Source organism: Labrus bergylta, chromosome 11, assembly GCF_963930695.1.
Source record: "Labrus bergylta chromosome 11, fLabBer1.1, whole genome shotgun sequence".
NCBI classification, from domain to species: Eukaryota; Metazoa; Chordata; class Actinopteri; order Labriformes; family Labridae; genus Labrus; species Labrus bergylta.
In genome coordinates, this window is record NC_089205.1 from 11,060,180 (window position 1) to 11,204,358 (window position 144,179).

The window sequence follows — 144,179 nt, forward strand, 5'->3', positions numbered from 1 at the left end:
ATGAGGGGGATGTGGGCAATATTTGTTAATCTGCTTTAAACGTCTTTCTTTTTTTTTTATATTGCCCGAAACTAAAATGAGAAGCATAATTTCATAATTTCATTATTACATGTATGCAGTGTGTGTCTTGTTTTTACTAAGTTGTTTCAGCACTGTTCCTTCTCTGTATAGCCTTATACCAGGGTATGTGAGAGAGATAGGGTGTGAGTGTACAATTTTGCAATTGCAATGCAATTGTGTATGAGTGTTAACACATTGTCGACACGATGGCATGTTTGGCTCTGTCCTTTTAGGCCAGGGTAGGCTGTGACGAGACAAGGAAACCAGGATCCTGTTTCAGGCTGGATGAGGCTATAAGAGAGCAGAGAGCACACTACACAGACACAAACACAGAAAGACACAGAAAGGCGATACACTGACAATCTGACAGAAAACAAGAGGAGAAAAAAAGGCCTCCTAACAAACAAAAAGATAGGAACTTGGTTGAAAATATAACTCAGGCAGCAAATTAAGAAAGTTTGAGAACTGCAGAGGATGGCTAAAAAGTCTGGATAAAGCCCCAACTGAAATGCTTTCTTTGAACATGTATAATCCCTTGAGGCTTCAGTAGACTTGATCAATCAGAGAAGAAAAAGAAGACAGACTTGGAAACCTCAAGCTCCTCCTCGTCACCTTGCTCTCTGAACTCTGCCCTTGAGGTAAGGGGGCACCCTCTGGGGTCATGTTGGCGGCCCGCAGCAGCGGAGGGGGCGTCGGGGGACACCAGCCGCCCCATATGCACCGCAGACAATCTGTGGCCTCTCTCAGCGGGACGAGAGCCCACCGCAGCAACTCCCAGGAAGCCAAGCGTAATTCCACATCCGGGAAGCAGGGGGCACAGCTGAGGAGCAAGGCTGCGCTGATCAGAGAAATGGAGACCAACTGGTACCTGAAAATGTTCGGACTGGGCAAAGAGGACACAGTTGCTAATAAGACTGGCATGCCCTACAGGTCAGTCAAGCCCTGTGAGTGTATGAATATGTTTTTGTGAGAGAGCAAGCTTAAATGCCATCTAGACTGATTTGACACAATGCAACAGATTATCTCAGACTCCACTCAACTCCTAAACACACACACGCACACATGGCTTTACTTCTCTACAAATTATTAACTCTGCAACCAGCAGATTTGTAGTTGTGCATGTGCGCATGGGTATCCAGAAACTACCGCTGAAGGCACGTGGTTTGTTCATGTCCACTGATTGATTATTAAAGTGTTTTAGGGCTGGACCATCAGTGCTATCTGATGACATGTGCTTCCCCTTTGTGAGTCACAGGAGTCACGCTGGTCATAACGACTCCGAGCTTAGAGTTGTGTTACCTGATCTGGCTGCAATGCTAACAGCCAGCATCTGTCTTGCTGCTTCAGACCGTGTTGACATCTTTTAACACCATGGTGACAAAACAAAGAGGCTGCAGGGAGTGTTTTGATTCCTGTCTGTATGACCGATGGACAGAAAGCACCAATGGACTTGGTTGAAGCTGTGACGAGTCTAATCATTTCCACTTCTGGAAGTAATAATCGTTAAGCAAGGTGGTGATCCTTTTTTCCCCATCATTCCTTTTTTTTGTGTCCTCTCTATTTTTCCCACACATGGGTATTTTCAGTATTGGGTTACCAACCCTCCTTTTCCCTGTCATGTCTTCCCTCTTGTCGCTCGTCTCTCCTTTCTTGCTGTTAAATGTCTAATCCATCAGTGTCCCATTCCAATCATTCAAGCCTAAGCTCCACATTCATCAGTTTGTAGTCCAGCCTTTCTTCTTCCCTATTATCTCGCCTCCTCTTCACCCTGTCGTTATTCTCCAGCCTCCCTGCTGGTTTTGCCTCTGTTCACCCTCTAATTTATAAAACAAAGCACAGCAGAAAAGTGGCTAAGATGATTAAGAACCAGGGGGCCAGTGTGGTGACAAAATGGTTCTCACAAATACTTAGGGAGCCATTATTTTTGCAGAGCAACATGCCAGAAATGTCTTAATTCAAAAGGACTTCTAAAATGTTTTTGTACACTTTTCTGAGAAGTGAATTTGCTGACGGTTACAGAATCACACCGTGCATTTCAGTTGTGAACAGAGTGGACAGAAACAGGCGGAAATTTGTGTCATGTGAGGATTCACTTTTATTATTGGGTTGCAGTGTCAGTGTAGAAAGAATTGTACTCTATTTTACTGACAACAAAAATATTTTGTTATTCCACTAACCATGAACTGATTATTAGACACCAACAAACAGTTGCTAGCCAACCAACAAGTTGGCCTATCTGCTTAATTTGTTGTTTCGTATTTTCTCCCGCATTTTATTACCAACATATTCTGGAAAAAAAAACAAATCCAGGAGGTTATTTTCTTTGTTTACTTTAGTTTGGACTCAAAGTATTAAAACCATTTGAGCCTGATTCTATGTTAAAATAAAGCATGTTGATTTGTTGATCACATCACCTAGCACTCTATTGTAGTGTAAATAAAATGATATTAGAGCCAACAATTGAAAGTCGGAGTGCTGGTACCCCAAAAAACATTCTTTAACCTGTGACAGTTTTAATCCTACATTTGTTCCCAAACTAAATCTCACAAACCTTTAGCATGAATAAAACAGCCAGAAACAGGGATTGCAACATTTACTCTGTGTAGGTCTAAACTGAAAACTAAGGAAATACCTTACTTGAATTTTAATTTTGAATGAAAACACTAGTTCAATTCTGCATCAGATTAGTATTTAAGATGTGGCTTCTAATCTTTCTTTTTATAGTCGGCTTGGTGACATGCTGGTGGCTACACACTTCACATTCTCTTGTTTACAGGCTCATGAAGATATGATGACAGCCTCTCAAGGCTTGACTGACAGATTAGCTGCTTATGCAGTGGGGTAGAGTGTAAAAATATGGGCCTAATAAATAGGTATGTGTTTTTGAAGGGATGAGCTCAATGGACTTCCAATAAACACTGTGTGGATCATTATAAGATCAGCATAGCTGTTATACATACACAAACCAATAAAACATACTTTTGTAATTGATTAATTTCTTACAAATCAGTTTTGATCATAACTGTCTAATCGAGGAGACTGGTAATATACTCTGACCTAGAAAATACATTTGCACGAGATTAATCCGTTCTAAAGTCACCTTCTTGCCAATAAGCCAAGCCATACCTATCTCTCTCTCTTTCTCTCTCTCTCTCTCACACACACACACACATACACACACACACGCACGCACGCACGCACAACACACACACACACACACACACACACACACACACACACACACACACACACACACACACACACACACACACACACTCTCTCGGCATGCCTCCTCTTGCCAGCTCTCATGCCATGGCTAGATATCCTCTCTTTCATTTGAATCGCAGCAATTGCTCAGATTTTTAGCTCCCCGGGGATTTTTGCTTAAAACCTAGTTCAGAATATGAGCACAGGATTCCCAGGCTATAAATGACTTAAAATAAGCCCTGCTACAAGTCCGTCTAATGGACACGTGCTCTTTGAAAAAGACATCATATTTAAACTATTCCTAAGGTTCTCATTATTTATTGACTTCTTGACTTCTTATTTATGTATTTTGCTTTGCTGGATTAGAGCAAATGTATAACATTTTTCTCTGGAAATATTAACACAAAATAACAAATACATTTTCATTTAGAAGGTATTTTGTGCAGATTTAGCCAACTGTTTGTGTTGATTAGGGATACCATTGTTTCCATGATTTACTTTACTGTTCAGGCCTTACTTTTATTTTCCTATGCTGAGATTAGCAATCCATTTCATCCATCCAATCCAAGAGAGGACTACATTTAATTTTTTGATAGAGCAAAACTTAGCAGCACAGAAACACCTTAATTGAAACCTGTCACAATAGACAAAGGTGTGGCAGCACGATATATGGAAAACAAACACACATGTTCCTGTAGGAGACGATTGATGAAGCAATATGATGCTTCCAAGATGACAGCGAAACTTTTTGTGTTTGCGCAGGCACATCCCTCAATACTTAAAAATTGTAAAAGCTCTTTTTTGATGTTCTACAAAATGGATTTCAATGTTTGTTCTTCTTGGTTGATCTTCTTTAAACCTGTAGAAGGTTAAAAGAACAATACAATAGAACAAGAGGAGCTTTAGGACAGCTTATAAGTAAATCATGGACTTCATGTATTTTGTCATTGTAATATAATGTTATCATCCTCTCTTTGCTCTCAGGCTTCAGCATTAAGCTGGTTTAGATTTTCAATGATAATAACAATGGGATTTAGTAGAAAATGTAGGCCAACTCATTGGTGTTAAACAGGAGCAGGACAGTCCCTGAGGGGTTGGAGAATGATCACTGCCATAATTATTGCTGCTATAGAGTCAGATGGCATAGAAAGAACTTCCTCCGTTATAATGTTTCATACAGATAAAGACAGAATGCAAATGAAAGGTTATAATGTGGACACAAACCTCAGTCCTCTAACCATTTTTTAAATTAATCCACAAAAAAGATATACAGTGTTGTTCTACGTTAAGTTACTCTACCTGTTCTGTTTCTATCATGCTGTGCACTCTGGATCATTATTAGACAAATGCAATCATTGTACAGGGATTCAACTCAGGGAGGAGTGCATGTGGGGGTGGGTGGGAGTAAAATGAAATAGACTGAAAAAATATGGCTAATTGGTCTCAGGGAATGTGAAGCTGACAAAAGTCTACAGAATTAAAGTAGGTGAAACACTAATATTTATTGGGAGGGACAGTAAAAAAGTATGAAAATAGAGTTCAAATTGAGATGTTATTAAAACAGAAGATACACCTAAAAGAGGAATTGAGCCAAGGTGTGAGCTGCACTTTTTATTTTTGGTTACATTTCCTTGGTATTCCAATGCCCACCGTCAAAAGCCTCCACCAGAGCCCTCACACTGTCCTCTCCTTGCTCACTCATTCTTCCTCTTTCTAGTCTCTCCCTCTCTCTCTCTCTCTCTCCAGGTATTCCTGTCATCTTCCCACATGCTGAGCAGCTTAAAACAATTGTGACTATTTTTATTGCAGGTCAGCATTAATGACAGATCCAATAACACAGACAAAAAAAAAGCATAAAATATATCACAATACAAAACTTACTTTTTAAACATAAAGCTGTTTTTAAAATGTCTGCATGTGTATAGATGTGTGAGCATCTAGTGTCTATAAATACACTGTAAACACACTGTGGCATTGCATAAGCTCAGCTGACATTCCTGCTGCCAGGCTGGATCAGTTTTTCCACCCATCTTGCTGGACAATGGATGCAGCTGCCTCTCTGCTACCTCCAAACTGTGTTTGTCAATTAACACTATTGTCTTTGCATTTGTATACACTCAGTTTCTGAAGTTTCTGTAACACCACAGTCATCCTTACGGGGTGGTATGCTTGTGGTCAGCACACGAAAAGTGAAACACATTAGCCAAAGTTGTAGTTTTATAGGCAAAGTTAATATGTAATGACAAATACAATTGAGTGAATTAATATCCCCAAACATCAATATTACTGCTCATTATGGCTTTAATAGTGTGTGCATGTGTATGTTGGGCACATCTATATTTGGTTAGGGGTGGGGGGGGGTTACGATGATGTGTGTCTAAACTCAAAAGTCCTGATATGGGAGAATGGCATTTCTTAGGATTCCCACAATCCACTGGAGGACCAGACATGATGTCATTGAACACTCCCAAGAGGGGGCCAGAGGTGAGAGATTATATACAACGTGTGTTTTGATGTATGTACATCTGTGTGTGTGTGTGTGTGTGTGTGTGTGTGTGTGTGTGTGTGTGTGTGTGTGTGTGTTGAGAGAAACCAGACGAAGAGGCTTACCCTTTTATTTTATGGCCCACTTCAGTAAAGTAACATTGCTGTCAACTGTGTGCATGAGTTGTGTCAGAAAGTATATTTATTTTAGGTACTTGTGATGGGCAAAGTACACTTTGTTTTTGAGGGAGATCGGAGAGAAAGATGGGACAGGGTAAGAAAAAGAAAGACAAAAGATATAGAATATAAAATGAACTGTTAAAGGGAGGGGCCGGGTAGGGATGAAAAGTGAGTAAAGTGGCCAACGTGTGCAAATACATAAACAGACTGAAGGAAAAGGAATGAACAGAAGAAAGAAATGCCGGAAAAGTAATGGGAGAAAATCTGTAGTAAGTGAAAGGGCTTCTGACGGAGGAAATACTGAACGACAAAGGAGGTATGATGTGGAAGAGAGAGTGGGAGAGAGGCTAAGAGGGAGTTCAGGAGAAATAGGGGGAAAAGGAGAGAGAGAGAGTAACAGACAGAAAAAGAGAGAGAAGGAGAGGGAGGGCGGTAAAAATGTCCCAGATTCCCCTGCCATTTAATAGGGAGCAAAACCAAACTAAGCTTATGATGTAGACTGGCTGAGCAGGGGGCAAAGTGGCGGCATGAGAGTGTGGGTTGTGTGAAAGAGAGAGAGCAGAGCAGAGAGAGTGGGATATCTGTGCGTCTATCTCTGTCTGCATGTGTGTATGTGTACCGATAACATATGTGGCACAGTGCTTATTGAGCAGAACATGTGAAGGCAAAACCTGTTCTTTTTCTGTGTGGATGCGCAGCCTGCAGACAGACTGGACTCGACAATACTGTTTTTTTTTTTTCCCAATTTAAAGTATGTTTTTCCAAGTTGGATTTTCCTGCGTTTCTTCTTTCCCCTTTCTTTTTCTAATGAAAGGAATATGATTTACGTAGCGCTTTATCCAGAGGAAGACTTTTCTTTTCTTTAAGCGTTTATTACACACAGACCCACATACAGTCCTCAGCTCCATGTAGTGATGTGTGTGTGGGCGAGAGGCCTACCTGGATTACTTTGAGCGTACATGTTTGTGGGACCGACTCACAGAAGAAGGGAGAGACTGAAAGAGAGGATAAAGTGAAGAGGAGAGAAGATGTACCTGTACAAAGCTACATGCCCTGAGATCCCCAACCCAAAGCAGAAGGGGTCCAGAGTACAGGGAGGAGGGCAAGTTGGCGTCCAGACCCAAGGCCCAGGCCAGGGTCGTCTTGTCAGGCAGACGTCTGCAGGGACAGGCCCCCGGCCCCTCACTCCTCTGATGTTGTGGACGACAAACAAACCCAACGGTGTAGTGGAGCTTAAACAGCTGGAGGAATTCCTCAACTTCCATTCGCTTTCACTTCACGATACGATCAAGAGCAGGACAGGCATGGTCTACAGGTAACAGCACTGCTGTGTGTGTGTGTGTGTGCGTGTGTGTGTGTGCGTGTGTGTGTGTGTGTGTGTGTGTGTGTGTGTGTGTGAGTGTGTGTGTGTGAGTGTGTGTGTGCGTATGGTTCAATCATTGTAAAATTATTTTGAAGACCTGCTCCTGCATCAAGTCTCGAGTCTACAGGGTCATTTGTTGCCATGACTACCCTCATAGCATTTCTGCTTGATGTTGTTTCCATATGTTATGGATGAGGAATTTTTAGCTCTCTTTGGATTGCATTGTCTGAGGGCTTGTACTTATTTAGCTGATAACTTGATGTTATGTTTACATTCTTCTTGGTTTTATTTGTGGGAAGGAAAAGTTTGACTGAGTAACTGGTAACTGAGAGAGTAAGACGCAATAAGGCGAGGAAAAAGCTGTGAAAAAAGTTTTGGACTAAAGAAAAACAGAAAATACACCACCACAACACTAAAGGATGTAAAGAATGATCTAGGCTGCCATGAACTTCCTTTACTTGCCTGCATTATCTTGGACAGTTTTGTTCAGAACTTTAACTAATGCTACACGTATCGCTGTAACGCAGATTTTTATTTTATTATTTCATTGTCCCTGTTAGCTTTACCATCTTTCAAATTAAGCACAACCAAAACATTTTAGTCAGAGATGTATTTCAAAAGAAGAAATATAAAAATATATTTAGGTATAATCATCCTCTAAATGGTCCATATGAGATGTGAAATGTTTTTTTTTTTTTTTTTTTAAAGATAATCCACTTCAGGACAGAGTGTTCCTCAGGCACTGGTTCCACTTCTGTCATATGTGTGTGTGTGTGTGTGTGTGTGTGTTGTTCTTCATCTGGTTTGTCATCTGTGCCAAAGCTTCATGTTGGAGAGTAGATTGAGTGAGCATGATTGGGACACTGTGGATTGCTGCTCAGCCCTCAGGCTAGAAAGCATGAAACTGCTCTGCCTTCATTGTGTTGTTGTTTTCAGTGGAGAGGAGAAGAGAGGAATGATTCCCTGACAGAGGTTCTGTCGTTGGCTGTAGATTCTGATAAATCTTTACCTTTTATTTAACCATGAATGTTGTTATATTCTCCTTCAGGAACACTCCCATGCTTCATGCTCACACAGTCACTGCTGTTCTCCAAAAACTTTTTAAACTTTAACTGCACCAGAAGATAAATATCATTGAATACAAGGATCAGGATCAAACTCCAGAGTGACAAAAATACACCTTTTATTAACAGGCAACTTTTTTTTTGTTTTCATTTCACCATAATCATGATGCTCCACAGTCCTTGTTGAAAGCTGATGTGTCTGTGTGTTTTATATTTGGAAAGGGCTCCTGGCTTAACATTTCCATCAGCTGTATTTTGGTCATTTGAACTGCTTGTTCATTCCCTTGGGCTCTGTCACCACTGCTTCTGTTGCTATATTCTGCAACATTTTTGAACACATTACAATCAGTGTAATAATAACACAATCCAAACTTATATTGTTGGATACAGAGGAAAGTACAGCACAGAGCGTGACCTCTTAATGTGTCCACCAATGGAGAAGAAGAAAGTGGGGGAAGAGGGGTGGAGGGAAGTGTGGCCGTCTGTATCCCTCTTGGGTCAACCTGGCATTGGGAGCTCATATGGCAATGTGCTGTTAGCATTTTGCCGTGGGACCTTCGCATATGTGTGGGCCTGTGTGTGTGTGTGTGTGTGTGTGTGTGTGTGTGTGTGCATGTGTGTCTTTGACTTTCAGAGTTTATGTACATTACCATACTAAAAGCAACATATTACTGTAATACAGCTAATAGTCCACTTCTTGTTCCAGATCTGTGTGAATCAGTGGTCAAGACATAAACTCTGCACTCCTGACACACAAATAGAAAAGAAAATATATTTTAGTTGAGAGAAATATCTTTCTAAAAAACAACAACTTCAATATAACTCATGTTACTTATGTAAATGTTGGGGCAGATCTGTGGCTCAGTGGTAGAGTCAGTCGTCTTTCATTCGGAAGGTCAGGGGTTTCCCCAGTTCCTGAAGCTTCATGTCCTGAAATACCTAACCTTGCTGCTTTGTCGGCGGCATGTGAGCGTGTATGAATGGGATAAGTTAATACTGATGGATTCTTTCCATAGCAACCTCTGCCATTAGTGTGAGAATGGTTGTGAATGGGTAGGCATGACCTGCGATGTAAAAGTGCTTCGAGTAGTCAGAAGACTTTAAAAGCACTATACTACAAGCTCAAATCCATTTACCATTTAACTCCTTTCAATATACCTTTAACGATAAGCAGCCCAGACCTTGCACCATTAATGTTTATTTTGACCAAGTTCGCCATGGTAACAAATTACTGTGCTCAAATCAGAACATATGCATCGATTATATCCTCAGGACTAATGTGGCCAATGTTAACGCTGATTATCTAGTCAGGGCCAGACACTGTTGCTACGTGACAATGTCAGTGAACCATGTACAGAAAGCCTGGAAGCTTTACTTGTGTTTTCCTCCACTTCTGTCATAAACTATAAACTGAATTGTATTTAAAATGACACAGCTGTTACAGTTTCTTATTCTAATGGCACCATTTGCCATTTTGGTGTGACTTTAAGGTGGGAAGTCCTCACTTTAATTGTGCTAAAATAGACTGTGCTTTTTTCTTCTTCTTTTTTTTCTATTTACATTTGTAAAACAATGCATAATGCCATTGTTGTGCAGCAAGACTTATGGTGTAGGTACTGCTGAATTGGAACACAAGGGAATATAATAGTTTTCATAAATGAATGTTAATCCAAAAAAAGCAACTGTTGTGATCAATCAATATTTCATGTAAAGAAGTGCAAACCTGGTACATCCCCTTTTAGCCTAAATGTCAAAGCAGGTCGAGAGGCATTTGCACTGTTCTGCGATTTGATTACACAAGCTGCATTTAAGCAGACATCAATTCAATCAGCCTTCGGGGAAATTGATTAATGAAAAGCTCACGATATTACTGGATACAGAGCAGGGAGTGCTTGGTGAGGAAGTGACTGTGTGGGGGCATTTAAACCTCCAGGGGGAAAAGGTCACTTTATCAAGCATATGGCATGTGCACATGGGTTTACAAGTGTGTGTGTGTGTGTGTGTGTGTGTGTGTGTGTGTGTGTGTGTGTGTGTGTGTGTGTGTGTGTGTGTGTGTGTAATTGCATGATCAGACAGTCTGGATGTTTGTCAGTCCGTCTGATTAAATCAGCTGTCTGCTGATAGACTTTGGAGTGAAGGTGACAGAGATTCAGCTGCTCCACAGTTGTTTCTGCCCTCTTCTGCCACTCATTTTTTCTTCATCCTCTATTTCTTTACTCTTTGCTAATTTCTCTTTCTTACTTTTTAACTGTCTTTAAGTTTGAAAAAAACCTAAGGAAGTTTGAGAATGAGTAAATACTGAAAATTGGATTATTTAATTACCCCTAAATACTGCAAATTTACCACATAATTCATAAGGAAAATCAGCAAATCCATTTGTGTGTTCACAGCTTATTACCAAATACACATCAATCAATCAATTAATCAATCAATTTTTATTTGTATAGCGTCAACTCATAACAAGTGTTATCTCGAGACACTTTACAAAAAGCAGGTAAAAGACCTTACTCTTTGTCTTTGTGTGTTTGTGTGTGTGTGTGTGTGTGTGTGTGTGTGTGTGCGTGTGTGCGTGTGTGCGTGTGTGCGTGTGTGCGTGTGTGCGTGTGTGTGCGTGTGTGCGTGCGTGTGTGTGTGTGTGTGTGTGCGTGTGTGGGTGTATGTGTGAAGCAGGATTCTTAATCAGGGCCTAATGAAGCAGTTGTTTTCAACAAACCAACATTTGAGAGGCATTGTGTACTCAACTGAGTCAAAGTTTACATCTGCCCAAACACGCACACGATCGGACACAGACTTACCCATGTAGATAAATGCGTCAATTGCTCATCCTTAATTCATGTTGGAAAACAAGTGAATATTTAACATAGGAGCTGGTATTCTCACTAAATACTTAATTTGTTGGTCACAGAGACTTGTGACCAACAAAGTCTTGTGTATGTTTGGAGGAAAACGTTCCATTTTATCGCTCTACAAACTTAATTCTTTCATTAAATGTTTTTTTTTTTTTTTATTCTTAAGACTACAGTCTCCATTGGCATATCAAGTGTGGGTGCATGTGCAACTATGAGTGTGTTTGCATCTTTAATGTGGACCCTTTAGTGACATGGTGACCAAGGACCCTTTTATAATTATTATTATGAATGCTTTAACGCAACAGACAGCCCTGCTATGTTCAACTCTGATGGAAGTGACACAGTATGTATATTTGCATTGAACCAGTGTTATGGATTACTCAATGGAGACAGAGAGAACACCTTGTTTTGCAGTAAATTGCCTTTGGGCATTTTGTGACACAATGTGTAATTGAGTCACATGATGTAGTTTTACTGAATATACATTAGCTTACCACTGGCTGGCTCAATAATACACTCCATTCATACACATTAGGTGGAGTCCAGGGGAAGGCTGGTAGCTTAGTGGACAGGTCTGAATGAAATAATTAAATAGACCTAAAGCAGTTAAGGGCTACATAAACCCAGAGCTCTTCAGTGCATTATATTTCTCAACATCTTTTGGGATTGCAAATCAAAAAAATGCAAACCATACATTTTATAACCCTATTTTTACATCTATCCAAAAAAACGTTCAACCATAAAAGCCACAACCCTAAACATGAACTCATCACAGACAGAAGCAGTATTGTTGTTTAGATTTAGATGTATTGAAGATGTAAATTTGAACGGCAGTTTTTTTTCCCTAACAGCCTGTGCAATTTCCATCCTGGTCTAAAAAAAGTCTGAAATAAGGTCTTAAATTTCACTTAAAAAAAAGTCTCACTCTCCTATAGTATACAAATAGACACACATTACCAGTTCATTAGTGGGCTGTTGAGTGAGCTAATGCACGTTCTTAACATGACTCCCATTAATAAATCAACTCTACTGCTTAGAAGTCAACTGGACTCTCACACACTTCACATCACTTTAAGCCTGAACACACATGCAGACTCTGCTGTTTCACTTGTCAGCTGCACTGACTGACTGACTGACTGACTGTGTATCAATATGGCACCAGTTTGTCCTATTGACATGCTGAGTGAGGAGCGATGCGACCTCAATCGCATAGCAGTCACTGTGGATCACCGTACTCGGCTGATCAGTTGATTAAATTTGCTCAGCTTAATAAATGAAAACCCAGAGAACTATTTCTGCTGTATTCAAACGGAAAAGTCAAAAACAAAAAAGGCAGATTGCAACCAAAATAGCAAAAATATGAAGACAATTCTAACGCTTTTGTCAGAAAAAGGTAAGGTATGATTGATACACCGCTGATTCATATTTTCCTTCCTTCTTTTATCATCATAACTAAGGACAAAACATCTTCTCTTAAGACATAAATGAGCCATCTCTCTGTCTTTCTCCTTCTGTCCATGCGCTGGTAAAGTTAAAGTTTACTCATCTCTCTTGGTATTCATCCATTATTGATAAGTGCTGATAAGTGGTTATTTAAGAGGCAGTGCTCTGTCTCACTGAGGTCACTTGAGGATAACGCCTCAGTGGTGCTTCATCGTACTCTCCCAGACCGCTTCATGTAAAAGAAAAAGGAGCTTAACTTTGTGGCACACACTCATCCTTTTACTTTAGCTATTAAATGGTGTTCAAGGTGACTCTATCTTTTGGCAACTGAGACCACAGTCAAAGTACCACTATTCATAATGGATAGTCTGCCAGGTCTGAGTGCACAGTAATGTAACACAATTTATAATCCCCACAGTGACTCACTAATAGACGTGTACCTACTACATGATAGGAGCAGCAGTTAAATACCCAACTTGTGATGATGATTCAGTGCAAGATTTTTAACAGCATGGGTCGGGAACCCAATTAGAAGAAATGGAGACATGTTTATAACATGTTTTAAAATGTTTTATATGATGTGTGGGTTGGAAAGAAGGTTGGCGTTAGCAGGTTACTGAGATTATAAAAATGAAAAAGAGAGTCTAGGGAAAGGCAGGGAGAGATGAAGAGAGAACAACAAATACACATGAAGTGTGCTTTAATTTGTACCTTAGTGCTAGTTTTTGGTGTTACCACTAGGGGGAGCCATGGACCTGCTGTCACTGACAAAATAACATGGACGCACTGGATCATCAGTCATGGAGAGAAATATTAAACGTATCAGCTGCAGATTGAACAGCAGTGAGTGTCTGCAGTCATTTCAAGTTCCTTTTAGTCATCTTGTAAAAACTCAAGTTATTGACTTTGTAATATCACTGTAGCACCACAACCTAATATTATATATAACTACATAATAATAGTCTGTGCTGTGATGGCACTAAACCTGGCCCCTAAAAGACAAATGCTGGTGTTTCCATTGACAGTGCGTTAGTCAAGAGGGCAGAAAATGTTTGAAATACTGTACTGCAGTGCTTATGCACTACTGGAATCAGTACAAGATTCCCCTTCTGAACTTTTTTTCTTTTTACCACAGCTCAAGAGGGACAAATAAAACATCCATCTTTTAACAAATCTACAATAACCCTTCCCTTTCCTTCATATTGCTCTTTTCCCCTCTCGTCCACAAGCTCCTTTTCATTTTGATGCTGTTTTTCCCATATCCTTGTATGGCTCTTATCCATTTTTTTATTTGTTTAACCCTGCTGTTGATTCTTTATTCCTCCATTTATTCACATTACAGTAAGTGACCCCAATGTCGTGCATGTCTACCTTACAGCACTAAGCTGATACACTAATGGAGGCAAGGCTTATACTTCCTGAGTTCAGCAATTTTTCTCTCTCTGCAGAGCATTTGTGTATGTGTTATCAGAGATTGCAGAGAGATGCACTCTAGCGCTTGCTTGATGAGTTGTGTGTTCCATGGATGATAAATGCAAAGAGATGTGGTGCAGAAATTCCCTGTCAGCACACAAGAGTGATGGGGAACCCCTTGAGTGTATATCACTGCACAAGAGCTCTCACACGTGCACAATTACAATAAATCAATACACACACACATACGTACACTTACACACACACACCAGAAGGTATAGACGGAAAGTTTGAATGTCATTGCATACTATCTAAAGCCCTTATCAGACAGCAATTCTGCTACAGTACTAACAAAGCTCTGCAGTCATCACACAGACATTTATATCGATACTGCAATGACATAATATTGGTGTCCCATTCTGTGAATTCACAATGTGTTACGGCGTTGTGGAAGAACAAGAGAGCTTGGCACAGCGTGAGCTCCACGTACCCCCCCCCCCCCGACTCTCTGCCTGTCCCGTCTGGCCCCTGTAACGCCTATGTTACTACTTAAAGGTGGTACAGATGGGTTATCACTTTGTCTCCCCATTAGGCCTCTGCGACATTCATATTCATATTGATTATTATTATCGCAACTTGAAACAGCAGTCTGAGTAAATCTTAAGAGGAAAGCTTGTGTCTGCATACTGGTGAATTCTGACTTTTATGCTAATGCTAATTGTAATTGAGTATCAGAATGCTTTTGTCTTCCTTTGCAGATTTGGACTTTCCTTCAATCTCAGGCTTGTCTCAAACTATCACAATTACAAATACTTTATTTATCCCTGGGGGTTTATTCAGTCTATCTGAGTTTCATATTGCTAACCCTGTTTAAACTCTCATTGCCTGTCCCATGTAAGAGACAAGTCACAGATATTCTTCTCTGTAATCTCAAACATAAGCTTAGTCCAAGACATTGATCACTACAGGATATTATCAAGATGAGTTCATACCATTCACAAGCTTGGAAGGTTAAAGATTGAGCATGCAAAGCCCTCTAATTACTCGAGAATCTTGGCCCAGCATAGGTATCATCTGAGGGCCTAAACAGATTCCTGCCATTATTGTCAGGAGGGGTGAATCGTGTATCAATGCACTTCAATTCTTGTCGTCTAAAACTTCAAATGACTGTTTGATTCCTCTTTTAATGCACAGACTTAAAACTTTGTTTGATCATCCACAATTAAACACTTCTCTTAGTGCCAACTGGTTTGGCAGGATGTAAGAGCTCTCATTCATTCACCGGTCCCCACTTCCATTAACCTCAAGTGGTTTCATTTCAACACTTTTATGGTTTAAGCAATTTGCTAATGAACATTCTCCAAAACGTACACAGAGATGAATATGTGTTAGGGAATTACAATAAATTTAAAGGAAGAATAGCTTCCAACATCTATAGTTGCTTTAGCTGAAAGGCATTGTCCTCGAGAATTTAAGTTATAATTTAATGATTCATGAAAATATTGTGCATAATGTGACTTAAACTAAATAGAATCCACTAAATATGTATTAACTCCATAGCAGAGTACTTTCCAATGACATTTGCTCGACCTAAGTTAACCTAACAGAAGAGTGAAAGAGATGTAAAACAAGCTTAGTCTATTTACACATACAGTCCTGAGAAATGGCCTAATGAGACAAAGTTATTTTTGGCTTTCATATTGCTGGTTCAAGTCAATTTTTTCTGGGTATTTACACCTCATCTTCAATGTGTAATACACAGAGGTGGAATGGTGGGGCAAAGCTGTTCAGCCCTTGATCCACCATCAGAGGTACAGTTGTAACAGAAGTGAATCGAGGAGGAAATGGTAGAAAAGTGGAATGTCAGAGTCATGCATGTTTGACTCTGCGTGTATGAGAAGCTCTGATTTGTGTTTACACGTTGTGCCAGGTGCTTCCGCAACACTGTTAGCCAATGTAGAATCACACACCTGGACACCAAATATTACATTGTTGTGGATGTAATGTGCAAGTACAAAAGCATAACTCTATCAAGCAACATCCTTTTTTTCTGACCTGAACAGTAAATATCACGAAAATAGAGCATGAAATCACAGCAGAAGAAGACGCACATCAGACTGGACACAGATGTTTTATAGAATCTAATTTACAAAATGATGAACTAACCAGAACTGGTCGATGAAACACATGCGATCTATTTCTCATCTTTGCCCCCTTTCTTTCACAGACATTAACATGCTGATGGTAGAGCATACATAATTGCACATGCAAATGGATGCATGCGAGCACAGTGAAATTAGATGCATAGACACACCATCTGTTTAGCTCGGTCAAAAAGTTTTTTTCAGCTATAGCAAACTTTGAATGAGATGCATGAAGAATTGTTTTATAAAATTAAACTAACTATCCCATTTCAAACAAGTTTTGCCCTTTAACAGATTTGCGCATTTGACTGCCTTTTTTGTTTTCTGTGCTGCTCAACCTATCCAGATGAACTATTTTTTAATTGTAACTAAAAGAGCAATATGACTGAACAGCCTGGACCATACTGGACAAAACAGACGATAAGAGTTATATCAAAATGCAACATTTCATTGTCAATTACATGGCTTCTTTAGTTCTTTGTGTTTAAGTAAGCTTACCCTTTATGTCTGGGTCAGATTTTTGGTCTGATTGTAGGGCATCCTTATCTTGCTCTAAATTTCCGACCTACGCTAAACGTAGTCCCAACTCAAATGTACTCAATAATGACATGCAGATCATAACTGATAAAGGTGGGGACTTTTAAAGGTAAGAACACAAGGTGTAGGAAATGCAACACTTCCTGCTGCTCTTATAGGATTAACAATTGGTGATGCGCAGTGAGTTGCTTTGTCTTTGGCACCTGACAGCCATTTCTTATTGAGCTTATACTGTAGGAATGATTGGCATTCCACAGTTCAGATTTGAATGTGGTATAACATTTCTTACCACTTCCCAACCAGTAAAGCCAATGCAGAAAACATGTAGCAGGCTTTTCTCATTCCCAAGTTGTCAATTACTGCCACTTTGTCACAGCGCCTTGGCTTCTCATATGCAGCCTATATCCTTAAGCCTCTGTTTGAGTCAGAGCTACAGCTCTGAATTGGTTTAAGTGATTAGTTGAAATTCCACAAGGTGTTGGTTGGGTACGATAAATTGGCCAACAACACATGACTTTTGCTTAGAAGAGCAGGGTTAAGTCCTCTGTGGAACAAAATGTTGAGTTATTTTAACACTGGCCATCGTGTTAGTCTTCAAATTAACCATGTTGTTTTTTTCTGCCTAAAGACTCACCTAAACGGTTTCATCTCAAACAAACGTAATTATCGTGGAAAACAGAAGCCAATATAGTCTGTATAAAAGGCAACAGACAATAGTTTGTATATCTGAAGGAGATGTGAAAGGGATCTGAAAAAGTGTTTGTATCAAATGAGTTTGAATGACAACACATTAAGTATGTTTGTCATGAGCAGTGATGAGCAAGTTACAGAAATGAGTTACTAGTAACTACTATCGATAAATAACTGAGTTACTTCACTGTAACGGTACAGTTGATATGGGAAGCATGTCATCAACATCATACCTTGCTATCAGTCTATTTAGTCCTGATCGTGGGGGTTAAGGTGATTTACGATCAATGATTGGATGGAGTTGCTCCTCCTTGGACTGCATACACTAGACTCGATGCACTACTAGTTACCGCAAATAGTGCAGTTACAGTAACACTTTGCTAAGTAATGCGCTATAGTCCCAACACTGGTCATTACAAAATTAAAAATTGAGGGTGTTGTTGAGTCAGTGTTGGTCAGTTGGGGTGGATGTAGTAGGTTGTGTTTTTTTAACTATACTTCAAACATACAGAGTTGCCTCTACAGATATCGTAGAAGTAGTTGATTGACTTGGCAGTGAACAAAGAGGGGTTTCAGAAGCATGTACCTTCTACAGGAGTGGTGCAATGTACTGTAACACCAAATACTTCACAGTTTAACTGTGCTAAGGACATAAAACCTGTAGCGTTCTTGTGAGGGTTCAGTCTGTAATCAAACAGGCAGGTCTGTGTTTATACATACAGTGTTTTGCAACTGTACTATTACATTTATACACAAACTACACAAGATTGGATATTTATGTCATAAGCACTTTAGGATGCCATAGATAAAATGATTTACATGTATCCTTGGTTTCTCCAGATGCTGCCTGGTTACCATCTGGCATCTCTATTCTTTCCTGGTGTTATTTTATTGCTGCTTTTCCCACACACAAAACGCCTCCATACTGTTTCCATAGCAATGCTATAACTGAGATGACGGTTTTCTCTTGTTGTTACCACTCTTCACTATCAAGTGTCCATATCTGACACTCTCTAGCAGCCAGGAACGCTGCTCTCTGCAACAAATAGCTAATTGGGGTGCAGGTAGTGTAGGAGTATGTGCTTATTACATTGTGCAAGTTTGAGAAGAACCACATTACTTCAAGCATTCAAGTAAAACGTAAAGAAGTTCAAGAAAAAGGTGTGACATAAAGTATGGCTTCCACAAATTCTCTTTTTAATGCATTTCAGATGTTACAATTTTACAGGGTGGTGTTATTTTATTGCAATGTAAGCAGTGTCAGTGCAGGAAATAGCCTCAGAGCAAGCACAGAAATTGACAAAGTTACAAAGATTTGTATTTCTTTATTTTAGATCACAGCCCTGGAACACATTCATATTTACAGCTGTGATCCTGGATGGACACAGGAATGATGTGAGCTGTAGTGGGAGGAAGTGTTAAACACAGATCCTCTCACACACATAAGCACTCACAGGACGAGAAATCAGAGTTTTGGCACAAACACAGCTCTGTGGAAGCTGTTCAGAAGTGTGAAAGCCTAATGCCTTGCTCGCAGGCACCTTATTATGATGACTTTTGTTGTTTTGTATGCAAAACATTTCAGTCCAGACATATGGTGCTAACAGCTTAATGCACAGGCATTACCATGGTGGCCACCTGGTGATGTAAAAAAAAGATGGCATGTGGACTGCAGTGAATGTGTCATAGCTTCCTGCTATTATTATTGGTTCAGCTACACTCAAATAATGTATCTATATATTTAAATATCTGTCATTAACATTAGGCTGTTCATTTGAGCTAAATAATAAAAATGAATAAAATGATACTTAAACGTGGCTCTATTTTTTATCTTCATTTAAAAAAAAAAATGTCATCAGTTCTAAAAATTTTCATCAGTTCTAAAAATCGCTTGAAATAGAAACTTTGCTCACTCTCAGCTACAGCTACTACTGTAATCACTCTGAGAAATGTGTTCTTTTATGTATGGTAAGTTACATAAACATGAAATTGAAAATGGTAAATGGCCTAAACAGATGCTAAATACTACGTAATTAATATATAGTTTGCTCTATCTCAGCCAAATAACCAATGATAATAATATTCTGCTGACCTGTTTTGACAATAATAGAAATAGAAATAGAAAGCAGTCAGTTTACAATTGTACAACAAAATTAGAAATTCTTCATCTTAAAGTGCACATACATACAGGCATCCACAGCCTGGACTAGGACAAAACGTGCTACACTGAAGGTAGAGGATGTAACTGGTCGTGGTGGTGCTGAAGGTCATGACACTTTGACCTTTCCTATCTACACCGGCTGTCTCAACTCTAAATGATTATCTGTAATCTAATGCTCCTCCGAGACCACTGACAGCCACTAAATGGATACAGACTGAATTATGACACAGTGCGACCTGTGAATGTGGCTGTGCGCCTGTGGGTGTAGAGGAGTAGGTAAAGAGAGAGCAAGGAGAATAACTCTTCAGTATATTAAGTATTTTACATTACTTTTGATTACAAGCTTAACTAATGGTGAACTCTTTATTTTGATAAGAGTTATGTTGTTTTATAGCAGTATACTTAATCAGTGCCATGCTCCTCTTGGTCTTGAGAAGATGTGGTTTAATGTTCTAGATGAGTGGAGGTGGGAGCTGCAGAGGGTTTGGTATCTTTCTATCCTGATACACCTCAGCAGTTGTGGAAGAAGTACACTTTTCTGTGCTCTTTCCTCCTGGAGATGTTCAGATACTAGTATTAAAATCTTAACTAAATGGATTAAATGTTAAAAGAACCTCATATCTGAAAGACTTCGAAACTGAAACCATCGCAAATTCACAGAACTCTGCTCAGGTTTCCCCCTCTTGCCTCTTCCATCTTGACACACCTTTTATGTTGTCTTGAGTCTCTGTACTGATCATGTAAATGTAGCTATTGTGCAAAGCTGTATGGGGTTGTTTTTTTGCCCAAATATACTCAGCTCCATGTTTGTAAATTATTAAACTCTGAATTATTTTCCAGGAGGAGAAGGTCTTAATATGCAGTTGACTTTTCCATTTGATCTCCCGATTTGCCAGCTCCAGCTTTTGGTGGACAACAATTAAGGCAAACAACAAGCAATTACAATGATCAGTGATTGGTCATTAAAATCACATTAGAATCAATCTTAAGCTCATGTGTGCTTCCTATGCAACTATGAGCACAGCAATGCTGCTTTGAAATGAAGGGGGTGAGCAAATCTCATATAGGGTATTGTCCATGATGACCTCAGAGCCAAGACTCATCACCGTATGGTTTTAGTATCTTTGACCAATGATCTACGCTGCTACAGTGTGTAAACTTCTCAAATGATACAAATTATAAAGGAATAAATCCCCAACAGTAACGCATGACATTCTGTTATCACTGGTGGTGTATTTCAAATGCGTTACCCAGGATACCCTGCTAGTAGTAAGTATCAGAGGGAATAAAATCATTCTCTCTTGTGACACGTATGAGCTCTCACAAAGATTACATAAAGCTGCAATAACAATAATGCAACAATATACTGAATTTCCATTTGGATCAAACAGTATTTTGAAAATGCTACAGAATAATGTCCATACAGTAGTAGAGGTTTAACTGTTCCAAAGGGCACCTTAACAATAATGTCCCTCTCCTAGTAATAACATGTTACCCCCATTCAAAACTAAAATACTGTGAATGTTTGCTGATTATATTATACAGTATGACATACAGAATGATACACAAAATAGAACACAAACATAAAACCTAACATGTGAGTTGTCTGTTCAGCTGTGAGCACAGAGTCTGCTGGTAGTGATCAAGGTTTAACAGCTTCATGGTGGAGGGCAAAGCATTGCTCGGGGTGAAATTGAAATGCTGTTTTTTTTATGGATGTTAATGGATTGACTGATGAAGCATTCATGCACTCCCTCCTCCTCTGTCATTCTGCCCTCTGACCTGTGGTTTTAGTCATGGCTGGAAAGACAGATTTAATGAAAGTGTGATCTCCCTACAGTACGTGTTGCATTGCGATCATTTCAAAGCCCTGTCACTCTGCTCTGCTCAAATCCTTTGTTATCATAATGTTTTATGTTGACACACCTCTGACCTGTCGTAGTAAGGAAGCTTTGCTACACGTACTAAACACACTTAAACTGAAATGTTTTTCATATACGACTTTTGTTAAATTTAATACAACGTTTACAATTGACTCTGGATTTTTATGTTTGACATTTTTTATTTAGCCCTCAGTTTTCCTGATGGTTGAGTACATGAGTGCACTTAAACAAAAGTGTAGATAAATTATTTAGTTTTTCCTCTGTAGAAAAATGATCACTGCACACAGTTGCTGATTGTTAATCAGGGTTTATTTTCCCCTTATCAATTCTTCTTAACCAATGCTTAGCTCCTCAGCAGTGGAACAGCTCAGTCCTGTGGGTAGAAGATGATGAGCTTACAGTAATAAGAAGGGATGACATCCCTGATGCTGCCTTGTCAACTTACGTCATGACACTTCAGGCTAAGCCACAAACAAGGGCACAAGAATACAGTGTGATCTGTTCTGACTTTATGATGTTATCCAAAGCACACAGAGACCACTGGTTAGTTGACAGCCAGTTGACTGGGACCTGCTTTCCATGTAAAAATCAGGTCATATTTAGCTAAATGAATTAACATGAAATATGAGAGCTAAATCTAATGTGTTTGGGGAATTGGAGAAAGTACTCTAATTTTGCTATAATTTCATTGCGACACAAAGAATGGCACAAAGCAGTGCAATACTGACATTGTTTTCTGGACATTGGAATAGATATCAACACTGGAGTGTTTTTATTTGCACTTTGAAGTTGAGGCAGTGCAATGTGAGGCAATCGAATGCTGAGAAGACACATTGCAGGACCCACTCTAATTTAAGCTACACGTGCAATGTACAGTTATGTTGAGCAACATATTAAACCATTTAGATGAAACACACAGCAAATGCATTTTCATCAGCACGTCTTCAATTGTCTTGTAGGTTTCAACTGTGATGTGCTGCATAAATGTTGAGATAATAGTAGCTATCACCCTTACTCTGATTTTATTTTCCACTTTACTCCATAATAAAGGTGTCCTTGTCCAAAATGGTGTTCTGTATTTGAATGAAACCTCATCTGTTTACCAGTCTGTTTTTTATTTGTTTGTTGACAAATTTGTCTCCAGGACTTCAATGTATGAATTTTTAAACTATAGGATTAAGTGTGTCAGTTTTCTTATGCATATCCAGCTTACCGCACACAAACTGTATCATGCACATTTGTGTGTATTTTGTGCACTAAGAAAAACCTTGCTCAGCAAAAAAAGCAAATATATATATATTTAAAAACACCACGTATGCTCATTCAATACATAAAAACATGCCCATACTATACCATAATACCACATACATGACCATAATATACACTCACACATGGTGGGGTATCTCATGGGGATATCAATATGCAGTGTGTAGGCTTTTGCTGACTAGGCTCATGAAGCATCATGAAGTGGAACACCAACACACTTCTACACACATAGGTACACAAAAAGTAGGACACACCATCTACCTTAAAAAAATTTAGTGTGATCACGTGCTTTTTGCAGGGCAGCTGTTGGGGTAAAACACACACACACACACACACACACACACACACACACACACACACACACACACACACACACACACACACACACACACACACACACACGGTTAAAATCATTAAAAACAGAGAGGCAAAAAATATGTGTAGCTTCAGCAGCAAACATATTATTCAAATTGTCCAAGAGCCACAGGAGGAGGCCAAGCAGTGGCCATAGTTAAATGGCACAATCAAGAGTATTTTAGGTTTATCTAAGTACACATTTTAAGTGGAAATAAAAAAAATACACATCTGTTGATTTTTACCATAAATGTAAATTTGACAATATACCAACAGGGGGCTGTAGTTATTTTTTGTTGTTGTTGCAGTAAAGCCTAAGAAAAAACAACACTTACTAGTTAAACTTAAGGTCATTTAACAAGTTGGCTTGTGCCGATTGCACAAGCTAGAAGACTTAAAGTCCACAACACTCACCAGTGATTACTGTTAAAGCTCATAAGAGCTGCTTTCACAGACATTAAGAGCCAGTAGCTTTATTAGCTGGCCTTTCCTTCTGTTGGCTGCAGATCAGCTGTTAAATTCTAATAAAACATGAATGCTTGTATTGATCGCTGCTGAGTTGTAGCCTCGTTAAGGGAAACAGAGCATGAAATGTGTGTTTGAGATAATTTAATAAAACACACCACACTATGTGTCCCCGTGCAGTCAGTGTGTTCACCTTTGTGAGATTTTCCTTTCTTATGGGAATATAGATTGTAGGCTCTTATTGAATCTGTTGGATGTATTTCAGTACATAAACAAAACAAAGCTCATGAAGAAAGCTGTGTAGTTGTGCAAGGAAGACTTCAGTTTATATATTTATTTTTACTGTTATGTGATCTTTATTTTGCTTTACAAAAATTAGCTTATTTATCGTTCATTTGTGCCATATTGGAATAGCAAATAAGTCTTTGTGTGCCAATTATTTGGTTATGTACATTTCAAACAGCAGATTAGATACTACTGCAAGAAATGAGACAAGGACTTGTACACACTTTAAGCAGCAGCTTGTTTCTTCTGTCAATGATGTATAGAAACTCATAGGTTGCAATCACTCCAGCACACTATACACACCTTGCAACCATGGTCCCTTTTTCAGTCAGCAGTTTTCTGCTATACTCATTAGAGGGGAGAGGATTTAAGCTCCAGCTCCAATTCTGTACATGGAATTGGTTGGGATTCTGCTGATCCCCAAGGTGAGGGACTAGATCGATCTGAAATAAGGTCCTGAAGAACGGCTTTTCCGTTAGGTGTGAGATTGATCTGAGGTTGTGTGTGTCTTCTGGGGCAGATGATAAATATGAGAAAGCAACGCGGAAGATATTATGAGGAGCTCCATTTCTAAAGGACTGCATTTTTTAAAATAAAGAAACTGCTGTACAAGCCCCTCCTCTGTTCACACAATGTCAAAATGTAAAACGACAAAAATGCTAATTATTTTCCACTTCAATCGTATGTATTATCTTACAATTCGGATACACATTCTATTTTAATTATTCCTTGTTATATACTGCATTGTTAAATTCAAATCAATAAACAACAACAATGGTCTGAATCCTGATCTGTCAGATATCACCCATTACCTCACCAGGAAGCGCTGGCCCTGGTTTGCAAAAGCCATTTTTCTCCAAAAGAATCTTACTGAGCCACTTAAGCCCTTTTTAGACAAGGAGTCCAATAATGGGGTTGGCATAGATGGATTCATCATGTCATGTCTGTCCACTGCATACACACATTTATTCAAACTACAACCATCCAATTGTACCTTTATTAACGACATCCATTACTTACAGTTAAGTCTCAATAGATTCATCAAGCACCAATATTTTTAATGTAAAGCACAAAGCAACTCCAAATACATTTTGAGAACCCTGTAAATGTGTCTAACACATGCTAAATAGTCTTCTGACTAATCTAAGTGCTTTTTACACTGCAGGTAACAACTACCCATTCACACTCATTCACACCTATTAATGGCAGAGGCTGCTGTATAAAGTGGCCATCATTATTAACTAATCTCATTCATACACATTCACTTGTCAAAGCCCATACAGTATTTTACTGCTCACTGTGAAGACATCACATTTCATGCCACCAGTGTTTTCTGACACAAACCCGTATCACAACAATCAGCAAAAATCAATTCTTCGTCTTTCCTTCAATTATTTTGCTTTCTTGTACTTCTCTGACAACGCTGTCAAATTTCAAGTGTCAAGAGTGAGGACATTTAGAGTGTTATTGAAATGTAACATAAGAGGTGACAAATTGAAGCTATGGCCTGATTTAGGATAATCATAAAGGGAGTTTCGGGGAGTTTATCCTCTGAGCAACATGAATGTCTGTATAATTTGAAAGGTTGAGATATATCAGTCATGACGAAGGTTGAGGTCTAAACTACTATACTGAAGAAAGTATGGGAATTTGGGAAATAAATATTATTTTCCTTAAACCAAAGTGTCATAAATATATAAATAATGCTGAGCACTTACAGCTGTACATTTTAACTAACATAGCAACAATGTATGTGTCCTTGGTTCTTTGCCTCCCTCATCTAGTTGAGATGTTGAACTTGAACAAGAAGCACACTCAAAACTGAGAGTTGGCATGACATTTCCATGGCATTTACAATCATATTTTCCCTGCTTGTATTTTCTATGTTTGTAAACATTGTAATTTGTTCAGCTTGTATGTTTAAGGCATCTCCCTACAAAATAGAAAAACACGCAAATATATCATATACATACATGAAAAAAAACAGTTTACAAACCATGTTTGTTGAATCCAGATTTAGATATGATTCATCTCCTCTATCCAGATAACTTTCAAATTGAAGCACTGCAGTGCAGACATTTACGACATGTGTTAACACAAACACAAACCACACACATTAACACACACACAGAAAGAGAGACTGTTTTGAGACCCCCTGGGCAAAATGCAACACGCACAATCATTCTCATGCGTACAAAAAACTTGTACTGTAATCAAACACAAACAGCTGCATTCATGTCTTCCATCTCCTCCGTGACAGCCTGGTCTATGTTGCTAAAGTTGTCTTCTGATCTTTGCACACCTAAACCCAATCGTGCCCGTCCTTCCCCCTCTTGTTGATTTGACTTAATGCTGCATATGGGTGCTCTATTTTCTTGGCATGAAGGGATTTCTTAGAAAATGCATATTTTTTGTTAGCAAATACTGTAGCTTTTGAATAATATTGTATATATTGATGCACATACAGAAATGAATCATAAAATACACTGAAGGCAGTTCACCAATTGCAGTAGGACTGAATATGGTTTCCTTCGTGAATTTTAATGTTGAGAAAAGAGCTAAAGGGTGGCAAAGTTATAGCAGCAGGAATAATCTTGCTACCACAGCTGAAGGACACAGTTATTTGCCACTTTTGTAGAGGAAATGGTTGAGAAAATGGAGAGAGAGAAAAAAAAGAAGGAATGAAAGACGGACAATTAAAACCAGCTATTGTGTGAGCAATCACATAGGGTGATAGCAGAAAGAAATATTAGGGAGGAAGAGAGGAAGGTATACCTTCAAAGATTGTTGATAGGTTAGAAGACAGAATGAGAGATTGGGCGAGAGAGGTAGAGTGGGAGATAATGAGAGAGACAGTGTGGGAGTGAGAGAGAGAGAGAGAGAGAGAGAGAGAGAGAAAGCAAGCTGTGTGCTACACCACATACCTCTCAGTTCCCTTTAGATGTGCTGATGGTGAAATAGCTGCCCAACAGGAGGAAGGAAAAAAAAGGAGCGGAGATTACAAATATCGTTGTGGGAAAATATTTGTAGAAGTTGAATGGTCGAGAAAAAGAGAGAAACTGGGGTACACTCAAATTAGTACCAGTAATACCGGTAGGAGGGAGCCAAGGAGCACCGGAGAAAGTGAACAAGTGTGACGAGAGATGAAGAAGAAATGACAAGACGGAGAAAAGTGCTGATGGCACAAGTGTGACGGTACACCCCGCCAGGACCTGAGAGTGACTGCCATCCTTTTTTTTCCCTCCTTCCTCCCTGCACTGTCTTTTTTATCCCTTCTCTGACCCTGCCCCCCCCCCCCCCCCCCCCCCCCCCCACTTCCTCACCCCTCCTCTCTCGCTCTCACTCTCATGCTACGACTCTCTCTCTCTCTTTCTCTCCTCCTACAGTCAGACCAGGGAGAGCGGAGTGCATGGCTTGCATCTCTGTCTCTGCTTCCCTCTCTGCCATCCGGCTGCTCTCCACTTCGATATTCATTCTGCAGCTTCAAACGCTTTGACAGAATTCCCTGAGCTTGCCATCAGAGGGAGGACACAGAAGAAAAGAAGGCAGTCAGAGAATATTTTGGGGATCCCTCAAAGAACCGAAGAGTCTTGTTTTGTTTTCAGGCTTTTGCTGATTGACTTTTTCTGCAGACTCCTTTTTTGTTTTGTTTTGTTTCACAAGGAAAGACTTGAAATGGAAGACTTGTTTTGAGAGTGGAAAAAAACGTAGCAAAATCCTTTGCAGCTTGTTTCATGTGGAGACAAACTGAGACAGCATTCGAAAGTGAGCAATTCAAGAGTGAAATAATAAATAACCGCAGAAGTAAAGAAACAACGTTACCACAGACTCCGGACACAAGCAGCTGAATCGAGATCATCTTTTTTAAAGACCACTTAGAGAGACTTCAGGCTTCCCCTGCAAGTCTCCTCTTCCATTCCTTCAGTCCCATCTGTACTTTTTCCTCTGGTCTCAGGCTCTGCTGCCTCCACATAAGCTCAGTCATGCAGGTGTCCATCGCCTGCACGGACCACAACCTGAAGAGGGGAAATGGGGACCACAGCAAGCAGAGCGCCACCAGCCCCAACGTGGTGAACCAAGCCAGGGCCAAGTTTCGCACCGTGGCCATCATCGCTCGCAGCTTTGGCTCCTTCACTCCCAGACACATTTCACTGAAGGAGTCAACAGGGAAACACACTGGCATGAAGTACAGGTGTGTGTGTGTGTGTGTGTGTGTGTGTGTGTGTGTGTGTGTGTGTGTGTGTGTGTGTGTGTGTGTGTGTGTGTGTGTGTGTGTGTCTCAGAGATAGTAGTGTGTTTGTTTGTGTGTTTGTTTGTGTGTTTAGGTGCAGAGATAAGTGACGCTATAGGGGATGTTCTGTGATGTTTCTTGAAGTACTGCTATTTGTTTGGTATTGTAGTTTTGGCGTGTAGTGCCATGCTATACTCGTGTTTCTGTCTTTATTTCTTTTCTCATCCACTCCACCTCAGCTTCAACAGCTTCATCATTCTTTTATTATGCTGCTCAATTTTTTATCGCAACTGAGTTATTCCAACCATTTGTGAGTTTGAGTGCAGCTTTTCCCTTTGTTCTACAACTTTTACACTTTGAGTGTTAAACTGAATACATATGGTAAAATATCCCACCCAAAGGTGATGGCTTTGCAATAATCTATTGTTGTTAAGTACCTTTTAGAGTGACTTCATGACAATATGAGAAATACAACTAAACTAAATGTTCTTTTGTACATGGAAAAGTTTCGTCTAATCATGAGGCACAACGCGGCTTTGCACACTCATTCAATTTAACATCTATTTGAGTATTTTTATTTAGTTTGAAATATATTGGCAATTCCATATTATACAAACTGTGAAGATGTTTCTGTTAATATCTTGACATCGATTTCATCTTCATTGCATTCCCTTATTCAACTTGGATGAAGAGAAGTGTCCAGATTTAAACAATACTGTATTTCTATTCTAATAGGAAGAGCGCTTAAAAGCTTGATGATAACCTGCTGCTGGGTTGAAAGCCACAAATTCCCTCTTTCTTTCTTGAAATGCCATTTTGTTGCTGTCATATTGTGGAATTTCATCATGCCATTTATGCAAGCCAATGAAGTACCTTGTTCCGAGGCTGCAGAATGCTTTCAGTGAGTTTTGCTTCAATTTTCAATTTTTTTATCCTCAATCTCCACTGACATGCACTTTATATCATCATATAAAAACATCTCGTTCACTCTGGATGTCACAAGCAATCCTGACTAGTGTTGTAAAAAATGCTCTCTGGTGAGAGTTTACTGACAGCTCCTACAGCTGCTGTGACGTTTCTGTCCATCACTTTGGCCCTTTTCCTTCTTTCTTTTCCCTGCAGCTTATTTTGTATTCCGTACATTTTCCAACATATGCTGTTGGTTTCAAACAATCCTTAAACCTCTTTAGAGCAATTAACTGCCTAATTCAAAATATACTCCAATGCTGTAATTCTAATGCTTTATAATGCCATGAATGGAAGAAGAGTCTTCTGCATCTCTCCCACACACCCTCTCTCTCCCTCGCCCTCTCTCTCTCCCTCTCCCTCTCCCTCTCTGTGTGCCTTGGTGAGACAGCTCTGCAGTGTGGGCAGAGTGTCTGAGTCGGACTTGACCTCAGCAGTGCTGCTGTTCAACTGACTTGTATGTTTGACTCTCCAGCCCAAGGCTGTGAATTACGTAAAATATGGTACAATTACTTTCTTTTAAAGCTCTGCAGATCACTGTAAAACTAGATCTCTCTCTTTCTCTCTGTATGTGTGTGTGTGTGTGTGTGTGTGTGTGTGTGTGTGTGTGCATAGAGAAGTGGTAGTGACAGATCAGAGTTGAAGGTAAACCAAGGCAGGCAAAAGTATTTAGCACTCCAGTTTGATCATTGTAATTCTTTATAGAAAAAGGTACATTTTTGCACTGAAGCACTGAACACAAGGTTAACCAATAAAAGTCCTGCAGATTTAATGAGGGTGCTTGTTGCTAAAATTATTTCAGTGATGCATAAGCGTTTAGCAACACAAGCAGGGAAATTCATCTTTCATCCCAAATGAAAAGGGCAAACTTCCAGCTATATGTATTCTCCTATTTGAAGGCATGTTCACCTAGTTCATAAATTTAACCAGAAAACATTTATTAGACATGAAACAATGCTGCGATATTGCTTGATTTTTCTGACTTTACCGTCAACAACTATTTCAATGTTACTTTCTTTTGCATTAGTAGTAGTGTTTCATTGTTTGATTCAAACAGGGCATGCTTTTTCTCATCTTATTTTGCTACACTTTTTAATGCTAATATTTGACTGTTAATCGGACCAGACTGACATTACATGCTGTCCAGACTCTTGGCGCAGTCTAGACACGTGTAACGTAAGTGGGCTGTGATGCTGCTTGACCAGTAATGAGAGCTGGCAAACAGGTGAACAGCGCACAGGCCCGATGCCACGTCACTCAGCTTTGGAAATACAAGCCCAGAATTGTTGGAGCAGTAGGTAAACATGCCCGCTCCAAAAGTGAAACATACAGACACTCACCTGCTAGGTGACATTGAGAAGACAAACAATAGAGCAACAAAACTAACTCAGCTGTCTGAGCCAAAGGCTTCCAGAAATCTGCTATGTTTGATCTCAAATTTGTCTGAGTTGTTTTGCTATTTATGAAGCTCAAGGAGTCCTCATAACAGAGAGAACCTGCTGATGGCCTTGCTGACCCTTTGCAAATGTTAAGCCCATCAGACGTCTCATCACTTCTTTTTTTTAATGCTCAGGACACCAGCTTCAAGAGGTGGAACTCAGAAGCTTTTTGAATATAAATCCTCCATGGCAAGACAACTGACAAACGTGTGTGTAACTGAGCATGACACCTTCTAAAGGGATTTGATTGTTAAGAGTATTGAACCGGCCTGCCTCATTGTCGGCCATGACGCCAAGAATTCTGACACTGCTAGGAAACCAGTGAGGACAGTTACTAAAAACATGTCATTCATTTGCGTGACATTCAAAGAGTTAGATGTCTGATGAAGTATAAAAACGGAAGAGTTGCTCACTAATTTTGCTTAGTGTTTTTGCTACCGAGGCTTTCTGGGAACTCAATACCAACAAATGCTTGTATCTGTGGGAGCTGTTGACCAGGTGGTTACCAGACGCGAAGAATAATAATGCTCCTACAATGTGTGTTTTAGACTGTTTAATTCAGGAATGGGCACTGCTTTAAACTGCAGCAACGCTTTCCCAGAAACAAATTATGAGTGGGACGCTCTGTACCCCTCCCCCCCTCCAAAGACATTTATATTCCAAGTTAGCATCTATAATGTATGTGTTATTGATAGTTATGCTGTGTTTAATATATCATATACTTCAGATCAGGGTTGAACTTTCCATATATGGTGCCAGAGGTAAGGTCCGTCTCCCTTCTCCATTTACTTTGCCTGGATCATTTCCCCCATTATCCCCAAATTTAAAAAAAACAAAACAATCATTTATAATTTTTGTTCACATTGCCGATTTTGTTGTAAGTTTGTTTAGTCCTGAAACAAATTGAGTTGATTACATTATTGAATCATTAGAAAATGAATGAATAAGTTGGAGCAGTAAATCACCCCCTATAGGATGCCAAACCATTTGCTATTATGGTGTTCCTGTCAGTGTGACATGAACATTCAGTAGGCAGATGATGTTGAAAATGAATTCTGACAACAGATGAGGATGGGCTAGAATTTCTACTCACCGCTCCATAGGAACAATGGAATAAAAGATGATGAGGGAGGAAGAAGGGGATGGAAACTGAAAGAGACAGAGAGAGACGATACCTGTTTGTGTATGTGCTAATCACTCAGTACTGCATTGTTCTGTGCTGACAGTAATGCTTTGGGATGAATGGTATGGCAGTCTCTACCTTCTCCTCTCTCTTTTTCTGTCACTCTCTGTTTCTTTTTGTTTCAGGAAGTGAACCAAGGGTTGTGCACGCCATCTGCTCTAGCGCTGCAGTGTAGGTGACGGCATAACAAGTGAGAGTGTTTTTGCTTCTCAGCTGCGGAGCTGTGTGTGTTTAGTTTCACACAATGTATACAGCATGTTACAGTCAGGGTACTCATTCGAAAAACACATGAGGGGTTTGTCTGCTTGATATTTCTACAAAGAACAGATGTCAGATGTCAAACTGTTAACTGTTTGACATGATAAAGTTATACAAAGAACAACAGAACAACAGAACTTGTGTTTTGGGCTACATCCATGGATCTTTTAAAGGTTTTCTTATGTGCTTTTGTTACAGACTCAGAAAAGAGCCTTGTGGACGTTTTGTTTCAGCTTTACTGTCAGAGTGAAATGCAAAGTGTGGGCACATACATTTTAAGGTTTTCTTATTGACTTCTTACCTGATACCTTTTTGCACTGCCATGATGTTAGTTTGACTGAGTTGGGAATCATTTAAATTTTAATCAGTCAAACCACAAAAGAGTAGGAGAGTATACATGAAGGTTGGAATTGTGCATGCATGGAGGGGTGGGGGTGGAGATGCATTGCTGTATAAATACAGTGATGATAACATACTGGATTATGGGGGATTGATGTGCCCACACTTTGCATTTCACTCTGACAGTAGAGCTGAAACAAAAGGTCCACCAGGCTGTTTTCTGAGTCTGTAACAAAAACACATCAAGTCTCCTGTTGTCACTCTGATGTGCTGTGGTGAGGGCTCATTCAATTGTTAATGATTTTCTTTACTTCAAAAACTCGGTAAGCAACATTTGCATCAGTCGATCAGTCAGACAGGTGGAAGGAGACACACTGGTGAGAGTGAGGGAGCAGGAGTAGGTTTATGTCTCTCATGAAAGGATTCAGGCCCCCTGATGTGGTGTGACTACTGTATGCCGTGTGCACTTGTATAGATTGTGCCACCAGGGTGCAATTACCTCAAGCTGTCCCCGTCCCTGCATTGCTGTGTGTTGCAAGAACATGGTCCGAATAAATCAGAGTGCCTAGCTTGGCATCATTTGAAAAGACAAGAGCGGCAGTGATCTGTATGTCGTGTCTTTGTTGGATTTATATTTCTGTGCATGCTGCCTTTCAAAATAAAGATAAAGACCGAGAAAGAATTGGAAGCGAATGAAGCATATCTGAAAGAGAGGAATGATGATAATAGAGGAATGTATAAGCATGAGGTAGGTTTAATTTATAGAACAAAACATTAGGAGTCAGATTTAATAATAAATATTCATTTTGTATTTGTGTGTGTAGTTGTCAGTGCAATAACCACAGAAATGTTGAAGCATTAAAATCCTGTATAGAAAAACTGCTCTACCTCTGCAGAGACCTACAATGAGCCCATCATCCACACATGTTTCTTATACAAATAAAAACCCTCATGATGGATGGACAGATGAATGGATTTCCCTTCTCATGAAACATTGGCAAAGTGGCGGTTTTTGAACATTCGATTTCCTGCATTCTTTTTACCTGTTGCCTTATTTTTTATTTATTTTTTATATTTAGAAGTCCTTTTGGGTGGCTCATGAATGTGTTGCTACTTCTTCTGTTTGGTCAGGTCTCTTGAAAACTTACATTGTTACCTGGGTTGACTTGCAGTACTCTGTGCTTGTATAGCTTTTATTAGCAGCTGACCACTCTATCTTACTAAGTAGACTGGGAACATGAACTGATAACTCATGAGACTCTACATGTGTTTAAAACGGCATTCTATCAGTTGATAGCAGGAGGAGATTACCAATCTGTCCATCAGGTTGGAGCCTTGAAGAGGTGAACTTGTGGCAAAGTTCAATGAAATTATGCCATGAATCTACTTTGCTTCATCATAACATGATTGACAGAACATGCTGTGACGTGCACATACTGTAAATACAGACATGTAAGAACACATAAAAGAGAGAACCCATGAATTGCACACTATTTTAGCACGCTCAACTTACATAATATGCAAGTAGGCTTATGGTATAGAAAGGCTTATGGTATAGACAGTGTCATCCACTTTGTTAAATGAAATATAATACTATATTATAATATTATAGTACTTATAATATTTTCCCCTTGTTGCCAGAGTGTGGTTGAATGGTCATATGAGTTTGTATATCTATCCACAAACACACACACACACACACGCACGCACGCACGCACGCACACACGCACAATTTGTTTTTCTCACTGATCATCTATTATGGACCATTATGTGTAAAAATGAGTGAATGTCAGTAATGACTCCAGCATGTGCTGCCAAAAAGAACAAACCTCAAATGCTTGTGAGGACTTGGCAAGACTTTGCATGAGCGATTGCATGAACTGTTAATTTGGTGTCAGCTCAGCTCCTGTGCTTAGACTGCTGAGAGCTTGCACAGCATACGATTGTAACAGTGTCTGTGCGTTGTTGCACTCTATGGGGGTGGTGTGAAGGTGTTCTGTTTGCAGTAAGGTGCAAGATCTAAGTGTTACAGTCATAATTGAGACTTTTCTCATCTGGAGCTTTGCACGATACCCTGTTAGTGTGTGTGTTTATCAAATTATACTGAAGGGAAAAAGGGGTAATAGCAGAAAGATAATAATGAAAAATTAAGGAAATGAATTGTGCCTGCCTGCCTGCCAAATACCTGAAAAATAGTCAGCGGCCTTAAACGACACATTATCTCTAAATAATCAAGGTTAGGTGTGCTGCGTGGGTCCTCAATCAAGCTGAACAGCAAACAGACGCTCTTTGGGGAGGGTGGAACGGAACAATGTAAACAGTTGATATGTCTGTCGCTTGAGTGAAAAAAGTCCTCTGAAGAGTAGGCACAAAAAGATATCCAAGGCACTTACACATATAGACATATATATATATATATATATATAAAGATAGGGTATAGGGTATATATATTAAAAGATAGGGTATATAAAATTATAACAATTATTCTAATCATATGTGCTGTGTATCAGGATCAGCTTATTTGATAAACCATAGGACATACACACATACATTTTACAGCATGCACAGCTTCTATAAAGAACGTGTCTCCATCTGTGACCATGCATAACCTGTGAGATTCTAAAACTCACACATGCATTAAACAATATACTGTACACACTAATTGTCACATGTGCACAAGTGTTTGGGAATGCAGGCTAAGAATTGCTCCCAATTTACAAGTAAAAATAAATGCTTGTTCATTTAAATTGAGCAGATTACATAATCTCACACAATAAAAAACACACAAATCAGATATGGAACAAAATTGCTCGCATCAATGGCATGGGGAGAAGTCTATGTCTTCATTCAGACCAGGGAAAGCTGAGGCTTTAAGGGTTACTATCCAGAAGGTCTCTCTTTGGAGAATGTGTTACAGTCTGTCTCCTTCTCTTATAAATATGGGGATGACTTCAATCACCTTGACTCTAAGTGAGTTGGGATCTGTGTTTCCAGCAACTTTGAAGTGGGTTAATGGGGGTTTTCGGTCGATATTGCATGTTTGTGTTCTGCAAGTCTGTCCTTCAGTCTGTGTTTCGTGTGTCAGATGTAAAACAAGTATATCATATAAGATGTATTGCAATTTGCAAAAGACCTGACCTGATAGGTTCTCTACTGAAGACATTCTTTAAGCAGTTTGTTTTGAAAATGTTAATGCAGTGGTTGATTAAGATAAAAAATGAATAATGAAGGACATTCTTTGTGCCTAATAATGTGGAAAGGCATTTAAAGGGTGAGGAGAGAGTTGATTAGAAATGATTTGTAGCACGAGTGGTCTTCATTTCAGCGTCTTTATAAATCAAAGTTGATGCTTTCGGGGGACATAGAAATTTCAATACACTTTTTAAAATCTGCACGATACCTAACATGTTTTTAAGTAAAACACCTCAGACCTTCAGTTTGTATATGTAATGTGTTTGGGCTTTTTGCAAAGATAGGATTTGTAAACATCAGGGATGTTGAGGCTTTGAGATGTTTAACTTGGGTGTTAAAGTTAAACATCTCAAACATCTTGTGTTCAGTGCTATGATAGAGAGAGACGAGCAGGTATGCATCTCCCTCAGTGTGATGCAGGAATCATTCAAGGAAGAAAAGGGAGAAAGAAAGAGTTTGTCAAATCTAAGATCACAGTTCATCCATATAGAGGGTTATTATGTTGATCTGTTAGCAGTATAACAAACTCTGTCTCTGGCTGTCTGTCAGTTTATCTGTGAACTGCTGCCTAGCCCTTTGGTGTCCTGAAACTGATTGTCTTATCAATTATATTGATAGGTCTACAGCTGGAACATTAACTCATACTGACAGCAGTTGATGAGACTAATACCTCTACTTATCCGAATAAAGAATTTCACTCTGTGGCGATTGACTTAAGCTCACATTCAGCTTGTTGCATTCAAGTTATTACTGTCCATTTTGTCTTTTGACTTGTTGTGACTTTTCCTCTTATTTGATCATACTAGCATTGCAGAGCATTGCAGAGCTTTCTGTAATGTTAGAATTTAGAATAATTTGGTGATACCTGTTTGAATGTCATTTTTTCACTTTGCTCTCTTTTGCTTTTTAATTGAAAGAGGCTGGCTTGTTAGGTTTGCTTCAGAGCGTGGAGAGTGATTTCAGTAGTTCTAAAAACCAAAAATGAAAGAAAGCATAAATCCAGACTTATACCAATGGTTTGAATACCCCTCTCTTAAGTCTGAGAGAAAGAGAGAGAGAGAGAGAGCAAGAGACATAGTAACAGAAATTGATTGCGTGAACTTTAAGTTAATCAGTGATTATTATTTTTCATCTCACCCTAAAAGAGTTATCTGGTACTCACCATCATGTTGTTCCTTTGAAATTGCAGACCTTTCCTCCAAAGAACATAATATGTCCTCTCAAAAACACAAGTTCCTCTCCAAAGCCTTCTGAAGTTGCTAATTAACACTACATCGCAGAAACACAGCCAGAGTAAACGAAAGGGCGTTCTAGCAATTAGCTCAAACAAGTACATTGTTACCAGAATTTTGAGTGTCTACTTTTCTGTTTTTAAAGTACAAAACAAAACTTTGCATGTGGTATTGTTTCCTGCAAGCAGAGCCAAGAGCAGCCAAATGTTTCATTAACTCTGAAAGCAAAACTCACAAACAATATTTATTTAAGTTATATTACTTCTTGATAATCACTAGATCTCAGTCTGTTGTCTTCCTGTTCATGTGTGAAAATCATCAATAAAAGTTAACAATGCAGCCATGTTTCTCAAGGGAAGGTTTGGCACTTAACATGACAGGTACAGTATTTCCCTTTTACTTTGTAGTAATGATCAAAGGGCTCGTAAATAAAGCCAGTCAGGTTGGACTGCCTTCTGGATCCTCTCTGTTGAGATACTTGTTAAAGCCAGATTATTTCAATATTTTAAAACACAATACATATGCTTATGTAAACTGAGCTGGATTGCCATGGTTGCTTTTCCTTCTCTCATGCTTGTGATGCAGAAAGTAAACTTTACTCTTTTTCCACCCCCAAATGTTAACACCTCACAGGCTGAAAACTGTTTAAAAAATGAGCAACTGCTGAACAAGCAGCACAACACTCTCCTTGTTTCCAGCTTTACAACTCTACCTCCTGCCAGCCAGAATCTACAGGCCTGTCAGACAGACTGCTGCTGTCTGTATAACAACTGACATCCTAGGCCCTCTGTTTCCTTTACGTCAGCTCTCCTGACAGCTCTTTAACCAGATCTATAAAGATCCACTCTGAGTCTTTCTGCTTGTCAGATGGGAGGAGGTTCAAGATTTAAAGTTACCCTGCATCTCCTGGCAAACATAGTCCTCTTATTACCAACAATGGTACATCAATCTGTGGATAATAGTTAATTTAAATGTGATTCCTAATCTGATACTAGAGTTAGACAAAATATGTTTGCAATAAGGCAGCCACAAAAACAAATCTCTTTCAGAAGACCAAAAAATGAAATCTTTTGGTATTTAAGATATGGGAGGGACGATATTGTAAGTGAACCAACTGCTGTCTGCAAAAAATTACTGTCTCCACTGAGCTGTTTCTAAGACACACTTGTGTTTCCTGTCAAGATTCTCTCTACAGCTCCGGAGTCACAGTCTAAATGATGAAGAGGAGATGCTGAATATTATTCATGAGCCAATGAGGGTTATAGTATACACTTTGTTGTGCAAATAATTTGAATATTGTAGTGTGCCTACATGTGAAATTTACTCATAATAATCATTTAAAATACATACAAATTCAATGAGGGTACCACAAGCAGCAACATCCATGTCAAAAATATCATCACGTTGGAAATAAAGTTGTGCTTTGAATCGGTTTGAAGAGATGAAGATGAAAATGATCCATCTGTCTTATTGGCAGGAATAAACTGTTTATACACTGCATTGCACCTTTAGAAAGAAGATATTTGCACAGCTGCTTCTTGTGAAGCTTCCTTCTCTTGTTAGTTCATGATTACATAATTCATAATTTAGGTGATTACATCTTCAATGTTGATTCAAACCAAGTGTCTGAAGACACTTAATATAATGAGGAGGAAAAATCTTCATATTTATATATTCAAAACCTTCTCTTTTCAAAACCTTCTCAACTGAACAAATCCTGGAATGATAATAATAATGATCTTAACTTCTTTGTTTAATCCCTTAATAGATCAAATACTAGGAGATCAGCAATTCTCCACAGGGACTGCACTTCAATTTAATTAAACATTGCATTGCTGTGCTTTGATTTCATGACATATTTCAGCCAGAATGATAACATCCAGCACAATGAAGACAATTACTGCCAACTACTCATCCATTGCGCTAATCCTCAGCATTGTTATTAAACAGGCTGGACATGTTGCTGACAATGGTTCGGTGAAATTACAAGAACTAACTTTCAGAATACACAGGAATTAAGAGAGAGTTAAAGGAGGATGGAGAGAGTTGTCAAAGCTACTGTTAATTGGTTCTCTTACTTATTTGACTAACTTTGAGCAAATCCATAGAGTCAGCGATTTGGTACACTGGACTATTTTTGAATCTGCTGTGAATGTGTACTGAATAATTTTGTATGTAGTGTGTGCAATGTGTGTCTGTAAATTACTCATCTCACAGTGTCCGTATGAAGTATGACACACACACACACTCACACACACACACGCACACACTCACTTCCTTCCCTTACAGCTGTCCTTATTCAGTTTGCCTCTTTCTTCATCCCCCCATTACACCCTCTCAGTCACTCTGTGTCTTGATTTCTATCGTTCCATAAATCATTTTCCTCTTTCCTCACTTTTTCTCCCCTTTCCTTCCACCAAAGACTCTGGTGGTATAGTAAATGCTGTGAAGAATAGTTGTCACTGTGCTGTATGCTGAGCTCAGTGCCTTTGATCCATGCTATAATCAAAATAACATACAAATTGTTCCCTGAGGCTGATGTCTTGGTGGGACATTATATGCACATGCACTGAAAATGCACATATTACTACACATTTCTTTGCATGTACCTCATCTGGTAAACGAGTGTGCTGGTTATGTTTTTATTTTCGGCTCACACAAGCACACGTGCAAACATACCAGCACACTTTGTGATTTGTGTGAGAAACAGGGCCTTTAAAGCAATCAATCATCTGCTGCGTAAGACATTTAAGGCTAAGTTCTACTATAGGTCACCTGTCAGTGAGGTGAAAAAGCATGAAAGGTGAAGGCAGGTAAAACAAGTTGTAGGCTGTGGTGAAGAACAAGCAGTCAATAAACGGGAACATACTGTAGTCTAGAACTCAAAGATTAAGGTATTTTCTACAAGCATACAAGAGAGTGTGAAACTTATTGCATCCTAAAAGATATTCTATCACCACAAACTTCCATCCATCCATCCTATTTAGTCTTCTGCCAGACCCAGCAACTTTTTCCAACTCCTTCTTGGGGATTCTGAGGGTCAAGGCCAGACCATGGTGATATCATCCTTATCAGATGCCAGAACCACCTCAACTGGCTCCTTTCGATAAATAGGAGAAGCGGCTCTACTCCTTTCCTCCCCAGGAGTTTCCTAGCTCATCACACTATCTCTAAGGCTGAGCCTAGCCTCCCTCCGGAGGAAAGAAATTTCAGCCACTTGTATCCGTGATTTTATTCTTTCTGTTGCTATCCATAGCTCATAACCATAGGTGAGAGTTGGAACAAAGATGGACCTGTAGATAGAAATCGTTGCCTTCAGGCTCAGTTCCTTCTTCCCCACAAAAATGCCCACATTACAGCCGACATTGCACAAATCTGCCTGTCAAGCTCAAGGTCCATCTTACCCTAACTCATGAGACAAGACCCAAAGATATTTAAACTCCTTCACTTGCGTCAAAGACTCTCTCTCCACCTGGAGGGAGCAATCCACCTTTTCCCTGCAGATAACCATTGCCTCAGACTTGGAGGTGCTGACCCTTATCCCAGCCGTTTCGCCCTTGGCTGCAAACCACCACAATTCCTGCTGGAGGTCCCAGCCTGGGGAAGCAAACAAAACATCATAATATGCAAAGCAGAGATGAAATTTTGAGGCCCCCAAACTGGAAACCCTTCTACTTCTGGCTGCGTCTTGAGGTCCTTTCCATGAAAATCACAAATCAGGCACAATCCCTGGCATAGGTCAACATTCACTGGGAACTTTCTGACTTTGTGCCAAGAATACAGCCACAGGAGGCTTTGAACATGAACCAATCAGACTCCATGGTAAATGGTAAAGGGACTTAAGCTTGAATAGTCAAAGCCCTTTTACACTGCAGGTCACACCTACCCATTCACACCCAATCACACACTGAGGACAGAGGTTTCTATGTATAGTGACCATCAGAACTATCTAATCCCAATCCTACACATTCATACGACGACAACGAAGCAGCGGGAGCAACTCGGGGTTTAGTGTCTTGCCCAAGGACACATCAGCCACATAGCTGCTGGAGCTGGGGGCCGAAGAGACAACCGACTCTACCAACTGAGCCACAGCCGCCCCATGACCTCAACTTTCCCCGGGTTACACAAGAAATTCTTCCGGACATGAGGAGTACACTGTGCAAATGCAATGCTGGTGTCTGAAACGGGTGGCAAACTCCCGTGTTGAAAAATTAAGACAATGGGTAAGTTCAAAAACTGCAGTGTCCACTTAAGAGTGGCTCCAAAAGCTAGAAATATTTAAATGACTATTGTGACAGTAGAAACTAATGTCTTTACAGCCTTTTACTAAAAACTATTTTGGTCTGATTAGTTAATATCTTAATCGGTACATACTGTGGTGAATTTCTTTTTAATAACCCACCCATTCTCATTTTATGAGGAATACGAGTTATGCCTGATAAGGGGCATGACAAATCTGACTGCAAGCGGCTGAGTTGCATTACCAATATGGCTACCGCCATGTATGGGCTTCCAAAATAGCCCTTCAGAAGCCAATGGGTGACATCACTCAGGCTTCGTCCATTATAATTTACAGTCTATGGTCAGCTTACCTTTAATGTATACATGCAGCAATAGTGCTCTTACTTTGTTATACCTGCATGTGTGGCAGTTTTACAGGGAGGAGGGACTCCTGTGTGTTTGTATCCATTCAAAGGCCATAATTGACTTCTGTTTCCATGGAGATATGCCTGACTGCACAAGCTGCAAGTGCAAGTACAACATGCTTTGTCAGTTGATTTTACCCAGTATGTGTGGGGTTTGACTCACTGGAGGTTTTGTTTCTGTGTTTAAAAGTTACATTTTGGATGTGAAAATTGTAGTTTAAAAAACTGGTTTGAATAATATAGGAGTATGTTGATACCTTTTTATGTTTTGAAGATTCATTAAGTGTGGATTTTATGATGTTAAGAATTTATTTATTATAAAGGATCTTTTCAGCCTATGATCTGGGACGTTTTTATAATATCAGTTCTCCAGATGGTCGGTCTTTTTGTTAATTGTCCCTATCTCTCTCTCTCTCTCTCACACACACTGATGCACAAACATCTCCCTTTGTGAACAAAACATGAGTACCCATATAGACTGGGAACATACACATTTTAACAATGCCTTTTCCTGATTGATAAGAGTTAGTCTCAAGTATAGATGAATTAAAGGGCGGTTGAAGAAAGTATAGAACTGTGTGTGTGTAAATGTGTGATGTTTAATGTTAAAGACTGATTGAACAAAGACAAGGTGTGATGAGTGAAGGTGTATGAGATGCTGTGAGTAAAAAACAGAGGGCAGATATTCAATCCAACTCTTTGAGACAACCTCCTTCACCTACAGTAATTCTTTAATACAAAAATGATTTGTTTTCCTTCTCCTCTTTTTCACATCTGTTTCTTGAAAACATCAAAAGCTACCAAATAAAGGAAAGCATTGGACGGCTATGGCTCAGTTGAGTTGGTCATCTCTCAACCAGAAGGTTGATGGTTTGATCCCTGCAGCAACATGTCCGATGTGTCCTTGGGCAAGACACTTCACCCTGAATTGCTCCCACTTCTTCGTTGGCTGCATATGGGTGTGTATGAATGCAGTTAGTTTTCTGATGGTCACGTTGCAACCTCTGCCATCAGTGTGTGAATGGGTATGAATGTGTAGGTGTGACATGTGGTATAAAAGAACTTTGGTTAGTCAGCTACCATTAGTGAACTGAACCATGCTAATGTGGAAACTCAATTCTAACAATGGTTACAGACATGAGAAAAGGGATGGTTGGAGCAAAAATAAGGTTGATTAAATCATTCTACAAAGTCATCCTTATAATTGGGAAGCATAAAGTTCATGTTTCAACTTTCTTGGTTTCACTTTAGTGGCTGCTTTCAGATTCTCTGGAATCTTTGTAAACTTGTAAACTCTTAACCCAATTACATACCATCAAAAATGGCAGAGCTGCACTCAATCAAGCAATTTCACATAAAATGTCAGAGTTTCTCTGAGACTTGGGTGAACATGATAGGTCCAAGAGGCCTAGCTGCAGACATTAGCTCAGCTTGCTGCTTGTTGTAGGTGCTTTGCATGTTTTCAAGTTAGGGCTCCTTAAGTTTTAGCCGATTTAGAGGTTTTTGTTGTGAGCTGAATTAACCACAGAGCTCAGTCAGTCATCCTCTTCAATAAGACTGACACACTAATTAATTTCTGAATCGTATTGCAACGTTTTGTTTCTGATGCTCTTAAGCAGAAAACAGTAAGAGAGATATATCAAACACATCTCCATATTAAATCAACACAGTCATCAAAATCAGCATTGAAAGGTACAAAAGGTTGTGAGAACATCACTTCATTAAGTAATAAAATATAAATAAAACAAGAAAAAGGACAGAGCATAACATGATTATCAGATATATATCCAGAATTATTTTTGGTGATAAAAAGAGAATCTAATTAAAATTCAGAATATTAAGAAATGTTATATTGTTTAAAGCTTTTTGAGAGGAATGTCACTAAACTCACTCATGTAAAAATTACGACATAAACAAAATGTATACGGTAAACCACAAAAGATTTACTAATATCTTTTTGAATGTTTAAGACATTTTGTTTTTTTACTACAAAAACCACAATTGCAATCTTAAACAATGTTGGCTGTGTTTAAGGACTCACTGCAATTTGTGAAGGAAAGGAAAAGATCGTCCTCTTCTAGTAAAATTAAACAAGCATTAGTCCTGGTGATTGAATTTAATTACATTCAACTGCAGTCTATAATGTTTACTCAACCTTAACAAAGTGCTTTCATTTCCTCCTCAATCTAAGCACAATGGGATTCATAATGTAAACTTAGGTTGCAGGTAATTAAAATCTCATGTTTTGTGAACCCATCACCTGTCTGTTTAGAAAAATAAATGTAGAATATATATTTGTTATCCTAGGGAGGATTTTTCATTTTCTGCAAGCTATGGAAACCCTTATCCAACTATCTGTCCTTCCATCCCCCCTTATACTCAGTTCTGCATGATATCGTGAGACCATACAGCGTGTGCCGTGTCCCTTTGAGGAAACATGCATTTAGGGCTGCATACATCTGCATGGCAACACTACTTATACTTTGATAGTATAGTAGCTTCTGTGAATGACCTCTTTCCTTTCTCCCATAGTTCCCCTGTAATTATCCTCATCCTCTCATTTCTTCCCTTTTTTCTTTCTGTTTCCTTTGTGATCAGCATATGCTAAAGTGCAGTACTGCTGCTATTTGAGTGTAATTTAGAAATTGCTCCTAATTTTCAGAAAGGAACTCAAGAAGCAAAGAGGTCAACCGGGACCCAGTAGCTATTCAATTTTTAATGAACAGATTTTTCCTGTGGAATAAAAAATATTTGGGGTTCAGTCAGGCAAAGCCAGCCAGCACAATCAGTGCTTCTACATAAGCAGGCACTTCTGAACTCTAGTCTAATTAATAGCATTTTACTCCTTGGGAAATAACAAACACAACCACCTGGTAAACAATACATACCTGGTGCACCATGTTCACATAAACGTTACACATTACACACTGAACTAATATTAACTACCCTGCCTGTTATTTACCCTTGACTTGCTCCCTCTGTGAAGCAGCAGGTGCAGTCTGCACAATGTTAACAGTTGAAATAATGAACTTTAACAATGAGGTGATGAATACTTTCAATGAACTAAACAACGAGAAATAACATCTGCTGTGGAAACTTGTTATCAGAGACTCAGTGGTAGATTGGCAGATTTGATTAAAGCTTAGAAGTCTACATGTTGAAGTGTTCTTGGGCTAGACACTGAACCCCAAATTGCTCCTGGTGCCATTTCCATCAGTGTGTGAATGCATGTGAATGGGATTAGTAGTGATGGTTATATTGGTACTTTTTGTGGCAGATTCTGCCATCAATATGTGAGTCCAGCAGGGTGGATGTGACATATCATCTAGAAGTGCTTTTAGACAACACTCTGTGCTATAAAAAGTGAATCCATTTAGCATTTTGAAAACCCAATGATGATATTGCCTGGCATAATTAGAAAATGACTCCATGTAGACAGTGAAATGGATGACTGCAGCCTGTAATAATAACTAAAACTAGGACAGAGGTAAAAAAAAAGTCCTTCAATTTGTATAACTTGAAGATCAGTGCGTGTGAAGAGGGGAAAGCTTTAGTTCTTTGAATGTATATGTGCTGTACTATTAAGACTAGAACTTGATTACTAAAAAATATAAACATTTACAAACTAAATTATAAGCTATAACTGTTGAAAGAAGTCAATGTCGTTTTGCAGACACCAAGTTAACATATTTTTTCAAGAAACACAGCAGTATAATGTTAAATGATTGGCAGTCAAGTAAGAATACTTTCCTGCATGGGATTGGTTGAGATGAATAAAATATGCATACATCTTCACTTTAAAACATTAACCTACAGCACTCAAGATGATCCCACACATCTTCCCATTTCATCCGGTCCTGTCTTAAAAACCTGTGAAACATTTCTAGATCAGTATCTGTGATAATAATGAGGCTATTTTTTTGTCTTCTTGTCACCTACTTTACACACAACTCTTTTTAAAGAGAGGGAGCTAATGAGCTAGGGGTTCAAGTAAAAGAAACGACAACAGAGAAGGGTGGAGAGACTTTTAGGAGGACAGCTTGCAATACAGAATATTCTGTTGCTGGACAGAGCCAGGGTGCAGCAGTGCCGTGCATGGCCGAGCGAGCAGCGGGGCTGTATTGTGAATAATGCAGGATGGAGTGATCCAGCAGGGTTTACTGAGTTTGGTCTACATGAACTAATTCATAGCTCACATGCTGTACTGATGCTGCAGCTGTTCCTGCAAACTGATAAGAGTGAAGTAAGGAGGATGAATTGTGAAGAATGGAAGGAGAGATCTTTTTCTTTTACTTTTTGCTGCCTTCATTTGTTCTTTATCACTAATCGATGTTTCACCTAAAGAAAACGTGCAGTTGTTCCAGTGGTTAATGAGTTGCTAATGAAGCCGGAGATGTGTCTTGATGTTGGGGTTGTTGTTTGGATTGCCCAACCTACAGATGTATTTCAGTCTTATTGTATTTCTACAAAGGTCATGTTGTTACAATTTATTTAAGATGTGATTTGTTTCATTAACCTTTATTAAGCTTACAATTGAATCAAGAAGCTGAAGTCATCTGTTGATCCCTGAAGGGATTTAGTTATCACACAGCAGGGGGGACAGAAGGTCTGCGTTTAGCTGCTTTGATTGGAGGTGCAGTCTAAATGTCACACATTAACCCTGTTCTGTTGTATTATGCAATATCAGTTTACACAAAGATAATATATACAAAACACAAATAATATTATCAAAAATCCTGTCTAATCTTTGATTGACACATTGAACAAGCAAACAAACAATAAATAAATTTTTCAGCAAACCCTGTGTTCAATATGTATGCTGTCAAAAAAGTGATCTCAGTAAACAAAAGAAATATTCTCCTTTTATGTGTAAAAAACACTGCAAGAGTCTGAACTGTGCCACCCTCTGCTTTTTGAAGGCTGCAGCTGCTGTTTCCTTCATGAAAAACCAAGAAAAAAACTTTCTCTGTCTCTCTGTGTCTTTGTACTCAACTCTGATTTATGGATCCTCTATTTAGCCCTAGCAACCATCAGTTCTCTATGATTATTGGAATCTATCCCAAGGAAGATAGTTCACGTTATTTAATCTTTGTTGAGGGCCATTCATGAGCACAATAAAACAGTGATTAAGACTATAAAACTATAACGTCAGTGTCTGCTGATGTTCCCACTTCTGAGTCCCACTCAGTTGATAGTCTTTGTATCTGTTTGTTCTAGTTTGTGTGTGAATGTTTATGAATATGGATGTTTGTCGGTGTGTATGAACTGGGTCATGTTTCACTGTGTCCAGTTTATTTAAATCTGATGATCAAAGGCTGAATATCAAACTGAGTATATTCTCCTTTAATGTTTACCAAACCTAACTAAACTTCTTGAGTGTACGATCTTCAGCAACAACACTGTCAGCAGGTCTGTAAAACGGTTAAGTTGTAAATAAGGTTCTTCTTTATTTAAATAGGAAAACATTACTGTTCTCACGGGACATCATTTAGACAGACTCCGATGTAATTAACAGCTAAACATAACAGCCTACCCTTTAAATACGAAATGAGGTTCCCTTAACTTTAGTAAACACAGTCACAAGATCAATTATGAAGTATATGAACACTAGCATGAGGCGTTTGGAGCTATTAAGGCTCTGTAAATGGAGTGTTATCTTTTTCAGTTTTTCTATGTGCAGAGTATAAACCAACTTGCATGATAAACTGCAGCTGCTTCAGAATGTGAGCCTCTGTCCTCTGTCATGCAACCACCTGTGCTTTAGTCCAAGTGAGACAGTGATAATACCAACAGAGCCAAACATATGTTTAAGAGCGTGTTATCACCATATGTTTATACAGCTCAAAGGAGAAAGATAATGACTTTGGTAGCAAGCAGAACTTAATGAGTTTAAAATAAAGATAGAAAAGAAATCTGACAGATGCTCATGTTTAGCCTTTTTCTTCACGTATGTTTTGACATGAATGGACACCACTGAATTTCAATAAAAAAATGGACTTGAGCGTGTATAACGCTTTTTTAGTCTTCTGACTACTCAAAGCGCTTTAACACCGCTGGTCACGCCTACCCATTCACACAGTGATGTCAGAGGCTACTATTTAAAGTGACCATCATAAGTAACTAATCCCTCAACATTCACACTCTGCCGATGAAGCAGCGGGAGCAATTTGGGGTTAAGTGTTTTTCCAAGTACACATCGGACATGTAGGGGATCGAACCCCCGACCATCTGATTGAGACACAACCGACTCTAGTGAGCCACAGCTGTCTGGCTAATAAGTGACACCAAGTCTTTTATGCTTTGCTAAAGTCACTTGGATTATTGTATGCAGAATGAAAGGCTTTAACTCACTCAGTTAGATTTCATCTGACTGTAAGATAAGAGGGATCTCTGTACGAGCTCCCCAGCTTTATGCAGCTGAATGCGATAATTAGAAGAAATACGACATAGCATGGTTTTATTAATTGTGTTTGACTTACACATTGAAAATGCATGTCCTTTTTGGTAGCAGACAGGGGTTGAGGGTTACAAGAGTTGCGGTTAGCTGCCAATACATATGAGTAGGTTTCAAATGCAACTTTATTTGTAGAATCCTACTGAATTTTAATGCCTCAGTGCTGCATTGAAGCATTCCTTGTTGGCTCTACCATCCATTCATGTGATGCTGGTGTGAAACAATGATTCTCTAGTGTAGTGGCCATGATTCAGTAGATGAAAAAAATGCTGATCTTTCTAAATAATTAATTAGAAGACTGGGCTCATTGTCTGATAGACATTGACTCAATATTGTTTCCCTACTATAATCTGCATTCATTCACCACTTGAATGGGAGGTTATGTTAGATGGTTTGATTGTATCTCTCAGTATTGTTCTCATATTCACAGACTAGAATACACATAAGTCCCCATGGAGTAGCACTGTAATAATGTATTCTTTGCACCAAACTATTCCCAAAAGCATGTGATGTCTTATGAGGGTTCTTTCTATGCGTATAGTTAACAACAATTGTCATTTATGGATTCATGTCGTACCATGGAAATGACATTGAAAGGTTAAATGCTCTCTTTCCATTCCCACACTGAGTCACATAATGAAAATGTAATGTAAATCAGCACCCCTCAAAGCTAGGTTTAATTCCCAACAGTATATAGAGTAAATCAGGAAGAGCCCACTTTGCATATGACAATCAGAAACGCAAGCTTCAAGAGAAAAATGTATGCAGGGAAATATTTTTATAAAGTCAGAGTAGAACAACTTTTCATGTTTTTAAACATCATGACCTTGTGCTCTTATCTTACAAAGATTTTTTAAGACCTTGATAAATGATCCTTTCTCCTGGACCCATACATCTCAAACCCCTGACAGTGTTTATATGTCTAATTTGTGTTTTAAAACTTGTATACTTTGATTAATTGTATGCCGTGAAAGATATCACATCTATTGCATGTCTGTTGGTCCAAAGGATCACTCCTTTCTGTTCTTATGGTGAGGATTATTTCCTTTTGTGTGTGTGTGTGTGTGTGTTCATTCCTCTCTGAATGTTTATGTGTGGGAAAAACATCCTCATTGTGTTCAATGTGTGTGTGTGTGTGTGTGTGTGTGTGTGTGTGTGTGTGTGTGTGTGTGTGTGTGTTTGTTTGTGTACTCACATGTATCTCTTTTATTGATTGAAGTTATAATTAGTGTAATTAATGACCCAATAGGATTAGTTAGATCAAGGGTCTCTTGGCTTTTGCTTAGCCTTCTAGTATTTGCTTCCTTACTAGTGCTTTATTTAAACTTGTGTTTTGACTTTAAAAGAAACTGCAGAGGAAGTTTGACTTTTAGCTTGCAACCCACTGCACGTTTTTATACTATAATACACTTTGCCTTGCTTGAGGGCATATTGGCAAGAGGAGTATGAGATGCTAGTTTCATATCCTCTCATGTATCTCCATTCAGTTAAAGAATCTTTGTGTTGCTGCAGTCTCGTCCACCTCCTTCTGTCCCTGGCTGCACCCTGAATCCACCAAACTAACCATGTGTTCCCGTTTACAACCACCGAGTTGCTGCTCAGGTGGCAACATCAGGCAGATATATTTTTGGACCTTAGACAGAAATTCCTGCTGAGTTTTGTTTCACTCCTTTGGCCTGGCAGACTTCCCTGTCTCTCTAATTGATTCTTCCTTTTTTTTTTTTTTTTACCAGGCACAATGCAGAGTCATCACTACAAGAAGCTGAGGATTCAGTCTGTATCAAAAGATTGACCTTTGAGAATACATTGTGTACCGTACTTAATCACTGCATAAGAGTCAAATATTTTGTCAGCAGCTTGTTAATCCTCGTTTGGTTGCTGAGAACTGAATGCAAAAATATTCACTAATCCCTATTAAAACTGGAGGAGTTCATTTCTGAGCCTGAAAAAAGTTGATGTTTATTGTGCAATTTTAAATCATTGGGAATCTGATGTGGCTTGAAGTTTATAAAAGTAAAGAATGAAGAACAGCCTGTTTGTGTTACGCTGACACATAACAGTTAAATACAGACTCATTTGGCCTGACAACGTTAAATTAAACTACTTCATGTCTTGTCATCCAGCAGATTGTCTGACCAGCTGCTCATGTTCATTTTGTGGAAGGGCAGATCAGCATGCTTTCAGAGCAGGCTGAGAGCTTGATCCTGTACAAAAGATTCACTGGAGATTCAAAGATAACATAGGAGGATAATTGCACTCCAGGACCAAACCAGTCAAAGGAATCCAGGCTGAACAGTTTCATAAATCCTCTGTACAACTTTCAAGGTCCCCAAATTAATGAAACTTTCGTTTTTCACAATTTTGTTGTATGTTATATGCAGTGCTTACACATCACTGTAAAACCAGATCATGGCTTTTATGTTCACAAAGAACAAGTATCAAATCAAATATTCAGATAAACTTAATTATTTTCAAACCTGAGACCTGGGGTGGGGGGGGGGGGGGGGGACTCTTGTAATTGTTATTTTACACTGAAGCTGTTCAGTTGAAACCACAAAAACTGTAGCATTACATCACAGAATCTATGCATTAGAAAGTGATGTCTATAACTAAAAGCTCAAATTCACAATTTTATTTTCAGCACATCATCCCCACAGTAAAAGAACAACAGGCCACAGCACCTTAAGATATGCTGCTTTTTTATGTTTGGTGCTAAAATCCAATTCTGTTTGACACAGCAAGATCACAGACAACTTGTCTTAAGTTATTTATCACAAATTAAATCAAATCAATAGCCTACATACATTTTGACTTTGATTTGGCCAAATGTTGAAGTTAATTCTATGTATTTTTCACGAAGTAATCCAACCTACAGTTCCTTATGGTGTGTATCATTGTTTAAGATTATGGCTGTACTGTGTTGTTGTCACATTGCAGATGGATGAGAGGCACTGATTTCAAAATAAAGTAATACATTTATGAGTTAAGTAATTTTCTGTAGCATCCCTCTCCTTCAGTGCAGCATTGATGTCATTTCTAGTGCAATAGCTTTAATCTATTTATAATCTTTTCTCATTTTATCAGTCTGACTGAGGCAGACAGCCGGTAATTGTTCCTTTAATTATGAGAGAATGGTCAAATTACGCACTAAATGCTCCCTTTCCTGTGAACGCGAGTCTGTAGCAGAAGCCTTAGTTAACAGAGAAAGTTCATTACCAGCTTTGTGACATCCAATAGCTCCAATTACAACTTCAGGCCTTGTTCAGTCTGCGTAATGAAAGTCTAGGTGTATTGAGTATGCGTCATGGTACCCTTCTGAAGGGAAACACATCCTTAACCTGTTTGTGAAAGATGTGAGCCAAAAATAACAGACACGTAACCCAGAATGGCTCCCGCTGCTTCGTCTGCGGCGTATAAATGTGTATGAATGGATTAGTTACTTCTGACGGATGTGACTACACAGCAACCTCTGCCATCAGTGTGTGAATGGGTGTGAATGTGTAAGTGTGACATTTGATTTGTCAGAAGACTAGAAAAGTGCCTTATATGAGCTCAAGTCTATTTACCATTTACAAGTATGATAATAGCTTTTAATGTCTTTTTTTATCTGATTGAATGTAGACACATGAATGATTCTTGGTGTTTGCACACTTACACAAAGCTCCAGAAAACCCCCCCTATGGGTGTGAACATAACAAACACATTTCTCCCTCCAACTTTGAGAGAATGCATTAAATAATTCACCGTTCACAAGCAGGAAAGGGGTGGTGACGTTTATATCCTGTGACTGGCACACAACCATAGACTGTATGCCACTGGTGTGATCTCCATCTACTTATTGAAACTGCCTCATTATGGTTTCTGTTTGCCAGTATGTGCCTCTTCGTTCTTTTATTGATATTTTGAATGTTTCAAACTACTCACGTCCGCCACTTCCATGTCATTCATTCTATGTCGTGTCTTCCCCCCTGAGAAATGATCAAAGCTACATAATTAATGCAAGTTGAACATATAAAAGCAAAAACTCTCCCCTGCCTAGTAACACATTGCTCTGTCACAGTAGCTCTCAGTCCATATAAAGCCAGTGTAGGTTTGTATTCAGGTCTGACACATTATAGAATAGTTTTGATGACTCCAAGTTAGCAAATATTTGATTAAGAAAGTTATTATTGAAAAAGAGAAAAAGACGTGAAATAAGTGCTGATATCAATTTGAGAATACCTGAACCTTTTACATTTCCCTTAGATAAGAGTTACTTGCTCTGTAAGGATACTCAAAACTTGAGATAAATTCCAAAGAAAATTTAGGAGGATTCGACCAAAAGTGAAGCTGCCTTAATGCCTTTCCTTGAAGCCGAACATCATCATTAGCACTGAACTTTGTATTCACTTTTTAAATATGATATCAGGTCTAAAGCAGGTTGTTGCACTTTCCTAACCAGGGCAGAATATTGTAGTTACCGTATAACATTTTAAGGAGATGACCTACACAGCCTGGAAAAAAGGTGTTTCAGTTTGCTGCTTCCTGTGCAAAATCACAAAAAGACATGGTACTTAATGAGCTGGTCTCATTGGATGCTTTTAAGAGGATGTTAAATGACTTGGCGGCAGACACATCTGGCTGTAGATGTTCTGCTGGATATATTTATGGTTGTACTTGATCTTGACAAATCTTGTTATCTCACTTTACAAAAGATCAGGTAAAATACCTTAATCTGTGATGTATTATCTACAAAGACCACAGTATGTATTTACCTGCGGTTTGGCATTTCACTACATGCAAAATTAAAAAAAAACACTTTCATTAAACCATTAATTGATTAATGCATCAAAGTTTCCCTCCACGTTTTGGTCAGTAAGCCCAATTGAACAGCTGGAAAGCCAAAGGGATTGTTATGTTGCAGAATCTCTTTCTTTAAATGCCGTAAAGCAGTGAGCACGTGTTTGCTCACTGTTTCATGTCTCATGTGTGAGTGTGTGAGTGCGTGTGTGTGTGTGTGTGTGTGTGTGTGTGAGTGCGTGCGTGCGCGCACGCACGCACTCACGCACGCACTCACGCACGCACGCACGAGTGTACAGTCCAGGCATCCATTTTATTTCTTTTACACATAAAGAACGCTTTTCTGTTTTGAAAAAAGTGTTTTGTTCATCATGCGCGAGCCAGTGTATTGTTCCACTTTCTGCTGCATTTTTTTACAATCTTAACAAGTTTAGAATATAGATCAAGCAGCTCCTGTGCCGTTGTCATTTTGCCCCTAAGCAACACTTCACTGTGTGTTTCGATAACATCCATATCTCTGAACTCAACAGAGGTTTACTCAGAAACAAAAATCAGTTCAAGCAGCAACAAAAACACAGGTTTCAGACCTTTCAAAACAGAACTTCAACCAGATATTCTGCACAAGTTTGCTTTGTTTTGCAGCTGTTTGAAACACCTTGGATTTCCCTCAGCAACTCTGAAAAAAAGTGAAATTCATTATTGTGGAAAGCAAGTGGATGGTGGATGATGGATATCAGCTTGGTTCTGTCCCGGCAACTAAGATTAAAAGAAAGAATGACCTGAATGTCTGCCAGAAATGTTTTTTGGTGTTACGGATCTCTGCTTGCGGAAAAGGCTTGTTCTTCTTCAGAAATACTCGCTTGACATAGCTGTGGAAAGCAGCTGAACAGCAAGGCCACTCGACAGCAACTAGATCAGAGACTTTGGCAGAGTGATTCAGTCCTGAAATGTGAGGATCTTTGCCCACGCAGCCACTCTGAGTCACTGCAGGCACATATGGGTTGGTCTTGCTCTTGTCTTATAGTAACCATTCAACAGCTCACACACACACTAATGTATAAACACACAACAGTATGTGAAATGCCTTCCACTCAGCCTCTCCTAAGAGCCAAGAACACCATTACACATGTACAGCTACATGACCGTTTGTTCTCAGAATATGAAGCTAATTGTGGGTAATTTGCATTTTGAGTACCTATGTTCATGAAAATTTGCCTCAGGAGAGAAATCAAGTGCTTTGTGTATATGTTACATAACAAAGAGACCACCGGGAAAGCAGTTCTGTTTGACATAGATAAGGGATAGAGGTGGCTACATAACAATCCAATTTTCCTCTCGGTGGTATGTTTTTAATGTGGGGGTTGAATAATAGTGCACTGTAGGCCCTTTATTATTTTCCTATCAGAGAACTGAATACATTCCTCATGTCCCTTTAACTTGTCTACCTGTTCTTCTTACAGGTTTTCTTCTGGCTATAAGGTCAATTATCTATCACTGTGCTGGCCAGAACACATTAAGCAGGTTTTCAAGAAAGGACATATGTTTTGGCTACATGGAAGTGACAAAACAACATCATATCTGTGGTTTATGAATGCTTAGAAAAATATGTGTTATTGTACAACAGGTTAAATTATTTGGCGATCAGATTTCACATTTGACGACTGAAACGTTTTGATTGAAATTTTTGGTATGGTGTTACAAGATTTGGATACTAAAAGAAGAAAAACTTAACAACATGTGGACCAGATGCTGCAGCTTGAAAGGCAGTAAAAAGGTGGGGTTTTCTTTTGCCCTGAACAGTCAGAGTGATAATTATTATCACAAGTTTAAGAACTGCATCAGATCACAATGACCCACAGCCAAAGCAATATGGAGGCCTATGAATTAACCAATGCACTCTGTGTTTATATGAATACATTCTCTAGGTGTGTATGCTGTTAAAAAATGTCGTCAGGTTGCAGAAAGCCAGTGTCAAGTGAATGAGTTCATCTTGCTGTTTCTGTGAAGTTCCTTATTTTTTGAAGGTGATTAAAGGTGGTGTTGAAGTCATTTAGTCCTGAGAAAAATGCTTAAAGAGACACATTTTGTACTGTTTTTCTTATAATATGTTGTTGATTTCATTATCACATGCTGCAATCTTCCAGTCACTTGGGTGTTGTACACCCTAGGGGACATGTACAGCACAGCAATGCATATTTGCACTGAGTGATCTCACAAGCGCACATGTGCTCACAGGTACCACTACAAATCAAATACACACAATTACTGACCTCGTCACAGTATATATTGCAGCTGCAACTGTCAAGGTGTCAAAGGACTGATTAGCTGTAAGTGTACTTCCCAGCGGCAGCGGTTCCATTCGTAGTGTTATCTCGCCCCGCTTGCTCGCTGACAGCTTTTATATTACTCCCATACACAGGCTGCTGTATCACTCTGCTGGTACGTAGGATTTGAGAACCATCCCCCTCATTTCTTCACAACCCCCACCCACTCAATCTTCAGGCTTTGATAAGCATGAAATAGCCCTACTGCTGAGATTGCTTTTTAGTTCATAGAAACAGTTTATCCCATATGGATGCAGGTACAGACACAAACAGGCACAACATACAAGCAGGTGCATGCATAACTGAACGTGTGCACATATGTATTCAGTTATTATGTATGCATGTGTGCATGACTGCAGAGGCATGTTCACACAACTACATGGGCTTACATATTGCTTACTTTTCAAATGTCTTTAAAGCACGGGCAAAAGGTGAGTGACTGTTGTGGGGTTACAGCCTGCAGGATATTACAACACATCGATAACATGGTGGAGGTGAAGGGGGAAGTTCCCTCTGTGGTTTATTGGTTAGTTGTCTTATTGGAGCAATGATACTTGGAAAACTAAAGGTATGGTTTTATATATCAGTGTTCAGTTGAAAAATATATGTAAAAGACGCTGTCGGCATTACAAGTTAATCGTGATTGATTAAGGTCTGATTTCTTTTTTTAAAATCCTGATTAAAGGCATGCTATTTTGTCCCTTTAGGCGCACAGTGGATAAGCCCCTGCAGTGTATCATGACTTTGAAAGGCTGATTTTACTCTAAATACTCCTAAACAGCTCAGTTGACGAGTCAAAAGTGATATCCACCCTTAGACATCGTGACGCTTAAGCCTGGCTCACTCTGCGATTTATCCCCGATTGTATAAAATCTGGGTGGCATGTCAGCTCACACTGTACGACTGAATGGCTTACGACGCCCGACCAGACCTTGAGATTTATGTGCTCACACTGTACGACCCGATTGTCGGACACGGCCTGAGAGCTCACACTGTACGAGTGAAATCGAGACGGAACGTTGACGATTGTTAATAAAGTTTAATTTGAAAACTCCAACGGACGGCGGTTGGTGAAAGAGAAGGAAGTGAAAGTTGTTGTAGGATATAGGATATAGGAAAGTAGATACAATCGTAGATATATGGATACAAGTTTCAGAAAAGTGCTGCACTGATGATCTGTACCAAAACAAAAACAACAAACAAAACGTCGGGTTGCGTCCTGCCGCTGGTTGCCATGACTACATTATATAGTAGTCAGACACAACTTCTGCCGGACCCTTTCAAGACGTAATCGTCAAGATTTTAAATTCTAAATATCAAACATGTTTGAAATAAATCGGTCGCCGGGCAGATCGGGGACTTTAAAATTGGATCTTTGTACCACTCACACTACAAGATAATCTGAGCAGATAATCGGCTCCGAGCAGCCTTGCGTCGGGAGAGACCCTGCGATTTTTGGGAAGAAAGAATCGGAGCTCAAATCGGCCCGATTATCCTGCAGTGTGAGCCAGGCTTTACTGTTCCATCGAGCTGTTTTCATTTAGATTTTGATCCAAAAAAAGTTCCTTTTTCTGTGGCTAATTAAGTGTTGTAACCTTCTATCTACCAGAAAGTTTTATAAAAGCAAGGTTGAAATCAAACAAGTAAAGCACTTTCAGCTCAGACATTATAAACGTTCAAAATAAAAGCCTAACAGTTTTATTTTTAAATACAAAATAATGGAATTTCAAATATGGGATTTAAACTGGGATCGATTGCGATTATTTTGAAATTCAGCAATTAATCGCAGTTGAAAATAAATTATCGTTTGACAGCTTAACTACTTAAAACATAAGTAAACCTTGAATTGCTTGGGAATTTTTTGCTCTATTGTGTATTTATACAGAAATAATACAGCATATCCTTTTGATGGTTGAAACAGAGAGGATAAACTCTGTTTGTTCGATTGATGTGGTGTAGATCAGGTTTCATCTCTCGCTATACGTTTTTTGTTGTTATGGGAAAAGACATGATCATTAAACTTAGAGAGGAAAAAACTGATTGGTATTCAACTTATTTTAGAGTGTGCAGCCACAAGATGCTGTTGCCATAGTAATAAAATAGCCTTATGACTCCCATGCAATTAAGTAGTGATGACTTTGCTGAAAATATGATAAAACTTTTTACTACAGCAACACTGACATGTTAATAATTCAGATAATTCAAGAGGAAAGTAGTCACAAGTGTGTCTGCTTACCATTATCTTCTGCTAGCTACCTGATATCAGAGGGAACATGTATAATAAACTAAGAAAAAGGGTCAGTGTATGGGCAGAGGGAGGGCAGTTGAGAGGCAGCAGGTGATGTGAGAGTGGGGAGTGTCAGTTATCAGATCACTATCAACAATGATCCATCACTATTTTCTCTGCCGCCAAGTGTATCTTTATTGCACGCCTAAGTGTTCGATACCAAGTGGTACATAATTAATCACTATACACAACCATACAGTTTCCCTCTGGAATCACTGCTTTTGGGATATGTAGTTCCAAAGGTTCAGTTTATCAGCATCGTGTTGGCTCTTTTCACTTTCTGCTCACAAGTTATTTTTTGTTTGATTCTTTCCCCTCATTCATTTTTTAATTTTTTTTTTATGTCCATTCGGCCAACATATTTACATTAAAGCTCACACAGCTCTTATCACTTGTCAGTTGGGACATTTATTAGCGAGTTTTCAGCATTCTCAGCTGTATTTCACTGAAAACGTGAATAGTTGGTTTTCTCAGCAGATCTGTTTTCATAATCAATCTCCCTCTCTTGATGACTCACTCTATTAAATATGGAGAGATAATTAGTCCGCACAACATTATAATTATCTGCAGATGGCTCTCTTTGCATCTGAATTGAAGTCATTAACATATAGGAGCCTTTTACCAGCAGAAGATCTTATGCCAATATATTATTACAACTTGATTGATTATATCAGATTCTCTCTCCCTAAATTGCAACTATACAAACTAAAGTAATGTGAATATTACATTCTACTGTCCCTTCTTTCTAACATGAACAGACCTCTGATTTGGCCCACTTGGTCATGTAAAGGCTGCAAAAATGATACATGATTCTTAGGACTCTGAGGTCTGATGGGTTTCTAGGAGAACAACAAAAAACAAAAACATTAACAGCAGCTATGAGACAAAAAGGAGGAGTTCTTCTTTCTTTCTAGTTTTTTGCTAAACTGCTGCATGTATCGGGAATCTTGACAGGCATCACCAAGTTGAATATGTTAATGGTTGTGATCGAATTGTGCAGTAGAACAACCGCAGATTTTTTATGTTTTTAAGATGTTGGCAAATGGATGTAAAAGAGAGTCAGGAAGACAGTCTGTGTGATGTGAATGATGCCGACACATGTTTCCTCAGTATCAGTTCATGATAACAATATTGACATGCAATACATTGAGAGGGGGAGACATAGACAGGAAAGGTTGTTGAGATGTAGAGAGCAACAATAGAGTAGTGTAGGTCAAGTGAACAAGACTTTTATAACTTGATAGACACATCAAATTATATCAAGAATGCAGTCAAATAAAATGGTGAGATACAAAAAAGGAAGAGAAAGCAGTGAAGGAATTTTTTGTAGAGGCTTATAAAGTTATAAAGACCTTGAAAGAAACATGAGGCCCAGCAAGGTATCTACTGCCATCTGAATATGGTGTGAAGTGTCGCCATAGACAAAGCAAGGTGTGATGCCAGAATTTAAGTGATTACGTGACATGATAACCTACTTTATCTGGAGCTCAGGTGGCCTTAGGCATGCACTTCATACCTTCTTTTGTGTCCCCTATCTCCCAGTCTCATTCGCTCTCTCTGCCACACACATACACACACACACACACACACACACACACACACACACACGCACACACTCACTCACTCACACAGACTGTTTTACACTGGATGGAGAAGTGTGTCAGGCGTTCTCTTGTGGCCCGTAACTGTTTTTTCAGAAGTGTAAACAGCAATTTAATGTTCATTTTCAAAATTGGTCACAAAAGTGAAAGCAATCCCTCTGGAAGTCATTCACCAAATCACTAAAGGAAAAGCACACCCACAAATAAAACACTTTTATTAAGTAAACTCAGAAGAGCAGCCAAGTCATTTTCTATGCTGTACTAGTTTTATCAGAATAAAGCATACACACAATACCTGTTACTGTGTCAATAATTTTTTTTAAAAGGGATAAGGTAGCATTTTTGAACCGAAAGTGTGAGACATTTAGAAGTGTGAGTGTGTATACACAAAGCATAAAATCATTAAATGTGACACTCACCTTCATACATGTTTTGATTGTTGTATATACACACCAGTGTTTGTCTCACTTCCTGAAAATCCGCAGAATGTCAGATGGAATCATTTATTTTTCATGTCATTATAAGATGAATACACATAGAAAGATTTGATAATGTGCCAACGCCTTCTTAGCCTTCCTAGCCAACTTCCAACTGTGTAGTAAACACTAATTCTGCTTTAAATGCAGCCTGGAAGCAAAATCTATTTATTTCTTCCTGAAATCTTCCCACCCACCCACCCACCCATCCAACCCCCCTTCCAGGCATGAATGAGGTTATGGGCAAATAAGTGACATGACAGAGCTGTGGGGAAGACTGTGAAAACATGCAGGAGACAAATAGTGTGTATTTTGGCAGATGAAGAGAGAGGATGATATTGCCATAGTACCCGGGGTATTAGAGAAAGTCATTACTGTCTATCACCGGGCAAAAGAAGACATGTTGAAGATAAAGATAAATACATTTTAATAATAAGATAAATAGCCTTTTGGAAAGGGAAGGCTTGTTATGGTAGATGTGTTTGGTAAAGTGGCTATGAGGGTTCATATTTCAATAAATATTTGATGGGTAAAGACGGCTGCGTGAGCATGCGTGTGTTTAGAGGTGGGGGTTTGGATATTTTCATGTGTGGCTATAAGTGTTTGCATATCTGTTTAGAGCCATATGAAATAGGTTTTAAATGAGGAAAATGATCACATTTTCCCTCCATCTCTCATGTGGCTCAATCTTGTTTTCTTCTTCTCTGCATTATTCTCTCAATCTCATCTGTTCTCCTCTTTTCACTGTAGCTCTTTCTTTCATCCATCTTGCAATCTATCCCAGTGAAAGCTGAATGGGGGGGGGGGGGTGTATTGTGTAGGTTCAGCAGTCTCTGGGCCAACCAAGCTGAACTGAGAAAAGTAATTTGTTCCTTTATTACTTCAGTCAACACGGGAGAAAAAGGTCAAACAGTGAGTAAAAGAAAGTAGACTCAACTGTTCCGCTTCATCCCTTCATACTGTAACATGATTAGCAGTGAATGCATGTTAGTTAGCAGCTGCACAGAGGGCTTACGTTTATTCTGTAATCTGCTCATTGAAGTTTGTTTTAGAAAGTAACCTTGAGAAAGAGAGTGACGGTTGGCTTTAAGTTTTGAGAACCATATGCCAGACCTGACAAACAGAACTTAACTCTATGTTAAGTGGAGAGTTAAACATTAGCCATGAAAACGATCACACCGTCACTCTGTCTAAACTGAATGTTGGTTATTATACCACTCATCACAGTGGGAAGGTTTTTTTTTGCTTTGTTAGGAGATCTGTCTCCATCTGCTGCAGCTCCAGCCAAGCTTTTCTTCTAGTACCTGAAATAGAGTTCACCTGGACTGTAATCATTCACACAGCTCACAGTCCCGGCCAGGGAACAGCGACATAATCATTAATCGCTGGCGGGGCATCCAGTGCCTGACTCAGCGCCTCCAGTCTCCATCATCCAAATTTTAAAAACTGTCTGACTTGACCATAGGCAGACCTTCACTTTAAATGTTTTAAAGGATTATCTTCAGCATAAAAAGCAGACTTGCATTACTTTTTATCCATACTTTTCTAACCTGCTCGCTTCTGTTCAAGGTCACTGCGGGGGCTGAAATCAGTCAAACATTCATTCAAGTTAGCTGTCTTCACTTTACTTTGATAATCCACCTAATGATAATCCATTAGGACCCTGAAATGCCCAAACTACTAAAATACTACGATAGAAATGATAGCCTGATCCATAATGTTAAATTGCTATCACATGTATTAATACATTATTATCTCCTGTTGCTTTCCCTGCTGAGCTAAAGTAACTCCTGTTCTCTGTTCAAGAGCACCTTGTCCAAAATGTTGGTGTCCTCTCTGGATGTTTTGCTGTTTACAGACTATCCAATGCATCATCCAAAAATTGATTTGCTGAGGGTGGCTTAATTTTTACAGCCAATTAACTATTCTGATATTGAAGGTTATAGAGGTGACATGTCAGCAATGAATAATCTAAGTGGTTTTGACGGCTGAGTGAAAGCGGAAGATTGCTGAAAGCTGTGAATAATGTACTCTTCAATCAATACACAAGGCTGAGCCCGCAACTAGACTATTTTAATGAGGCCATATACGTGTTTTTTATGCAAACTAAGAGAATTATATAAGGATCGAATTGAAATTTAACTTCTTTATAGGGGAGTTAGTAAAGGTTTATTAAAATGTTGAATTTTCTATTTTTAGTAAAGTGGAGAAAACTATCTACAGGGCCTTTTAATGCATGTCCCTGAGGACCAGGCTTTCAAACTTAAGCCGTTTCAGCAAGAGGCAAATCAAAGTGAAAAACAAAACATTTCTTTTTTTCAGGAATTAGTGGCGTTTTCTTTTTTTGTTTTGTTTGTTGTTTGTTTTTTTAGAATGCAACAACACTTTTTGTGCCCTAAAAGAGACAGATATATTATCTTCACTTCTGTGCACTTTAAGTATCATGATCTTGACCTTAAGGAGTTGCACAGACCTTAACCGTGACATAGAAAGTTTATCAGTACTCACCTGCTTTTGTCTTGGAGAAGCCTACATAGTGTGAGTCACAGATGTTTCTTTCTTGTTCCTCTTTTCTTTCCCCTGTGTGATTAATGAATAGCACGATTGGAAATAAAAATGACAACATGATTTTTTTTTAAAGATCGATTCTAAGCTCTCTCTATGAATAGGATCCCTGAGCCAGCAAAAACAGCAGACATAACATTGAGTTAACTGGTCTCCCTGGAAAACTGTGCCACCTGTACACGCTGGTGAATTGGAGCAGCGGTTATAGCTCAGCACCTGCTCAAAAAAACAGAAAAAAAGTTTGTGTGTGTGTCCTGTAGCATCAGATAAGTCATCCGTCAATGGACGCTCTTTCAGTACATGACATGACAGCCCAATAACTGTTCGTCAAGCTTGATTGCACATGGCAGGGATCTGCCAGTCAGTCACAATACAGGAACAGACAGAAAGGACAACCTCTGCTGTACTACTGTAATCTGAGAGTACAACTCTGCCTCTCCCAATGTCAAGCATCTTAAAGTTTGTTTTGGTTTACTCCAACCAATGCCATGACAATAATTACATGTGATAGAAACTAGAAGTTATAAAGAACCTGATATTTCCCTCATTAGTGGAGACCAAAATAGATTTAAAAAGGGATGAATATTGATCTCAGATTTGCTGTTTAACAAAAACATTTTACCAATTATCTTCAATGGTTTAATGTCAACGATATTGTATTAGTAAAGTAAAAGTTGAGGTAGCAATAGAAATAATGATTCTGTTCAATAAATGTTTTCACAATAATAGTTTTCACTCTTCTCTGAGTGATATTCAGCTGAACAGGGTTACATTTCAGATACTCTGGCCAATTTAGATAGTGTACAATCAGCATATATGTTGGTTAATGAGTTTGCAGTGGCACTGGCAGGTGTGGGTTTATGGAAGGGGAGGACTAATTACTGTATACTTCAAGGGGATTCATATGGATCAAAGAAGCAGAGATTGTGTGGGGTTTTAATGACACCTAAGAAAGCTATTAGCAAGCTAATTATATGTGTTCAATACCTATAAGACATGCAAGTGCACACACTGTCACAAACACACCTTACCTCCGCCAATATACAAGCTTTGGTTTTCATGAAAATGCTCCACTATTGCTGATGCTGTTTAGATTGATGGTTTCCATTTTACCTGAACAGTGCTTTAATTCTGGGTTTTTTTCTTGATTGTCTTTGTCTCTCCTGGTTTGTTTCCTTCCTGCCAATCGGAAAGTATCATTAAAGGGCCAATAACCAACTCTTTCCACTCTGATTCCTCCTTATACATATAAGCCAGATGGATGGTTGACGGTGTTAGATCCTCCACCTTGAAGTCCAGAAAGTAGATATTCAATTTCCTGTCATGGAGCTATTTTGAGTACTGTCAGGTTGCCATGTCTGATCAGAAGCAAAGCTGCATTCAGCCTTCTGTATTTATAAAAGGTCTGTTTGCTATTCACCTGACTGTGAGTCGTCTCTTCATGATGTTCATTTTCAATGTCAAATCCATTCCAGGAGGACATTTTCAAAAGGATTTCTACTCTTAATGTAATTGAGTTCACGGTTGTTATTGGTTTCATTCGAGGATTGAAGTCAAATACAGGCGTGCAATGTTGGTGTGTATACATGAACAGTACAAGAAATGTGATTTTTTTTTCTTTTCTTTTTTTGCAGGAACCTTGGAAAGTCAGGACTCAGAGTATCTTGCTTAGGACTCGGTGAGTAGACTCTCTCTGCTTTACCAGTTATGATTCATCTAATTATCAGTTATCAAAAACCCTCTTTACAGACTATCTTTACAGAATCTGTTTCTATAGCAGCATGTAGAACATTTGTAGTTATAGACCAGCTTTGCATTAAATATTGTGAAAAATCCAATTTGACAGTGTTTTTGAACATACTGTATATTTGGGTAACCTGAGTGTCTACCGACACCACAAAATTTGAAATAAACCCATCCAGTCCTTTGTTTGTGGAACACAAACAGAACACAGAGAAAAGTGTTCTGTTTCAAATTTCGTCACAGTGGGATTCTGGTAAAAGAAAATACCCTCCCCTCCCCTGATATCTCCACTCATGGACTCCATCCCCAGCCTAGAACTAAACCTTTGTGCAGGTCTATCTATTTTTAGGAGTGATGTCAATCAGGAAAATTCATGGGGGGGTCATTGCATTTAAAGAGACACACACACCAAAACGGAGCGTTCTGAGAGAGCTGGTTTATACAGGGTCACAAACCTCTTCAGGTGCTTGATTCATGTTATATTTTGACCAAAGCACAACACAGATGTGTCATTCAGACCACAGGAGACTGCTTTAAAAGGTTGAAAAGAAGTATAATATGTCCCCTTTAAGTCATTTACAATAATGTATGAAGTCACCTGGAAAAAGTAAATCACACAACATTATTATTCAAAATTGGGCTGGCAGTTTAACTATTATTTCCAGCCCTTTTTATGGTGAAAGCAACAAGTCTACTGCTCATATAATTTCCTAACATCTTTATTGCACGAGCACACAAACACACACAAATACACACACACTGACATAAATAATCCGGTTTACTTCTAGCCTATAAAAGAGTGGATTGACTGTTGCCTCAGTTGGTATTTTTCCAGCAGAGGTGTTTATAGTGTGTGTGTGTGTGTGTGTGTGTGTGTGTGTGTGTGTGTGTGTGTGTGTGTGTGTGTGTGTGTGTGTGTGTGTGTGTGTGTGTGTGTGTATAGCACGTGCGTTTTTATCCATGTGGGTTGCCTATTAGAAACCTTCACTTCTCATAAAAAGACTCAAAGCCACCTCCAACTCAGCTTCAATATTTAGTATAAGAGTGGGAAGAAGACAACACACACACCTAAATCTACACGTACACACACACTCACACACACATACACACACACTGGCACGCATCTATTCCTGTCACCATGGAGAGCTCTCAAACAATAACAAAAAAATATGTTTGTGTGTGTGTGTGTGTGTGTGTGTGTGTGTGTGTGTGTGTGTGTGTGTGTGTGTGTGTGTGTGTGTGTGTGTGTGTGTGTATAGCATGTGCGTTTTTATCCATGTGGGTTGCCTATTAGAAACCTTCACTTCTCATAAAAAGACTCAAAGCCACCTCCAACTCAGCTTCAATATTTAGTATAAGAGTGGGAAGAAGACAACACACACACCTAAATCTACACGTACACACACACTCACACACACATACACACACACTGGCACGCATCTATTCCTGTCACCATGGAGAGCTCTCAAACAATAACAAAAAAATATGTTTGTGTGTGTGTGTGTGTGTGTGTGTGTGTGTGTGTGTGTGTGTGTGTGTGTGTGTGTGTGTGTGTGTGTGTGTGTGTGTGTGTGTGTTCCTGGTTTTTGTACACCAAAAATATTAGTCCAATGTTCCCTTTCTTTATTATCAGGAGAGCTCGTGGTTAGGACATACAGAGTGTTGGACTACATTCCCCAGGCCATCATTTTAGTACCATCATTAACTGCTTCCAGGCCTGTGAGGTTATCAAGTCTCCATACATTAACCGTTGCATTTAAAATTATACCAATGTAATTGAAACATAGGCCACCCCTTGAATATGAGATGATTACAGAACTGATTTCAAACCGGACAAATATGAGATGTTTATTTATTAGATGGATCTTTTTTGTCTTCAGTAGTTGGGTTTTAAAGGTTGTGGTTCTTCATCACACAAACCAAACTGACATCATTCATACATTAAATAAGGTTTTTAACCAAGAATGGAAAACTGAACAATACCCTCAAATGATTCTGAATGCTCTGGAAAGCAAACAGAATGTGATGATAGAAAACCAAACAGACTGACTGAACTTTAATGAAGGCTAGATCATTGAATCATTTAGTATTGCACTTTTGCAGGAAATCACTTTGTTCTAAGATGGAAGTGAAAGTTTAATAATCTTCATATAATTTATTCCTGACAAAATATTCATTCAGTTATGTAGGTTCTTTGGAGTGTGATGGATCCAAGCACATATTTTACAATTCCTGCTTGACTGATGAACAGAATCCTTAAATGAAGTATGAGATATCTGGTTAATTTATACATTAAACCACAGTTTAGTTTTTGAAGTTTGAGAGAAAAGCTGAATCATAACAAATTCAGCATCCCAGGAAATTGAATATTAATAAGTCTTTTCCGATGAAATTTCTGGTGGAAAACCCATGGAAATGCATGAGATGTTTCAGCTGTAGGAGTTGTACTCCAATATTATTTAAAAATGTGATGTATCTTTTTGAGAGTAAACTCCACAACTCTCATGTCGTCCTGAGCTGTTAGAAAAAGAAATATGTTTTTTTATACGCAACATTTTGCTCAACATCATGATGATAACTGCTGAAGAAATGTTAATTTAGAAACTTTAATAAGTTGGACTCTTTTAAAAAATAGACTACATCTAAGAACTGTTGGTTTCACAGTCAGACCTGCAGGATTCTGGCGATAAGATAAAAGCCCTTCCTCCCCAATCTCCCTGTGAAGAGGAGACCCTGGAGGCTTTGAACAGTATGTAAACCAAAACCTAAAATCTAGTTCTTAAATGAGCGCTAGTCTTTTCCCCAAAGCACAGTAATCAGCATATGAATCTCTGCAAATGTGATTAGTTAGTACTGATGGGAAGCCTGATACTTTACTGCCCCTGCAATCTATACTGAGTGTGTGTGTGAAGGGCTGAATGTGATATGTAGTGTAAAGTGCTGTTAGTGGTTGTAAGACTAGAAAAGCTCGACATAAGCGCAGTCTGTTTATCATTAATCAATCTTTTTGTACCAACTTTTCTATAGTTAGGCACAATCGCCCTGCTGTAGAGTATTTGTCGACCATCCCAATTTAAGACATCTTTTTGTATATGCACAAGCATTTTGTGTATGCAGTGGCATGTTGGGGACGTCTCCCCGCCAACCCCCTGCAGCTGCCTTTATAGCGGTGTTAGACCCCAACTGATGTCAAAGCTAGCTGGTTTTCTCTGCCTCTTCTGTTAGCTCCCTCAATGCTTTGCGCAGGTTTGACCCCGTCATGCAAGCACCAGGGAGAAGTTGGACAAGTGCCCTGCTGACAAAGCCTCGGCATCAGACATTTATATAAAATTTCTATACATAAAAATATTGTTTATTGTTACTTCATTTGGACGTTTGAGCTTCAGTATGCAGAATGAGAATGAAGAGTTTAACAGTGAAAAAGGAGACAAACAACTGAAATGTTCTCCAGAAAATTTTTAGAAAAGATGCTTTTCAAAACAGTGTATGGCCTGCTTATATAAACTCCCTGGCGGACTCTGAGGCCGGTTAGTGCTAGTGCCCCAGGTGGCTCATGGTAGACAGAGAGGTCTGACAGAAACTGGCTGAGCTGAACGTTGCAAAAAAATCAAAAAAATCAGCACCAGCTGCCTGCCACATGCTGTACACAGGGTGGACATGATGCTGGCAGGGGAGAGGTAGAAGACAGGGAGCAGGATTTAATGTTCAAAAGCCATTTTTTGGGTGCCAAAATAGATAATATTGCAGTGTGTGTTGCATATGGCTATAATTCTCACAACTCTGCCCTAATGTTACAGCAAATGTCAGAAAAAACATGCACACCTGCTATTTTGCTGACAAAGCATTTGACAGAAAAATGCAGAAAAAACATACAATCATATTTGTGATTCAGTCATTTGTTTCCATTTGTCTGTGGTTGGGTGAACCACAGTCAGGAGGGGGAGGTAAGGTTACTGTGGCATGAGTCTGAACATTTAAAGAGCTACTCTGCAACAGCATGATGAAGCCCCGAGAGAAATGTAGTAGTAACAACACTGGCCTGATTTCCATTATGGTTTATTCAACTGAAAGATAATATCTTTATACAAGAAAGTATACAGTTTGAATAATGTAAGAAGGTTTGTTTTTATAACTAAACTTAAGAGTTAAACTGATTTATTTTGAAATTGAAAGACTACAAAATCCTTTAATTTTGAGTGGTATTAACTTTGCTTGCTGGATTATAGTTTCCAGGTGCATCCAAGACCCAAGGCTGTTCTTAAAACTTTGAAAATGGCAAACGATATAAAGTATCACAGTGTTATGTAATATCACAAAAAAATATACATATTCACCTTTAATGGAATGGCTGGCTTACAGCCGTTTTGTGGTGGATCCCAAAAATCAGTTTAATTATTTTTGTTGGCATGATGGAAACAAGCAGAGATGGCTTATGTGTGTCTGTTTTTTTACCTTGATCATACCAAATCACAACGCTTGTGGACCATAGAAAACATTAAACTACGTGATACACAATGAGGTTGAAGAGCAAGTCTGGTGCATTAGCTCCATCCACCCACTCAAGCATACCAATACTGTAGCTGCTGGATGATTGAGAATATCTCGTTGTCACATGGTGTTGTTTCTTAAATGATGCCAGAAAAACATAATTTGTACTTGGCTACAGCACGGCATTATCAGTGGGCCGTTGGCTGAATCATGTTACGTCATTCAACAGTATTTTGACTTTAAAGATTATTACTTTAATGTTACAGCATTTACAATGCTAACTGACACTGTTGGAGTGCACTAAAGAAGAGCTAAACCCTGCGCTTTCAGTTTTAATTTATGTTCAAAAAGAATATTGCAAGTGTATTCAAATAGAATCTGTTTTTTTATGGTCCAAAGAACCATTCATTTCTCATTTCTATATCATTTGTCAAGCACCGATTCCAAAATCAATTGATAACTATTTTTTAAACATTGCCATCTATACAAGAAGATACAGTTCAAATATGTAGTAAAAGCCAACCAAAAGCTGCATTATCTTTTGAAAGTTTTTTTTTAGTCATTTTCATTTTGAATTGCTTCTCCAATTATTAACTTCTTGTGGTTGATTTAAAATCTAAATTGAGTTCAAGCATGAACTATCATTTCTTTTCAGCCCATTACAACCTAAGATTCTCAGTTTTGCTGCATTAATTTGTAATCCTTTTAAAAGACAGACCCCCCCCCCCCCCCCCCCAAACCAAAATTAGAAATTAAAAATTATTAAGCTCACATATTTGTAACTCATTAACTGTGGATAGCTGATAGCTTAAGGGTATTAATTCTGGGTACTTCAGGAACATTGTCTTTTCAATGCTGAGTTTTTGAATTGGCTGCATACGCTGTGTGCTAATGAAGGAAAGAAACTGAATAGGTAGTTGGATTAGTATTCTACACCCATCGTTATTATGCCAGAGATGGACTGCAGGACAGAGGGAGTGGTGATGAGATGTGAGGAGAAAACTGAAGAGGAAATATCCCACTCCTGACTTTGCGGTTTAGCTTCTGTCCTGACAGGCTCCATCTTCTTCACTCTCTGTCTTTCTTTTCATTAACCAAACTTTCTTACTCATCATCTTTATTGAAACTCCTCCCTAACGCCCAAGAAAAAAAAACACATTTTGAGACATTTTAGAGATAACCAAAATCAAAAACCAGAGGAATAAATGAGACTTCACTTTAGTCAACATTGTTCTGCTTAATATCTGCACTCACCCTTCACTTTCTCTCAACCCCACAAAACCTCAACCCTTCCTCCTCACTCACTCCCTCCCTGTGGATGTTGTTCTCCTTGGACCCAGCTGCTTGTTTGAGCAGCCTGTTATATGGTTTAAAAAGGTTGGATAGAGGTTGAATCTGAGCTCAGGCAATATCAAGAGGGCTTCACACACACACACACACACACACACACACACACACACACACACACACACACACACACACACACACACACTCAAACATTTCTGTGAAAATGTAATCTCTGGTTAATAACCATAATAACCAAATTCAGAATGTCAACTCCATATCCGTTATTTCTGTTCCACTAACAATAAAAAAGCCAATAAAAAGATATAATTGCAACCAACTTGTTGAAAATGTCATATACTGTACTGTGTAACATTCTTCTCTGTCGATAATAGAAATATTTTTCAGTAGTTAATTGAAACTGAATTGATTTATTGAACAAAGACTTTATTATCCCTGGGGGGCCCAGAGAGTGGAATAACTGATTAGTGAAGTGATTAGTAAAGTCATCATGACTCGGCACATGCAGGGTGCAGCTAGAGATAATTCATTCACTGAACACAGTTAACAGACACACTGACTGCAGGGAAGTCCGTGTGACTCCACCGTGTTGTCAAGAAGACACATGCTATCACCAATCCCGCTACAGTATAATTGGTTGTTAAAACAGGCTGCTTGTGTGTGTTTGCACAGGTTTGCATGCACAAACCCATTTTAATTGGCTGAAAGAAGCAGTGCATAAGTCTGGATCAGCATTTCCTGAAACATCAGTACTTATATGTGAACTTTTTTTCCTTAACACAATATCTGCCACACGCAGTCCAGGTCCATTCCTACTCTGGGGGGGCTTTCTGCAATGATGCAGTGATACTGAGAGTTGAATTCTTAAATTGTTTTTCCCAGAAAACCCTGCAGTCCTGCAGTTTGGAAAAGATAGCAGGAGGACTGAGCATTGGCTGTGTGTTGCCACTCTGGTACTTTTGCAGGAGAGATCAGCATGTACAAGAGTCTAGTTCCCTCTTTTACTTTCTCAACTTTTATATCACCCTTATCACCGTATCCTTAGTTTTAGGGTTCATTCTAATGCAATTACATAAAATAAGTTTCCCTGCTGAAGAAATGGACAACAAAATCCATGAGTAACTTTGTCATTGCTTTTGTCCTCTGTCCTGTCCTTGCACTTTTTTCATTACATTAGTCAATATTATTTTCACTTTGTTAATACTATCCTCTCTGCAGCTGAGGTAGAAAGTCGTTTCCAAACATCAATATTGTATTAAATGAGAGTTTCAATTTCCTTTCTGTTATCATGGCAGCATTCGTCAGCCCAGCTTTTTGTCATAAGAAATGTACAGCAGACACAATGGTATGAGCAAATGTAAAATATGATGAAACTGCATGTGAAACACTTGCAGAATATCCTAAAAAGAGGGCTTGGAGTGGGCTGTTCCATGGTGACTGTTCTCGCTAACAGGCTGGCCTCAGAAGTTATTACCAAAACGATGATGTATGAACGGAGGCTGACAGGAAAATCAGAGTACCTGTAACACTTCACACAGGCTTATTACTCTCAATTTAAGTTGACACTATGTCAGAAAAAAATACTTATCATATATCATATAAAAGACTGCAAATAAATAGTAGAAGAAAATCTATTTGTGCCATGTTACACTATCTAGTGTTCATATTGTTTTGTAAATCACCTGTGCATGAGCTGAAAGAGAAGACAAAACAGTATAGATATTACATTAGAGATGAAAGCATTTGGTATTGTTGAGAAGAAATCAATAGAGATTTAGGAGGCAGTACAGTAGACACTGTTTGCACCAGAATGTATCTGGTTTATGAGACTCTATCTTGTTTCCTCGTGAGTGTGTGTGTATCGGCTCTACAAACTGTTCAGAATCTGCAAGCTTAACTCATCAACACCTAGCAAAGCACTGTTTTGACTTTCTTTTTTAACTGGTAATAAAATGGGTCATCCCAGTATAGTAGTAGGGAAAAGACTCCTGTCCTTAAAAAGTGGCCCAACATAACAAAATGAGTCAGGGGAATAGAAAAATCATGAAATTGATGAACAAAAATAAACGTTTACTCTACAACTATAAAGTCGTCAGGACTGAAGACCAAAATGAAAAAAGGATGAAAAGCCAACAAACCAACTAACAAAGAGTTGTAAGATCTGGCTTCTTCATTCTGACCCAAAACCACAACAATCACATGACAAAGGTAAAACCCTGGAAACATATCACACTAAACAAACACAGCAAAATAATTACAATGCTCACAATGCCGCCACTGATGTGTCTGCCAAGGCTGGATGGAGAAGAAGAGATAAAGCTGAAACTATTTGTATTATTTATTTTCACTTTTGATTGTTGTTGTTTTTTTTTTGGACTATTGGAAAAAAAAAATGTCAAGAATAATGCATCTTTTTTGGGGAATGAAAAGGTGAGGTCAAGGCATTGGTGCCTTCCTCAAAGCTATATGCCTTTTTAAGAAGGGGCCTATTACAGCTATTTTCATCATACTTTTTTTCTATAAGACACACTGTGGTCGGCTTTTGTGCGTGTCATGTCTGAATAAAGCTGAACAAGTGTAACCAGCTCAGTACTGTGCCAAAATAATAACAGTGAATCATCTGCTCACTGTGTAGGCAGACAAGCTGAAAAATCCTCAAAAAGTTAAGAGGTCAGTTAAACTGAGACACCCGAGAGAAATAGTTCTTCTAAATGTGTGCCATATATCTTGCTGCAAGGCACAGGATTCATGACTGAAGAGTCAGGTTCAAAAGACTCAAACAAAGCTGAAAGCATACAGAATAGATAACACCTTTTTCCCTTTAACTTCATAGTTTCCTGTTTGTTTTTTTTGCATTATAGTTGGGCCCATGGGAGTTTTGTAATGTCTCTTTAGACCTCTTGGTAAGGTGTTTAGCATACAGTACAGGGCAGGAATATCCCCATAAATAGGAAATTATGAAGGTAAAAAAATGTGGAAAAAAAAAAAGATTCAAGAGAGATAATATTGAACCAGGTCTAACAAGGACTTCCTGACAACATTTTAGCTCTGTTTTTATAAATGTGAAAGACTCACCATGTTGTTCTGCCTGGAGAGAGAATTAAGGCCCCTTTTTAGTCAGAAATTCTCTACAAGGTTATCAGATTGACTCTTGTGTGTGGCAACTTAAGGGCAGCAGCTGCCAGTACAAAAAGAGCTATTTGTGGTTTGCAGGGATTTAATTTCCATCAAACAGAAAACTAATTTGGACACAAAAAGCAGTGGCCTTGACATTAGAGCCCTGCAGGGTGTTCATCCCATGCTGAGCCTTCAGCTCGCACATAAAGCTATGGTTTTCTGCAACTGGAAAACCTTTGATGTGAAACAATTACTCCATGCTGGAGACAACTTTAAGAGCTGATGGAAACAATACACACAACCAGACAATAATTACACATACACAGTCTTTTGTTCAAACTGTGCATTAAAATAATGGACAAACACCATGCATATACTTTAAAAGGGCAATCAGTAATATATTTCATGTAAGTGTAGTTGAATACCTTTTTGAGGTTTCCATGGTTACTGCTGTTAACAATGTCCAAAAGCAACTGTTCCATCCAGCGGTTAGCATTATTTGGACTGCACCCTTCTGCTGAATGAACTTTGCTTACAGTTCTGCTGTCGATGCATGTTGAGAACAGCTTTCTGTTCATTATTAAGATGATATATTTATGCACCAACAGATCCAATTTATCCTCAGGCTGTCATCTGTAAGTTGAACCCAAAGGACTTGATGATATCGCAGTGTGTGGAGCAGATGGCTAGGTGGTGTTTCATTGTCTCTGTCTGCGAGGAACACCACTTGTTTTATGGCAGTCGAGCAGTGGAGGTCAACAGAGTCAGAGAAAAAAATGTCTGTTCATTTTGGTGTGAAATCGTGGGCACTGGGGCACAGAGTGAGGGAGACAGAGAGCAGACACTACCGAGATGAAACAAGCACTAGCACTAGCACTGACTTAAGATAAAGCATCAGTTCCCAAATTCATTGGGAGATATTTGTTTATTGGAATCAAAACTCTGATGGTTTCATCGCTAATCATTGCAGTTTTATAGATTTTGAAATATTTTCTCTATAAATTGATATTATATTGACAAAACAACACTAAGAAATCATGGATGTCTCTTTTCTTGGACTATAATCCATTTTCAAAGCAATTCCTTTTGCATTAAATGATGAAAAAACAATTTAGTGACATTGTCCTTGGTTCTTTCTGCCAATTTCCTACCCCTCTAAAACACTGACTGCCTCATATCTTGTAAGGCAGCCCAGATTTTCCTGCAACTCCCAGAAGACACTTAAACCACTCAGCCTTTAAAGGTTTTCAGCTGACATTTGTACAATATAAAAAGGTATTTCTTCCTCTCTCTCTCACTCTCGCTCTCTCTCTCTCTCACTGTCTGCCTGGTAGAACAGCACTTTTAGATAGATAGCTGAATGTGGTTTAACATCATCAGAATGGGAAAGCGTTTTCTGACACAACAAAGCTACATGAAGAGAACATGTTGATGATGTAGTGTCTCCTCTTAGCCTTTTTTGTCTTGCTTCTCTGCAGAGTTTGCACAGTCCGCACAGTCATCATTACACACACAGACATAAGCATTCAAGGAGAGGAGATACAAGCTCTTCCAAATATGAAAGACTAACAAACACAAAAAGTCATGAGTGAAAACAGAAGGTGCTAACAGGACGGACTCAAGGTGAGCTGGAGTCCTGGACAGAACAGATATTTATTTTAGGAACTTGACAACCTTCCTCATCTCAATCCCGGGCGTTAGTAGTGTTAACACCAGCAAGTCAATCACACACACAGACAGAGAAAGACACTGACGGAAAGCGCTGAAATGTTTTCTAATGATGATGTGTTTCTCTCTTTTCTCCCTCAGGTACGTGGGTGACATTTGGGGGACAGGTAACAGATGAGGTGCGTTACATTTTCTTTTTTCTAACATGTTCATTAAATCTAAATGGACTAATCTTAAAGACAAATTGATTTTTGTTCTACAATATTTGTGATAGGGATAAAAACTGAACATGTTCCATATAAAGATATCTATCTGTCATAAGTATAAGCCAGTTATATTGACTTGTTTGTACATTCTTGCAGAAATTACTTTGAATACTTGAGACATACTGCATATGTTGACTCTTACTAGAAATGTTTTACACCATAGCTGTTAGACTTCACATAGCCTTTACTTTATTTGGGGGTAAATTGTGGTATCTGTCCCAACAGTCAGTGATGTGTTTTAAATGGTTGTTCAGACAGATAACATTTTATGTTTTATAGAACAGAGGAAGCACACACAATGATTCAACACATATGTACACATACTTAAATCACATTGATGAACTCCATGCTCTGATGTAGCTGCTAGGTATTGGCATTGGCCATCACTTGTGTATACTCTTAAAGGGACACTTAAGGAGAAGAGAACTGAGCTCACCCCAGGGGACACAGAACAGGAAGGTTGTATAACAGTATTATTTTTCTATCTATGAGGCCATCATCTCACATGGAATGGTCAAAGCTCAGAGCCTCTTTTCCTTACATTAGTCTAAAGGTCAACAGGTCAATGTCACTGGTATAACTCAGTCCAACGGGCGTTGGCACAGGCAGCTGAGATTCATACCAGAGAGGCTGTTTGGCTAACATTCAAACTGTTTCAAAGATGCCACTGGTCTATGAAGATATTGTTTAGCTCCCTGTAGACAAACAAACGTAGATCATTGCCATTGAAAAATTATAAAAAGAAGTCCTTGCTGCAGACAAAGGTCTTAGTTGACATGCAAACTTACGTGATTCCACAACAGCTTCATTGCTGCCACCATATGCGATGCTGTCGGGTTCAAGTGTCCTCTACTGTCTTGAATGCCCCATGTTCAATGTCACTGTCATGAGAACATCCCTAAATTCACCACATGTCCCAAGCAGAGTTCAGGGTCTGTGTCCTTATTAAGAAAAAGGCACCAGCTTTAGAAAAAAGACCCACATAGTACTACATAACATCTTATTGACGGCTACATTTACTCAGAAATCTCCTGAACCAGTTCAGATAAGGCATTTTTTACAAATATATATATATATATATATATATATATATATATATATGTACACATTTAAATGGATTTGAGCTTGTATAGCGCTTTTACACCTCATGTCACACCTACCCAGTCACACTCATTCACACACTGATGGCAGAAGTTTCTATGTTAAGTGACCACCAGAAGTAACTAATCCCATGCATGCACATTTATACGACACTGACGAAGCGGAGGGAGCAATTCGAGATTCATTTTCTTGCCCAAGGACACATCGGACATGTGGCTGTAGCAGCTGGGGATCGAACCTCCAACCTTCTGGTTGCGAGACGACCAACCCTAACTAACATTAGGAGATTAACCAAACGTATGTATTTATATAAAATACCCCAAATTCAGAACTTCTCCTTTAACATGCACACTGTGATGGGTTTTACTTTATGATACGCTTGCTGCTCATCGTTATAAGCTAATAAGCCAATTGTGGACAAGTATGACTTATATTATGTCTTATACTTATGTCTTGTCTGGTCAGTAACACATTCCCAGACAAAGAGCTCGGAAAAGTGATGGTGGGATGCAAGTTAACATTGCTTACTCATTCAAAAAGGCCAAAGTGGATCCATAAATCATAAAGTAAATTTGAAGAAAGAGTCTCTTGTTGGTGTTCACTTTGATGCAGGGAGTGTGGAGGGGTGAATGCAGTACAGCCATAAAATCATCTAAAGGCTGTGTGGGTAGAGTGTGGGAGGCTACCACGGCCTTGATTCTGGGGTTGAGAGAGAGACGATGTTTTTTTTATCATTACGTCTGTTCTATGTATGGATATCCTGGTCTGAGGCACCTTTTGTGCTCCAGGAAAAAAAGATGCCTCAGGCTTAGCCATCCCTGTATTTCTGCAACTTTATAATGACTCAGTGGTTTTTTGATGGCGAGGGTAACAGACTGTTCTCTGCTTACAACATTTTTGCAAGTTTGAAGTCCATTAGCCACCCTCAGTTCATCCAAAACTACCAGATATCTATGTAAGCAGTGATGCTTCATCATCAAAACAAACACTCCGACTTGTGAATGTCACAGTGAGGCCTCCATAAGAGTGACTGACCTTTTAGTATCTTAGAAGACTAATTGTGAATAACAAATGACTTGATGGCCCTTGACTTGGCTTTCTATCTCTGTCTCTTCATCATATGCCTGAAGCTGTTAGAATATTCTTTAACATACCTTATTCGCCAAACATGATTTCATTATTTTGTATTTTCTTAAACTCTCACTGATCATCCATCCGATATACTCACATCTTTTAAATCCATATCCCACTTTTTTTTATCCAGCATCTTTTTCTGACCTTTGTCTTCTGTGCCAAACAGTTGTTACTGAGATAGTTTCCCAGCTGCGCTCTGCAGAGACCACTGAGAGGAAGACTCATTGAACTGCTTTGAAATAATTGAACTTTTCAAGTTATTGGCCAGGTTTGACAGATCCTTACTGTCTCTTTTTCGATGTCTTTATAAAGTGAATGTTTCCTGTTTCACTTAAATTTAGTAAAACTTAGTATAACTCATTTTGTCATAAATCATAAATGATCTACATCAAATTGATATGAATGATATTTCATTTCATACACAAGCTTTAATGACCATTCTAGATTTGGCTCAAAGATATGTAGTCAATTTGGAGCCATATTGGGATATTTGAATCATTTTTTGACAGCAATTTCTATTGTTTCGTTATCATTGCATTCCTTTTTCTTTTAATCTTTTATTGTCTGTTTATTCTTTTCTGTTTTGTTCTGTCTAGAGTGTCTTTCATGACAGTTTTTCTCCTCTTTAGTTTTGTGACATGTAGTTTTACCATCTTGCTTTATTTATTTCTAAGTTGTACTCAAAAAGTGTATGCATTATTTGGTGAACTTTATTGTTATCATATCATTATATCACAAAGGTTTGGAGTGCCGCCGGTGTGTGCTTGTTTTAAAGAGATGTTGAGACAGAATCTGAGAGGATGGATCATCTTATTCTTCTGGAAACTATTCCTCTGCTGTCTTCCACCACTGAAACAGCAACACACAACCACACACACACTCCTACATACGTATGTCAGACAGACAGGCAGACAGACAGACAGATATCATGCACAAATGTAAACACAAACACACATGCGCTTTGTGCACAAACACACCCCTTTGTCCTTGCACATTCACAAACCAATTCAACTCCACGGGGAAATGATGGCAAATTCACTTTAAGTCCCCTCCTAATAAAACTCACCGTGGGACAATTGCATCGCGGCCTGATGATTTATGGTCACTGTGTATGAAAAAAACATGGAGAAATATCAGCGCATATGCTTCACACTTTTATATAAAGCACTTATTAACTAAAGAGGAATGAGTTGACACTACCGTACACTATGGAGTCTGACGATTTATCATGGATAATTACACTTCTTCCTGAATAAAATCTGTGCTCCGACAGACTCAATGTACAAGCTCACACACTCTGTATGAGTGTGTGGGTTCAAGCAGATAACTTGAGTGCTCTGCTGCAGCATACTCACACAGGACATACTGCAGCATATAGTGTCCAACAGATCCTTTGCAACAGGGCACTGTTTTGAAGCATTTTGTGCTTGGCTAACTCTGCTGCAGTGCCGCTCATAAAGTGTTTCATAAGACCAAAATCTACTGCAGCATCCACCTGAGGGTTAAGTAATGATTGATCAGAGGCAGTAAGAATTGGAATTAAAAGTTTTTAGTGTTGTACTCAATTATGAAAATTATGAATGAATTATGAAAACTGACAGAAAGAGTTGTGTCATGAACATCTTGATGAATAATACAGAGGTTGTGTTCCTGTCTTCCATTCTTTTACTTCACCTCTTTTGTGGCTATTTTGAGGTTAAATTCTGCACTCCTGTTTTAGTCTTAGTATGTCTTATATTGAATTGACTACGACTTTGATTATCTCTTTTTAACATATTATGTCTCTGGCTTAATTGTGTCTTTAATTATGTAGTGGTCAAATATGAAGCGCCACTTCTTTGATAAGATTTTGCCAAACCTTGGACACTAGCTCTGTGAATATGTAAAAATGTATATCGTAGTTACTGAGATGCTTTAATTTTACAGCTAAAGTAAAATATAGATGAATAAAAATTCTGCATTCTGACCTTTCCATGTCTTTGTTTATGTGTTTGTATGTGTGTGTGTGTGTGTGTGTGTGTGTGTGTGTGTGTGTGTGTGTGTGTGCACGCACATGTACCTGTGTTTGTTGTGTGTTTCCTGACATCGTGCCAGGTTGCAGAGCAGCTAATGACCATCGCCTATGAGAGTGGAGTCAACCTGTTTGACACAGCTGAGGTCTATGCAGGCGGCAGGTGGGTGTCATACGAACCTCTGAGCTCATTTTCAGTTCAGTTCAGCTCAATAACCTGGTCTGCTCTCTCTGTGGAAACCTTTTTTATTATCCATGTTTGGTGGGATGGTTTTGAAATGAAAGTCCGATATGGTCAACTTCCTTTGTAAAATAATCAACAACCAGCATTGTCTGGAGTGCCATGCAGTTAATGTTTATTCATGCTCTTACAAAAGGTTTCCACTCATTTTACAATAGATAGGTTAATTGAGCCAATAGGGCAACACTGTACTGCTGTTAATGCTGTGAGGCAGAAAATCTCGTAATTATAGCTCTTTGTGTAAAAAATGAACATTCATGCAGATTTTGGGGTCATGTTTTTATGTTTGGGATTTTTGCTGAGAAACAGGCACACAATTGTGATACAATCAGCAGAATCACACCTCAATTAACACTTCTCAGCCTGTCTATTCTGTATCAGGCAATTAGTCATAATAGCTCAGCACTCAAAAAGTTTGAACGTAGGTTAAGTCACAACAGAGCAACAATAGCTTCAAAAACCTGTCCAGTGTCAGAGGATTTTGGTAGTTGCGCAATTTCAAAAATGTTTCCACCTTTTCTTTGTTTAGTTTACTGAAAATTAATTTATGAGGTTGATATTGTGAAGGGTTTGTTTATGACGTTAAACTGCAAGTTAATAATGGCAGCTCATTTATTTTGCCTTGCAGGGCGGAAGTCATTCTAGGAAACATCATTAAGAAGAAATGCTGGAGGTAATGGTGACATAAATGTATCTGATTGCTTCATCACTTTCATGTGAGAGAGAAAGGAGGAGGAGGTGTGTGTGTGTGTGTGTGTGTGTGTGTGTGTGTGCTTGTGTGCGTGTGCGGGTGCGTGTGCGTGTGCGTGTGCGTGTGCGTGTGTGTGCTTGTGTGCTTGTGTGCGGGTGCGTGTGCGTGTGTCTGTGTGTGTGTGTGTGTGTGTGTGTGTGTGTGTGTGTGTGTGTGTGTGTCATTTATGAAAGAAAGACAATGAAATGGGAAATGAGAGGTTTTTTCCCTGTGCAATCACATGTGTCTGTGTTCCGTTGAAAGGGATATGTATCAGGTTGTTTGGGTTTCAATTTGTGTTTATTTAGAGTCATTTATATATAGCTGCACAAAGCTCCTACACACTCTCAATGCATCACATAACATCAGCTTGAAACAGTTACTATATGAACGTCAGCTTGCAGGCATTTTCTTTATTCACACATTTTCAAATATTCTCTTTATGAAGTTATTAAAACATTTTATATTATTGATTTACTCTTATGGAAAATCTAGGAGGAGAGAGTTACAGAGGCATCAAAGAAAACAACTAAGATCCTCTCTGTGTTATAATAACAGCAGCATCACCATAATTTATCCATTCAAAGAAGCTTTTCCCACTAGCTGTTCCATCATAATGCAGCTTAGGAACAGAACAGACCTGAAGGCTAGCTTAAACCTACCAAGACTTCGACAAACCACACACAAAGAAGCATCCTGATTTAATTACTTCTTAAGAACAGCTGGGGCTCAGGCAAAAGAAAACTCAGCACGTGCCGAAAAAATGCCTATTGTATCATGTTGTTGTAACAAAATAACCATGTTCGGCATCCAGCAGCATTCACAGATTATATGCAGTGATGTGTGCAATGAAAAGACCGAAAGAGGGAGTAAAAGATCCCTGATCAGTCATTTTGAGTGTCAAAAGAAAATGAAGATTAGGACCATTAAATATTACACACTCAATTATTATTTCTCATGATCAAATATTCATTGGATATTTGTCAATATGGGGAGGCAGTGGAACAATTATATAAGTTCTATTAAACAGACAAGGCATACATTATGATACCGCAGTACATGCCTCCCACCCCCCACTGACCACCCACAACACCAACCAAAGATATAAGGCAAGGACCTCAGTACCTACAAAAGAAACAGAAAACAAGGAAAATAAAAATGTTGATAAAATAATAAAAAGACAGAAAAAATGTTATAATAATACAATAAAAAAAAATGAAAAACTAGACCTCCCTGCCTCACTACAAACTCAATGATTTCAGCTGCTGACACTCTAACTTACAGTGACCTGGACCAGGGCCATATTTCGGCTCAATCATTTTCAATCAATCATTTTCTGAGCTACACTACACTAGTAGGCAGAATGATGCTGATGAAGTTAAGACACACTGAACTTGACATTTCCGCATCAATGTAAATAAAAGATTCAAAGTACAAGATAAGAACGGAAAGTACTCGGAGGTGATCCCTAATGATCTTTTTAACAATCGTTCAGAATGTGTTGGTCATCATTCTGAGTAATGGGGCACAATACTCTCAATGCTGCTTGGGTTATTGTTGATTCAATGTGAAGTTCTTCCGTTGTCGCACTCTCATTGAATATCAAAATATCACATGTGACTCAAGGCTGCGGATGCTTGTCACTGTTGGACACTTCCACATTGAGTGAGCTGCTCAGTAACAGCCACTTGAAAAACACTCTGATATTCCTTTCATAAAATGATAAAGAAAAATCTTTCAAGGTTACTTTTTGTGGTGCTGAATAACATAAAGGGCTAACTGAGCAGCAGCCATGTAATGACCCAAAGCTCTTCACACCTTGTATCACAGAGTATTCAAAGAGTTTAAAGAATGAAGGACATCCACTAACATTTAAGAAAGAAAAATGTTGTTTTGAGCTGAACAACTAAACAGAAAGAGCAGGATCCTGACTGATAAACACGTACATGATGGAAACTAGACTTTGAAGAAATGACAGCTCTGATTGATCTGCAGAGATGTCGAAATAACATACACTGAGCAACTACAATGCATTATGTATCACTCACTCTGCTGCATCTCTGTCTTTTCTCTGCACTTTCTCAGACGATCCAGCTTGGTCATTACAACTAAACTCTACTGGGGAGGAAAGTAAGTACAAGAAACCCTCTAAACTGTCATTTGCATGCCTTGAGGCAACATGTGACGTGGTCAGCTTTGTTCATAGATGAAGAGCCTGCTGTCAGAGGAGAGAAGGGTTGTTTTATTAGCAAAGAGCGAAGAAAGATTGTTTTCTGTCACCTATAAACCACGGTTACTAATTCTCAAATCTAACAATAGTCAGTCATGGACCAACAAAATAAATTCATCCTATACAAATGGATTGTCCTTAATCACTGTCACATTCACCATTTATTCCTATAGCTCTATGTTTTCATTTTGCTCTCATATTCAAGCTTTCAAACTCTTCTTATTTACACGTTTTCATGGCCATTTTTCTCTGCACCAATCTGAGCAACACTGTGTCACAAACAGTGACAGCCAGTTGAACCAATTCCTTGACTGAATCACACTATTTACTATAAATAAAGATAGACCTCCTCTTGTTGTACAAAAGGGTAGCCAAAATATTGCTGGTGTTTTTATTCACTGGTGAAGTCATTTGAAGCCACAGTTGTCACAGTATACTTGATAACACAGCTGCCATAAAGGGTTTGGCTGGTGGAGCCGGGGGTCTGGACGTCCTGCCCCCGCCTCTATACAATTACACTTTTAACTTACTGAGAAAAAGGGGATAGATCCCTCGGTTTGGCTCAGTACTGCAGAACAGCTTTTTGTGTTGTTTTGAAGCAGATGTTCAGGTTATGTAAAGTTGAACGTCTATTGTAGTTAGTTATGTCTCCTCTGAGGCGCGGTACTTACTAACACAGCTGCCGACTATATCACTACAACACCTTTTAGAGAAAAACAATCTATATCTAAATTTTCAGACAATTTTAAACTTGGACATTATTAAGCATTAAACATTTATTTAACATTTTGATTTCTTTAGTTTGACCCAAGTCTCATCTGTTAGCATGGAGGAAGCAGCCAGTCACCAGGGGAAGATAAAGAAGTTTTGACTTCATTTTTGAGGAGCTGTCATGTCTTACTTTTTTCTATACAGTCTATAAGTCACACACCCACACACACACATACACACACGCACGTACGCATGCTCTCTCACACACACACACACACACACACACACACACACACACACACACACACACACACACACACACAGTGGCGGCCCACCTGGGTCTAGTGATAAGAAAGAATTTATTCTCTCTGGTTCTGAGCATTCCTTCTTTCCTGAGTGGACGAGTCAGTCCTTTACCTCTCTCTCCTCCAGGGTTTGGAAATGAATAAGATGCTGAACAGTTGAAAGTGCTTTGACCCGTTTTTAATGAAACAGCCTAATATGCACATTCTCATGTTTTCCCAACTGGCCAGAGTCAAAAAGTGATTTCAAATTACTTCAGCCTCCCCGGACAACGATATGACTTACAGTTATGTCATATTATTGCCCACACAAACTTTATATTCACTCATTAAAATGGTAGGTTTCATTAAAAAAAAAGAGGAACTCCTCTTACAGCCATGTCTGGGGGATTACATAAACAAACTTAACATTAAGGAGATTGCATTTGTTTACATCAAATGCAGTTAGGTCTTTGAGGATCCAAAAGTGCCTTTAGTTGAGCATGTACTAATGAAGCGTTGGCAGTTTGCTGTGTAGCTCATTGTTGTGTTTTTGTTTTGTCCCATCAGAGCAGAGACAGAAAGAGGACTGTCAAGAAAACACATAATTGAAGGTACATGTAAACACATGACACACATAATGTTTTTCAATCACACAATACCTTTAATATTGTTTTCCCTTGCTCGATTGTAAAATGGGTCAACCTCACTTTCGTAACTCGTACATCTCTTTGTGTCTCTAAGGTCTAAAAGGCTCTCTACAAAGGATGCAGTTGGAGTATGTAGATGTCGTTTTTGCAAACCGTCCTGACAGCAATACTCCAATGGAGGGTGAGTCATCAGCATTTAGCTTTATACCTCAACAACTTACCAAATCAATTGTCATTTGTAAAAAAAAAAAAAAAAAAACAAGAGTTAGAAAATAACTGATTAATAAACTTTAATATTTTTGCCTGAAACATGAAGTCTGAATTGTTCAAAAAGTGTCTACAACAGAGAATGTATTGTAGGATAGCTGTTGATGTCAGTGCAGATTTGTGTTCCTGTTTATCTTGTTCTCTTTGTTTTTCCTCCTGTCAGGCAGTCAAGCCAATGCATTAAAAATGGTGCATATTGACATGCATATTAGTCGTGCATTGGTTCCTCATTAGTCCCCAAAATGAATTGAGTTCTATTCCATTCTACAGGTTAGGTCAATTTACAGCGGGTGCTTTGTCAATACCTCATTAATTAGTGCTTACACCTGATCAATGAGGATAATAAATGTTTGATTAAATTTGCTTTGCTTAAAATTACTTTTCTTCTTCAGTGTTGCTTTTAAAATATGTGTATTGTGTTGGTGTGAGGGCAAGATCCTTAAAACAGCTTTGTTGATGAATATTGACACGTATGAATTTGTTGTTGTTGAAACTGTGTTGGAGAAAAATCATTTAAACTGATTGTTCACTTTTTAAGCTCTAACCTCCTTTACCTCTCCAGCAAACACATGTACTATTTTGCCATCATCTACACTAACTGTTCATTTTCTGTGTTATTGCTCCTCCTTCCTGAAAAAAATAGTTTCACTGCCCCTTTTCCCCCCTCACGTACTGTTATACTTGCTGGAAATTAAGGCTTCAAAGTAGCATTTAAATGTGAGCCCAGGGTGCATAATCACAGCATGTTGCTGGAGCTGGATGGCAGGAGGGCAGGAAAAAGGATGCAGGATGACACTTTTAGGGGCTAACAAAGACACAGAAATGTTTATGTATGTTATTTCCCTTGGCAAGATGGTATTTAGTAAGGCATCTGTTTCAAATTAATTATCACTGACAAACTGAAGGGAAAGATCTTAATACCTTCTGCTGGTCTCCTTCTAACGTCTCACACTCTCTTCTGGACCTCCACCTCCTTACCTCTCTTGTTCTGTTTTCTTGCCAAGAATATATTCAGGGGTCCTGCCACAGTGAGAGATTGCATTATAATTGAAGTGAGCTAAGGGAGATGATGAACAACCCTAATGAAAGTCCTAATCTGAGTTTTTGTTGGCCCTGACTGCTGTTGGCTAGCACACTGTTAGGTCTAAGTGATGTATTAAAAATGCAGCAGCTTGAATGTGAGGCAGGAGAATGTGAGCTTGTTGGTTTGTTTCGGGGGTTTCAGGAATTTGTGAGGAGATGCGGCAGGTAGGAGTCACTTGGGGGGAGGCGGGAGGCCTTGGCTGATTTAAAAAAAAAAGAAATGCATTTAAAAAATGGAACAAAAAAAAGTTATTTGTGTGCCCTCAAGGCCACAGCTTTTCTCAGGTTTAGCTTTTTTTCCATTTACTTTGATATTCTTGTTGATTCCCCCCCCCCTTCTGAATGACTTGGTACTGTTATCTTGTTGTTCCCATTCCAGTATTCCTCTCTGTTCAACTGCACTCTGGGTTTCATCCATCTGGCTTAATCTTTTCATGAGGCTTCAACCTTGTGTGTGATGTTCTTTGTGTTCATCTTTTCTGTACTAAAAAATAACTTTTAAGTGCCAACACTGTTTAAATGCTCGAGTGAGTTAGGATTCATTTCGTGGTCTGTTCAAAACACTTGTTTGGTTTCTGACATCAAAGTACATCTCATGGCTTCAGTGATTGGATACTCTATTTTTAGTCGGACTGCCGACCCACGATGACATTTGTATCTTCTTAAAATGCTGTCGGACAAATTAGCTGAGCCAGCTAACCGCTATCTTGGCATGTGTGTATCTCTACAGAAATTGTTCGGGCCATGACCTATGTGATCAACCAGGGAATGGCTATGTACTGGGGGACGTCTCGGTGGACAGCCATGGAGATCATGGTAAGCAGCAAGAAGCTTTTGATCCAGTTTCTGTAATACAGACTTCATTTATTCTCATGATAATCATCTTTTTCAAGTCAAGATCCATAAAATAAAAATGACTGAAAATATTCAACTGAAACACTGAGTTGCTGATTCAACTCTACTGCAGTTAGTTTCTAAACAACTCCTACTGTTAAGGACCAGAAAGTGTTCATTTCAATTTTACATTACATTAACATGTAACACTTGCCTCAGCTCAGTAGTGAGGAATCCCTTAATTATATGAAGGCAATAAAGTTTCAGGAGAAAAGTTTCATGCTGCTTTGGCAGATGAGTTGTCATTTCCAACTTATTTCAATAACAGATGATAGTCACACTGTAACACTTTATTTGACCTAACTGATGAACCAATGATCCATAGAATGAACCCATCCATAAACTAATTGTGAAAAGCAGCACAGACTTCAATATATTAATTGATTTTAGCAGCGTTTTTCCTTCTAGCATCTTGCTCACATGCATGTGAAGGGGAAATAAAGGGGACAAGGGAGGAAAATAAAAACCTGGACTGTGTGAAAGCTTCAAGAAAAAAAAAAAACAGGTGTTTACAGGAAGTGTTCCCCCACAGAGGCACAGCAGCTTCCCCCGGCCTTGCTTCCTCTTCTTGTCAGAAACAATCTTCCTCCTGTTTCACATCCACTACAGTATTAAATGTACAGTGTGTGAAGCCACAGTGGAGTTATGTAAGGAACATATGCCTAAAGTGATATCAAGATCTAACACCCATTCTCTCATCTCTCACTCTGGTGTCTTTATCACTTTCCCTGCACCCTGTTAGCGCAGCGCGATGTGTTGACATCCTCTCTGTGTGATCACGAGGAAAGCAAGCAGATAGCTTTGTAGAACACAGGCCCAGATGAAAGCTAGTAATTTAGATAGCATCAATAATGAAGGGGGGTAAATACAGCTTCTCTGAGTACGTGACAAGGCAGCAGTACAGTACACACACACACACACACACACACACACACACACACGTAGGCACACACACACACGTAGGCACACACAAAAACACACACGTAGGCACACACAAACACACACATAGGCTCACAGGCAAATGAACACAGGCTCCAGGGTCGCAGCACAAAAGAGCAACATGTAATTTGTAAGTTGAGCGATGGCACTAACATTATCCTCATGTTATACGGATTAAATTACCCCCTCCAATTTCTCTCTCATCCTTACATGTGTTCACTCACTCGGCACTACAAACCCAACATGTTACAGAAGATGTGTGTTAGTGCATGTTTGACTTTCTTCTTCTTGAAGGACGTTCAGTAATCCAGATAACAAAGTGTATGATGAAATTAGAATATGATGCCCTGGAGGGTTTTGATATGGCATATTGATTAGGAGACTTACTTTGAGCCCTGCATTTGAATTTCTACCACAGCTCACACAAGCTGGTTAACACCCCCCCCCCCCCCATCATCTCCTGTCTGAGTTGCTCCCATTGCTACATTCACTCCCTGTTTTCTGTTCTACCATCAGCTCTTCTCCTCTCTGTCACTTTTTTCACAGTAAAATGTGTAGTGTTGTAATTATTATTCCTTTTCGTCCTTTTTCTATGTTTTCTCCTTTTTTTCTATAGGAGGCTTATTCAGTGGCAAGACAGTTTAATCTCATCCCTCCAGTGTGTGAGCAGGCAGAGTATCATCTCTTCCAGAGAGAGAAAGTCGAAGTCCAACTGCCTGAACTCTACCACAAGATAGGCAAGTATTATGTGTATGAGTTGAGTTGTATTGTGGCAAATAAGTCAATGATCGATGACGACGTTTCTGCTCCCTGGACAAATTAACATAAACATCCCATGGGGAGAACATTGTAGCACTAAGTGAGTCACACGAGTAAAATAACGGTATTCTTAACAGATACAAACTCTATTATTCCCTGTTGCTCATTTCCTCTGGGTTGAAGTCATAGGATGTATTTTCTTCTTCTCATAAATTTTCACTTTCTAAGCTCTGTTCTCGCACATTTTCTCACACGTCTTCAGCACATCTTGATGAAACTCCTCCATTTAACTCTTCATTGTCTCCATGGTGACAGGGGTTGGGGCGATGACGTGGTCACCGCTGGCGTGCGGAATCATCACGGGGAAATATGAAAATGGCATTCCTGAATCTTCCAGGGCCTCCATGAAGGTAGAAAAGCTTGCTTCATTTTTCTTAATTTCCAATTTCTTACAGGACTATGTGAATTAAATCAAAAGCTGTGATGTTTAATGTATTTACTTCAGTTAGTGTGGACATTAGGAAGGCATGTTTAAAAAAAAAAGGCTGAGGACAAGTTTCATAAAGAATCTTTGGTTCCCTGAAGCCTGTGTTCAATTCTTCGACCAGGTAAAAGTCTTTTTCTAAAGGTTTGATTTACCCAGACAGTATCAGAATAAACTGTTTTTTGTCGTCTAGTGGTTCCAAACATGGGGGTGGGAACCCCGTATGTGTCCTGTGATATAATGATCTCTTGAAAGGGCTCAAGATCACTGCAGACGTCTCCTTATCGTGTCAATTTAGCATGTAACTTGAGTCTTTAAAGTCTTAAACTATAATGTTTAATAATTATATTGGATGCAAGTGGTGTATTCATTCTTTATTTAAACTAAATTCTAAATTTAAAATCAGTTGTTTACATTTTTATAAGGAAAGTTACATTTATTTTCTTGTCATTGCAGTGCGGTAACCTAACCTTTCTTTCTTTGTACAAAACCAACACTTTAATTTCCTAAATAATCTTTACTTTGATAAAATACACGTCCAAGTCTGTGATTGTATATGACACAAGGCAATGCAAAAGTATGAGCTGTGAAACAAGCAGGAAAATACCCTGAACCTTCATAATTTAACTGTGACAAACAATTGATTCAATGTGGGGGACTTTCAAATCCTTTTGGACTGTTCATGGAAGTACACAGTGACAAATGTCCAACCAAAATCCCGTGCAAACATCTCCTATGCTTTAAAAACCTGAGGAAAGAATATGTGATTTATATCCTGATTAGAAATCTTCTTCAGCAATTGCACAAACTTTACTGCATCATACGGAGTTGTAACAGACAGAAAGATCAACCAGCCTAGAATTAACCTTTTTAAGAACCTTTGGAGTGTTCCTACTTTTTCAAACAATATATTCTCTGAAAGGATTATTATCCTTCAATCATCAACAAGGCAAGATTATTATTATTCAAGATAAATTTCATGTGTGGAAAGTAAGATCTTTTTATTAGAGGAGTTACACAACTCTCATAATTTAAAGGAGCAATATGTAACTCTGACAAAAAAATTGGTACTGCAGTCCAAATTTATAACGATGAAGAGAGCTGTGTCACCCACCCCCTGTGGAAGATGACACTGAAGCTTCAGTGTTTAACCACCTCTGCATCTTGAAACCTCTGTGTGTTCTGACCTCTCTCCTTTTTTTAAAAGCATCTCTTATACAGAACATCCTAGTTTTACCACGTTTCTGGTTGTGCAGCTTATTAGAAAAAAAATATTCCAACATGTTTCCCAAAAGTCTGATGATATAGTATAGGTAATTTTATGATAATTCAGTAGATATCTTATATATTGGTCCTTTAATATCAAATTGGAAGCTAAAGCCATGCAGAAAACTGATTAGCATAGTTTAGCATAAAGACTGATAACTCTATATGCAACATGCCTGAAGTGTTCACAGTCCATCACGACTCACAGCCTCAACCTCTTAACTGTCCTTGACTATTCTCTCATTCATTAGTTCACTTCTTTACCTCCTTCCTTTTTCTATCTTATTGAATACTTCCACACCTGCCCCTCTTTTATCCATCTCTACTTTTTGTTGATTCTTCTTCACATCTATTTTTCTCATAGCCTTCTATTCTCTAACTCATTCAATCTCCTTCTCCTCCTCTCTCCAAACAGTCGTATCAGTGGCTGAAGGAGAAGATAGTAAGTGAGGATGGGAGGAAGCAACAAGCCAAGCTGAAGGAGCTGCATCACATTGCAGAGAAGCTGGGCTGCACTCTACCTCAGCTGGCTGTGGGTAAGACATTTATCTTCTAAGAAGAAATTCTGTGAAAACAGCCTCAAACAGGGCTTTAGAAACATAACTGCTTCAAGCCAACAGACAGAAAGCTTGTTAATGCAAGACCAAACTCAGATTATCCCACACAATACCTGTGTTTGCTTTTGTTCATCTTGTTGGCTTAATTTCCCCTCCAGCTTTTTAAGATTACACACTTTGTCTCAGCGCAATATTTTTCGTTAAAGGATAAAATAACTGAGCTGCCTGGAAGGTACAAGTAAACTTGTGACTTTGTACCTTGGAAAAATGGCTGCCAGTAATGTAATGTTTATAATTAGTAGTAAATGGTCTCAAGAAAACTTATATTGACTGTTTATTTTGTGATAAATTCTTACATGGATTTACGAAGAGACAGTTTAGGATTAGACTTGACGCTGACTTTGTGGTCTGTTTGGTGAGAAGCAGTGCGCCATCAAGTGGGCACCAAGTGAACATCAACCTCTTGTTTTTCTTTCCAGCGTGGTGTCTAAGAAATGAAGGAGTGAGTTCAGTTCTTCTGGGGACGTCCAACCCTGAACAGCTCACAGAGAACCTCGGGGCTATACAGGTGGGAACATGCAGGAACACATACTGCTTTATTTACCTGCACACAAATTTACAGCATCCACATTCTTGATGAGTCTCTATACATCCAGGTTTCTTTACCTGTTTTGTCTCTACTTATCTTAGTGTTTCTTACTTTCTAGCTGCAGTGAATTTTCAATCTAGCGCTTTCTTTTTTTGACCAGGTTCTTCCGAAGATGACGTCTCATGTGGTGTCTGAAATAGACCACATCTTGGGTAACAGACCATACAGTAAGAAGGACTACCGCTCTTAGACCAGGTTGGTTGACGTGGAAGAAGTCAGCCTATCTGCTTACCCAGCTACTTAACCATACCGCTACCATGGACCTGTGGTCCAATGTTTAAACTTCATGGTTCTGTTGTTGGGCCCGACTCAGCTCCAGCCCATTTTAGCCTGGGTCAAATAGCCTTGCATACTGAAACCTCGTCTGCTATCTCAAGACTTCTCTCAATTCTTCAGCTCTACCAGGTTCATCTCAGGTTCAGTCCAGCCCAGCCAAGAGATGCTAGTCAAGTTCAGCTTTTTGCAGCCTCAAAACAACTTAAACTCAAACAAACGTCCATTGCAGTAAATGAAAAGTACTGGTTCATCCAAATATAACTATGCAGCTCAGATCCAGAGCAGTCACCATGTAGAGTGCTACAGCTTAATTCAACTCCATCCAGGGGCCTCATTAAGAAATTTAAGGAATTCGATTCATAGTTTTTGATACAATTTAACGTAATTTTATATGCAGTTTAAGCAGTACAGTATGAAAAGCACTGTAGGTGTATTTAAGGAGTAAAAGTTCCTTGCTCAAGAGCACCTGCTAGTAGTTGACGAATGAGACAGTTTGATTTATTTATTCACATTTCCCATTCATATTCAGTGACTCAGACACCCAACTCTCAAGCCTCCATCTCTCATGTCTACACTTCCAATCATGAGTAATTTCATTCGAGCACAAAGTTCACACTGAGCACACACCATCTATCCATGAGATTTGCGGAACCACAGCAGACTAAATCAGTGGTTATCCCTCGGGTAAGATGTACCTTTGGAAAGGCGACATTTAGAAGCTTCAGTTTGATGAACATCCCCTGTCAGTCAGCCAGTGCTTTCATTAAAATTCGCTATGCAGTGCAGTTTACAAGATTACCAGATGAGCTCAATACTCTCACCTCTTCTGTCAGAGGACCATGCTCCGTGTTAGGCTGAGTAACGATAAGTTGACCTGCTCTATGCTGCGATGAATGAAGCCTCAAAAAGCCAGTTTCCTGTTAGCTTGAATTAGCTTCCAACTATCTACCAGACATAATCCCTCCTCTACTTAGTATAGCACAGAATAGTACTGAGTAGTTAATTTAGGCTGCAAATGCTGAGTGTATTAACCAATAGATGCATGTATACCCAGCTATAGTGTGCCTCTCTTTTCTTTTTTACAAAGCGCAAAAATAAGCAAATGAAAGAAGTTTGAACTAAATAACTGCAGGCTTGGCTGAAGAACATTAGTGTCAGTAGGATCAGCTCTCTCTGGGGAAAGAGTGAAGCATGTCGCCCCCATGTGCTGTATCTGAGGAACTGCTGCTGTGCTTCACTAGATTACACGAGAGGAATAACATGTTGAAGACTGCTTTTATTAAAGAGATGTTTGTCTCTTTTTCTGCCTGTGAACTGAACCTGCATGGCTCATTACCTCAATGAACCCTGCAGAAAAGGACTTCAGCGTATGATAAATAGAATGAACGACCTCATGGCTGCTCATGGTTAAAACTGCAGAATTTGCTTGTTAATGGCACAAAATTGGGATGTGGTATAGATGACAGTATTTATTTTAGAGTAGTTGATATGAAGTTTATTTTGACACTTAGAGATATTGTTTTTGTTTGAAAATATATTGGGATGGTACATGTACATACAATGTTAAAGCCTACCTTGTAACATAAACAAAACCATGAAGAAGCCTCTCTTGTACATGATGACTTCACTGTACTGTATGCCTAATATATAAATAAGATGTAAATAGAATTATTTTGTTGTTCCTCTGCAGACAGTCTTCATCCCATTCTTCTCTCGCCTGACTTCACATTGTCACAGGATGTTATTCTGGCTCCTGAAAGAAGGAAATGTGTTTGCAATGTGAAGTCAGACTACTTCATCTGTTTGAATAGTGGCATTCATTGTAATAACAGTCTTCTGTAAGTAACACTCTTTTGTTCATCTTTAAAACTGTCATGATACATTTTCTCCGACAAGGCATCTCAGCTGTATGAGATCATTGCTGTTACCTTCGTGTGTTGTTGTTCTTGTTCTTCTTTATCTGGAAAACAAGCCATCACAGAGATCAGCAGAAAGGATGGCCAAGGTCCAGTTTAGTCACTGTCCTGTCGTCAGGGTGTTTGTTGGCTTGTTGCACAAATGTCATCCAGGTTTTAGTCAATGTATTTCGACTTTTGCCAAGAAGAGAACAAATATTGCAATTTAGCATCACTAAAGAAAAGTTTGGCTCATGGTTCAGCCTTGAATAATGAATTGAGTTCCCTGGGAGTATTTACAGTACACTCACTTGACCTCCATTTAGTCATCGTTGAAATAAAAATCCATTCCTCAACAAAAAGATCTGAAAAATAGTACATTCATTAGACCATATGCGAACCGTATATCAAATGGTGGTTTGCAAACAAGCAAAGGACGTTTTCTTTACAGTACATTTTCCTTCCCAAACCAAATCATTTCCTTTACCGAAAGTCAACTACGGTGAATGTGTACTTACATGTAGTGTTAGTTGGTGCACAAGTCAACATGTCCTCCATCATTTTGACTATACAGTGACTGTTTGGACCGTGGCCTGCCGGTGTGTGTGGAGACTGTTCCACTCGACAGAGTGCCTTGACTTGAGTCCCGTTACAGGAAAAAAAAATCAGGGATGTCTCTCATTCTTTCATGAGGAGTTGTTCAATTGTCTTTGGAAAACTGTTCTACATACAAAGTGAGAATAGAGCAAGTTGTATGCAGATTTTAAATTACCACATTGCCTACCTACAGTACATGTTATCTGTAACATAAACAAAGCAAAATAAAACAAAGCCCTCACAGTACAGTTTGTGTAAAGTCACATTTGGGAAACTGATTGACCATTAAATAGTAAGTTTATCTACTGAATTCAAACCTGCAACTTGTCAGATGGCTTTGTTCTGTCTTGGCCTTTATTTGGACTATTTCTAAAAAATAACTACGTATGAGCCATCAGTTTTTCTTTACTGAGCCTTTACCAGCTCTGCAGTCTTTAAAACAAACTTGTTTTTTTCTTAAAGAGGTAAAACAATGTTTTCATGTAACCTAATACATTCATACAGTGTGAATTGTCAGAAAACTGGACGAAGTCAGTCCCAATGGTTCCAGAGAGTCATTACATTGTTTGAAAGTGAGTCCAGAGGACAGAATGGAGCACAGAAACAGACATAGGGAAATGTTCAATTCTCAACTGATTGGGATAACATTGCAGTAATAGAATATCCAACATTAACTTTAACTAAAGGTTTTGTGTTCTAGTGTGAAGTCAACCTACATCCTATCTGAATACATGTGTGTAACCTGTTCTACAGATCAGTGTTGTTTTAACATGTAGATGTAGAATCAAGGTGTTTTTGTTGAAGTGACATACAAATCATCTGTTTGATTTCTCTCCTGAACAATGTTTTCTCTGTACATAGACTATAAGAAAGTGTGACTACAAATAAATGCAATGCCAATGGAAACATCTGTTTCATTTGTTGTGTGTCACATGTTCTCTGCTAGTTTAAAGTAGTTAAACCTGATGGGAGTGTAAGAAAAATAATACACAGATTAATTTACTAAATGAAGTCTTGAGAGAGAGGGATCTGAAGCAGACATATCTGATCACACAGAGAACAAGGATACCTGGTTGCTTTTATTTGATAGAAAAAACAGAAGACAGACCTGGAGAAACACCCTCCAGACATTTGATTCATGAATTTCATGAAGCTAAAATGTAATTCAATCCCCCCCTTAAACCCCTTCCCTCACTCAAGTGAAAAACATTTTAGCATACACCAATCTTTGACCCACTCCCTCTATCTTTTCTTCCTCCTTTACTTGGAGCCGGTGGACAGCAGAGCAATGAGTCCTGAGGAGGCACTGATGGACAGAATGTAGTTCCTGGAAAGACGGAGTTAAGGACAAAACAAGCATCGGCAGGACACTAAATTACATGCTGTTAAATCTAACCTGCAGCATCTCCTCCCGGGGCACAGATGCAATAATATTTGATTGTTATGTAAGGATACACGGTGGGGTTGAAGTTCTTGAGCAAGAAAAAGGAGGCGACGATGACGAGGACCAGGAAGAGAGTGTTGTTATAGAAAATGGAGAAGGTGGTGGCCTCGTAGTCTGCAACCTCATTCTTCTTCCACAGGATCCTGGGCAAAAAAAAACATACCAAGAGAAAACATCGATCACTTTTTCTTTAATGTAAACATTTGAAAACATTTTGTTTCTTTGAGTCAATTTCCTTTGAATCTTCATTTTCATCTTTTAGTTAATGAAAGGTTGATTTGCCGGTTAATGGTCCATGTTAACATTTTACAACATTACACAAACTGTTTCCTGATTGATGGGACTGAACAGTGACATTTTTTTTCCTGACAGTTTATCTTCCATTTCAACGCATATTTAGCAGATAAGATCCCAGTGGTATTCTCATCCCTGAGGTCGACATGGCAGTATCTGTTTTATGTTGTACCACCTTTTCATTTAAGTCCAGGTCACTGACATAACCACTGGCCCTCGTGTTTTTTGGATGTGTTTATGTTTTTCTATGGTAACGTAACCGTTATACCATACATGTAAATATATCATTTCTGCTGATCATCAGGGCGACACGCTGTATTGAGGCACAGCTTCACAGGACAATGTATGTCTCACCTCTCATCTTTCTCCTTGCGTGACATCTTGCGGTTGTCTGCCTCAGACAACTTCCGGGTTACCTCCTTGGAAACTGCATCCTCACGTTTCTGGGCCACTCTTGAGGATGAGGAGAGAAAGGTCAGAAAAAAAAACTAACAAACAAAAACTAATGATTTACACAAATAGGCCCATTCCTTTATTTTATGTTGGACCTTGTTTATAAGGTTAAATGCTGACAAATGTAATGCATAGGAGTTTGCCAAATAAACAATGTATTCAAAGTTCATTAGGTGAATCAAATAAAAAAGCATTACAGTAATTACTTATTACAAATGTTACAATACAATCTGAAAGTAATAATCAGAATGACTCAAATGAAAGGTGCAGTGTGTATGTGTATGTGTCCTTCTTACTTGTGTTTGAGAACAAACTTGACATTCTTGTAGGCAAAGGCCACCAGGTAGGTGCTGACGAGAGTCATCACACCGTACAATACTGCAGACTGGACGAGGTCCATGTGCCAAATCCTCCAGAAGAGCCCTAGAAAGACAAAATCAATGATCAAGTCAGGACACGAAGCATTGGTTATAAACATGCTGTTAACCAGGTGAACTCATGTAAAATGTCTGTTTTTAAGTTTCTTTCCATATTTATTAAATAGATACACAAACTTAAAGTTACTAAGCATCCTTTCACATCATTATCCTAACATGTAATAGTTCTTTAATCTACAGTAACATTAACACACTTTACATCAGAGCTAGCATTAGCAGTGATTCAATTGGAGCACAAATCAGGAATATTTGTTATACTCTGTTATTGTGCTGCAGAGTTTTCGGTCTATTAAAAGGTAATAGATAGGTAAGAGACATCTTCATACCGACATAGTTTACACATTCTTTTTCTACATTACCCCTTCAGAGTATCTGAATTAGCTACCTAGCTACCTAGCTGCTGCAGTCTCTGTGGTACTCACAGATGGGGATGGCAGAAACGATGAGAGCATTTCCGTAAAACAAAGCGGTGGACTTTGCTGAAAGGTTTCTGCTGAAGTCCTGGAGGAGAAGGTCTTCTTCTGACTGCTGCTTGTTGCTGCCTTTAGGAGCCATGTCTGCGAAATGACCGGTCTGTGCGCTGCTCAGCTCTGGACACAAGAGGACTGACACGTCGGTGTACGAGGAGAAGAGGGACGCGTCAGCATAAACCCGGAAGTACGAGGACTGTCTTCTTCTTCGTTTAGACGATGCAGGAGACACCTCGGCGCTTTGCTGCCCTCTGTAGGAATACAAAGGCAGTGCATCTGTTAACATCTATGAACATTTCCTCGCTCTCTTCTGTTGGTTTGAACTGCTACATTTATTTTTTATTTATTTATTTATTTTGAAATAAAGTTGAAATAACATCAGTTTATTTCTTGTCTTCTCTTATTTCATTTTTAAAATTGAGAAACAGATTTTTTCAATGAACTCAAGCTGAGAAAAAAATAAATATATATATATATATATATATATATGTTTGTATATTTGCCATTGCAAAATAATTTTTTAATACTTTTTTCTGGAAATACAGGAATTCGCGTATACCTTCTGCTGTGTGTCCAATTTCTCAAAACGTCTTTTTTTTATTTCTCATCTCCACCTTCCTCTTTGGAAACTCCATTTCAAAGATGTCAAAAACTGCACTTCTAACCATTCATTAAAATGCAGATAACAAAATAAACAGAAACTGAGGATAGTGTTTTGTGATCAAACGAAAGTGGTCAAAACCTTCTGAAGCTACTGCAGGATATTTGGGTGCTTGTGTACTTGCAGCATTCACATAATGCCCACTAGAGGTCAACATCCACATGTCTGAGCGTGTTAGTTGAGGCATTCAGCTGATGCACATTTCCTGAGAGACTGGCATTGAGTGCAACGTTAGCTCTGCAGGTCTTATATCACAAGGATTACAGAAAATCAAGGACAGTAAGGTCATGTCCTCATGGTACAAATAGCTCTTATAGTGCCAGAGAAAATGTAGCCTATGTTTTAGGAATTATAGAGAGCAGTTACAATAAAGAGATTGAAATCATTCAGTGGGCAGAGTTCAAGTTGTTTCTTGAGAAATTGAACTTTCGGCCTTGCAGAAAAACTTTTGGATGACTGTAGAAATTTTTTGCAGACTGACAGGGTGAACACACACCATCTTTCTTAAACGACCAATAGGATCTCAATCTTTATATGCATAAGTAAATGTGACTGGTCTCTTTCTTAAATGTCCATATCTCGGCCTGCCTTAGAACTAAGAACCTGTCTTAGTCAAGACCTTATTCAAAACTCTGCCCCCCCCCCCCCCCACACACACACACACACACACACACATATCCTTATCTGACAAATGCGCAAAAGTGCATGGTGTGCATGAGTGTGACCAGGCACTGGCAGCTGAATAACCCATTAGTGGAGGGTGAGCATCAGCAAAAGTCCCCTCTCTTTCTCATCTCATCACATGCCTGCTGCTGAAGACATTTAAGGGCTGTGGAAAGAAAAAAAACAGACAGATATTTTGCCCGCTGCTGCCACTGCTGCCATCGCAGTGCTTAACCCCCTGCTGAGCTGTTCTCTTTCTTCCTCTGTGTTTGCAGGAGAAAGCAGCATGTGCGTGTGACTGAGTAGAGTGCATGGGTTTGTGTGTGTGCGAGTGAGTGTTAGAATTCAATGCATCCAGGCAGGTTTGCGTGATGTCCCTGTCTTTTAAATGGGGATAGAGCTTAGGGATTAACCGTGCACTTCAGGGGTGCAGGAAGGAAGTAAAGAGGAAGAGGGTGAGGGAGGAGGTGATGCCGAAAGGCCTGCCAACACAATGCCAGGCAAGGCTGGTAATCTCTCTGGCTCTCTCTCTCACTCGCTCTCTCCCTGTATTATGTGTGAGTGCGTATGTTTGTGCCAGATTACTTTGGCTTTGGTGATACCACCAACCTAACCACAGGGACTAACACACACACTGAACAACCACAGCTAACAGGGAATAAAGGGAAAACACACACACACACTCACACACAGGGCAGTGTGCCTGGCAGCGCTGGTATATTTTAACTCACTATGATCGCACCCTGAGGAATATTTATGACAGATCACCTATCAAAGTGACAAATTCTTTCTGAGTTATCTTCTCTCATTTGCCAAAAGCTAAGCCCCAGGAGCCCACATCTCTTACATCTGCATGCTACTGTGTGTGTGTGTGTGTGTGTGTGTGTGTGTGTGTGTGTGTGTGTGTGTGTGTGTGTGTGTGTGTGTGTGTGTGCGTGTGTATGTGTGTGTGTGTGTGTGTGTGTGTGTATGTGTGTGTGTGGGGTGATACTGTGTAAAAATAGCGATAGTGTGCCATCAGGTATACAAGGCTATAAGATCAAAACAAGTCTCTTAGCATCTACATCTTTTTTCCAGTTGACTTTTAATTTACAGGCACACAACACATGCAGTTTCACAAACTCACATAAACGCGCCCACAGAATGACAAAAATCTTGTAAGATGAACAAGAATCTGAAACAGTTAGAGTGGATTACATTTTCAACAAGTCAAGGCTTATTACTTTTAAAATCATCTAAAACATGCAAAGAGAATGACTGAACAGGCAGGTAGTCACACATCATATGGCTTTCAATGGTTAAAAAAAAAAGGACCAACATTTGTTAATCGTTAATCACCACTTGGGTTGTGAATTTAGAGAGTTGAGAGAGAGTGTTTATAAAGTTTTTCCTTCTTCACAAAACCTTTGAAGATCTTTATTTCAAAGAAAGGGCTAGGAGCAATCTGTAGCTGTATCTGCAAACAGATAAAAAGCAGCTGATATTTGAGCTTGTGCCTTCAGTGTGGAGTCTTCATAAAAACATCTTTGGTACCTTTAAAAAAAAATACTTTTTATCTCATAAAATGTTATATTTAGCCTTGTCAATCTAATCTTTATACATGACAAAAAAAATGCAATGGGTTACCAAACAGAAATGAAATAGCCTACAAAAAAATATTACATTTTCTTTATGCACAAATAGAATAATAGAATTTAATTTTTAGTCATGTACAGGATATGTCCCTACCTGCACCCTGATATTCATTCTTGTATCTCTGGCTAGTAAACAGCTGCAATTTACTAGATCACCAATATACCACTGCCTAAAGATGACTTTATTGTGCCACATTAAGGTAAGACTTGGTATGAATTCCACCATTAAGTAGTTATTGAATTCTTTTGACATATCTCGCTGAACCACAAGAAAAAGCAACATTAAAAGTTTTAGTTTTCACCCAAGAATGGTGAAAAGATGCTTATCTAAATGTTTTCCATGCACACATCTAGACACAAAACATTTGTAACCTTTTACCTGCCTCAGACAAAAATTGGGAGGTGGCACTGAATGTCTGTGAAACACTCAAGCCTAAGTAGTCACCCCACCATTATAGCCTTTTCAGTCAAGGTCGAACGTAACACAAAGAGTAGTAGAAGTTAGGTTTTATTTTGGTAGTGCATGTGTTTTCTTAAACCTCTATAGGCTCACTTGAAAAATCTGCAATCCAATCCTCCCCCCACCATTAACAGCATGACTCAGAAAAGCTTTAGCCTCTTTTTGATCCTCAAATCTTAATTTTACACGGGTCTTAAATTGTTTATTTCTCTTTTGTGTGACGGTGCTGACTTTGTGTTTGCGTGCTCTCATAAGTTCTTAGTATTCTGGCTGTGCTGGTAGCCCTCAGTGAAGCACATGGCTGTGAGGTAATTTCAGCATGTTGGCAGCCGTTGGGATCAGGTCATGTGACATCCAATGGCCCAAAATGTATTTTTGCTGTTACACAATCATTACTAAAGAAATAGTGGATTTTGTGTTGTATGATATTCTTCATGGAGGAGTGGATGCATAGAACCAGAAAAAGGAAAGAGACACTACATCGCTGGCTTTCACACTTACTTTTGTCACCTTTCAGGCCTCAGATTACGTTACAATGAAAACAAATGTCCCAAGTTGTTGCGGGAAATGAGTGACTGAGGGACTGGACAGACAGAAGCACCTGGAGACGCCGTGCAACATTTTAAGGGTCGTGTGACATCTCCCCTGTCATCCTGCTTTCTTTAAGGAAGGGATTATATTCGCCCTCAAACCCGCACAAAATCCCTCCCCCTCCACCCATCACGTTTTTCCCTTTCACAGACATTTGCTCAAATGGTTGCGTGTGCTTCTCCTCTCCTATCTCCTTCATGTGCTGTGATTTATGTTCCCCCTTCGGCTCAAAGGCATGGGGTGGGGGAGAATGTGATATGGTAGAGGTGGTGGGTGGAGGTGAGGGCTTGAGGTCCCTCTGAGAGATGAAGGAAGGAAAAGGAGTTAAATATTTGTCTTTTCAAAGGATGCCAAACATGTGTTTACACTTTCTGCCCACTTTCACCATAAATAGTTTCCTCAGCCTCAGGGTTGCGCACTTACATGTGAAAATACGTGAAAACATATGACGGTATGTTTGTGTGTTTGTGTGTGTGTGTGTGTGTGTGTGTCTCTGTGTGTGTGTTTGTGTGTGTGTGTGTGCGAGAGAGAAATATACCAATTAATTTACAGAGAGAGGGAGAGACCTTTGAGACCAACAATGCCAACTGTATTTTTTGTGCTTAAGACATTGCCTTTTTTCTATGTATTAATTCATCTAATTTGGGCCTTGATGCCAAAGACTTCTTCTTTCTTTTATACCTGAAGTGAATCTCCCCTATGGTAGATTTTGTTTTGACAAAAATAAAAAATAAAACGTCTGTGTTCTTTCTATGTGTATTTTCTCTTTCCTGTGTGTATATGTTTTCCAGCTAATGATGTCAAAGACAATGGTGGTTGAGTCAGGCTGTAGGCGTGGAGGTGTAGCTGCAGTCAGATAGACATTATTTATCAGGTCAGCCAGACCCGGGCTTTGAGATTCACAACTATTCGGACTGCGATGACACAGGCTCAGCTTCCCCTGGCAGAGTTATGGTGACCCTTCAGGCAGAGCTTGGTCCCAAAACAAACCCTCATGTGGTTCCTTCCCTCCATCCAATAAAGCCCACATCTCACTGTGTACTCCGAGAAAAACAAAGAGATAAGATTGTGCTGCTTTATTTTAGTGTGTGGACAAAGACTGTATCATGACCTGCTGCTTATCTACTGCAAGGCTTTCCGTCTTAAATGAATCATGTGGGAATTGATATCATAAAACAAATCTAATAAAGCATTGTGCGTGCGTGTGTGTGTGTGTGTGTGTGTGTGTGTGTGTGTGTGTGTGTGTGTGTGTGTGTGTGTTTGTGTGTGTGTGCGTGTGTGTGTCTGTGTGTGTTTGTGTGTAACCAATGTGCAGAGACATGAAAGCTAACCTGCTGCCAACTTGGCTTGTCTCAGCAGCAGAGAGGGAGCAGAAGATGTTGACATTTTGGCAGCGGGGGGAAGCTGCTGTTCCTTCTGCATCTGAAAGGTCACTGCGGTGGGTTTTTGGAGCACGGTTTGTGTGCGAATGTGCATAATGTGCATACTGGCTTCTATGTGTGTGTGTTTGTCCCAGTGACTGCCAAAAGCAATGTGTTTAATGTGTGTGTCTGTCTCATCATTCTGTGTGAAAAGAGCAGAGGAGGGCTATAAACAAAGATGTTGGAAGTGTTGGGCATAGCACAAACAGAATAGTAGGACTCCACCCCCGCCTCTCTCTCACACAAACACACACATACATTGGTACACACACATTTTGGCTTTGAAAATGTTTATAGGAACTATGTAGGAACAGGCTAGACCCAAACATTTCCAGTTAAAGGAATACTGTGACCTTTCGGGAAATTCTTTAATCTGAGTTAAAATAAATGAATCAGGATCAGAAAATGGAATCACTTTCATCAAAACTAGAAGCCGGCTTTTCACCCGCTTTAACACTCTTGTGTTAGCTGAAAGCAAAGCATTTTGTATAGAAGAAATAGTCCTGTAATTAGATCAATTTGGTGTGGTAGAGTCTCAATGTTTGATTTAATTATGTATGTATTGTCTCTACCCTATTGATGGTCTAATTTGGATTTGGATTTGTGTTTTTGCCCTCATATACGTGAATATTGGGGTGAGTGACTCTGCTGTTGATTGAGAAACACTTGAAATTAGAGTGAATGTCCCACACCTGAGCACACACTAATGCTAATGCTGAATTCATGTGATGTCGGACAAATCGGGAAAACAAGTTTCCGAGTTGTAAAATGCACATGAACACCTGCTCAAGTCGGAACAACAACTCGTAAACTCGGAAAAGAATAAGGTGCCCGACTTCCCGACTTGACGTCATAATCGTCATCAAATGGGGGGCAAAATATGTTTTGTTAATGTTAACATACTTTTAATTAATTCAGGTATTGCACATCAACTTTTTGCTCAAATATAACTTTTAACAGTAACATTTCACTGATCTTCTTCGTACCATCAACACTTTTTTTTTGCTGTTCTTGCAACATTCCGACTTTACGAACTGAAATCACGTGAACACACTGAAGTCGGAAGAACGACTTCCCAACTCGGAAACTTGGACCACTCGAGCGGCACATGAATGCAGCATTAGTCTACTTAAGACCACGGTGGGGAATTGTTTGAGAACGCACTTGACAAAGGTTCAGAGGGACGAGAAACATTGTGATTTTTCGAATAAATTGGTGATACTTAGCAAGTGTAGTGTTCGGGATTTCTTTTCTTTTGAAATATAGAAGACCTGGACCATCACCCATTGGTTTGTGGACACGTTTGTTGAAGCTTTGAGTTTGGCATTTTTGGCTGTTGCAATCTTAGTTTTTTTTTTATTGCCGACTTAATTTGTATTGCAGAATGTGACACATACTTCTCATTATCAACAACTAGAAGGTTGTTGTTTCTGGTACAAAACAATGAAACTCCTGATCGCAACCATTGAGTCACCCCCTGCTTGTCATAAGACAAAATGAAGGTTTAAGGCACGTTTGTTTTGTCTTCACCTTTGAAACTAAGAGGCTTAGTAAAAAGAGCAGAGGAGGGCTATAGACAAAGGTGTTGGACATAGCACAAACAGAATAGGACTCCACCCCCGCCTCTCTCTCACACACACAAACACACACATACATTGGTACACACACATTTTGGCTTTGAAAATGTTTATAGGAACTATGTAGGAACAGGCTAGATGCAAACATTTCTAGTTAAACTAAGAGGCTTAGTTTCCAAGATTCTTATAAACATTCTATGGGATACATAAAATAGTTGCAGATTTTTTTGCTCACCTGGGAGCAGATGGACATTTTCCATGAATATGAAACACAGTGGGGAGGTCAACTAGTGGTGAATATATCAAATGTCAGAGAGGTGGACTAACCTCCAAAGCTGAAAGCTGCTGCTATGACGTGCTGGAAATGTTTAGCTAAACATGATGTATTTTAACTGCCAATTTTAACCAACCTTTAATGTGTGCCTGTAGATGTTGATGAGAAGACTTGGCAGTGGATCATGCTGTTATAAGCAGCTGCAAGGAGAAAGGACGAAAGTATTGTTTTGTGGCTGTTAGAGAGGCAGCCTAAGTAGCACAGATTCCATTCCCGTCATGTCACTTGTACCAGCTGTTTAAAGAGTAAGAGATAATACATAAACAAAGACAGCCTAGCTTATTGTCTCAGGAGGTTTTATAGATTTGTAAAAAACATACAGTAGATATCCTTAGAGAAGTATGTGTGGAGAGTCGCTATCCAAGAGTTTAGTCAGTCTTTACACACGCTGTGTTTGCATTCTTGGCATTGTGTCAAGTTCCTTCAAGCTGGATGACAGATGTGCTATTTATCGTGGTCATGGATGAGATATTAAGATCCAGAAATAGTCTGGAAAGTCTCCAGTTTAATGACATTAAAGTTACATCTCTGTTTTTGCAGATGACATTGTTGTTTTGTCTCACTTGCCAATACACTTTTGCTTCTTTTACTGGTTCTAAGGCACAATTCAGGCAGAGCTCAAAAGGATGAGAGGTTAAAGAGAATGCAAAAAACTGAATGGCAGTTACATGTGACTGATTTTTTTTCAAAAGAATAAACATTTCACATGAATTAGATGTTAACTGTATCTATAGAACTAAACATCTGCATTTATGTTTCACATGTGGAAATCCATCAAATGCCTCTGTGAACATAGTCAGAGTCTTTGGATACACTAAAGTTACCTATATGGAGGCTAAGTGATCAGGCGGTGTGAGCAGAGAAATATGTGAGATAACAGGAATTCTCTTTGGAGATTCTTCATGTCTGACTACTTCAAAAAGCAGGATCAGGATCAAAGCTGCTGCAGAATGTCTGAATCAAATCGAACATAAGAATTTAGATGCAATCACATCGAAGCAGTTCATGGTATTATTGGTTGTCTTGTTCTCTTTTTTTAAACTGGTTTCTCCCTCATAAACCTACACCATACATGCACATGAATGTATGTATGGATTGTAGGTTAAGGAAGATGCTGTAAAGACTCATATGTTTTGACATCAGAACAGCTTTCACATTGTTTGTAGCAGTCAGTTTGTTCACAACCAAAGTGCTCAAAGCTGGTTTTCTGCTCCTGATCCGTAGACAAAGCAGGATGAATTGTTGAATCTTTATTCTTAAAGGGATACTTCACCCGTTGAAACATGAATCTGTATTGACATTGGGTCATATATGTAGTAGAAATGTGAAATACATTTTGAAGTTGGTGCCTTCTTGGCCGAGAAAAGGCAGAAAGTGTCTTTTTGGCTTATGTGGATGAAAGACACCAAATCCCAGAATGCACAGCAGTCTATGGTAGAAATACAGCGGCAGGCTTTGGAAAAAAGTTCCCTCTCTCCTGGAAACAGGAACTGTGTGTTACCATGGTTTCTCAGCAGCATCTTGCGGGAACAGCTTTTCTTTTTTGGCTAATGCATTCTGTAAAAATATTTAGGCCTATGTAGCCTAGATTCTTCTTCTTCTTTAGTAAGTTATATTAGTGTAGACTTATAACAAAACTATTAGATTGAGCCTACATTGTTTATTGTAATTTATCATTTAAGTTAACTTATTGTAATTTCATTCAACAGGGTATCCTAAATTAGGCTAATGCAAAGGCAAGGAGACTATTTTTGAACATCAGAGCAGCAAAAAGTTTATTTTTTTGTTGTTGAATTGAGATTTCACAAAGACATCAAAAGTAGAAAAATAATAAATAAATATTAACAGCGAAAAGTTGTCTGCAACATGATTTAATATTCCTTTGTTTTTGCAACTGTCCCTGTAAATATAAAACACTTTACAATAAATAAACATATATTTGATCCTCAATACAAAACACATTTGAAGTTGTTAACATTTGTATGACGATATTAAATGTCTGTCTTAGTTGGAGCAGTGTTTATAGGCACTCACGCAGAACTCACAGGTTGCTTCATCTATGACGACTGGACACACAATAGGCGTTGCACGTGATCCGAAAGTCAGCATCGGTGCAGACTCGCGGTGGAGGGTTTTATAACCCACTACCACTTCCCGCTAATTGGTTTGGGACGGACTTAATATGGCGGACCCTCCGCAAGGACGCGCAAATGGAGGGGTAGTGGGTAGGGAGAGTGTGGAGTAGCTGGTTTGAAAAAGGCCCTATGTCTGTGTCCATAGGCAAACAGTGAGAGCACCGACACTACCGGTCCGCCCCAGCTCGAGCCGGCCCCAGCTCCTCACCCTCACCACCGCCGACAGGCAGGCCTTGTGTCTCGGCTGATGAGCTGGCAGCGGCGTCCAGCAATATAGCAATATAGCAATATAGCCGCGAGAGGGTTGCTGCCGACAGGCCGGTCTAGTTTCTCGGCTGCTGCAGCCGTCTCGCCACTATATTCATATTTTTTCGCCATTATCAACATTCTCCATAGAGCCTGTTAGCATAGCTTCCAAGCAATATGGCGGACGTTAAGTTTCGATTCTGGGAGTGAGTTCCCACAAACTGATCTGTGATAGTTCTGTAGCTTCAGTGGTCGAAAATATGAAGAACTAGCATTGAAGTTTTACCCCGCTAACTGCAACAGCTTCCGATGACGCAAAATGACGATTTTTGCGTCATTGGAAGCTCCTTTTTAGACTGACGAAAACAAAGATTTCCCATCTCAGGGGAAAATGAGGGCAGGATGCACGACCATTCAAAAGTGCTACCAGGTTTCTGATGATACAAAGCTTAATGCAAATGGGTGAAGTATCCCTTTAAGCTTTAGTAAGTTTAAGATTTGTTGGGTTTAAGAGCACAATAACCACGTAAGGACTGAAAGGCCAACATTTTAAAAATAGCTACTTACACATTAATAAAAAATGTTATCAAAGATTATATGATGCAAAATATGGAATATGAAGATGACATCGAAGACTGTGTTGTAGTTTAAGCAATTGTTATATATATGCTATCATAATTTGAAGACTTTTAAGACAAAAGCATATCAAATAAATAATTTATAAATAGTTTAAGACAAAACTCCTCTGATTCTGCTCTTCGAAAACATCAAGTCACTAAATAGATATGTTTAAATTATGACTTATGACTTCTTTTTTTTTAAATCAAATAAACAGATTAAACATCGGCAAAATAAAAAGTTGAATCCTCTACTTTCTGTTTCCTCCTTCATCGGTCCGTCTGTATCTCTTTCATTACAAGATCAAAGGCATTTCCTCAAAATGACATCCCATTGCCGAGGCATGTGACTGGCGTGAACTATTGGCGTGTGCACTTTTGTGTGCGTCAAGAAGGAATTGTGTGCTGAGGCTACTGATGGCATGGCAATGAAAAACAGATTTGCATGATACTCTCCCTGTATGCATGTAAGACTGTGAATATGAAAGTACTTTGTTTGCTGGTGTGCGTGCCACTTTGATCATATGTTAAAGGTGATGTGTGAATCGGAGTTAATGTCCAATTCCCTGTGAGAGGTTGACATACTTGCATGAGAGGGTGCACAAGCGTGTGTTTGTGTGCTACTGGATGAGGCAGGGGCCAAGGTCTTATGAGAAGAGAGCTGTGCGTGTTTGCATGTGGGAAGAGGGGCAATAAACGTGTTAGAGAATAGGATGCTAAATGAGGAGTGGACGAGATGGGCAGGAAGTGTGTGAGTGCTAGTGTGTGTGTTTACATGTGTGAACCACTGTGCTAATGAAATGTGAAAGCCCTCCAAGTCACCTCTGCCCTCCCCCCCTGCTGTACTAAATCCTGTCTGCCTCTTAACACACACACACACAGTTGCACACATAACCAGGTCCATTCTCTCTTATTCCCTCTTTCACACACATAAACAGACATGCGTGCACGGCTCGTGTTAACATGGAAGCGTTAGCGTGGAAAGGGGTCTTCTCTCTGCCTTCTCTATCCTGTGAGGCGAGACTCCCTGGGCATGTTGAGAGTACAGCTGGCAGTCCGGGAGCCTCCAGACACACAATCTCACACACACACACACACACACATATATGTATGCATGCAGACAGAGGCACGCTAGGCAGTAGGTCATGGAGCCGCTGGCGTGAAGGATAGACGGGTCTGACACCAGAAGAGCAGACAGCTCCGCTGACATGCACCGGGAAGCATTACCAGGACAACAATAGCGTGTTCCACCATCACTCCGTGTGTTGAGTTCGTATGTGAAAGGGTTTAGGCAATTTTATGACAACCGCATAGTAGTGATTTGAAATATGAACGTGTAAAAAAACCCTTAAAACCACCTTACTGGTGTGACAAATTTGGCTTAAATGTTTTTGACCCCTCCTGAAATAAGTAACAAAGCATGGAGAACCTGGAGAGTTTCCTTTGTAATAAGTTCATGTGCATCCAGTAAGAGGGATCATCTGTTTTCTATTTGGATTAGATTTGAACTCTGTCACAATAAAAGTGTTGCTAGATTTCCCCCCTTGTTGTGTAGGCTAGGCCTAGATACTGTTTTATTATTTTTGGTCTCCAGTAATCCAAAATGTAAATTATGTAGATCTGTTCACATGGGGTCTTGAATATGGTAAGGAAAGGTTTCTGGGTTCCATTTGAAAATGTTTGTAGTTTGAGTAGTTTTGACCAATCACCAATCAGCTGGCTTTGGCGTATGCAGGAAAATCAGTCTGAATGGAGAGCACAAGCAATCAATCTTCTTTGGAATTTTAGCTTCCAATCTGAGAACTGTTTATTTAAGGGTTTCATTAAAGTGCAGCTAACAATGTGTTGTAGAAATAAAATGTCAACCTGAGTAATAAATCTGATTGATCCTGTGTCACGAAAGCCAATCACAAATTAGATTCCCAGATTTCCTGCAATACATCAGAAATGATCAACCTGACTTCCATTCAACAATTAAACATTTTAAAAGTTGTTTAATTTCCAGATCTGACAAAGCTTGCATTTTTACTTTTAACAAATCTGCTTCATGATGTTATTTCTACAAACTTAAGACTTAAATGAAATTGCTATTGAAAGAAAATTGGTGCCTTTGTGGAACTTACTATTTACTGTAAAACTGAGACTGACCATAAAAAGAACTGTTACTATGTAACAAACCAAGAAAAAAACAGAGTTCATTTTACGGACATATCTGGAGGGGCAAAATGTAGCTCTGCTTTGGGATCTGAACACACAATTGCCCCTCAAGTTGCTAATTGGGCTGTAAAAAATGCAACACAGGGAAATGCAATACTTGGCTTGAAGTCATGTCTGACCAAATGCCCTAAAAGCTGGCCATCTTCAGAGGCATTTGTTGTCTTCAGAAGATAACACTTTGAGTGTAGTGGGAGAGTGGGGAGGGTCTAGTTTTTAGATGCCCTTTTAGATAGTGTTTAACAAACACCCAGAAGTAAGTCATAGCCTTGTCATGTTTAAAGTTAGAGCCGTTCAAAAATCTAGAAGTTATAGAGCCAGATTAAATGTTTTGCTCAGTTTTCCAGGTCAATGGAGGACAACCATAAAAGTGGAAATAACAGACTCATCCTATGATGTACCTTAACACACAACAATTAGTGGTTTCAAAATGACCCAGTAGGACTCAGTGTAGCATGGATGCAACACTAGGTTAACATGACCCCGTTTCAGTGATATTATTTTTTATCAGTACCTATGACGAGAAAAAAAAAACAACAGAAGGCATTTTTTTGATTCAGTAAACAGTGTAGTCTATAGAGCGCAGGAACTGGATCAAATATACACACAATTGCATCTGTGCTTAATTGATGCATCAAACCCATGATTCAAATGTGTTACCAGTGACCATGTTGAAAATAGCTTTTGACAGTTGTACAGTACTTATGGCTCACCAAATTGACAGTCTCTAGTGATTGTCTACTTCAGGAAGAGTCAAGGCTTTACCATCATTATTCATTTGAGAGATAGCAAAGCATGGCAAAAACATAAAAACGACAACTATTTGACTGTGAGCCGGTGATTCATGTGTAAAATGGGTATGACTTATAGGCCTAACGACTTATAGCCCCCCCCCCCCCCCCCCCCCCCCCCCCCCCGCCCCCATCCTGAAATATTTTGACAGAGTAGGGTGGGACAAACCCCTTTTGTTTTACAAAGAAATTACAGTTTTTACACATGATGGCTTCACACGTATACAGCACAGACACTGAAGTGTGCACAGGCACGTGCACACACACACGTACAGTACACTTGCAGCTGTGTTCCAGATGGGTCAGCAGTCCTCCAATGAATCACACAATCTCTTATGACTTAACTGATGCACAGAGCCGGTAGCAAGCAGCACATTTTCCATATTACCACCTCCTCCCTGCTGCTGTGTCAACTCCCACTCTCGCCTGTTATGAAGTTTCCCTCTCTCTCACGTTTACTCCCCACTTTTTATGACTTGCTGTCTTCCTCTATCTTTCATCACCATTTCATCCCACACTTACTGTTTTTTGTTTGTCTTTCCAGGCATTTGTCCTCCCTTTAAGTTGATTTCCTTTTAAGTTAGTATTTTGACATTCAAGGCTATAGACATTTTAAAAGAGTGAATACATTCATACCTGCCCACCACTTGTAAAGGGAATTTATTCATATTTGCATTATTATATACATATTTATTCTACTACGTTTCAATGACAAAGTTAGGTTAAATGGTGAGTAAGACTATCAAGTAGTTGGAATGACTGGATAATAGTAAAAGGAGAAATGAAATGTCCACAAATGCTTCCTTGAAAACCATACATTGTTGCTCTCACATTCTACAGTCTTTGTTTAAGCTAAGCTTGCAGTTGAACTCACACAAAACTCCTGAAAATGTCTCCCATTTTTTTCAAAATGTTTGCTGCATGTGCAACTCAAAAATGGTTTTTTATCCATTCTTTTATCTGCTCTTAGCGTGAAGGCAACAACAGACCCTTTAATTCAAGTATCTGCAACAGTTTGGGCATTAGGAAAATAAAAGACAGGGAGGTGAAATACTTCCAAAGATCAAACTGGTCCAGATTAGTACTGTGTATAATTTCTGGGAACACTCGAAAGGCCCGTATTCCAAATGTTTAGACAACAGATTGCAGGGAGGTTTGCGTGTGTGTGTGCGTGTGTGTGCGTGTGTGTGTGTGTGTGTGTGTGTGTGTGTGTGTGCATGTGTAACATGTTTTTGTATCTTGATCCTCATTGAACTGAGGAACTGAGTCATCCAAATCTCTTTTATCTATCTATTCCGGCTGTCTCTATTCCATGCAGTGCATGTACACTCAATAGACCAGGAGGGGGAGCTAAAGTTCATATTCTCAATCAGAAGCATGAATGAGTTCAGTGATTTAGTCAAAGTCATCATGAGAGGTGATGGTTCCCTTTACAGAAACAGTGCCTTGTTTTGCTTCCTTTCAAGAGGAGATTAGTGATCAAGGTCAGATACAGAAAAGCATTTGAGACTGTCCTCAAGGACACTTCAGCAGGGAGTTGCTTGATCCTTGCTTGTGTTGTTCTAACTCTTTGATGTGCATCACTTTGGACAAAAGTGTCCACTAAATGAAATTGTAAAATTGTAGAGAGTGTTTGTCCTCAAGGTCATGAACTGGGGACCGGGGGACGACTTGTTGTTCATCATACCACCCTGCTGCCTACACTTCCTGGACTTTGTGTCAGAAGTAGCAGACCTCTTCTCTCCTCTCACTCTGCCACTTTGTCAGGAAACGAGGTGATTGACTTAATTTCAAACCAAGTCACAACACAAAGACAACTGTGGTACACATGCTTCCTGTGGAGAACATACAGTGGATAAAGTTCACCATCTGTGTGAGTCAGTTTTCCTACAGCCCACATACAAACACCCTAGTGGGCTTAAATGAGCATCCATAGACTCCCTTTAAGGTACGGATACAGACAAAGACAAACAAACCATAAGCACTGTTACTCATAGTTCACCTCTTGAACTAACTAACTGCTTTATTGCAAAACATACATGCTGTGGTCGCTATGAAAGCAGAAACACATACAAAACAATGTACAGAACAGTGTGTGTGTGTGTGTGTGTATCTAAATCTTGTGGTGTGTCCATACAGTCAGAGAGGAAGCAATAAATGAGTACTTCGTCCTGGCAACAAGCTGTTTTCCTGTCAACAATCTGTATCTGTGCATGTTTGTGTTTTAGTGTGTCTGTGCGACCATACTGCCAAACTGATTTTCCAGACAGGAAATGGTGAAGTGTCATTCTTTCTATCATCCTCCACAATTCCTTCAGCAAATACACTTTGAATCTTAACACTAGCCAGCAGCCCCCCCTCACACACACTCACACACACACCCCACCCTTGTCTCTTTCCATTCTTCTTAACTCTTTCAATACTTGTCATCTGGAGTGATAGATGGTCAATGAGGGAGGAGGACGAGGAAACATAATATGACAGGATAAGTTGAAGAAAGGGGTATCAGAGATCAGTAGGACAAAAAAGATAGACAGAAGAGGAGAAGACAACAGACAGACTTTGGAAAATGGAAAAAGGACCAGATATAATGCAGAAAGATATGGAGTGATAAAATTTAAAGAGATTGTTATGGAGCCATGTTTTTATGTGTTCAGTGAATTCAAATGTTTCACACCAAAGGTCAAGTACAAATGAATTAACAATTTGCAGCTGTTCAATACGCTGATGATCTCTGCTACTGTAAGCTTTAAAAGGAGAGTTAAAGGCACACTTTTTATATAATGTAGTGGTATAAAAGGTGATACTCTGAACAAACCAAAGAATATAAAAAATATTGAATCTTCTTGGTAGTGTAATGTTCTGAGTAAATGTCCCTGCAGTCTGACTTGTACATTTTAATTGTTCAGTAAAATGTGACTTAATATTGGAACTAGATAAGATGTCTAAAGTCTTTAAAATAATCTTCAGGAGACAATGAATATCCACACGTGAGTTTGTGATTATTGTGCAAATATTTTCTAATATAATTTGCCATAGTCTGAAGTTTTGATCTAAACAGAAGAAAGGTCAATTGGGTGAATAATATCACTGAGAATATTTCTTTGTTACCATATATACTTTATGTTTTTCAGGGTTGAATCAACCGCTGGACCAAATGAGCGATACTGAAACCCTTTGGCCACCTGTCAAAGCCATATATAGTCAGGTGGATGGATTTTGAACATTTTTAGGCATTCAAGTTCCCCTTTATAAACTGGATTAAATGTGTCCCTAACAAACTCAATATAAGCAGTGCATATGTCTCCATACAGTTGGTGGTTTTAGTCTCTTGCTGAGTAATATGTGGCTGGTTACACAGTAAAACAGACTGTAAACATCCTGCCAAATGTCACCATTTCCACCATTAATAGAGATGCATGCAAAGCAACCATTACCACTTCCTAAACAAAAGGAGATCTTTAATGTCCTCTTTTCTGCCTGTTTCATGGAACACATGTTTCTGTGGCTAAAATCTGCACGACAGGGGCACTACTGGTCACCATGGTGATGATGGCATCATCTATTGAGTTCATTCCCTGGTCAAATGGCTTTAGAGTGCTCAAAACAGCAGTGTACTTACTCTGAAATTGTTATTATTGTTATTGTCCTCAATGGTTTCTCTCATAAAGACACTGATAGCTGCATTTTGAACCAATGAGTTAAATCTTTCATACAGAGGTTGATAGTGGATAGAGTTCTGTGTGGTATAAAGTTAAGAAAGAAAGTGAAATCAAATGTGATATTACTGATTATATAAAATATGATGTAAATATCCATCCATTGTCTCTACTGCTTATCCAGTTCTGGGTTGTGGGGGGACTGTAGTCGATCCCAGCTGTCGTTGCCGTAACTAAGCTCAGCCGTCATTACATTTTTTGTACATTCATATTGATTCTGCGAATCAATTCGGCGTGATATTCTTGTCCCTGTCTATTGCGATTTGGCAATATCTCATCTTGAGACTGCAGTCTAAATAGGGCTATTGGAAACACCAAGAATGAGTAGGGGTACACCCTGGACTGGTTGCCAGTCAAACACAGTTCCAACATACATACATCGACAAACAACCAGGCACACTAACATGCACACCTGCACAAATTAAAGAGTACCCCAAAAACCCAAACGAGCATGTCTTTGTTTGGACTATGGCAGGAAACCTGAGTACCCAGAGGGAACCAAAGCATGCAGTGGGAGAACATGCAAACTTTACACAGAAAGGCCCTGTCCTACGGGCATTCAAACGAGGAACCTTCCTGCTGTGAGGCCACATATGCAATAGGGACTCTCGCAGTTCGTTTATTGTGCTCAGCAGGGTTCCCTTAGTGTCCCCACTGCCATTTGTGAAATATTTCATCACAGCATCCCATGTGACGCAACCTTTCTACTTCCTGCATTATCACCAGGTGAAATTGATGCAGCAAAATGCTTCAAAATGATTTACCTGTTGGCCCGTAAGAGACCAGGTCAGTCTACACATATACCCTGCACAGCTAGCTTAGTAGCCTGGCTAATTACAGTGAGAAAAAATGGCCAAATAGGCTTCACAGTGAGCATGTATCTCTTTGGAGGAATTACATTTCTGGGAATTTGGGAGTCTGTATATTTTGGTGTATTTTGAAACAGACCAGATGCTCTGTGCATATCCTTGTCTGACTTCCTGTCCAGGTCGATCTATTCGGTTCAGCTTGAAGTGTGCTTGCGGCGGGCTCCGTCCAAAATGTATATAGAGCGTATTGAAACTGAGAAGGCCAGAGAGGCGTTGCTGGCACGCTCCGGAGACGGACTGCAGCGTGTGCTGTGGAAACACAAACACTGACTAGAGTGGGAGTGCATGGACTATGTGGAAATTGTGGGTTAACCTACACAATTAGTGGTTCATGTGGACAGGGTGGCCTTGGATGGAGTTAAACTCCTGGCCTGAATTATTATCCCAGTACGCCCCTGGCGCTGTCCACTGCACCACCTTGCAGCCACTGATGTAAATATGAATAAACTAAACATTCAATAGCCTTTAACCCTTTCTTTTATTGTTTAACATTAGATTGTTTGAATGATACCATTAAATCATTGCACAAAGAGCTTAAATAACAACTGACCACCATGAAACCTAAACAAGGATATAGAATGAAAACCAAAACTCCCCCTCCCCCCTTCACCCAACACCAACATGTCACATGCACACAAGAGTCCTGTGTACTAGACTACAGAAAGAGCTATTACAAGGCAGTAACAAAACTATTACAAAACTGTTGCTGCTCTGAGGGAACGTGACGGCATATAACACTGGGGTCAAAGATAAGCCTGTGACATCAGGGAAAAGGGAAAGAGAAAGCCAGTAGACACATGGGCTCTGGTAAACAGATACTTAAAGAAATCATTAACTGACTTACACAAGTATGGAAACGAGCCCTTGGGATTTCTCTTTCCAAACACACACAGTGCCAGGGTAACCATAAGCATGACTATAACATTGGGTAAGATGTGGTGGATACTGATTCTGTTTCAGATGATCCCTGCATATAATAATATGGATTTATGACCTAACCTCTTTCCTGTCATATATGAAGGGCAACATTTTTGAATAGGCGAATGAGAAAAGTATCTGTGGCATTTTACTTCTACAAACCTGCCTGACTACTTCTTTGGGTCATTAAAATTCCTCTTCTTCTTTCCTCACTTCTTCTCTCTGAAGCCACTTTTTCTGCCCCAAGCGACATGTTGGCTCATGTCCACCTGCTGGACCTTGCTGCCTCTCTTTCACTCCCCTTTCTCTCTCTCTGTTACAAAGTTATCTCCCTGCTGCACGCCACACTTTTTTTTTCCTCTTCTCGTGAATCATGAAGACAAATTTCTCAAGAAGTTTTTTCTCCATGTCTTTCTGACTGTCTTGTGTTTCATACTTTGTCACGCCCTTTTCCTCCCCCCCCGCCTTTTCACATGCAGATGTGACCATAATAAATTCCCTCTGACGGCACAGATCTAGACAATCATCTCTCATCTTTGTCTCCTTTCACTCCCTTCCAGCTTTTTTTTTCTTCTTTTCTTTCGACTCACCTTCCTCTCCTCGGTTTCCGCTCCCTCTCTCTCCACCCAAGCATGTAAGGCGGTATTCTCTGGTGTGTCACGTCTGCTCAAATCTGAGATGATGAAGCAAACAAAGTAAACGTCAAACCTGTCCAGACTCCTTACCACTTGTCTACATATCCCCCTGCCAACAACAACCACAACAAAAAGAGCCACGAACAGACTCCAAACTGTCCAACTTCAGCTTCTGAGCACTTCTAAATGTCACCCACACAACAAGAAACAACAAATCGAATAATTAAACAGGAACAAAATCATGTTATTATTACAGTTAACAGTGTTGAAATGTATTAACTTTAAAACAGTTATTGTTCTCACTTTGGATGTGGTTGCTACAAAAAGCCATACTAAAAACATCAACAACAAATAGGTTAGTGCCAAAATAAAGTATTTTAATCTAACAATGTCCATGTTTACAGTGCTATATCAACACTTTTATACTCTTATAAACATATAGATAGCAGCTACTAATGACCTATTTCACATATTACCTGATAAATAACACTTAATTCTATATATTATTATATTCTAAAGTTTTAACAACCTCTCTGCTTTTTGAAAAATGTAATCTTAAAATTGGCCACATTAGGAAACATTAATGAATGGAAGGCCTTGGGGAAATAATACCAGACCTGCTGACCTAGAGAACACATGACCCCCCCCAACACACACACACAAAGCTCACACTCCCTCCCTAGCTAATCTCCTATACTGCCCCCCCCCCCCCCCCCCCCCCCCCCCCTCAACAGCCAGAGCCTGCCTTTGATCAACACACATTGTCAAGGCACACTGGGTGACCTGTGTGTGAGGGAGAGGGACAGAAGTTTGGTGGGGGTAGGAGGTCCCAACCTGAAGGGCCGGATATTGTTGTGCTACTTCCTGCCCTCTAAGCCCTGACCTGGGGAAACAAGGCCAAAGAGCCTTTTGTTTAGCTAACCCTCAACCTCTCCTCCACTCCTCCCCGTCTCCCTTCCCCCCCCCCCCTCTTTTTTCTTGACCTTTTTTTCCTTCTCCCCTTGAACCTCAAACATGCACTAATGCCAAAGTCTTGGAATTGATCATCAAAGGGACCACCAGATCACACACTCACAAAAAAAAAAGAAAACACACACACATGCATTCCTGTTATGTTCGTTCTAGCAGCAGAAATCCTGATGCCATGCTTTGAAACCTGTAGGGGAGTATAATCATTCTCACCTTGAGTAGTGCAGATCAGATGCACTGGGTTGGATCCCATCAAAGGTTACTGTATTGTTAGAAACTCAACTTTGAACTCAAAATGATGAACTTCTTAAAAAAAATTTGAAAAAAATCAGTCAATTATCAGTGGGATGCCTTTGTCAGTAATAATACTGTTGAATTAGGGACAGTAAGTGATCTGTCAGTCTATTGGTGCGTTCTCTTCTATCTTCCTGATATTAAAATGCAACACATAATTCATTAACCGTAGTTTGGGCAGACAACCACGGAGGCAATTGCATGAGTAGGATTACTTTGCTGATCTCCTGTAATATCTCAATTTACTGGAACTACATTTGTTTAAGATGTGAAAGTTCCCCTAATGATAACTTTTCCACATTATAAAAAGTAGTTTCTACGATAGATTTACACTAATAGCACAATGACTTTTAAAGACCATTTTGCCTCAATGAGGTAGGACAGCTGAAGAGAGACAGGAAATGTTGGGAGTAGAGAGTGGGGGATGACATGCAGCAAAGGGCTGAGGCAGGCTGCACTGAAGACTATAGGCGGCTGTGGCTCAGTTGGTAGAGTCGTCGTCTCGATACATACAAGGCAATGTGTGTGTGTGTGTGTGTGTGTGTGTGTGTGTGTGAATGGGTAGGTGTGACATGCAGTGTAAAAGCACTTTGAGTAGTCGGAAGACTAGAAAAGCGCTATATAAACTCAAGTCCATTTACCATATACCATTTATAGCCTCTGTATATGGTGCACGCGTCATAACCTCTAGGCTATTAGCGCCCCCCAGCATAATGACTTTTAACAGGGATAATGGCATCTCTCCATACTGCGGTCGGACTGCCTGTTAACTGCAGAATGTTCAGAAGCAGGCTCAGGTCATCTCACAAGAAGTGTGTATACAGCTTTACGAAATGAAGGCACATTGTCTAAGAGCAGTAGGCTTAACAACACTATGTGTGTCTTATGACAGTGCAGTTGCACCAAAGTGCACCAAACCAAATTCTTACATAATGTTGCTTTAAGAACTTCAAAGATCCCCTTACCTGTCATCTAGGGACACTGTAAGGTGACTATTGTATTTTTTTTAATAAACCATCAGTTGTATGTCTATGCATGACAGATGATCCACTCTTTCATGTTCTATTCTGAAATAATTGCTTAAGCTTCAAAGATCCCCTGACTTTTCATCTACTGTGTGTGTGTGTGTGTGTGTGTGTTTCTGTGTGTGTGTCGATACTTTTATTATGTCGAAATCCTTTTTTATTACGAAATACCTACAAAATAACGTTTTTCTTGGCCTTAGTATCTGCTAAGCCAATGTTTGTATGCTAACATGCTTAAAAAAAGAAAGTAAACATGGTAACAATATGCCTATTGCGACATATCAGCATTATGTTTTGAACATTTTAAAATCCTTGAATTAGCATCTGCTTAAAGCACAAATGTGCCTACCACAAGCTAACCGCTATTTGCTGCAGGTGCCTGTAGAAAGCAGGCCAACATCTGCGGTTCAAAGCCACCCAAAGGTTCACCCTTGTTTTGCAATGAGCTTCATCTGCGTGGCGTTTCGCCCTAATTATGATAATAATTTTACTTCTTTGTTACTACGTTGTTCATATTTGCTGGTAGAATCGCATCAGACCACTAAAATGTAACTAACCTGTGCGCTGTCATTGGCTGGGGGAAACGCACCAGCTCCCTGCCCAGGAAAGTTTCGGTGTCAACCACAACAAAACATTAACAAGTGTACATTTTATTTTTTAGGAAAAATCTACTGACTCTATCTTTAACATTGAAAAGGACCACGGAGCTGAATTCATGTGCAAATCAATCCCATGCACATGCATACAAGCATTTAAACTAGTTGGTATTTTAGGATTGCCCTCAGTCTTTCTAAATGAGCATGCTTGTCATAGTTCAAGCTATTTTAGGCTACATGCTGAAGTCAGAGAGAGACAAGTTTACAGGTAGCATGACTGGTTAGATCACAAAGAGAATGATCTCTGGGTATTTTGTATGTTGAGTGAGACGATAACAAGAGTGTGTGCCTGTGTGTGTCAAAGAAAAAAGAGACGGTGTGTGCATGCTGCTGAGATGTGTTGAAGAAGGACTCAATAGACTCAATTTTTGGTGCCACTTTATACTGTAGCAGGGGAGGGAGTTTCGGAATGGGTTAGCACCACTACAGAGTATTCCCTCCAGCATATTGGTCCATTAAAATCCCTTTCAACAACTGTAGCTACCTGGTTGTTGCAACATACATCTTGTGATGTATCCCGGGGTCACTGCCTTTTTAAAAACTTGCATATGCCAAACATTTTTTGGGCAAAAAGCTATTTCTACCAGGTGTGTCCTGTCTACTTTGTAAATATTTAACTCAGAACACAAAGATAGCACACAGAATAATTTTAACTTAAGTCACAAATCATACCACACCATATTATCTCCAGGTTTGTTGACATATCAAAGCTGCCCCGCAAAAAAATAAAAAAAGCACACTCAGCATACACCAGGTATATCTGGGTACATGCAGGATGCAGGTAGCTCACACATTATTCTAAACATCTGTCTGTATGAGGTTGTTTGCATTTCATTTATTCAGACTGTTAGGCTTTCCGTTGACTGTGTAGATGCAGATATGGTTCATAGTGCATAATACAACAGGATGCAGGTGATTTCATTGAACCTATGACCTAGAAATGAGCAGTATCCGTTTGAAGCCATGTTGGCTTTAGCCTAAACGATATGTTCATGCCTTTAGGACCTAAGCATCTGCTCTATTCTTGTTGAAAATAAAAGCAGTTTTCCGTGTGTTTTGTTCTGTTTTCCTTCATCTAAAGAGTTGGAAACATTATTCATAAAATATACAAATAACCCCAATTTAGGACAGGATTATTCCAGTCTCTAGCATATATTACATAAAGCCCATGAACTCATTTAGTTTTATTGAGTTTCATCTTTCACTCAAAACAATTAGTCATAAAAGAGGGTTTTTGGCAATGCTCAAAGGTGGTTCAACACAAAAACCAAACCAGTTTGATTCTAAAGCAATACTAGCGTTCAGGCTTTGTTGCTGACTCAGAATAAGACACCTGCTATGGGCGTTTGAAGTTATACATATCTTGAACTTTAGTTAGGCATATATAAAGCAAACTGTCTCATGTCACTTTTTATAAAATCAGTAATGCTTGAAAGGGAAGAATTTATTGATAGAGGAAGAACTTACTTTACTTACTTTAAAATGTGGAAAAATAACTGATAAACCCTTACACAAGTCACTTTGCAAAACTGTGTAAAATACAGAAATATAACCATTAAGATTAACATGAACGAGACAAAATGACCTGCTATAATGACAATAATTATACGGTGAGTCTATCATTGTTGTTTATGGCACCCATGGGTTCAACTGCCAGTCCAAAACCAATTACCTGAGTAAAATTTATTTTTATGTTTCCATGCCATGGAACTGTTTTGTGTGTAAAATAGGCGTGTCAAGGCTGAAGGCCTGTCACCAGTGTTAACTGATCTGCCTCCAGTAATTGTGTTGTGTGCAGGCATGTGAACAGATAAGATTTAAAGGGTGGGGGCTGTAACACGGCACCTTTACCCTGCAACTCACCAAGACCTACGTAATGCCCCTTCATGTTTTCTTTGGTTTGTAGAATAAATTTAGTGTCGGTTTTATTTGGGGGTGAGCGTGGCAGCCATGGATTTTAAACACATTTCTTATATTTATCCACCCTGCTGCTCTGACACCTGACCTGCTTTTCATGGAGTGGACAGAAGTGTAACCTCCTGTTACTGATGAAGCAGAAGGATGTTGTTACTCCACGTCTGGGTACAAACGTGCACTTGTGAATGAAAGTTACAGATACTCAATACTTTATGGTACATAATACATACACAATTTATATCAAATAATAAAACTACATTTCTGTGTGTTTCTTCACGTTCTAATGCTTCATAGCAGCACTCCTTCCCCAGATGAATTAAAGGATCACCTAAGTACTTGTTCAATGTGGTGAGATTACTCACTGACTTTTGTCAGACAACAAGCAGGCTGGAGTTGGCAGGCAGGTATCTTTTCATAGGGCGTCCTCTTTGACAAGTCAAAACTTGTACAATAGGACATGGTTATGCATGTCAGCTGAGGAGGAATGCTAGAGATGCGTCGGTATGCAACCAGGCAATTACTCTCATATACGTCAGCTCTCCCGTGTCCTCGGCACCAAGTCTGTAATTTCCCAATTACTAACCCTTATTGGTGCTGCTTTGACGGCATCAGTGTTTGTTTGTACAATGGTGGAACATGTTTCTCTTAATCTCTAAGATGTCGAACTGCTGTCTGTTATTGTACCCACATACATTGAAAAACAGACATTTAAAAATGTGTGCTTAATTAATTGGGTGCTTTGTTGCCGTTACAGAGTTTCAACCAAATTGCTCTGGGACATTTTCAAGAAGTCCCCCCTTTTAACTTTTTTCATTACAGTTAATTTGGTTCATATGGGGGATGTCAAAAGATTGACAAGCTTTAACAGCATTGAGGGGTTATTAACATAGGCGATTAATCCCATAAATAACATATTCAATTTGGTGTTTCCTCCATAGTGGCTCCCACAGGGATCATGATGGGAAAATGAGGTATAATTTAATTTCCTGTTATATTACATAGAACAATAGGAGGGGGGGGGGGGGGGAGAACACAATGTCTTTCTTACAGTCCTTACAGAGACAAACTTTACTCTTAACTGTAATGGGTTGTATTCTTGATTTGGTGTTTATGGTGGCGGGGACATCCTTAGAACAGTTCAAGAAATCTTCCTCTCATTTCTGTTGAAAGGGAATAATATAAAAACTCTTTCAGGGTTGTCTTTAAAGCCACTCATCTTGTACCACTAGACAGCATAAAATGATGATTCTTTCCGCACCAAGCATGTTCCATAAGATTCAAGAATCTCTGAGCTGTTGATGTCGATTAGGTCACGTATACATAGCATTTTAAGGTAGCATTTACCCGCCATTACAAGAAATGCTGTCTTAAGAACTTGAAACTCTTTGGTTTAACACGCCTGCTGCAGTGAAACTTACGCCAGAAGGCATAAAGCAGGTTCCTTAAAAAAACTACTTCTGGTAAAATAGGGAGGAGAGAGAAGCTGACTCAACAGAAAGTCAGTAAACACAACACTCCCTTATGGAAATGTGACAGATCAGCTGCACAGGACAGGGTCAGGCTTAACAAACCAATAGGCTAATTACAAGATTGTGAGAGTGACTCATTGTCTTCACACCTGACTCTGTTAAGAGTTTTGTCAAAACAAGTTTCGCATTTAGTCTCATGTGAAATCAACTTGTTTGAACATCCAAATGTTGTCTCACCTCTTTAGAAGAACTGGCATTCGAAGAGTGACAATTGATACAAGAATTAAAACAAAACTTGTGTATACAGCATTTATTGATCATTTACAAGATATTAAGTAGCCTACAATAACTTAGCCTCTACTTTTGTACAGTTTCAAGTTGCATTTACTTTCATGTGCAAACTCCTGGGACGTTTACTGCACTAAATTGATGTGGCAATAACTTTGTTAATTTGATTTGATTTGCAAATTTTCAGCAAACACAATTGCATAGTTGATTAACGCTTGCCTTGACCTACTAACACAGAATGCCAAAACACTTTACAGGGTTTTATACATGATTAGGCTAAAAGTGGCGTTAATTACGTTTATAAAGCTATTATTTGATAGATAGATAGATAGATAGATAGATAGATAGATAGATAGATAGATAGATAGATACTTTATTGATCCCGAGGGAAATTCAAAATGTCCAATATTTGGGATATTTAGATTAATGAACATTAATCATATAGTTTTACATAGCTATAGCCTATATTTGCAACATATTTTTCCGAGGTTAAGGAAGAAAGACACCTCTCTGTAAGGAGCAAATTCCCCACTATTTCTCTAAAGCGACCAAGAGGGAATCCTGAAGAGGGCTGGTTTTTAAAACTCAATCAATCACCTAAACCATTTTTTTTTTCTGGAACTGCTGGCGCTAATCAGGCTTTATACTTTAATGATGTGATGACACCTAATGTCTTACGAACTCTGCGTCCAGTTGGATTTTTATTTCCAAAAGGGTCCCTGAGGGTCGTGAAGCTTCTTCCACCAGACGTCTCCCTCCCTCCCTTCCTCCCGCCCTCTTTGAAGCTAAGCCCCGCCTCTGATCATTTCACGGGGCGGGGCCTGTCTGAGCGGAGCCGGGAGCCAGGCAGAGCGTCTCCCACCACAGCTGTGCTCCGCTCTTTGTCGGTCCTTGCTCTCTTGAGCTTTTCTACCTGGCAGTAGGATACAAAGAGAGGGGCAGACAGACAGAATGAAATAGAGACAAGAGCATGAAAGCGACGGGAGCAGCAGAAGGACACATGAAACCCAACCGGACTAAGGTCTAGATCAGACACGGATACGCTATTCTCTTCAGACTGGACACAGAGCTCCGCCGATGTACGCACTGGATTTTAAACACCAAAGACTGTCGAGAACGGGGGGTGAGGGGCCGACTTTATCGCGCAGGTAGGATTTTTTGGGGGTTTTTTTTTGGTTTTGTTTTGTCGTCGCGGTGTCCGAGAAATACTACTATACAGCTCGGGGTGTCCGTCGTTTCTTGGCTCCGGTAAAGCTGCGCTATTACAAAGCGCCCTGTCTGCTTCTCCACTGCAGTGCTTCAGGGGGGTTTTGTGGTAAATCCTTCACACAGTCTCAGTTCGCACAGCCCCCCCCGGTCCTGTTGGACAACAAGAAGAAGAAGTGTTCCTGAAGCAGCGTTTTGAAGTAAAGCTCCGGGGTGCCCCGTTTATCTTTTGTCGCTGCTCCGCCGCAGTGCCTGTTGTGTGTGTGTGTGTGTGTGTGTGTGTGTGTGTGTCGGCTTCAGCCTACGTGCAAACTTGCTCGGGCAGCGATGTGTGAGCAGCACGTAGACGGCAGGGGCCACGTATCGGACTCCCGTGATCAAAATATATGGTCTCTAGAGGGAGAGAGGTTTTTGTTACAGTGGTGATTTTATCGCTCCTGTTGGAGACGAAGCTGTAATTGCAGGCGTGACGTAAGTGATAGCCCCAAAACACCGGAATAGAAGTAAAAAAAAAAAAATTCTCCTCATTATTCCTTTGATTAATCTGAAGCTGGTGACTTTGAGCTCATGTTCCCCCACAGGAGGATTAGGTACTATTTGTTCTGCTTCAATTAGCCTACTGGCTGCAAGAAAAGTGCGTGAATCCTTCTCTCTCCCTTCACACCAGAGCCATTATAACAGGTTTCTCATGAAATATTCCTGTAAGGGTTTTTCTCGTAATACCGTAGCTGTGGCCGTCGCTTTGTTGTTACTGTTATAGGCTATCTAAAGGCTTAATATGGGATCAGTCTGCAGGAGGCGAGTTGTCAGAGGGGTTAAACAGGTTTCGTTTCAGCGAAGGCTACAGCATAGAGAAGCGTGGGGGGGGGGGGGGGTTACTTTCCAGGAAAGGAAAGATGAGTTTTCACATTGGTTCTCAGTTGCTGGTCCAGTCATCCGGTTTACGATCGGGATGACTTCACTTGGAAACTTAAGATTATGGAATCATAGGTGCTAAATTTGATGACAACCTCTTTCTTTTTTTTTTCTCTTTCTCTTTTCTCTCTCAGGACTCCTGGTGTTTAAAAAAAGGGGGGTGGGGGGGAGATCATGGATAAAACTTTGCACATCCTACAGAAAACCGCGGACGGCGTGCCGACTGGGATCTCCCTGGATGTGAGTTTGAATATGGACGAAGGCGAAGATTTCAGGGAACAGCAGATAGTGGGGCTCCCGGACAAAATACCTCTGGTGAAACCGTATTTTAAAAAGAAGCAGAGGAAATTGGACGCTAAATGTCTCCACCGTGCGCTAGAGGATCCTATACTGACCACATTGCTCAGCACAGACACCTTGGTCACCGGGGATGGGGTGTTTGTTCCCCGGAACCAGCCTGGCCGGACTCCAAGCAACCTGTGCGCGGCGGCTGTGGTGAAACAGACCTGTATAGGACAGGTTTGTCTCAAAGACTCGGGGGCTGCTGTCGACGCCACAGCTGGGGCTGGAGTACAGGGGCTGATGGCCCGGGACGGTGATGTGGAAATAGCCGATACTACTGCGGAGCTGGAGGAGACGGAGCGGCGAGGGGAGCGACCCGAGATCACAGATCCGACCCCGAACAGCCGCTGCTTTCAGCAGAAACCTGGCCTCAGGACGGCTGGGAGCACAGTGACAATAACGCCCCCAGTCAGGGATTTACCTTCCACAGCTACACCCCAGGCTCCTCACCAGGAGGGGGACATCAAAAGCAATGACCTCTTAACCTCTTCTGTTAAAAACCTTCCAGTAAAAGACTGCTCCGGCCTCCAGGACCCACATCCCCTCCTGCTACAGCCTGACAAAGGAGTACTATTTCAGGATAAAAGTGAAGAGGCCTCCCTGGACCTTGTTTTTGAGCTGCTGACCCAGCTCCAGTATCACACACACCAGTCAGACTCAGTAGACATTTGTGTGGATTTCCTCCAAGGACAGTGTGTTTACGGCAATGATTGTGCCCACCACCACACTGTCCTGCCCTACCACTGGCAGATCCGCAGGACCAGCAGTCAGACGTGGCAGAGCATAGCGGATGACTCCCAGGAACAGCTGGAGAGACTGTACTGCAACCCGGATAATGAGCAAGTCAGGCTCAAGTTTCAGTAAGTATCCCTCTATAGTGCTCACTGCAACCTGCATGCCGTGTTCTCCTATTCTGTGTATAATGCACATCCTCTAGGTTTGATATAGCGTGCGTAGGATGCTACAATGGAGGAGAACGGGAACATTTCTGTTGTGGATCTGTTCCTTTAGTAGGGAGTCTGTTCTGTTTCTGTTCAATCAATTCAAAACAGGAACTGAAAATATAATACATGCACTTGTGGAAGATCATAAGATACCTGTGGACAATAATACTAACATTATTTTAAATTATTTAAGACATTAAATACTACAATTCTGACCAAAAACATTTTATTTTAATGGAGTTGGAGAGCAAAGTGCAATGCACCTATATTAACTGAAGTGGCATCTGTGTTGTAAATGGATAAGTGCATTGTTACCATGTCACAAGTTCCCGAAAATGAACAAATGTTTGACACTTATTCGGGTAACAGTGATGCGTAAACTGATAGGCTGATTGTGAATGATAAGCACTTCTTGTTTGGTGTATTGGAAACTGTAGGCCTTGACCTGAGAGCTTCCTCTTTGGTTTCACCAATGTTGACAAACTGAAAGCTTTGACTCTCCAGCTGTTCTGTGCATCTGCGCCGGAAAGAGTGTAGCCGAAAGAGCATACCACTCCCATATTCCCGATAATTTAATTTGCCCGGGTAGTGATTTGAGCAGACCTGGTGAATTGGATTATCAGGAATATTGGAACCTTGCCGTGTGCAAGTCGTCTTTTTCTTTGTTTTCAATACAGTGAAGTGGCTCATGAATGCATGTGGGATTGTGCGTAGTGTACTCGTTTATTTATTTATCACTGTGTCCTCTAGTAATTGTATTTAAAATCGGCTATTGTGTTCTTATTTAGAAACGACATACCATTTCCCCAGCTCCGATATTGGTTAGCTATATCCTGTATATTCCTGTTTCCAATCTTGCCCTGTGATTAGCTGTAGCTGTGTCCACACCAGACTTTACAGCACTCATGGCAAGCTGTGAACTTCCATGACCCCTCAGTTGCCTTATGCGGTCACTGACACAGACGCACTTGGCAGCTTCTCTCCCTCCCTCAGTCATAGACATGCACACCACTGTGTACACACACACACACACACACACACACAGCTTGGCACGCAGGCGCTCACACGAACCCGCTGTACAGAGGAGCTCAGTGGCTTGCAGTGCTCACACGCACGTCTTTTAGCAGACAGAGATAAACCTCTCTTTCACTCTCTCACACACCCACATAGATACGAACACATGCAAGCACTTGGCAAGCCCCAGTGGGGTGACATAAAGGAGCATGCGCCGCTTCCTGCGAAACCGTACTGTCACACACCAGCACTCGCACACAATGAGTATGTCTAAATTTCCAAACAGACATTGCCTCAAACTCATTTCTAAAACCATGATATAACTTCAAGACGTTATTGCACGATATTGCCAGCAGGCTGGTCCGTGTTCCTGGTGCCGGACACTTTTTTTTTTTTTTTGTATGATGACCAATCTACCACATATCTTTTTAGATTTGTTTGATCTGTGACATTTTCAGAAATTGTCGTCCTTGCCACACAATCATCAAACATGCAGATTGTCATTGTATGATATTGTGCAGACATGCCCATAAGGCCACTTAAGATGTTCAATAGAAATTAGAAATTAAAGAAATGTGTCGTTTTATTCTTCGCGCCTAGTATGATCTCACTATTTGTTATGTAATCAGCAAATTTGAAAACTAGTGACTTTATTGCCCGGTTGTCGGGTTAAAGTGCAGTCTGTGTAAACACACTGTAGTTCGTGACACACTATTTCTTTATACCCTTAAAACTATCACAAAGTCCATATGTCCTTTGAGCAGCGTGTGTTTGTCTTTATGTTCGTGTGGACAGTACACACACACACACACACCCGCACAGAGGTTTGCGTGTGTACTCAAAGATTTGTATGTGTCCATGTGTTTGACTTGTTGACTCATGTTTTCAACTGAAACTCTATTCAAAGTGCATATTGCTGCACAAACAGGATATGCACCTGGTGGTGTCAACCCAAATTCTTCAGAGGCCTTTCTGAGTGTGTTGCACTCTCATACAATCAGACAGGACCATCTGGCTCACTCGCCTGAAACTCCAGTAGAAACTGGAAATGCCGGAACATCTCACATGATTTTGTTGTCATTTGAATTAAAGACTATTTTTTTATATTGAGCACTGTTATGTGCTTTAAAATGCAGTGCATTTTAAACAGACAATCGTTGAATTTGTTGATGTTGGATTAGAACACAGGCTTCTAAAGATGTCAGACTAAGACACATGCCCTGATGCAACGTTTTAAAGCCTCTTGACTCTTTCAAGAATTGTTGAAACTCATTTTTAAACACATAATTATATCGTCTCAGGCATTGCAAGCCTTTAAATATTTTCTCTTTCTATTCTCTAATAGTGAAATTCCAAAATCGACATTTTCCTTTTATTATTTTCTGTGTTGCCATGTTTTAAGATACATATCTAGATTTTTTTTTAAAGGACAAAAACCCCTTAACTTTCAAGATGTGTATTTGAACCTGTTTTTACCCTTACCTTAAAAACAAATTCCTCACTTTGCATGGTAGAGAGAACACATGACATGATGTCATAACTTTTCATTCCTGAAACACGTGACTGCTCAGACAAATAACACAATCATTTTGTGACAAGTCCTTCATCTGCAGTTAGCAAACAATTACTAATTCCTGGTTTTGATTCAGTCTTTTGTTTGTGCACTTTTTGTCTATTGAAGTGTTCATTTTCACTTCAGGCTTAAACTGAAGTAGGCGGTTGTTGTCCTGCCACTGGCGGATGTTTGTTTCTGTGATATGTTGATGCTGGGTACACTTAGTATTCACTCTGAATCTGAAAGAGCCGAGCAGACTGTCATGTGAGGGGAGACAAACAGGAAAGTCAGTAAACTTGGTTCATACTGTTCTGGTTCTTCAGCACTCAGTTCAGTTCAGTCATTTACTTGAAGCTTTGTGTTGCACTGTGTGTGTGTGTGTGTGTGTGTGTGTGTGAAAGCCCTTTGATACCTTTGTTTAGACATACAGTCCAGGCTGTCTTTTCATGTCCCAAAGTACTCTCACACACACACACAGAAGGGCCAAGGTATCACCGTGGTTACCACAGCCAAATGATAACATCGTTAATGATCTTAAGAGCGGCAGGTGACTTAACAAGCCCTACTGTCGATATGGCAACACAGGCCTGTTTTGCCTTCTGCCACTTGTGTGTGTGTGGAGGAAAGGGAGTGGATGCGATTTTTTTTTTTTTTGTGTGTGTGTGTCTGCATCTGATTATATCCTGTACAGCCTATGTAGGCGTTTGCACGTGAGTAAGTGTGTGTTCTGTGCTGAGCTGTTCCCATGTGTGTATGATCCATAGTGCAGGTTAATCCCATCCATATGATAAGCACGGATGGAAGTCTGGCTAATCCGCCTTAGTCATGAACTCAGCAGTGAGTACGAATGTCACAGTCATGGCTTTTTAAAAGTTATACTGTAATAATCTTCTGATGTACACTTGCTTATTATTTACAGGAAACACACAATCACACAAGTCTCCAATAAACAGGCCAATTTCCTGTAACATCAGACTTATCTTTGCGTAACCATGACAAAGTACACATTTCTGTAACTGTGAGTGTGTGTGTGTGTGTGTGTGTGTGTGTGTGTGTGTGTGTGTGTGTGTGTGTGTGTGTGTGGGTGTGTGTGTGACAGAGAGAGAGAGCGAGAGAGAAACCAACGGAGAGAGACTCTTTTGTCGGCCAAGTAATAAAAGCCTTGCTTGTCATTAACTGACATAGAGAGTCACAGAGCACCAAGGGCAGAGCGACCTGACACCAAGGTGTGTGTGTGTTTTTGTGTGTGTGTGTGTGTGTGTGTGTGTGTGTGTTTATATCGCCGGGGGATTCCATGCTACCTCATTGTGTATCAAATCAAAGAAAATCAATGTTAGTTGTGTCTATGGCAGCTTGTTTGCGTGTGGTGATTGTGTGTGTAAAAAGAGGCGGTGTCGAGATAATCAGAGTGACTGGATCCTGTGTGTGTGTGTGTTTGTGTGACTATAACTTGTCAGACAGCCCATGCCATGAATCAGTGTGAGGCGAGGCATGGGTCGCTCTGTCTCTTATTACTCAGTCTGCCTCCATCCCTTCTTCTCTTTTTTTTCCTTCTCCACTTCATCCTCTTTTTTTTAGTGCAACAGTTTCCTCACTGGATCTGTGTTTCCTTGTCTCACTGTCCTTTTCTCCACTTCTCTCTCTCTCTCTATATACATCTTTTTCATTCCTCAATTGTCCCTCAAGGGGCCAAAGAATTGGGAAAGATGTGAAAATGTGTGTGTGCCGCATGTGCAGTCTAACAGTATCCTCACTCTTGTTTGTACCTTTTTCTCTTCCACTAGCTTTTCTTTTTTATTGTGTGTTATGTTTAAAGACAAACTCATTAACCCTCCAATCTTACCCATGTATGTTCTTAAAAAGCAAAGAGATTTAAATGCCTGAGTGAGAGAGGACATTCTGAACTATGTGCATAATGATCAGCGTAGAAGAGGAAAGAAACACTAACAGGAACAATCCAGGACGTTCAGGAGACGACAGTGTACATTTCCTCCAGTTCTTGTTCTTGTGTGTGTGTGTGTGTGTGTGTGTGTGATAAAGCTCAAATGTTGGACAATTTAATTTGATAACTGAAAAGTAAATAGCCCTAAAATGAAGAAATAACACTAACCCATGAAATCAAGGTGTGTGTTTGTGAAAGAGGCAGCAGATCTGGTTGACTGACTTATCAAGACGTGACTGGATAAAACCTGTGTGTGTGTCAATCTATCAAAAGAATCTGTGTACGGTTATGTGTGTGTGTGTGTGTGTGGGACAGAGTGAGGGCTAATGTTTTTTTTGCTAGCCTGTGACGTTACTGATGGCATGACTGATGCTGGTATGCAGGTCCTTGTTGGTGCAGCCGTGAGAAAAAATGTAGGTGTGTGTGTGCTTAGGCAGTGTGTGAAGGATTAACAGCCATTTTGACAGTGCTGGGAGTTTTCTTAACCTTTATTTATCCAAGGAAAGGTTTTGCTGATCATGCCTTCTCATTTTTTCTTTTTCCAACAACACCCTGTTTACAAATGAATCACTGATGCACACCTTTACACCTGGGAGCTATCCAGGATGACAACAGTGCCGGTTCGGTGTTTTTTTCAGCGCTGCATGCTTTGCTAGAGGGACTTATTTTTTTAAAGCCTTAGGCAAAGAAATGCTGTTTGGTTTTCTAGAACAGTAAAAATGAAATGAGCCACCTCGTGAAAAATGTCTGTTGTGTGTCTTTACAAACCAGGAGTAGCCTGAAATTTCAAGTGTGGTCTTGAAAATGGTTGTCCCAGCCAAGTGGGCATGCCTCATTTTTCTTTCCAACTTTTTGATTGGCCTCTTTGCCCAGAGCACAAAATGTCAGTGCACTTAATTTAACCGGTGGAATTTAATTTTAAAACTGCACAAACTAGCCTGGTAGTTAGTGAGCGAAAAGCACTCAGACTGTGTGACTGACCTCTTTTTAGCCCTGTCTTCATCTAAGTGTGAGAGTGTTTTAGAGTGAGAGCGACTGAGCTAATCAGTGATGACAGGGGGCTACCAGTGAATACAACAAAGTTCCCTTGATTTCCACATTATAAACCCTGAAAATGTGCTGTTGCCAGAGTTAAGAAGCTCTTGTCATCACAACAGGTTGTCGCAGGCAGAAACTTTTCTGTACTGACAGACCTAAGCAGTCAATGACAGAGAAAGAGAGAGAGAGACAGTCGTGCAGGTGCTTAGAGTATCTCTGTACTTTATTTTTCAGACATAAGGTACAGAGAATAGAGATGTGTGGACAGGCAGAAAGAAGAGTGAAATAGGGAACAGAGCAGTGGATGACAGAGCAAACACAGCAACGGCTGACCAGAGGCGAATGATAGGATGTACTGACTTCACAGTTAATTTGTCTCTGTAACAGTTTCTTGCCTTTCACATCCTCCTATATCCCTGCCCTTTCTTGTAAGGTTCCCTTTCTTGTTAGCTACTTCTCTTTTTTTTTGTCTATTTAATGTTTCTGTACTCAAATCTAGTTATCTGCTTGTAATGTATAACCTCTGCATGCTTTGTTGAATTTCGGTCAGAAAAATAGATCACGATTGACATCTGTGACCTATCTGTCTTTTTGGTTATCAGGTGATCTGAAATACAGTGACGTACTCTAAAGTTAGTGATATGTTTATGCACGTTCTGCTCTTTGAATTTGTGTTTCACTTCCTCTTACGGAGACACGGTTACACTATGACTGAGGAGAAGCACGGGCTGATACTAAAGTGTATATAATTAGTTTGTATCAGTGTGCATGTATGCTTTTGGAAAGTGACTCAGCATCTTCTAATAATATCGCCTTCCCGGCAGAAACATGTGTGTGTGTGTGTGTGTGTGTGTGTGTTAGTGTCTAGCAAATGTCCCAGTGACCTCAGTGACTAGTTACTGCGCTTACATGATGAAACTGAATACTTTATATAGTGCTCCCATTATGATATGATCTCCAGGCCGTGGATCTAATAACCCACCAGGTCGACACACTCCTGCTCAGCCTTCGGCTTTTTAGATGGGAAAAACGAAAGCCTGCATGTAATACAAGTGCTTTATTTAGAAATAAAAATCTGGGACACACACATTACCAGAGTGCAACCCCAGCTTTACAAAAAACACACACATTTCTAGACAGACACACACTCACCAATGTCTGACCTTCGACATTTACATCCAAGTAGTTTCCTGGCAAAAATCAATGAGCCCATTAACACTGTCAGGCTGTGTGCATGTTTGTATTGCCAGTGTGAAGTCTACAGTCTCTCTTCTTGATGTTTATGCATATGTGTACGTCTGCATGTGCATGTGTGTGCCTGCCTCTCTGTCTGTCTGCCGTCTATGGCGTAGCGTGCCAGTGTACGATGCCCACATTTATGTGAGTGGTATGTCTGACCTAGAAAAGGATTTGCCAGAGGCCCCATGGAGCACTGATGTAGAGGCACACAGACACACACAGACACAAGTTTGCTGAGACAAAGAGAGGTTGGGCTGTGAATTGTTGACATGATAAGAATTTGCATTTTTACTGTAATGCATTTACTGGAAGTGAAGACTTTAGCTTGTTTTCAACCTCAAACCACAGGGGAAACGCATGGTCTTAACAATTCATAAATGAATGGACGCTTTGATGGCTTCAAAGGATAACTTTTCCCTCTTGTCGAGTTAGCCAACAAGTAACCACCAGCTGTTAATGAGTTCAGAGTAACATAAAGGCTGGAAACGGAGGGAAAGAGATGCAAAGTCCCTCAGAAAGAGACTCTAAATGTTACCCATAAACATTCTTATCAGGATAAAAGCTTAGCTAAACTACTCAAATGAGCATACAGGGTTTTGCTTTGTATTAACTCTACAGACTTGAGAGTGGTGTCAAGCATTCCTACTTATCATAACAAATTATTTGCTAATAATTAGAAAGAAAAATAATTAGAAAATTGGCCATTCCATCATGCTGCATAATGCACTGGCAGGAAGACCTTCTCACATTTTCCTGGTTTAAATCCTCATCAAATCTTTTAAGTTTTAGCTTTTAAAGAGCTGTTACTAAAGCAGGATTAATGTGTGAGTCATTCTAGTAACATCTGTGTTTTGTGTATAAATCTGTGGTTTGGATCATACATGTATTGTTTATAACTACACTTTGTAAGTGAATGTGTGACATATCAGTCGTATAATTGACGCTGTCATCCTGTGTGACCCCCATACAGTGAGTGAGCGATTACAGATTTGGTCATTTTGCTCCAGGGCACACAGGTTTAACGAAAGCTTAATCAGTGGCTGCATTACCGAACATGTGGCTGCTGATGGCAATCTAAACTGTTACCATTCAACAAGAAGGTCACCGTGCCCCAGCCACATTTCAGCCGACCATGTGAATTTGTATGTTACAACTTTGTTTTAACTTGTGTTTCAGGGGTCGAGTGTTTTCCTTAGACTTTGGGGCGATGCGAGTGTGTGACCTGGAGTTTGACTGCGTCCGGCGACTGACGTCTCCTGCAAGCCCTCTGCCCATTCCCCCAACGAACCCAAACCCAACCCCAAGCTGTCACACAGTGTGGAAGTACTACTGCAGAGACAACTTTGGCTGGAGGGAATACTCTGAGGTGAGCCAATGAGTCTGTGTGTGTGTGTGTGTGTGTGTGTGTGTGTGTGTGTGTGTGTGTGTGTGTGTGTGTGTGTGTGTGTGTGTGTGTGTGTGTGTGTGTGTGTGTGTGTGTGTGTGTTTCGCTTGCATGCCCTCTGAACATGGGGTCAGACGCATTAACACCAATCGATAGTCTAGCCTATGTGATGGGATTGATTTAGACACACATACACACCTAAACACCCCTTTGTGACACAGCTGTCCCCTGTCAATTGCAATTTATTTCACCAAAGAGTAAATATCGACTCTTTTAAAGAGTTTGTGTGTTAGGATGATTCTAAGATTTGTGTTTTTATTATCTGAACATTAAACCACGCTATACCGACATTCTCCCATTCCTCAATCATCCGCTGGATGATCACACAGAACTTTCAACTTAAATGACAAACAATTCATAAACCCTTCATGTTTTCTTTTTTGTTCTTCTCTTCCCTTCTTCAGCCAGTGGTAAAGCTCATCGAGGAAGCAAGTTCGAGGGGTCTTAAGGAGGTGCGATTTATAACACTCCAGAACCAGTACATCCTTAACATCCGGGAGGGCTTCCAGCAGAACGCCGTCTTTGGGTTCCGACGTCAGATCAAGAAGCGGCCCCTGTTCATGTCCTCCGTTATGCTTACACCCCTCCTCCAGTAAGTAAAGACCTCTTAACTTGATTAAAGTCTATCACAAGGAGGGCAGCAAATATGGAGGACAAGCGGAACAACAATATCATTTTAACAACATTCTTTTGATTGTAAATGTGGAAACTTTGGTCAAAACGTTGTGTTTGAGTGGTCTGTTTAGCTGTTTGAAGAAGAACAGTCTGATACATAATGTAGACTGATGTTACTGGTTAAGCACAGTGGCAGGAACAGTCAGTCCTCCGTTGACATGCAGAGGTCATTTACTTGTTTGATAGTCACTGTGTCTTTGGCCCCCATCTCCCCCAGGTTCCAATTGTTCTAGCACAGCCTCACAGATCATTCAGCACTTTCATCTCACCCTTGTTAGGGAACATTTTGAGTTTGGAAATAAATCCACAATGACTATTAGGACAAAGACCTCCATTTTACATGAAGTTTTACATTTTAAACATGCACAGTAACAAGCTTGCACGCAAAAACAAACACACACACACACACACACACACACAAAGTGTTGGCTTCTCGGTATGTGATACACCCTCTCCCTGTGGCTCTTTGTGTTCCCGAAGCATCCTGAGTCTCTGTTTGGAGACAGGCAGGCACACAGAGGTCGGAAACACAATGCTAATGTCCCGGTCAGGGCTGAATACTGAAAAGCCTCTGAACACCACATTCACCTTTAATCCGTTGCAGTACCTTTGAACTCTGGCAGCCTGAGACAAACTTGAAACACATACTAAGGCTCAAAAGTTTTGTCAAATCAAACTGAGTCACCGAGGCACAGAGATTGTGATGTGCTGAATGAAGTGGGCCCTGAAACAGACAGATGGAAAATGAGATTGAAGGGGGATCGAGGACACGAGAAATACACAGAGAAGAGAGTAAAAAAGAGGCCTATATGATAAGAAAACTATAAACCAGCTATGATAGCAAATACATTCAATTGTTGTTCTTTTTATGTGAGTAAGAAAAGATCTTTCAACTATTATCTAGAGGATATTAGTGGATTTCAGTAATCTTCATCTTTCCGCTGCCATTTTCTGTAAAGCAGTGAAATGGAACTCGCCCTCATCAAGTGATACCAGATTGTAAACAAGTGCAGTCATCTCACCCCATTTGCAGAATTTTTCACTTCCTGTGCCGAGCAGTTCTGCTGTCACTGTGTCCTGCCAGAGTGTCCCGCACAGAGCGAACACTAGCACGATCTGTTCCTACCAGGCTTGACAAGTCAAGAAGGGACAAAATGGAGAGCAGGAGATGGGGGGGGGAGAGAGAGAGAGAGAGAGAGAGAAAGAGAGGGAGCAAATTACAGGAATAAGCAGGAGACTGAGGAGGAACAGGCGAGAAAGAGACAAGAGAAACAGCGTGCACAGTGAGAAGGAAGTGAGATGGCTGGTTTAAATGGTTTCCAGACTGGGTGAATAGCTGAGTAGAGCTGGTGAGTGAAATGTGACTGTGGGGAGCTGGAATTTGGAGCAAGGGCTTTGTTCCTGGGAGCCTTTAATCCAGTAGTTTTGTATGTATTTCAGTTATCCCCCCCCCAAAAAAAATCTAAATAAAGGTTAAATTAAATCATTAACACTTGTTTTGGGGTTAAATGTAGTGCAGGGGAATAAATGCAAGCAGTGTCATCTGAGTTGACTTGTGTGTGTGTGTGTGTGTGTGTGTGTGTGTGAGACAGGAACAATCCGTGCTTGGCTTAGTTGAGGTCATTAGCTTGATTGGCACCCTCCCTTGCTCCCTCCCCATTCCTCCCCCTCTCCCTCTGTCATCTCTCCCTCCTGATGATGTTATTTTCAGCCATCTCCACCCTCTCTCTCCCCTCCCTTGTTATCCTCCCTAATCTTTCCCCTTTTCACGCTTTCTCCGTGCAACCTCATCATCCCTCTCGTTATCCGTCCCCTTTCATTTCACACTTGTTTTCTGCAGCTGGCTGTCTGTGTTCTCTTCATAGCTCACAGGGAATCGAGACATCGATTGAATGGAGAGATCAAGACCAGAGAGACAGGATAAGAAAGAGAGACAGAAAAGATAATAAAAACTGTCACACTGACTTGAGAGTTGCACTGATCAGTCTCCTGACAGGACACACAAGCACACTCTCTTACAGCTGATAGGGCTAACAGCATTTACACCTACAGAGTGATAACTTGACAGCCAAATCACTGTTATTGACTCAAATGCCAGACACAAATGTTTTTTTCTCCCTGTACCTTTCATGACAGCTTTGCAACTGGCATTTTATTCTTCCCTATCTCTTGCTCTCCTTCACTACTCTGCCTCCCTGCCATCCTGTTTGCGGTGTGAGTTTCATTTTCACGCTGACCTGCTTTTTTGTTCAGCCGCTGACGACACACTGCTGCTGCGGAGCACCTCAGCTCTGCAGAGCAGTGATGTCATTGTTGACAATGTGTTGGATATGACTTTAGGAGCTCACACGTGCCGTTTCATCGCAGCAGACAACATCTCCGATTTATGTAAGGATGCAGCTCTGATGGAAAACACATGATAGTGAGGATGTAGCAAGATAGGTAGCATACTGTGAGGTTTAGCCTGTGCTTGATGCTTTGGTTGCTGCAAATAGACCGACCTGGTACAGCACGTTCTTGACCCTAGATAATGAGTAAACTAACCAATGAATATGTTACCTGGAGCACCTTTATTCAAAGTCTGTTATAAATGTGTGCTCCACGTCTAACCCTATGTGACAGGGCTTCTATAATTCCAAGCTGAATGTTGAGTGCTGTTACATGTATGTTTTACTCATATATCTTGTATGTCTATGTCTGTGCATTGTTTGATTGGCTGTAAATGTGTAAACTGAACTAAAAACTGAACTCTTTGTTTCCGACCAAATCTAATGTCTTTTCTCTCTTTGTCTGTAGGACTTTGGGAGGCCTCTCTTCATCTCCCCTCGCCTGCTCCTCCTCTTCCTCATCCATGGATCTCTCCACGTTGCATCCTCTCTCGCCAACGACCACCAACCCACCGAGCCTTTTTCCAGAGACATGGTTGCCCATGACGATGAGCCAGGACTTCCTGCAGGTGCCCGTCTCTCGCGAAGACAGGAGCTACAGGACAGTATACAGCCTTTTCCATAAGACAGTGTCAGAGACCAAGTTCAGGATCATCAAAATCCAGCGAGTGCAGAACCCGTTCCTGTGGGAGAAGTACAAGAGGTGAGCTAAGGAAACATTGTAAACATTTACTTACCGTAATACTTCCTCACTGCTAGAGATATTATCTTTTTTTATATAACCTGAAAATCAAGAAGAGCGTGTGAACTGTATTAGCATTTCCTCATTTTATGTCATGCAGCTGCAGAATATGGCACGGTGAACGTTTTTTTTGAATGTGACTCTGAGGAAAGGTGTAACCATATCAAGCTACTGTGTTAGAACTTGTAGGATTTTATGTCTCTTCAAGAATAACGTTTTGCTGTGGTGGTAATTTCTTTCAAAATCAAGACGTTGACAACACATGTCAACCTAAGTTTACAAGCTCTAAGCACAGAAATGAGCCTTCATGCCTTTCAAATCAATCAACCTCAATCACTCTTAATTTGTATAGCTCTAATTCAAAACAAATGTTATCTAAAGAGTCTTTAGAAAAAGAGCAGGTCTAGACCTTACTCTTTATTTTATTACATCTTTATGATATCGTAAAGGCGAGATAGGTGCTCAATGTTTGGTTTCTGTTTTTCTTCATTAGCTAGTTCCTCTTTCGTCGTCATGTTGCACACTTTGTATTTGTGGTATAAAATGTTCTGTGAACCTTTGTGTCCAGATTTCAGCTGTTGAACTTGATAAAACTTTGGACACAGCTGCGTTTTTACTTGCAGACAGTAACCCGAACAAAGACATTTCTTAACAACAAACACAAGGCATATTCAGAACAATGTGTGAGGAGGAAGAAGAAGAAAAAAAAAAACAGAGAAGAAAACAGGGCAAATGGGACCAGCTGTGTGGGACTTCGTGAGAATGAGTCCACAGTGGTGTGTGAATGCAGCGGAAGGAGAGATGTTTGGTGATGATGATGTTCCTTTTGCAAACACAGCAGGCTAACCACTATGGTTAGAGAAGGGCAGGTCCTATCAGCTGTGACAGTTAAACTCTCTGACACTGTCTGGTACCACAAGGTTTCACAATGACTGACAGTGTGTTTGTGTGACTGACTTTGAAAGTGATACCTCCGTCTGAAAGCTGATGATTTTCTCTTCCCACACTCAGCCAAGCCTTTAAGTTATGCTTTTGTGTACCATGAATGTTTGGTTGCTGATTTTTAAGAAGCTCAGCAGCTGCATCCTTAAATTGTGGCTAAAATTGCATAGCAGTAAATTGAAGTGTGTGTGTTTATGTGTGTGCATGCGTGTGTGCATGCGTGCATGCATGCGATGTCAGTCCGTGTCAGATCACAGGCTGCAGGGTCGTAGGAGGTCATGCCCCGGTCACAGCCGCTCTTGCCCCGTTCGCCTCTGCATGCCTGATTGATCCGCTCACATTTAACAAGCTGTGAGTGTCTATGAGTGTGCTTGGTGTGCATGTGTGCGTGTGCCTGTTGCTCAAGAAAACGGATTAGGCAAATTGTTCTCGCCAGGATTTAAGGCAAACAAGACAACATGATCACAACTTTTTAAGTGAAATAGCAGGACTTCTTCCAAAATCACCTTAGAGATGATCTGCCTTTGTACAACATGTTCCTTCCTATAGAGAATAAAGAAGTGTTTCTGATTGTTTTAAATCAAGATACTCTTTTACGTTATTCTGTCATATTTTGTGTGAATCAGGAATGATAACGCGGTCATTTCATTAACAATTTTCCCCCTTCTATCTCATTCTGGTCTACAGGAAGAAAGAGTACATGTCCCGGCGTATGTCAGAGATGGACAGGCTGCTAAGCGAGCGCCACCTCTTCCACGGCACCTCGGCTGACGTGGTGGAGGGCATCTGCAAGCACAACTTCGACCCTCGAGTATGTGGCAAGCACGCCACCATGTTTGGCCAGGGCTCCTACTTTGCTCGCAAGGCTGTCTACTCCCACAATTTCTCCAAACGCTCACCCAAAGGAGTCCACTGCATGTTCCTGGCCAAAGTCCTCACTGGCAGGTATGTGCGAGTCAAAACACAGTAAACGACTTGATAGACTGAATATCTGTGATTTATCTCTGTGTCTCATTTTACTCAACATACATCACAAAGGGTTGGCAGTATGGACGTTAAGTTCATTTTTTTTAGTTCATTTTTGACAGCAAAATGTTTCCTTTTCTTTCACATGTTTCCTTTGGGGACTCAGCTTTGTGTGAATGCAGTAAATTTAGATGATATAAGATAAGATAGATAATCCTTTATTGATCCCCAGTGGGGAAATTCAAGTGTTGCAGCTGTAAAAGGCAAGAAGAAGAGCATGCATATGAGTACAAATAAAATAAGAATGTATAGGAATAAAAAATAGATAACTGTACTATGTATTTACTATTATAAGCAAGTATTAAGTAAACTATTCACCAATAAAGCCCTGAACTAGAAAACTATTACCATTAGACAGACATTAGACACTGATGAATGCCAGTGTCAGCCATAACCTTAAGCAACTAGAAGTATTAGAGGGATTCCTCTACTCCCTGTTGTCTCACAGTGTTGCTATACTCTCGATCGTAATTTAAATTAATATGATTTGAGCTTCAAATGTTGTCCCTTTAACAGTCGCATTAATTCCTTCTCAAAAACATCACTTCCTTAATTCCATAGGGATAGGCGGCTTAATTTTCTCATTTTCAGGCAAATATCTTAACTCTCATTGTATTTAGTTTTTATTGGGACTACCAGTACATATTTTTGTGTCCATAAACAAGCAGTTCTGCTATTTCCCAAGTGTGCTGCCTCCAGCATTAACCATGTCTATCTCTGAGCATATTGCGAACTTGATGTTAGCACTTTGCAGTCAAAATGTACACGACACACGGGGGTTCATTTAGATCTTAATAGCCTGAAGTTCTTTTCCATAAAACCATCGTTCACTCTTGCGGTGCATCATGCTCAAGTCAAATCTAGAAGCACACATGTAAAACAGCTGATTTGGTTGAACCTATTTGGGAGGAAAACACCACACACACACACCCCTCCCTCTCCAACACCAAACCTGGGCTCAATGTGTTCAGCAAAAACAGACATTGCCTCCAGACCAATAAGGAAGTTTTCTTTTCCAGCTCTCCTGTTTGAACCATATCCGACACACAGACTCTTCAACGTCTCTACCCTATTCCTTTGTCTGTTGCTGAAAATGTTCTTATTCTAGGATGATTTATTTATGAGCCCCGAAAAAGAGCTAAAAAGATTGATGGATTTCCAGTCTTTTGGATTTGAGATGAATATTTATAAGTGGACAAACAAACTGGACACAAGATGCTGCCTCAATACTCACTGCCCTTTTGTTTTATGCCCTCACAAATTATGCTAAGAGAAGAAGAAAGCTGGTAACCATTACATTTAGACGAGGCTCTGAAAACAGTGAATAATTCTCCTGTAACTGTAGACTTGCAGAAAAAGACAGACATTTTTGCGCATGAATATGAAGAAATATAAATATCTCGTATTTTCCAGTTAACACTCTGTATTACTTTGTTTGAAACAACATAACTAACAACAACACTGTCCTCTCTGTTATGTTTATACAGGTTTACTGTAGGAAATCCCTCCATGCGGCGACCTCCACCAATCAACCCTCGTGATGCCTCCAGTGACCTTTATGACTCCTGTGTTGACAACTGGGTGGACCCCCAGATCTACGTCATCTTCAACGATGACCAGAGCTATCCTTACTTTATCATTCACTATGAAGAGGTACCCAGCACTGTCGCAGTCTAAAGACCTGGATCAGACCTGGCTTTGTCTGTATTTGCCAATACTTAGTCACAGTTTGTTTTAGTCTGTTACTGAGTGAGATGGGTGGAGTTCACGTCTCTTAAGATAAAAAGAAACATATTAGACCAATAACAGCTGAAACTTATAGTTTCCTGTTTGAAGACTAAACCTCACCCATCTGCTGCTCTAAACAGGTTAAAACAGTCTAAGACATGTTTGCAAATACACAGTGATTTAAGAATGCAGTCAACTGGATTTAAGCAGACTGGTCTGCATTAAGGAACAACAGACTGGTCCAGACCGGATTAAACTGGATAAAACTAGACCAACAAAGGACGACACCTGTTTCATCCAACATTCAGAGGTGGATGACAACTGAAAACAGCTGCTCCCCACCCCCTTACAGACTTGACCAGATTCATATAGCATTCTTTGTTATCTAGTATGAACAGGAGCCTTGTGATGATCACCGGACACGAGAGGATTTAATCTACCTTATTGATCTAGAGCAGATGCAGGAAAAACCAAACATAGTCCTCTTATCATTTTGACTTAGTCGAATGGCTGTAAATGAACTCAGTTCCACATCAGGACAAATGCTGTAGTAGACAGTCAGCGTTCTGCCAGTACTGTGAATGACCAACTGGTTGTATTATTCTGAGGAAGCAGCCAACCAATCAAACGCTTCCATAGAGAAACCATGGCAATTCTGATCCCAGTCAGTCTCTGACGAAATTCATTGTGTGTTTACCCAGCCTCCGACCCATACGATTTTTTTTCTCTCCAGTGTATGTGCTGCGTGTGTGAGTCTTTTGATTTAGTGGACATGAATCTTGTGGCCTCTTCAAACAGTCTTGGACATGAGTTTCAGTGGGACTTTTACAAACAAGACATCGACGTACTGTAAACCTCCAGGCAGCGGTTTCACATGAAGCCAGTGCTGTTCCCTGTTGGTTATTTTGCCTTTGTGCCCACCGCTTTAGTTCTTCATGGGGGATTGAAGAGAGTACAGTTTCACGCTGAGATTCTATGCTGCTGCAGTGGCGGTGGTGCTGTAGCGTTTTGTCAACAAACCCCCTGAAACTCATCTCTCTTGGGCCACTTTCTCCAAGACAGTAGACATGTTTTATTGAGACAAACTGTACAGATGTTCTCTTTGTTTATATTTGAACTGTGTGCCTTTTGTTCATAAAAATTTTATTTATGTTAGTTTGATGTAACATTGATTGAATAAAGAAACCTAAAAGAAAAAATACCTTTTCTAAGAACTGTGCTTCTTTCATACAATGTTTTACCTTGCTCCTAGACTCCAAGGTTCCTATAACCTTACTAAAGACCCAATGCATTAAAAACTGGTTTAATTAATGTGTTAATGTTTTTTTATTCCAGTTTTGCATCTGAAATAGGTTTCTGAAAACCAGCAAATAAGCATATTTAATCTCTAGTCAAGGGTAAGATGATAGTTTTATATCCATAAATGTGACAGTAGAGACAGACATTGGTGAGCTTTGTTCAGTATAAATCCGCAAGTTCATGAAACAGCTAGCCAACTATCTATCTAATCAAGTCCCCCTTATTTAGTTTGTGCAAATAAAGCGAAACAGATATGATGTAAACACGGCTTCAAAGGTGCTTATGAGTAGATTTTTAGCATTGGACAGAGTGAGGTTTTCTGCTGCCTGGACTTTATGCAACAATAGGCTAACTGTCTCCTGGCTCCAGCAATATGTTTACCTTACAGAGATGGCAGCTGTATTAATCTCATTTTACTCTTTGCAGGAGAGCACTTAAGTGTGTTTTCTGAAATGTCAAACAATTGCTTTAAAGAACTTCTGCCCAGTACAACATGCAGAGAGGTGTTTATTTGTGAGCCATATGCTGACTACACAACTGGTCTTAATAACATCTATGTCGTATTTCACAGTCAGACATGTCGGGGAGAGTTTAATCGTCTGATTTTTAGTTCTCGTTTTTGTCCAGTGGTACTCAAACCAGAGAGAACTCAATCAAACCAACCATCTTTCCCTCTGTCTGCCACCTCCCTGGACCCCCACCCTCCCCCGGGCTCGTCCCCAGCAATGAATTATCTGAGCAGCATGTCTAATGTGGTCCAGAGGGAGGCTGGCGTTCTCTCTCCCGACCCAGAGACAGCACATATGGGGCACAGCAGCAGAACTCGAAGACCCACCTCTCCTCCTACTCCTCCTCATTCACTTCTCATCTCTCAAACAAACCACTCTATTGTTGTATCGTTCCCCTCATCTCTTGTCTTTTTCAAACTTCGCTATGTCTCAATCCTGCTTCCATTTAGAGGTTTTCTTTCTTTAGATATAATTTCTATCCTTGTGGACTGTGAGGTCATGTGCTCGCTACATATTTATTGTTTTTTGGTATGGTCAGTTTTGGAAAACACTGCTTTTCTGCTGACAGCATGATGAGAAGATTGAAGTTTGTACACTAAATATGAATCTGCAGCCAGTCAGCTCAGCTCAGCTTAGCCCAATGACTTGAACAAGTGAAAAAGCTAGCCCGACAGGAAACAAAATCTCCCAACAAGAAACGATCTGGCTTTGTTTAATTTGTACAAAAACCTATAATAAAAACAACACGTTTTGGTTTTATTTGGGATCATTTGCAAGACTTTTTTTTTTTTTTTGCCCGACTCTATGCCTTCCTTGAGTCTGAGGTTGTTGCCTACTGGACAGACTTCTGGGAGAACTAGTTCCAG

At 39.7% G+C, this 144,179-nt stretch overlaps 3 protein-coding genes across 6 annotated transcripts; 2 read left to right on the forward strand and 1 right to left on the reverse strand.

Annotated features, from left to right (window-relative positions):
* Nucleotides 1–467: 467 nt before the first annotated feature.
* On the forward strand, nucleotides 468–93,714 carry kcnab1a (potassium voltage-gated channel subfamily A regulatory beta subunit 1a). 3 transcript variants are annotated; one of them, XM_065960342.1, is made up of 14 exons: nucleotides 468–990; nucleotides 63,458–63,501; nucleotides 74,286–74,323; nucleotides 78,740–78,819; nucleotides 79,526–79,570; nucleotides 81,713–81,757; nucleotides 83,420–83,463; nucleotides 83,594–83,680; nucleotides 85,580–85,665; nucleotides 87,299–87,419; nucleotides 87,757–87,851; nucleotides 89,607–89,727; nucleotides 90,228–90,316; nucleotides 90,498–93,714. In XM_065960342.1, the coding sequence occupies exons 1-14, from the start codon at nucleotides 722–724 to the stop codon at nucleotides 90,585–90,587; spliced, it is 1,254 nt and encodes a 417-aa protein (XP_065816414.1). In that variant the 5' UTR covers nucleotides 468–721; the 3' UTR covers nucleotides 90,588–93,714. The 3 variants fall into 3 exon arrangements, with proteins under 3 accessions (XP_065816414.1, XP_065816413.1, XP_020498539.1); XM_065960341.1 differs by lacking the exon at nucleotides 468–990 and adding an exon at nucleotides 6,192–7,246; XM_020642883.3 differs by lacking the exon at nucleotides 468–990 and adding an exon at nucleotides 26,768–28,040.
* A 512-nt stretch (nucleotides 93,715–94,226) lies between these two features.
* ssr3 (signal sequence receptor, gamma) lies at nucleotides 94,227–96,581 on the reverse strand. The gene is made up of 5 exons (XM_020642879.3): nucleotides 96,216–96,581; nucleotides 95,653–95,779; nucleotides 95,258–95,356; nucleotides 94,621–94,752; nucleotides 94,227–94,492 (listed from the first exon to the last, which is right to left on the reverse strand). Exons 1-5 carry the CDS (start codon nucleotides 96,547–96,549, stop codon nucleotides 94,426–94,428), a joined length of 759 nt encoding a protein of 252 aa, XP_020498535.2. The 5' UTR covers nucleotides 96,550–96,581; the 3' UTR covers nucleotides 94,227–94,425.
* A 26,610-nt stretch (nucleotides 96,582–123,191) lies between these two features.
* tiparp (TCDD-inducible poly(ADP-ribose) polymerase) lies at nucleotides 123,192–142,706 on the forward strand. Of its 2 annotated transcripts, XM_065960196.1 has the most exons (7): nucleotides 123,192–123,514; nucleotides 124,622–125,689; nucleotides 133,738–133,927; nucleotides 134,410–134,597; nucleotides 137,477–137,770; nucleotides 139,439–139,696; nucleotides 141,265–142,706. In XM_065960196.1, exons 2-7 carry the CDS (start codon nucleotides 124,662–124,664, stop codon nucleotides 141,452–141,454), a joined length of 2,148 nt encoding a protein of 715 aa, XP_065816268.1. In that variant the 5' UTR covers nucleotides 123,192–123,514; nucleotides 124,622–124,661; the 3' UTR covers nucleotides 141,455–142,706. The 2 variants fall into 2 exon arrangements, with proteins under 2 accessions (XP_065816268.1, XP_020498524.2); XM_020642868.3 differs by lacking the exon at nucleotides 123,192–123,514 and having other exon boundaries at nucleotides 124,499–125,689.
* The last annotated feature ends 1,473 nt before the right edge of the window (nucleotides 142,707–144,179 follow it).

Coding starts and splice junctions, on each gene's coding strand:
- kcnab1a (XM_065960341.1), top strand. CDS start 6,960: ATGTACCTGTACAAAGCTACATGCCCTGAGATCCCCAACCCAAAGCAG. Junction 83,681..85,579: donor CAGCAATACTCCAATGGAGG/GTGAGTCATCAG, acceptor GTATCTCTACAG/AAATTGTTCGGGCCATGACC. Junction 90,317..90,497: donor AGAACCTCGGGGCTATACAG/GTGGGAACATGC, acceptor TTTTTTGACCAG/GTTCTTCCGAAGATGACGTC.
- ssr3 (XM_020642879.3), bottom strand. CDS start 96,549: ATGTTAACAGATGCACTGCCTTTGTATTCCTACAGAGGGCAGCAAAGC. Junction 94,753..95,257: donor CGCAAGGAGAAAGATGAGAG/GTGAGACATACA, acceptor TTTTTTGCCCAG/GATCCTGTGGAAGAAGAATG. Junction 94,493..94,620: donor AAGAACTTCAACCCCACCGT/GTATCCTTACAT, acceptor CCGTCTTTCCAG/GAACTACATTCTGTCCATCA.
- tiparp (XM_065960196.1), top strand. CDS start 124,662: ATGGATAAAACTTTGCACATCCTACAGAAAACCGCGGACGGCGTGCCG. Junction 125,690..133,737: donor CAAGTCAGGCTCAAGTTTCA/GTAAGTATCCCT, acceptor CTTGTGTTTCAG/GGGTCGAGTGTTTTCCTTAG. Junction 134,598..137,476: donor ATGCTTACACCCCTCCTCCA/GTAAGTAAAGAC, acceptor CTTTGTCTGTAG/GACTTTGGGAGGCCTCTCTT.